The 141,731-nt window shown below is 51.6% G+C and overlaps 1 protein-coding gene across 1 annotated transcript; it reads left to right on the top strand.

Annotated features, from left to right (window-relative positions):
* The first annotated feature begins 37,646 nt into the window (after positions 1 to 37,646).
* On the top strand, positions 37,647 to 111,589 carry GFRA2 (GDNF family receptor alpha 2). Its single transcript, XM_016210882.2, has 9 exons — positions 37,647 to 38,095; positions 43,009 to 43,323; positions 47,384 to 47,467; positions 61,799 to 62,153; positions 96,694 to 96,803; positions 97,533 to 97,673; positions 99,603 to 99,775; positions 109,387 to 109,440; positions 110,270 to 111,589. The coding sequence occupies exons 1-9, from the start codon at positions 38,056 to 38,058 to the stop codon at positions 110,390 to 110,392; spliced, it is 1,395 nt and encodes a 464-aa protein (XP_016066368.2). The 5' UTR covers positions 37,647 to 38,055; the 3' UTR covers positions 110,393 to 111,589.
* The last annotated feature ends 30,142 nt before the right edge of the window (positions 111,590 to 141,731 follow it).

Below are 141,731 nucleotides of genomic sequence, written 5' to 3'. Positions count from 1 at the left end.
GCAGAGCATAACTACAACTCAAAAGGGGGGATATCCCAACCCCTGGAGGAATTGTGCAGAGACTGGACCAAGGGTGGCCTGGAGAAGCTGACTCAGCCTGGGGTTGCAGTAGCCTCAGAAAACAGAGGCAGGTAAAGCAGATCAAAAGCCCTTCCCAAGCAGACCAAGACAGGGGACACATGTATAGCTTAAGCAGGCAATAGTCAAGGCCCCCTCAGCAAAGAGAGGGTGCAGCCCCTTTCGGTGCCCTGGGGCTTGGTGGTGAGTGTCCTTGCAGTCCAGTGACTTTCTTGCAGTAACCTTTCCATGGCCCCTCACAGAGTGTCTCCAAGCAGAGGCTCCTGTGCAGCAAGACACAACATTAAATAGCATCTAATGCTTTTAACTGACTACACCCCTATATAAAGTCATTTTGTTTCTATAGAAACTGAGTGTCTGGAATCACCTAGCTGTGTGATATTGCCTGTCATTTTCTCTCCCTGAACCTCAGTTTATTCATCTGCGAAATGAGGGAGTAGGAATGATGAGAGGTGAGACCTCATTATCTCTAAGGATATCCAAGTTCAATGCTAATGTTTCAAGTCTAAGAATCCCTTCTGCTTGCTGAAGTGCCCCTTCCTGCTCTGGTGATGTAGCAACTCTCTACACTTTAGCTTCCAAGGCAGTCCCACCATAACCTTTTCCCTAAGACTCTGCTGAGATGTTGCTGGTGACTGATCATGATCCTTAAAGTGGTGCCCAAACCCCACTCTACAGTTCTGCATGGCCTCTCCAAGTCACTTCCATCCTCTCAGGTAGAGATGTCACATTCTCCCATCATCTGTCCATCCATCCATCCATCCATCCATCCATCCATCCATCCATCCATCCATCCATCCATTCTCCCATCCATTCACCCATCCATTCACCAATCCACTTACCCATTCATCCACACATTCATCTACCCACTCATCTGTTCATTTGTCCATCCATCCATCCATCCATCCATCCATCCATCCATCCATCCATCCATCCATCCATCCATCCACCCACCCACCCATCCTAAAAATGATTATTTGGAGTGCCCATCATGAACCAAATGCTCTTCTAAGCACTAGGCATACAGAAATAAAGATGCATAGCCCCTACATCCAGGAACTTACTGCACAACAAGTTGTGAATGGGTAATATATAGAAATTACAATACAAAACAAAGCAGGGTTTTGGAGTTAACCTTAGATTTGATTCTACCTCAACCACTCACTTAACTTTTCTGAATCTATTTCTTCATTTATAAAGTGAAGATAATAATATCAGGAGTATTAAAGGTAGGGACCGATCTCAATAAATAATATTTTTCTCTCTCCATAAAAGAAGTACAAAAAAATGTTGCACAGCAATACAAGACAGGGAGAGCTTCCTGAAGCCTGGCAGCCTCAAGGAAAGCCTCTCAGAACAACTGACACCTAAAAGAAGCGCCAAAGAGAAGGGGATTCTTGTGTGACCCAAAATGGGAGAGTGCAAGGTGTTGCCACAGAGCAAGGAGTAGCCCGATTAGGGATACTTGGGGAGCACTAGTGGGAGGAAAAGAGAGAGTATGCTGGAGCGAGGCGGGGAAGGCACTGGCTGTAGGCCCAGGAGGGAACCTTGGTTCTGGAGGCCATGGAGGATTTTTAAGCAGAGGCAGAGACATGGATCCTTGGTTCCCAGGACAGAGTTAGGTTCTGGTCCCTTGGTGACTAAGCCATGAGCTTCCTCTTGGATCCACAAATCAGGATCTGATGATGAGGTTGCCACGGGAGGACCCCATCAGTGTTAGGACTAGCTGAGTGACCTTGGGTGAATCCCTTCACCAATCTGAGTCCTTACGGGTAAAAGCAGGGGCTTGGATGAAGTCGTTCCTCCAGCTTTGAGTTCCTTCATTAGCATCTTTTCTCCAGTCTCTTTCCTGCCAATGTCTTCGAACTTTCGTTCCTTCCCTCTGCCTCCCTCCCTGCCTTCTCTGCTAGCTGATTTGCTGTCTGCCCTGCTGCACCAGAGCGGAGGGGACAGAGGTCACACCTCCTTCCTGGTGCTGTTCATCCCAGCTTTGCTGTTAGGAAACTACTGACCGTGAAGGTGACCCAGCTTTTGCTGCTGTCTATGAGCTGAAATGGGCACTGCCTCTCTCTTCTCTCAGGGTCTGCGGAGGTGCTGGGTGGGGCAGGGGGCCCTCACCAGATCCCCATAGCCATCTGGTTGGGTCAGAGAGTGCCCAGCAACTAGGCACCTGGGGGGCTGTACCGGCCTGAAGACCCTCTGGATCCTGACAGGACAGCCAGGGAGGACAGGAGCTCCTTGCACGAGTGGGAGCCGTTGGTCCGTTGGTCCGTGGTTCCCATCAGAAGCAAAGCTCTGCTCCTGCGGGAGGGTGGGTTGGTTTGGCAGGCAGAGCTTTCCCAGCTGGAGCCTGTGACTGGAAATCTTCCATGGCTGCAGGGGGTGGGGTGGTGGGAGATAAAGACAAGTGATGTGTGTTCAGATGTCTTTTCTCCCTACCTGGACACAGCAGGCCATATAGCCAGAACTAGCTTGATAGGCAAGTAGGGGAGGTTACAGGGAACACTTCCTGCCCCCCAATGTCTCTCCTGTCGCACCCTGAGCCCCCTATTAACATGAACTACTCCTGGCAGAGGCCATACCTTAAAATGCCATCAGTCCATACTTTGGTGGAGATTTACTGATGGCCAGCTGAGAGTTGGAGAGGTCTCAGGAGAAGAGAACCGGGATCGGGAAGGGTGAAAAGACAGTCTCCTGACCACACTCTGTGCCCACAGCTACCAGGGAGTCCTCTGGATCTGGCCAGCCTGGGGAGGCAACTAACTTGGAATGGATTCACCTGGGGCTGAACCCAGGCGAGGCCCCACTAGTGTGGGAGTGAGGGGGCCATGAAGCCAGGCTAGATCCTGACTGGCTCCCTTGCTTTCCAGCTGGGTTGCTTTAAGCAGGTAACCTACCCTCTCCAATCCCAGTTTCTTTATCTGTAAGGAGCGTTGTGAGAAATACATGAGAAAACCTGGAGCGTTTAGGATAGTGACCGCCACACTGTGAATACACAAGGGAACAAGGAGTCTTGTAACAAGCACAGGGGACGCCCCAGCCCCATGTTGCAGGAAGCTCCTATCTTCCTGTCTGCTTGTTCCTTCTGACTGCCCATCAGTTTATCTTTTTTACTGAGCTTCTTTTTATCGGTCCCTTTTCTTCTCCTCCGTCGCTCAGCTCGTGCCTCTATCTCTGGCTGCTGTCTTGTTGGCCCATCTCGCTCTAATCTCCCGATCTCTGCCTGTCTCCAGCCCTTTCCAGCCCCCACCCCCACCAGCCCCAGCCTCCCTCCTTGGTCTGGCTATCTCCTTGCCATCTGTTTGGTAGTCTGGCAAACACTCAGTGTCTCCCGCCCCTGCCCATCACTGTCCCCCCTTCTCCATAGCCCTCCCCTGGGACCGCCCTGGCTGAGCATCCCTGACCCCATCTCCCTCTCTCCCTCCTGAAGTCCTTTCAGAGTCTCTTCCCAGCACTCGGCACCCCCCGCCCCCCAACCCGGGTAGGGCAGGGGGACGGAGTGGAGCAATGCAGGCAGATGAGGGCAGAACGCAGTCTCCCAGGCGAGGGCCAGCCTGCTAATTCCTCTGCTCGGGGTGGAGGGTGCGGAGGCTTCATTCAATTATGTCACATCCACTCAGCCGCTCCACCCAGATGATGCAGAGCAGGCCACTGGCCCTTCCCTGCCAGGGCCCAATGGAGAGAGATCTCCTTGGGTCCTCCTGAAACAGGGCTGGGCTGGCCTGTCTGGCCTGGGGGTTCTCAGCCTGCCGTGATTAGCTGTTCTCCCTAATTACACCCAACAGTTGGCCTCTGGAGTTTGTTTCTCTCACCTTAATGGTTGTGGAATTGGATCTCAGTGCCTCTCATTCCATTACTGTCCCTCGCAACCCCCCTTCCCCTCCACTTGGCTGCTGCTTGCTGCCTGCAGGAGCTAGGCCAGCCCTGCCTCTCCTCTGAGGTGTGAGGCCCTGGGGGGAGTAGACTAGGAAGGTGACAGTGTCACAGGGTCTGGGATCCAGGCCAGGCTGCTTCTCTAGGCTGAAGTAGGACATCGCTGTGGCGTTTATTCCAGGCATTGGGCCTTTACTGATGAAGGCCACACCAGGTGCCGTGAGAGATCCCACAGAAGCCCCAAATCCTGTCCCTTTCCTCACAAAGCTTAACCTGAGGACATGGGGGCAACGGAATGAAATAATTAAGGGCAGTGCCCATCATAAATAGAACTGGATTCAGAGGAGGGAGATCAAATAACTGGAGAACAAACATTTACTGGGAATTTATTGGGTGGCAGACTCTTTCATGTGCACTGTGTCATTTACTTCTCACCAGTCTATATGGAAGTTTTTTCCCCCCTTAATTTTATTTTTGTTTAAAATATTACAGATGCCCCTTTTTCTCCCCAGTGACCCATTCCACCCCGTCCCCTCCCCCTCCCCAGTCCCTCTCCCCATCATTGCCCGTGTCCTTGGGTTGTGCATATACGCATATAAATTCTTTGGTTACTCTCTCCCCCTCCACCCACCTGCCCTCCTCCATCCTTCTGACATTCGTCAGTCTGATCTATGCTTCCATGTCATTGAATCTACTCTGTTCATCAATTTATTAACTTCTTTAGGTTCTACATATAAGCGAAATCATGTGATGTTTGTCTTTCTCTGCCTGGCTTATTTCACTTAGCATAATATTCTCCAGGTTCCATCCATACTGTCCCAAAGGGTACGAGATCCTTCTTCTTTACAGCTGCGCAGTATTCCTATATGGAAGTATTTGTCTCCATTTTCAGGTGGGGAAACAGTGGCCCAGAGACATGGTGAGGATTGTCTGACCTTCAGCAGCTGGTAAGTGACAGAGCCAGGGCTCAGGACCTTGGAGTCAAATCCTTCTTTTCCCACTGGCTCTGAGGGGCTGGGGTGGTTGGGGATGACTCTGAGGCAGGATCCAGTGGGCAGAGAGAAGGGGGGAAGTCACTTCAGTGGGGAACAGCTAGAGCAGAGTTTAGTAACATGATTGGGGACACTGAGGAGGGGAAAGTGAGAGGACTGCTATGGAAGCATGCTGTGAGAAACATGGGAAATGGGGCCAGGTAAGTAAGATGGGAGACCTTGAATAACTCACAGGAGAGTCTGGACCTCAGTGTTTAGAAGAGGGTGTCACCTTCAAGAAAATGACCAGCCCTGGCTGGTATGGCTCAGTTGATTGGGCGTTTTCCTATGCACCAGAAGGTTGCTGTTTCTATTCCCGGTCAGGGCACATCCACGGGTTTCGGGCTCGATCCCCAGTATGGGGTGTGCAGGAGGCAGCTAATTGATGTTTAAGTCTCTCACATTGATGTCTAAGTCTTACACCCCCCCCCCCCCCGCCCCCCTGTACCTGGGAATGTGACCTTATTTGGAAATAGGATCTTTGAAGATGCAATTAAGGATCTAGAAATAAGATCATCCTGGATATAGGATGGGCCCTAAATCCAATGCCTGGTGTCCTTATAAGAGAAAGACACAAGGGAAGGCCATGTGAAGATAAAGGTAGAGATTGGAGTGATGCTGCCACAAGCTAAGGAATGCCCGGAGGGAACCCTCAGAAGCCAGGGGAGGCAAGGAAGGATTCTCCCCTAGAGCCTTTGGAGGGAACATGGCCTTGCTGATACCTTGATTTTGTACTTCAGGCCTCCAGAACTGTGAGAGAATAAATATCTTTTGTTTTCTTCTACCCAGTTTGATGTAATTTGTTACAGCAGCCACAGGAAACTAATGCAGCCAGGAAGTCACCTGTCCAGCACAGGAGAGTGACAAGCAATGAAGGCTGCTGGGGAGCTGCTTCCCCAAGGGCAGTTCGGGCCCCGCCACTCCCTAGTAGAGACCCCTGAATCCTGCGGGGTCCCCCACATGTGCCTCAGGGCAGCAGGACTGACCAGAGATTTCAGCCTCTCGCCCCTCACCTTTGTCTGGGAGGATGTGCTGAGTCGCAGAACCAGGGGCCCCAGGGAGCCTTCAAGGGGCCCCAGGGAGCCTTCCAGAGGCAATTTTAGACCAAACAGGAAGCCCGAGCCCCTTGAGAAGAGCCCCTGCTAGAAATGTAAACAGGTCCCTGGGAGTTCACTTGGTGGGTGATGGCTCCATGAGGTGATATTAGAGGAAATAAAGGATGTTCAGGATGAGAGTCAGGGAAGCGACCACCCCCGATATACTCCCCCCACCAGAAGTCACCCCTCAGGGCACCTGCTGAACCACTTCCGCCTGGGCTGAATCATCAGGGTTTCACCTCAGATGGCAAATTCTCAGACTCGCTACAGTAGTAAGCCCAATATAGTTGTTCTGTGAGAACTGTGTTTTGTTTTGTTTTGTTTTAATTTTCCACCCTCATTCCCTCCCCACGGGCCCTGACTGATGCATGAAACTCATGTCTACAAAGCTGGACTCCTCTGTGGCTACTGGACTTCATTCCGCAGAGCTGAAATTCAACAAGACAGGCTTGAGTTTAGCTTCCAGAAGTTTGTGATGAACTGAGACATCTCCATGGGGATCAATGCAGAGAGTGAGGCCTGGACTATGTCTGAGAGTTAAGGGAATGTATCTTAAAATGCTATTTTTTAATATAGGAATTATATTAGATAAGAATACAGAGATCTAGGGCTTCCACTACCCTTGAAGGTGCCCCCTTTTGGAGGCTGGCAAATAGAAACATACACCGAGGAGGGCGAGGAGATGAGGCTGCTGGGGCACTTATTTGACCACAGGCCTCAGCGCCCAGAATGTTCCTCTCTTTGCTCCCTGCTGATGGCAGCTCTGTTTGGTTGTGGCTTTTTCCTCTGTAAAGGGTGAGATGTTTTCCAGCCTGCCCTCCACCTGAGTCATCCTCCTGTCCCTCTCTCCCTTCCTGCCATCAATTAAAGTGAGACCCAGACCACGGTCAGCATCCGAGGCCTCTGACCTGCTTCTAGTTCATCTTTAAAAATATATATATATCTTTATTGATTTCAGAGAGAGGAAAGGAGAGGGAGAGAGAAATAGAAACATCAATGATGAGAGAGTCATTGATCGGCTGCAGTCTGCAACCCGGGCATGTGCCCTGACAGGGAATCAAACCCTGATCGTCTGGATCCTAGGTCGACGCTCAACTGCTGAGCCACACCCGGCTGGGCTAGTTCATCTTTTAAGAGGATGCTCTTACTGAGGGCTGCCTCAGTTTCTCTGTCTATAAAATGGGGAAAGTGATATAGCTTTGTGTAGGACTGAAGCAGAATGAGTCTCCCTATGTCCCCCTGTCCTTTCCCTCTCTGGAGCTCCATCTTCTTGAGGAGTCCCTTCCTTCCTCCTCAGCTGGGAAGGCACATTTAAGGCCATGCACAGCAGCCCCACATGTGTGTATGTGTGTGCATTATGCTAAACACACCCTCTGCCTGCCAGTGGGCCCCATTTGCAAGGCCACTGTCCTTTCCCTTGCAGCACACCCTTATCAAGCTTTCAGAGCAAATAAGCCACAGGGAGGGTTTTTGGGCTGCATCCAGCTGGCATTCTCCCTTGCTTGCCCAGCCCTCCCCACATCTGTCAGTCCCCCATAAGGCCCACATTATGCCCAATGTCTTACAGCTGCCCTCCCAGAACATTACTGCTGGCAGAGCCTGGCCCTGCCCTGCTATTTCAGATGAGGCTGCTGGGGCTGAAAGGGACACAGACGTCCGAGGTCACACAGCTAATGCTGGGGAGTTGGAACCAGGGCCTGGACCTGTACGTATGGGTGCCAGTCCTTTTTTGGTGTCCTTCAAACAGGCTTTCTGAAATGTGCCCTACATTTTTTAAGGGGGCTGGAATTGGTGCCCAAGTGGAACATTGTGGGGTCCTGCCCTGGCCCTGTCCATTTTAGTGGAAGTGAGGATCGAGTTACTGAAGAAGCCGTGTGTAGAGACCCAACTTATTGGGCACCACTTTAATTCTTTATCCCACAGGTGGTTTTGTGTCCTTTACAGATTCCTGCCCAGTTGACCTGCCCTTTCATGCAGCCTGGTAACATGGGAGCCCCAGCCCCCTGACCCCCCTCTCTGGTGCTCCTTCCCTTAGCCCCAGCATCTCACTTAGGGCACCAGGACACTGTGTGCCCCCAGGGACTCCTGTCTCCAGATGTCAAATGACCCTGTGCTCTCTCCAAGCCCCCTTCTTAGTCCCTGTCACCTGTCTTTCCTCCTCTTCTGGGTGCTCCACTCCGACCCCTCCTCTCTCCTCTGACACCTACCTCTTACAGCTCTCTGGCCTAGAATCTTCTACCACATTTTTTTTTTTCCTACTTGTAATCTCTAAGGCTCATTCCTCAGACCTACCCATTCCCTGAGTAAGGACAACCACATCCACATCGAGGTCCCAGCAGCATTTCCTGTTCTTCTGGCAGATTCCTTGGTGCCATCACTTCCAGTCCCCCACACCTGCCCTAGGGTGGGATGTATGGAATGTGAGAGGGGCCGCTGTACTTCTGATCAGCGTGAATGATGACCTGAAGTTTCTCATGAGGGACACGTTTCTTTGGCTTAAATGAAAATGCCCCTGGGAGTGGCCACACATGAAGCCGTTGCCAGTGTTGGTGTCTTGAAGGATGGGAAGGGCTTTCCCAGTGAAAGGAGGGGGTGTCTAAGTTTCACTATGAACTCAGGCCCAGTAACAAGGGAGTGAGCATGGTGTTTGGGGAACCTGTAGGAAGTTCTGATCATCCAGCACAGGGGTTGGCAAGCATTTTCTGTAAAGGGCCAGATAGTAATAATCTACAGATAGTAAAAGTCTGTCTTTGATAGTCTTTGTGGACCATATGATCTCTGTTGCAGCTGCAGCATAGGTAATTTTATGGGCTGAATTGTGTCCCCAAATCCATATGTTGAAGTCCTAACCCTCAGGAATGGGACTAGATTTGGAGATAGGGTCTTTAAAGAGGTGATTAAGATAAAATGAGGTCACTATGTCGGGAACTAATTCAATATGACTGGTGTCCTTATAAGAAGAGGGGATTAGGACACAGACACACATGTGAGGACACAGGGAGAAGACCACCTTTCATGAACTAAGGAAAGAGGCCTCAGGAGAAACCAAACCTGCTGGCATCTTAATCTTGGACTTCCAGCCTCCAAACTGTGGGACAATAAATGACTTATTTAAGAAGCCACCCAGTCTGTGATGCTTTGCTATGGCAGTCCCAGGAAACCAATACAGGTGGCATATAAACAAAGAAATGTGTCTGTGTGCCAATTAAATTTTATTTATGAATGTTAAAGTTTGAATTTTGTATGAGTTTTCATGTCACAAAATATTATTCGTTTGATTTCCCCCCCTCATCATTTAAAAATGTGAAAACCATTCTTAAGTCATGGGTTGTACAAAATCAGGTGGTGAGCTGCGTTGGCCTGTGGACTATAGCTGGCTGACCCCTGGCTCAGCACTGGATGTGGCAGGGGTGGAATGGAGTGGAGCTGAGGGTTGCAGGCTGGCAGGCTGGGCACAGTGAAAGAGGGAGCCATGGCACATTTTAAAGCTGGCTAGTGATGTGACTCAAACTGGATTTTCAGAATGAAGATAGTCCTCAATGCAGAAGAAAGTAGCAGCTTACTAAATTCTGCTTTCCTGCTGAAACCAGAGCTGCTGGTGCAGCCAGAATTGCTATAGTGTTCTTTCGATTTCTCTCTCCTCTCTCCCCCTGGAATATTGAGCCATCACTCAGTGAGAATCTTGTTTCCAGGAATTTCTACCCATCTCTTGCAAAGCTGTCTTCCCCTTAGTCTCTGGTCACAGGATAGTGGCCACCTTTCTTCTGACTCTCTGGAAATTGGGCTTCCCAGAGTTTTCACACCCTCCCCCCCGGACCGCTGTTCTCCTTTGGGCTGCTCTGAACCCTACGAAGACATGTTCACATTCTTCTAAGCTCCTGTCCTTTCTGTGCATGGTTTCTGTCATTCCCAGTGCTCAGTAATTTGTTCCTGGTGGATCAGAATTAAGCTGCTGCCTTTGTCACCTTCTACCTTCTAAACCTTCTGGGATGAACTTATGAACAAGGTGATTCAGGGGCTGTGAAATGCTCTGTTTTGAGCAGGGTGAGATTATGTGTGTCTGAGTCACTGCTAATGTATCTTGATCCTGCGCCGGGTCTGTGATCTGTGTTTGGGAAGCATCGTTTGTTCCAATATCTCAAAGCTATAGAACAAGAGAGCAGGACCCAGGGAACAGGGACGCTCCCTGTACCCCAAAGCTGGCCTGCGGTACCATTTAGTACTGATCTGGTCCTGAAACGTAGATTGGGGGGAGCAGGTATGTGGTGGCCCTCCCCACATCACAGAGGGAAGGAACTCTCGCTTGGAGAGGAGGCAGCCTGCCCAAGGCTATGCAGCCAGCCCTGGCAAAGTCAGAAAGCAACACAATCTGAGTCTGCTGTGAGTTCCACATTCGCCAACGCGTCCAGAACCCCTGCAGGGCCCACAGGATTCCAGGTTGCAGAGGAAGTCCAGGCTCTACCTCTTATTAACAGACATCTCCCACCCATCTTTCCTACCCCAATGCACTGACCCTCCTCCCCAGGCAGAAAGGCTTTCTCACTATTTCCTGTTCACATTCTGTTTCTAGACCTTTGCATATGTATGAAATGCTTTCTTTTGCCTCCTGTCTTTCTAGATCATATCAGCATGTGAGGCCCAGCACAGCCCTGGCTCTTCCTGCCCACCTGTCTCCCCTTCCTCCGACTCCAAAACCGCCGCCACCTGGAGCCCTCGCTGGCACTGACTACACGTCATCTGGTCACGTCTAGTGTAGCTACTCAGCATTTCCTAGTTCCCTTGTTCCCACAAAGACCAAGGGCAGCAGTTGGTTCTTTTAGGTCTTGTATCTCCATCACATTTAGAGCAGCCTAGATGTGGAGGCTGCTCAGTGAGTTCTGGGGGCAGCCAGGAAAGAAGGAAGGGGGGAGGGAGGCAGGGAGGGAGGGAGGGAGAGAAGGAGGAATGGGGGGGAGGAGGGAGGAAGATAAGGAGAGAGGGGGAGAAGAAGGGAGAAAGAAGAATACTCAGTGCTAAAAGCCTTCATGTCTTTGGACAGGCAAAAGCTCTGCCCCTAGGAAAGGAAATGAGTGGGGAATTGGGGGTGGGTGGAAGGCCAGGAGGGACGTTGGTTCTCGATGGCATGGAACCAGGGAAGACCAGCTTCATTCTGGCAGTGGTAGCATCTGAGGGAGGGTGTGGGGTGAAGGGAGGGCAGTAGAGGGAGGTTCCCTTCCTCCAATCGCTGCCTCTATTGTATTTCTCTGGGTGGTGAGTGGAGCTGGGCTGGGTGCAGGGAGTGGTGGAGGGGATGGGTGTTGATGCCTTTGGTGACAGGAGATAAATGAATCCATCCTAAAGAGTGTCTCCTTTTCTAGAAATGTAGCTGTTCAGCTCTTGACTTCACTGCCTTGTGGTTTTAATTAAATGTCAAATATAATTTAGGACTGGAGTGCTGATGGGTGTATGAACATGAGGTCCAAAGCCTCATCTTTATGGGTCTCCTTGGTACGTACCTAATTTGGGGGGTTAATTGATCACTCTTTATTTGATTGCCACAGGGGAGAACATCTGATTTCATTTCTCCCCTCATTCTTGGTTTTGAAAGAGTAGTTGGAAGAGTAAAACAAAACAGAACAAAACAAAAAACTGTTGCATATATGCTGTATATAGAGAAAGAACCAGATTGGAACCTGAGTAATTTGAGACCTACAGAAATGTGTATATTTGATCAGCAATCTTTCTTTAGGCTTGGGGACATAGCTATTGACCTATCTTCTCTGCTCAGAGCTTGGTGCCCCAGGGCCTTGATAAAGCCATTCCACCAACTTCCCTGCCCATGTCATGTGAAGAAAGAGGAAGCCCCAACACCTCTCCTGGTTGTCCCCAGGGTTACTGTAGAAAGTGGCACTAAGTTATAAACTGTCCTTGTGCATTTGAGGATGCTGAGGCACAGAGAGGGAAGAGACATGGCCACAAACCTTGGTGGAAGAGCCAGGAACACACCCAAGACCGTTCTTAATTGCTTTAGCCTTTGATCAAAGCTGTGTGTGTGTGTCACATGAAAATACTTGGGGTAACTCCATTTTAATTCAATTCAATGAGTGTTAAATGGTGACTGTGCTAGAGGCTGCAGATGATATGAAATCGTACTGGACACAACTTATAGGTCATCTCTGTCTGTCAGGCAGTGACAGGCCCTCCTTCATAGGGTCAGGCAGTTATTTCCTAAAACACAAATACGATCATCTTCCTCCCTCCTTTGAAGTTGTGTAAAGCTCTCTTTTGACCTCCTCTCTATGGCAAAGAGAGCCCTTTATGTTCTGTTCCTAACCTTCCCTGGCAGCCTCTTTCCCCCCAGGCTCTAATGCCCACTCCATCCTGCAGACAGCCTCTCACAGCCCCAGGCAGGACTCACTGCACAAAGGCCCTTCTGCCTGAAATTGCCCACTTGGGCTAGTTGGGATGGTGTTGGGCTGCAAGTAGAGGATATTGGAATACGTGGGGCTAAAGTCTATGGACCTAATATTTCTCACATGATAAGAAGACCAACAGCTGCCAGATACTGTTCAGTGATGCTGTGAGAATTCCAAGTTCCTTCTCCATTTCCACTTTACCATCTTTAGCTCTTTGGCGTTTTGTCCTGCTCAATACTGATGGTCGCAGGATGGCTGTCATGGCTTCAGGCATCACCTTTGCAAGAGGAAAGGAAGGGACAGCAACAAACCCATCTGTTCTCTTGCTCAGGAAAGTAAATGCTGCTCCAGAACCCTCCCCAGCAGAACTCCTTTCCCTTCTTACTGGCCAGAGCCAGGCTACGTGACCACTGCTCCATACAAGAGAGGCTGGAAGACCAAGAATCTGATGAGGGGGATGAGGGCTTTGTGACTGGCTTATGGAGTGTGTTGATAGCTCCTTCAGTTCCTTGGCTCAGGGTCTGCTTCCAGGATGGTCCAAATTAGGACACTGTCTTAGTCATCTCTGTATTTCCAGAGATCAGCACAGGGCTTACTTTATAATAGTTTTTAAAAATATGTTTTTATTAATTTCAGAGAGAGGAAGGGAGAGGGAGAAAGAGTTAGAAACACCAATGATGAGAGAGAATCATCGATTGTCTGCCTCCTGCACACCCCCTACTGGGGATCGAGCCTGCAACCCTGGCATGCACCCTGACCGGGAATCAAACCACGACCTCCTGGGTCGACACTCAACCACTGAACAACACTGGCCAGGCTAGGGCTTACTTTAGAGCAGACCTCAGAAGTTGTGTGGAATGAATGACTGGGTAGCTGGGGAGGAAAGGTAAACACATAGTCAAGCACAGTTAAGGAAAGAGGCAAAATAGCTCATGCCATGTGGTGGTAGAGACATTCACTGCCCCCCAAATTTTTATGTGCTTCTCTGTATTTCCCATACTCCTGGCAGCTAGGTGGGGGCCACGTGATAAGGCTTGGACAACAGCTGGGAGGGGAAGTAACATATGTCACCATGTGCAGGCCTCTAACTCTCTGTCCTGCCACAATGACCTGGAATCCATGTGTTGCTACAGTAGGCAGAGTGATATGAGGAAAGCAGCCTGGAGTGGACCTCACGTGAGTGGGAAATAAACCGTGTTAAGCCATGTTCTCTTTTGTTATCACAGAGTAATCTAACCTAACCTGTGCCATCCATTCACTAGCACTTTTGAACTCCTGCTATTGGGCTCTAGGTGCTGGGGAGAGAGGTGAGTGAAGAGGCAGAGATCCTGCCCTTGAGAGCTTCTCATCTCCTCACTCATGTCATGTGCTGGGCAGGCCTGACAGTGTTTGGCCAATTTATGCTTTCTCTCCCAGGCAGGAGTGGACCATCTTGGCCCCACGCCTCTTCTCCACAACCTCACTCCTGGTAGATTCTCTGTTGGAAAAACTGGGTAGATTATACATTCATGGTATTATTGAGAATGGAAAGCACTAATATCCCATATTTAAAAATAAGTTTTTCCCGGCCAGGCGTGGTTCAGCAGTTGAACGTTGGCCTAGGATCCAGGCGATCGGGGTTCGATTCCTGGTCAGGGCACATGCCCGGGTTGCGGGCTAGGCAGTCGATCAATGACTCTCTCATCATTGATGTTTCTATCTCTCTCTCTCCCTCAACTTTACTCTCTCTGAAATCAATAAAGATATATTTAAAAAAAGTAAAAATAAAAATAAATATAAGTTTTGACTGAAACTCACAGTGAGAAATATATTTTACATGCATCAGTATGCAACACATATATATGTGTATGTACATGTGTGTGCTGGGATCCATACTGACCACTGGCAATATGTTGGGATACTTCGTAGTCTATTTAGTTTTGTTAAAGAATACTCACTGTGACCCACTAAATTAGTTTCCATGACCCTCTAATGATACACAACATGCAGTTTGAAAAAAAAATTAGTTTACACAATAGAGACTTTGGGGAGCTAGTAAATGGTGATAAACACTGTGGACTATGGATGGCCTAGGAGGGCCACAAGGCCACCCCACAGCACCCAAACTCCATGTGCACATGGGCAATGTGGAGAAAAGGGAAACTCCCCACCCACCTGCCCCTATCTCCCCAGTGGAGCAGAAGCACCAGCTATACTGGGTATCAGACTAACAGTTGTCAAAAGGGAGCAGAAGGTGGGTTGATCAGCTTTGTTCAAAGTGAACTCATGCTGGCTCCAAGCAATCACCTTTTTTTTCTAAGAACTCACAAATCATCAGTTTCAGTCATCTGTTTTGGAATTTTGCAAAGAGGCAACGTTGAAATCACTGAATAATCATTTCCAGAATCGGGAAAGGTTCTGGGCTATCTGGGCCCAATAAATGCATAAGATCCTTAAGTGGAAGCCAGACTTCTTCAGGCTCTGCCAGCTGTTCCTTCCCCTCTGGCTCACCATCATGATCACATGCATGAACACACACGCACACATGTACACACACATGTACACACACATGTATATATGCACACACACACAGAGGGCACCCCCAGACTACACTCAGAGGACCCTGCAGCCCCTCTAACATGGACATTGCCATCCGGCATAAAGACACCCAAAGTCAGCATCTCTGATCTTCCCCTTTTTTTCTTCTTTTCGCCTCATTCAGAATTGCTCTGTCCTTTCTCTCCACCACCCCGCCCCTCCACCCGAGGGAACAGCCTCTTCCTATCTCTGTAACTGTGACTGTGGCCCAGTCGCCATGTGATCCCAGGGGAAAGGGAGACAGGCCCGCTGGAAGGTGCTCGCAGGCCGTGCCCCGTGCTGCAGACACGCCTCCGTGTGCCAGCGTGGCCCTCTGTGTGTCAGCATGGCCCTCCGTGTGCCAGCGTGGCCCTCCGTGTGCCAGCGTGGCCCTCCGTGTGCCAGCGTGGCCCTCTGTGTGTCAGCATGGCCCTCCGTGTGCCAGCGTGGCCCTCTGTGTGTCAGCATGGCCCTCCGTGTGCCAGCGTGGCCCTCTGTGTGTCAGCGTGGCCCTCCGTGTGCCAGCGTGGCCCCCCGCCTGGGAGCTGATGGAGCGCTGGCTGCCGGTTCGCTAAAGTCCTTGTCTGCGGACACTGCAGAGACAGTTTCCCGCAGAGGAATTCTAAGGCTCAGGCTTGAGTCTTCTCGGAATTATAGTAATTAAAGTTGAGAAGAGCAGCATGCCAGAACCCCCCCAACCTGTCACTTCTGGGCTGGCAACAGGGCTCTGACTCGAAGTTCACTCTGGCCCCCTCCCAGGCGCCTTCCCTTTCCTTCCACCCCTTCTGTCCCCTCCAAGCCAGGCCCCAGACAGCCAAGGGCCCCACTTTCCTCAATTTCAAACGAGAGGCCAACCAGGTTCCCTGGAAATGCAGCTCTTGAGGGCCAGCTCTTGAGTCCTGCTGGGCTGCTTGGTCCAGGCCTTGCAAGGGTGGTTCTGGGGACTGGGTCAGAGACACTATCAGAACTGGGAGAGACCACAAACACCACCCAGACCCTGCAAATGACGAAACTGAGGCTCTGAAGAGAGAAGAAACTTGCTCAACTTCAGCCAAGCAGCCACAGAGCCAGGATAAGGGCTCTGTTCTCCTGACTCCTGGTTTAGTCCAGGACCCCAGGGCCATAATGTGAAGCCAGGCACTGGGCAAGTGCTGTGCCTAAGTTGCATCTAATTTGAGATATCATTAGCCCCCACCCTGTTTGGGGGTTGAGAGAATGGAGTGATTTGCCCAGGAGAAGACAGAGAGAAAGTGGTAGGCGAGGGATTCAAGCTCATTACACCATTTTTTCTCATAAATGTCCATCAAGGGCAGAAAGAATCAAGCCTAAGTGGGTTGGTGGACACGTGAGTGTGTGCCAGTGGGAGAAGTCCTGGAAGCTACCTACTGGAATGTCCCAGCTATGGGTCCTCGCTGCTAACATCAACTCAACATGTCCTTCACAGTAAGGACCACATGTGGCCAAAGGTCACCGAACACGGGGCCAAGAAGGATAGATGCACCCGAGTGGAAGAGATGCAGACAGGGTTCCTGGAGAAGGTGTGCCTGGGGGTTGACCTTCAAGGGGGAGGATCTGGGAAGGCAGATGAAAGCAGGGAGGACCCTGGTATTGATGGAATTTCAAGGAGGGTCTAGTAAGACCCATAAGCTTTCTTGGGCATTGGCAGCTGTTGATACGGGAGAGAGAAGTGATGCAGATTCTCAATTTAGCTCCCCCTCCCTGCTCCCCACCCAGTCCCCACAGGAGGACCGACCAGACCTCAGAGAAAGCGACAGAATTACTTCGTTCCTGGAGCCCAGCTCCGTATGCCACACTCCTCCCAAGCTCTTGGGAAGTTAAGAGGCTTTGCAGAGAGAAATTAGGAGAGAGAGAATGCAGTAGGAGCAGAAAGTGGCTGTTTGTCAGGAAGACACAGACCTACACAACTTGGAAATGGGGCAGAGGGCTGACTCGTCCCCCAGTGCCTGGCCTTTGTGGACTTGGGCACTGCATGGCTGAAATGTTAGCGGGTGTAGGACACTGCTTTCTTAGCTGTCTCCGTGAGGTAGAACAATTGCCACATGATCGTCAATTGAGTTATATCAACTTTCTTATCGTTTTTCTTTACAAAATGCGGATTATAATAGTATGAGCCGCACAGGTTGGTTGTGAGAATGAAATGAGATGCAAAGTACCTGCTGGCACACAATCAGCACACAATAAATGTTAGATTTTTATTATTGTTTTTATTTCTATCTTGATGAAAAGTGTATTATTTTTACAGCGTTATAAACCTAAGAGAACCGCGAGTTGGATCTCAAAAATTTCATTGCCAAAATCATGTACTTCGGACAGTTCTATTACATTTGTGTTATTTAAACAAAAAATTTTCCTTCTTGGACAAGTTGGGAGGAAAGTGCTTTCTCCACCAGCCCAAAGTGGTGCTTATGCCCATAAAACACTTTTTCATTTCAAGGTGATTTCTAACTGCTCCTCATCATATGCTCACAGAATAATTCTGAGGTCAGCGGGGCACACGTTGCTACACTTTTTATTAGGTCCTGAAACTCATGGAAAAGGCAGTTTGTTGGCTGGATCTACAGCCAGGTTCCCAACGCCTCTCTTAGCCCTCAGTCCAGCAGCACTGAGCCCAGACAGCTCTGCAGGCCGCCTGCCTGTCTGCCCAGCACACACAGGGGTCCCTACTTGTGACCTCCCCTGACCTTCATTGAGTCCTTCATCTCTCCCAGGCTTCAGCCAACAGGCTCATCACCTGGGAATGAGACATTCAGAATCTCGGGGAGTTTGGAACCGTATGCAAAGGTGATAAGACTGCTCTTCTAAAAAGAGCATGATACAGAGATGTTTGCCCATCCCTCTGGGGCTTCTGGGATCCAACCCTACCAGTCCCAGCTCCACCCGCACTGCAAGCCCCTTTCCTTGCCTATCCTGCTTCCAGAAAGACACTCAAGCTTATGCTGGTACTAGTGCTCTGGGGGGTGGGGGGATCACAGCTCATGCCTGTTTTAATTGGTTATACCCAAGTTTTTCCAGATGTCAGAGCTGTTCCACGTATTAGCTATTTTGAATATCATTCCTACCTGTTTCCACAATCCCCATCACCTACGCCTACTCTCCCACAGGTAGGTGCCACCATTCCCCAAACATTTAGGCTTTTCCTTCTCTCCCTTGTGCCCTTCTCTTATTTCTGTATTTTTATCCTGGATGTACACAGGAACAGAAGGGGCCCCACAGAGACTCTGAATGGACCCCATGCCCACACTGATGTACCGACTCCAGGAGAGCAGGAGAGGAAGCATGGCTCCACCGGTGGAAACTCGCCAGGGGAGGAGTGTCAGGTCTCCGGGACGCTCAGTGCAAGGTGGGGCTGGGGGACAGCTCTCAAGTGGCCCAGGGCTAAATTAGAACCCTGGTAGGCCTGAGGAAAAGCTGTATACTTCCAGTTACAGGTGCACAACATGGGTCCTGGGCAGGTGTTGTGTGCTCCCTCCCGCCTTGGAGAGCCATGATGGCCCAGCAAATCAGGTCTCGGGTTGGGCCAAGCCAGTGAGAAGAGCTGGCTTCTGAGTTCCACTTTCTTTGTAGGTCACTGCCAGCTAACCTTGAGGATGGCTGACTTTTAGACAGGTGTATACAACCTGGGAATATGCATTTGGGAATCTGATCCTTGGTTAAGTGGCTAGGGATGCAAAACCATTTTACCTTGGGTATGAAAGAAAATGAGACCACCTTTTACCTGTAGAGGTTGGCGAGGTCTAGCTACTTGGGTTGGTCAGTTCTTGAGCTGGCAGTGCACTCACTCATGGTAGCCTTTGAATAAAGTAAAAAAAGCCAAAGAGGCCCAGTGGAGAGTGCACTTGGATGGACTTCCAGTTGCCGAACAATTGTCCCAAAGGGGATTGCTTAAATCTCAACTCTCAATCTAAAAGGGGGGGAGGTATCCTTGTATTATGCCATAGAATTCGGTACTAAATCATATTCAACGATTTCATCTATGACGTGAGTGAAGACACAGAGAGCAAGATTATTAAATTTTTAGATGACAGTTAGAAGGGATAATTGAGGTCCAGAGAGATAGCTGAGGGTTTGAAAACATCCTGATAAGCTGAAATGATGCCTGAAACAAACAAAATGAAATTTAACAGGGACAAATATTGAGCCCTATATTTAGGTAATAAAAATGAATTATGTAGGTACAGTACAGGAAGCATGACTTGGGAGAATTTCAAATTAAAATTCTGTGGCCCGGGGAACTTTGAGCAGCGGACTGCCTGATGGGGGCAGCAGAGAGCAGCTACTTTGGGGAGCTCACCAGGGGGGTGAACCACCCAGGTGAGGGGCCTGTCCAAGGCAGCAAGAGGAATGGAGGCCGCATGGGACAGGAGTGATCAGGCAGGCCCAACCAGGGCAGGTGAAGACTGGTTTGTGGCACACAGGCTCCAGGTATGTGGGTTGTCTGAATCTAAGTGAAGCTGGGTTCCTTATGCCTTGGGCCACTTTTGTCCCAAGCCTGCTTGCTTTGGCAGTCCTTTTATCAGTTGGGGTCCACCTAGTCTCTGAGGTGCTCTTTAATGACCACCAGCTCATTGCCGGGAAGGACTGGAAATGATACATTTATAGAGAAGGAAAACAGATTAATGATCCTCTGGGGTTGGGGAGGAGAGAGGGAGGGGAGATGTGTTTGAGGTGGAGGAGTAGGATGAGGGGACATTTGTGGCAAAGGAGCAGTTCTATATCTTGATTGCAGTGGCAGTTATACCTGTGAGAAAATGGCACAGAACTATATATGCACATTGTACCTTGTCAGTTTCCCGGTTTTGATAATTGTAGTATAGTTATGTACATTGCAACTGTGAGAAAATGGCACAGAACTATATACATGCATTTGTACCTTGTCAATTTCCTGGTTTTGATTGTGTAGCATAGTTATGCAAATTGTAACCATTGGGGAAACTGCATGAAGGGTCTATGAGACCAATCCAGGTTATTTTTTTACAACGTCCTGTGAATCTGTAATTATTTTTTTTTTAAGTTTAAGAAAACAAAACAAAGCTAAGCCAGAGATTGCTATGAGTGCCCTAGGAGTGGGGGTGGAGGGGCAGTCCATTCATTTCTGGAGAAAACTAGCTGTTAGGACAACCTGTTTGACCGGCCATGCTCCTGCCCCCTGGAGCCCATTCCTTTTGTATCCTCAGCGTGCCAAGGAGCTGGCACCACATGGCCGTAGATTTTGATCTGTGCTGTTAGCAAACACCCAGGAAGGACTCTATCTGGGGAGCAGAAGGAATTGAAAAGATTGGAAACATCAGTATGGGGCAAAAAAGCAACTATAAGGCTCCAGACCAATTAGGGGAGGGGGAGAGAGAAGGGGGCTGACCACGCCCCAGCTAGAGACAGAACATACCTGGGAAGGAGGGTGCAGAAAGGCTGTATGTTTCGGGTTGTTTCCACTCCCAGAGTTTAGGGTTATGGACCACAGCAGGGGCCCTGTTCGGATACCTGTGCTCGTCAGAGAAGAAAGCGGGCAGGGAGGAGGCAGTGGTGCTGGTTGGAGGGGTCGTGTCATTCACTATGTGCCTTCTGTATTTGGCTTTTGTGGAACCTGTGCGGCTCACAAGTTCACTTGCTGAGCTGAGCTGGGGAGAGACTGTGACTTTCAATTCTGCGCCTTTTTCACACCATGTGTTGGAGGATCAGGAAAGATAAAAATGTGGCCCACCTCTGCCCAGGACTAGCAGAGAAGCCCCGGGCCCCATCATCCACTGCAGGGTCTGCTGATTGGCAGAATCACATTGCTTGGTGAGGGGGTGTGCAGTTTGCATTTGGTGTCCTTCCTGAGCCCCGTCTCCTACCTAAAGATCTCTCCTGTCCCTGACATCTCGTTAGGCTGCTGGTCAAAGACCAAACGGCTTTGCAAGTTCCAAAGTTTTTAGCATCCGGATGGCAACATAAACGGACAGATGATGGATAGATAGACTGATGCAAGAGGGTGTGGGAGACTCTGCACCTCAACTGAAATCATTTAGATACAAGTTGTTCAAAAAGTCTGTGTTTGCGGGGGGAAGATACATCTGCAGAGAGAACCTGGCAGCTGCTGGCTCAGACCTGTCCTTTTTCATCCTGCCCTCAGCAGGGACCTTTCCTGGTGCAGTTCCTTGGGTTTCCTCCCACACCAATCCAGTGCCTCCAGGAAAGGGCATGGGTGTGAGGCAAGGCCAGGTCATTAACCTGATCTTTCTATGACTTTGGGCAAATACTTGACTTCTCTCTGCCTTGCTTTACTCATCTGCCAAATGGGTGTAATAACCTTATCCACTTTATCCAATGAGGCATAGTTCTGAAGGTGAAATTTAAAAAATTCATACCCTGCTCCAATCCACAGTGGATTTAAGGCAGCTTCTAAAAATACCTGCGATATAAAGGGGTAAAAATAAATAGTATGTGAAACCATTTTGCAATTGTGCTGCAAACACATTTTCCTTTTCGTCACTGGGAGTAGTGAGAAAGTGATAATAGATATATTATTTCCCAGACTCATTTTCCATTTAACCTTGGGCTTCAGGGCTTTAGCTGAAAAGCAGGCCAGCATGAAAACCTCAGACACTGAAGCTGACCATCTACTTGGCTCTTGGCTGGTTTTGCCTCAGGGTACTTGGGGTTGGGGGCTGGTAGTGGTCAGTTCTGACTCTTCAGCCCCTTGCTGCTCTGGGTCAAGGCTCTATTGCCAGCTCCATAATCATTAATGCCAAACCTACCCGAGCATCCCTTCCATGCCTGACCCTGGGCTCGGTGCTTAGACACAGAGAAGAAAATGACTGAGTCCTGTCCTATATGGGTGCACAAGGAGGGGACCTGGGTGTGAAAGCCACACACTAGGCTCAGCTTGATGTGGGGAAGTTGATGCATTCCTTATTTCAATTCTTTGTCCATAAGATGGACATCGTAACCCTCCTCTTCCTCCCTCATAGCAATGCTGGAAGTCTAAGCTGAGAGAATGTGCTCTGATAAGAAAAATTGCTATGCAAATGCAAAAAGTCATCATCTCTATTCAGTGCTGCTCTAAAGTGATTTCAGAAATAACAGAACTATTAGGATTTGGGAGCCGACATGACCAAGAAGGTTTGCCTTAAACACTCTACCCTGAAAGTTTCCAGGGATCTGTGCAGGACTTGGAGCCCATGCCACCCAGATGAACCCTTCCCCCAGAGTAAATGGAATGTATATCAACTCTGGAGCATGCACTGAATATTTAACACATGCCCAGCACTGAGGTAGGCATTGTGAGGTGAGAAGTTTTCACAGGCTAAATTGCATGTGTGTCCCCTCCCCCAACCCCCGGTTCTTTTTTTTTTTTTAATATATCTTTATTGATTTCAGAGAGGGGAAAGGAAAGAGAGAGAGAGAGATAGAAACATCAATGATGAGAGAGTCATTGATCAAGGCCGCAACCCAGGCATGTGCCCTGACTGGGAATCGAACCCCGATCGCCTGTATCCCAGGTCGATGCTCAACTGCTGAGCCATGCCCAGCCGGGCAGCCCCCGATTCTTAAGTTGAAGTCCTAACCCCCAGTGCCTCAGAATGTGACCATACTGGGGTAAGGTCTTTAAAGAGGTAATTAAGTTAACATGAGGATATCAGGGTGGGTCCTGATCCAGTCTTGTAAGGGTGTCTTTATAAGAAGAGGACATTTGGACACACAGAGAGACACGAGACATGCACACACAGAGGGAAGCCTATATGAGGACACAGAGAGAAGGCTGTCATCTGCAAGCCAAGCAGAGAGGCCTCAGGAGAAACCAATCTTGCTGCACCTTGACCTTGAACTTTCAACCTCTAGAACTGTGAGAAAATAAGTTTCTGTTTTGAAGTCACCCTATCTGTGGTATTTTGTTCTGGAAGCCCAGACAGACTAATATAGATTTATACAGAAAGTATGGATTGATCACTCCTTTAATACATACTTAGAGTTGGGCACAATGTGGTATAGGAGATACAGTTTCTGCTCTCAGGAAGCTTACAGCCCGACAGGGATACTGAAGTTGCCTTTAAGATGGGGAGACAAGACCAGCACTCAGGGAAACTATGGCAGCATATATTTATCTGTGTATATGTAAACTTTAAATTGAGTTGTGTTGACCGAGTGGTGGAGGCTCAGGGAAAATAAAAATAAAAGAAAGTCTATAGGGGAGGTTTTGTGGACAGGGGGCTTGAACGATTGGGGGGTGATGATCTGGCTGCTGTGGGCATTTGTGAAGAACTTATAGGTCCAACGAAAGGTGGCCATCAGTGCTGACTTACCTGGAAGGTGTCACTCCCTGGGGCCTTCTCAGTGACTGGCCAAGACAGGCTTCTCCCCTGGGAGCCACAGCCACCACTCTCTCAGGCAGAAAGCGCTTGCTCTCCAGCAGCTGGGGCTTAGCTGGCCCTTCTGTGGTTATTTGCTGCCATTTCTCCAGGCAGATGGGGACTGCTGGCTGTTCATCAAGTGAGCAATTAACAAGTAATTCATTAGGTGCCTAATGAACAAATTATTAACCTGGCAAGCTACGTCCAGCCTCTGACTGGGGGGAGAAATGGCTATTAATAAGGTCTTCTAGTGCAGCTGTGGGTTAGTGGTTATGGCATGGGCTGGGCGACAAAAGACATGGGTTCTAGACTCTTGCGCCAAATCACTTCACCTCTCTAGGCCACAGTTTGGCTGCTCATGAGGTGGGAGTGATAGAACCTTATTATTGGGCAAATTAAATGTCAGAGACAGTATGTCTAAATGCAGGGCATTGGGTTATATAAACTCTAAGGCCCCTTCATTCCAACTTCCTATGATTCCACCTCCCCAGGCTCATGTAAGGTATACCAGGGCCATCCCCGAAACTCTGTAATTGCTGAGCTCACTGAGAACTTAGTATGTGCCTGGAGCCCTAATATCACAAAGGGCAAGGCATGGAAGGGAGATGGGTGTAATGGGTGCCTGCTCTCATGGTGCTTACAGCTTGGTTGTGGATATCAGATGTTCACAGACAGCAAACTAACTATAGAGTACAAAGCAGCCTGTGATAGGCCATGAGCTATAGCATTTCAGAGGAGAAAGATAACTAAGCTGGGGTGTGGGGGGCCTTACCGGAGGGCAGGAACTTGAGGCAGAACTTCATTGTCTTTTTCTGATTATAAAAATAACATGTGCTTATCTCCCCAAATCTCTAAATAGAGGAAATTGGAAAGAAGGAGATAATCTGTAATCTCATCAGCCAGAGATAACTGCTGTTGACTTTTTTGTGTGTACCTGGGAGGGTTTTGACAGGCAGCGATGGGGGAAGGATATTCTAGGTGGAAGAAATGCTTGAGTGAAAGCTTTGGGCTGGGGCAAGGTAGGACTTGTGGTGGGTACCATGGGCGTTGGACGTGTGGACCGGGTCCTGAGGTCCTGGAGCAGAATGTAATTGGAGGCCAGAGGAGGGGAAAATGACTGGAGGGGAGTGTGTATGTGTGTGTGCGTGCGTGTGTGTGTGTGTGTGTGCGTGCATGTGTGTGTGTGTGTGTGTGTGTGTGTGTGTGTGAAATAGTGCCTTTGTGCATTGGACCAGAAGCCCCAGCCAGCAAGCCTGACACTCTGCTCTTCAATCACACTCGTGATGCAATGGAACTTATTGATATAGTTGTCCCACTTAGGAGAAATACTGCAAAAACCTCTGCAGGAAAAATAAATGAATGTAAAGTTATGGCAGAATTGCCAAAGGGAATGTGGGACCAGAGGAAGAGGCCAGGAAGGCCTGTGTGAGTGTAGTTGTAGCTGGCTGGGCTGTTTCAGGTGTGTCAGCAAGACTCCTCAGGGGATAAGGGACCTGTCCTGCTTTGCCTGACAACCAGCAGGTCCTCATTTCAGACCCATGCCTCATACCCAAGGGGATATCTAATCCATTTTTTTTGTCATGAAACAGCAGAAAAGTTTATAGTTGACAAAACTCTTTTCTATAAGATAATTACAAGATAATCATGAGATAATCTTTTGATTCTTTCAACCATCCCCTGAGGTAGGTATTTCTGTTCTAGAGTTTGAGGAAGTGGAGGTTCAGAGAGGTGAAGTGACTTAGCCAAGGCCGTATAGCTGGTGACGGAACCAGGCTGAGAATCTAGATCTTGGGATTGCAGATTGTGTGTGTGTGTGTGTGTGTGTGTGTGCGCGCAATTAGTTCTGCTGTTATGGGAGGTAGTATAGCTTGATGGTAAAGTGAATGGTTTTTGGAGACAGGATAGTTTTGCATTCAATTTTCTGCTCTGTTATTTTCCTCACAGAAGAGTATGAAGAACCTTGGACTTCTTATATTCATAGATCAACTGGGAAAACAAAACCATTTACCTCCTTGGGTCACTGCGAGGCTTAAACAGAGCAATGCAGGTGACATGGACTTAGCACATAGTAAGTGTTCAATAAATTATAATTATTATGGTTTTAACTCTGGATTCATCTGAGTCACAGAAATAAGCTGAATCTTGTGGTTGTTCCTTAGCTCTTGCCATGAGCAGTCTCTTTGGAGTTAGGGAGAATGCAGGTTCACTCATGGGCCTCACAGATTGCTTGGTCCTGAGGGGCCAGTCAGAGTTCCTTCAAGAACTCTCCGATTGGCCAAACACCATATTTTGCAGGATGCAGAGAGTTTTTGTTTTGCTCCTGTGATAAAGACATCGATACCCAACAGACATCCCATCTCTTTCCCCACATCTACCAGCCCCAGTGCCCTTAGAAGACCATGTAATTGGTTCAGGCCAATGGATGTGGGTGAAAGTGACACGTCACCTGCTGGCCGGCTCCCTCTTCTTCCTCAGGGACTGAAGACGCCTAGTGTTCTGGGAGCTGGAAGGTGATAGTGCATCAGTCAGCTTGGATCCTGAGTGGCTGCATGGAGCAGAGCCCCCTGCAAACCTACATGGAGCTTATTGCATGAAGAAGGAATAAACCTCTGTGGTGTAACCCTAGGAGGCTCCAGATATTTTTCACTGTAGCATAGCCTAGCTAACTAATACTAGCTAACTAATATAGCACATTTTGGTTGACTGAGAGCTGACATGTTACATTAATAGTAAAACTCATACCTTGCACTGTATAGCTTTCCACAGTTTATTATAGAGCAGGTTCACACCTATCATCTTTTTTGATCCTCAGAACAATTACCTTTATGTGAATTCCTGCTGCTAAGAGCTCACTGTTATTTCTTTACGTAATGACATCTCTAAGATCCACATTTCTACACATACCTGTTTTTCAATCAATCACTCTCCCCACCCACAATACCCTAATTCTTCCAAACTTCGTTGTACTCATTTGTTCATGCATCTGTTTCCCCCACCAGGCTGGAGCTCCTCAATACTGTTTTATTCAAGATAAAGGCAGTATTTGTTGATTTTGTGTGTTTATATCTATTGCAGCAGGTCCTTTAATGATGGCTGAACAAAACGCCAATCATGTGAGGTGGGCAGGGCAGGCCTACTGTCCCCATTTTGAGGTACATCAAGAGGTTGAAGGACCAGCCCAAGGTGGCACAGCTAGTAAGCGGCAGGGCCAGGGGTGAGCCCCATCTTCATAACCAACAACCCCAGCCTGTTGCTGCACAGGCAGTTTTGAGGATCAAATGAGGTCGTATTGCCAGGGCACTGTGTAGGGCCTTCCTGCTATGTTTGTATCTCCTACTTCCAAAGGCCAGTAAGGGAGCTCCATGTGGTAGTGCCATAGTGGGGAAGGGCCTGGTTGGACTGAGGCAGTATGTTGAGGGGAGGACTGGGAGGGACACTCCCTTAGGGGAGGGCCTTACCTGTCCTATGCTCAGTAGCAGGATAGGGTCTGGAGCATAGTAGGTCTCAATATAGTGTCCCTTGAACAAATGGGAAGGAGGAAACAGGTGAAAGAGGCAGGAAAGAAAGCTCCAACTTGAATCCTAAAGGCATGGGTCTATGATGGGGGTGGGGGGGTGAGGACCATACTTAGGCCCCATTCCTGCTTGCCCTCTGGCTGCATCCCCTGGGGCCCACATGGTATCTGTCTCCCGCCCTATGGAAACGCAGGCACATGGTTGACTGCCATTGTGATATTGTGCGTGGCTGGCTCATTGTGGCACCTGTGTGGCCCATTTAAGCACTCTCAGATGATCATTAGCAAACACAATATCGGCCGAGCCCTTCCACACTCCTGACTCCTCATGGTGGGGGGACCTGAAGGGAGGCCCTTTCTTGTCCTCTCATGGCCTGTGTCCTATCCAGGAGCAGATGGGTGGACCATGAGTGGTTGTCCAGCAGGGGCTGTGAAGAGCACATCCGGAAAAAAAGCTCCCCCCTTAGGGCTGACAGGAGGCAGAAGCCCTTCTGTAGCAGAGGTTTGTTCTAATTGGTCATCAGATTCCAATAGGAGCTGATCCTTTTTCTTGGCATAGTAGGTCTCCTTCAATAGACCTCGTTACTGTCCTCCTTGGGGGAATGGGAAGGTCTTTTTCTTTTGAAAAACTTTTGGACACCCCCACTGGACACTGCTGGCATGGCTGGGTAGCTCGAGGTCAGCATGTAGTGTTATTTGAAGAGTGGAGGGAGCAGCCTCCCTGTCACCTCTCAGAACCCCACATCTTAGAACTGGAGGGCACTCAGAATTCATCTAACCAGCACCTGCAAATGTATTAGATGGACCTGTGTGCCCACCACAAGTGACTGGTTGTGGCTACCTGGAGTGTTGCACTGAGAAGGCTTAGCAGCCATCAATTAACAGTACCTGCCACAGTTAGGAGAGGGGAGCAGCGCATGAGTGCCTCAGATTCGTCATCTGGGATCTCATCTGAATCCCTCTTTCCTAGTGCCTGATTTCCACGATTAGAGAGCCATTACCTCACATTAAGACCTTGTCTCACTGTTCATATTTCTTTAAAATGCATGTGTGTCAGAGAGGAGTAGCAAGAAGATATGGAAGAATTCAATAATTTATTGATTGGGATTGACTGCAAACAAAAAGACCATTATCAGTTTTGCTAGTTCTGGAAAATGCAACACATTGCCGACTCTTAAAATCCTTAGATTATCACTTGGCTTAGGATCGGTTTACCAGACTGCCTTCCAAAGTGGCAGATGACTGAGAGGAAATGGGGGAGCAGGTCACTTTAGTGGAAGGCAGGTTTGGAAACTAGAAGTACTCCCTCAGGGTGCACCCTGCAGTGGGGACATGGGGGGCCAGAGGTAGGAGGTGCTGAGCACCCGTGGGAATCATGAGACCAACTCTGCTCCTTCTTCTGTTCAGAGACTCTTTCTTGGGGAGCCCGTGTTCCTGGCATTGACACCCATGCTCTGAGGGATGTGCCTCTGTCACCCACTTCTGGGGGCGGGGGTCAGGCTGAGGGAGAACCGAGTTGCAGCTGCTTTGTTTCTTCAGACTAAAAAGTTATTGGGGTCCACTGGGCCAGAGTGCCGAGTGTAGGGGCTTAGACGCTAACAAGTAGGAGCAAAACAGTTCATTGTGTCAATCAAGGATTCTAATGAGTCCAACTCCTGTCAATGTACTGTCTTCATAGAATTAGACTTTAAAGTGCAGAGCATAAGCCAATCTAGTTTGAATTAAAATAACTTAAATGGCAAAAAAAATCCTCTGGTCAGATTTATTAATTTTTTCTAAGGAGAACAGAATGGTAGGAAAGAGAAGCATTTATATATGTGTCCGTGACACCCTCATGAGTCCAGTAACAGGTGTACATGTTTTGAATCAGGTCAGCGATCCCAGCCGGAATCCCTGGGCTAAGGTTATATTAGGTAAGAGGCATCATTTTTTCTTTCATTCATTCATTCATTCATTCATTCATTCATCCAACAAGCACTTATTGAGGACCTGCATGTGCCAGCCTCTGACAACCCAGGGATGAAGATGACATGGGTCCTGTCCCTGTCCACATAGAACTTTGAGTTGAATGGGGCACAGAGACAAGAAAACGAGAATTTTCAGCTGAGTATGATAGTGCTGAGCTCTGGAGGCCTCGAGTCTCCCACCTGTGGGAAGGGAACATCCCTCATTCCCATGGAACTCTAATCACTGCAGCTGCAAGAGCTGCCCCAAGCCGCGCGCTGGGCAGGGGCTGCCCGGCCCTGAAGCAGAATCACCGTGAGCTCGGGGGCTGCCTCCAAATGGCATGGCTGCTTCTGGCGCCTGCGGGGTGGCTTGTACATTCCAAAGCACTTTCGCCTTCGGTGTCTCATTAATCCTGCTTCTCGGGTGTGGGGTGGGCAGGGTGGGGATTACCACTCTGGAGGGGCTAAGGTGACACGCATGGCTGAGGGCGGAGCTGGGAGCTAGGGCTCAAGTATAGTTTACCCACTTATTCCGTGGGGTGAATGGAGTGGAAGATGAACTGAGGAGTTAGGATGGAGCACGGAGACTAGGAGAGGACAGATTCTAATAGTATATAAGTTCCTCCCTTCCTCCCCCCCTTCCTCCCTCCCCCCTCCCTCCCTCCCTCCCTCCCTCCCTCCCTCCCTCCCTCCCTCCCTCCCTCCCTCCCTTCCTTCCTTCCTTCCTTCCTTCCTTCCTTCCTTCCTTCCTTCCTTCCTTCCTTCCCCCTTCCTTTCAAGGAGGAAATGCTTACTGAAGAGCGACTATGTGCACTGTGCTACCCCGAGCAGTACTGACCTCTTCTCTGACCTGCCAGCAAGCCCAGGCCAAAGCTGGAACTTGAGCCCTATTGGGGCCTCTTCCCACAATGCCACACTTGCAATTGGGGTGTTGCCTGGGAGCCAGGTGGCAAGAATATGGAGAGATAAGACCACCCCAGGGCTGGGAAGATTGCAGAATCCTGAAGCTCCCATTGCTCTCAGCAGTGTAGACCCCCTAGTGCAGCCAACCCCTCCCTTCCAGGGAGCAGGAACTTACTCGTTTTGGAGCAGGGAGGTAACAGGTGCCTGGACCCCTGACAATGGCCCCTCCTGGAGTCTGCTTTGCAGATATGGAGATGTCTCCCTTGTGGTGACTTGGGCTGGAGAGTAGGAGGTGGGCAGTGCATCCGATGGCTTTGATGGGAGCAGCTTCTGTCTGCTCTGCTATAAGCAAACAGCATCCAGAACAGGCCTTTGGCAGGGAGGATGATGGCAGCTGGCTGTCCATGGGTGCGTGTAGTCTGAGGGACTCCTGCAAGACTCCCCACCCTCCGCATCCTGTGGACAGGGAAGTTACGGGGAGACAGATTCCCTCTTGGTATAAGGAAGAACTCAGTGATCCCACCTGTCTGGACCATGGAATGGGGACCCTGGAGAGAAACAAGCACCCCGTCATAGGTAGTGTTTCTGTGAAGTTGTCTTTGTTTTTACTTTTTGCAACTAAAAAGTATTTTATTTTAATTTTTCTGAAGTGTTTAAGCAAAGGCCACCTCACAATTAGGGATTTGAATCAGGACACTTGGGTTCAAGTCCCAAGTCAGCAACTCACTGACTCTGAGATCATGGACAAATCACTCCATGCCTTGACTTTAAGTTTTCTCATCTAAAATACGCCCACCACAAAGGCTGTGTGGAAAGCCTAGGGAGACAGATTTATAGAAAAAAGCTTTGTAAGCTGTTGAGTGCTTTGCCCTTGTTGGCTGTTTATTATCTTTGGCCTGGAAGTTTTCTTCTAACCCCAAGAGCCTGAGGGCCCGTGATGATTGAAATTCTACCATTAACAATTCATTCCTTTGGGTTAAACATTGCCCCTCCCCCTGGGAGCAGCTTTGTTTCCTACTGGAGTAAAGAAAGCACTAGAGCATGGGCACAGTGGGGGTAAGGAGAGAACATTGTGGGTGATGGGAAAAGAAGTTCTCAGGACTTGAGGTCAGGGTGAGGGAGGTGGGCATGCATGTAAATGTGCTCATTCGGCCAAACTATAGCTTGGGCTCAGAGAAAGCAGGTCCGCTTAGAGAGGGATACTCTGGTCCCGATTTTCTGTCCAGAGCTCCTTGTGAGCTGCCTTCTAGCCTCCTGAGACGAGATGGAGGAGACCGAGCTGGGCCCTTCGAGTGACAGTCCATCTCAGACCTAGCTCTGGTGCTCTACCCACCTTGTCAGGCTTGGCTAAATAAAGACATGGTCCCTGTGGAGAGCTGCTGGGGCTGAGAGCTCTGCTGGGCACTCTAGGCAGCAGGAGCCAGCTCCCGACAGTTTGTCAGAAGCAATCACTGCCCCTCTCTCTGGATCCTGCCTCTGACCTTAGGTAACCCGGCAGATGGCCAGTGCCTGAGAACTGGGGTGGGTGTGGGTGCTCAGGAGAGAGGCTGTGGGTTGTTCCAGGCAGCTGGGGTCTGCCAAACGCAGTGCTGGCACCAGGACAACGCTGGGGCGTGGCCGGGATGGTGCCAACACAGGCAGAGCACAGTGTAGTCAGGGCCTGTAGGGAGGAGGCTTGACAGTGAGCTGGGATTTTAAGCTGATACTAACTCACCTAAAGGACGCTTACCAGCCCAGCTCCTGCTGCCACTGGGGAGGTGGGAAGGGGCCAGGGGAGGAGTGGGGTGTCACAGTTTTCTTAGGACGTCTGTGACTTTTGGGACAAGAGGAGTTTAGAGAAATAGCCCCTCTCAGACCCGTACTGGATGAATCAAAGACAGTGCCCTTAACAGTTGGGTGCTGTCTCCCTCTCCTTCCTGATCTCCTAGGAGGGAGAAAGCAGTGGTGACAGATGGGTGCTGGTTTTCTGCGGTCTAGAGAAGAGTTCACTAGACCAAGGTGTGGGAGGACCTGCTTTGCCACTTGCTGGCTGCATTGTGACCTTGATGGTCTTCAAGCCTGAGTTTGTTCACTTGGAAAGGAAGGTAATTGTGCCCCACTGTCCTCCCAGGATATTGTGAGGACTCCAGACCTTGAGGAGGAGGTTGTGACACTGAGGTGCTCATAGCAGCTTCCATTTGCATTCCTGCCTCCTTCTCTAATGGGCTACCCTGGGGCTGGGGGCTCCCTGGCATGAGTGGGGCTGCAGAAAGGTCTCTGAGGTCCTGAGGAGAGGCTAAGTAAAGCCAGTTCCCACCTCCTGTGGTGCCCACATCTAAAGAAAATGGTGAAGTAGGAGAACACGGACTGAAATCAATTAGAGGAATCGATGCCCCTGAGTGCAGGGCTGTGCATTTCTTCCCTCCTTGCCCAGTCCTGCTCACCTTGCCTGGCAGCCCTGCTCACTCTTTGGCAATCAGATGGTTTAGTTAAATCCCTGCTGGTCTCCACTGCAGTCAGGCTGGGCCTCAGGGATCTGGAGTGGCCATGGGGAGAGGGAACATTGGTGAGGGGGTCAACCTGCCATTGGGAGGGAGACAGGGGCTGGCTCAGGGCTGGGAAAGACCACGATGAGCTGGGCACTGTGGAGCTGCGCCATGCTAGACAGGATCCTTTCTAGGCTCTAGACTTGAACTCCAAGGGTTAGGCCAAACAAGGCCCACAGGACAAATAAAAAGAAATTTCAATTCTCTTGATTTCTTTACATTGCTGCTTTACAGGGGAGGGAGAAAGAGTATTTAAGGTATTCTGAATTGGCACATGAAAATTTATAGACCAGAGAGCCTTCACTTTGCTTATTTATTCAGCTCAGGTGGGACCCTGGATCCCAACTGCCAGAGTTCGAATTCTGATTCAGCCACTTAAAATATGACCTCAGGCAACTTATATCACTCGTCTTACTTCAGTTTTCTCATTTGTAAGTAGGGCTATTAATAGTGCCTACCCCGTGGAGTTATTGCGAGAATTAAAGAAACATCAACATGTATCTTGCTATAAAGTTGGCTACTTGATTTTTCCCAATGACAAAGCCTGAGAGGTCTGGGCTGGTCACTTTATCCTTGCAATTTCCCTCCTCCCTGTCCCCTGTGTGGCATCTGTCACCAACATCTTGCTGATCTATCTTTACAGTGCCTCTGACAGCCACCTCTTTCTTCCATGCCCACCATCTCCTGTTTTGGGCCCTTATTGCCCCCAGCCAAGACTGTTACAATCACCTCCTAACTGGTCCCTTGTCTCCATCCTTCACAGAATTGTCAGATCAATCTTCCTGGAACACCATTCTGGTTAAGTCCCTCGCCTGCTCAAGAACCTTCAGTGGCTCCCAGGGGAGCAAGCCCGAAGCCTTCGATGTTTGTCCTTCACTGTACATCCCAGTTGGACCTTCCAGACCCTGTCACTCCAAGCCCCTTCCCCACCTGTGTGCTTAGTTCCTCCCAACTCTTTTTAAAAAATTTTTCTATCCTTACCCAAGGATATTTTTTCCATTGCTTTTCAGAGAGAGTGGAAGGGAGAGAGGGAAAGAGAGAGAAACATCGATTGGTTGCCTCCTGCACGCAACCAAGGTACGTGCCCGTGACCAGAATCCAACCCGGGACCCTTCCGTCTGCGAGCCAGCTCTCTAACGACTGAGCTAAACTGGCTGGGGCTCTGCCCAACTCTTGGCTGTTCCTCAAACCTCTCTTAGCTCTGTGCATTTGCCTGTGCTGCCTCCTTCCCAGACTGCCCTCCTCTGCGTTCAGCCACATTCTACCATCCTTCCCGGCCCAGCTTGGATCCTGCCTCCCCTGCAAGTCCTCCTGAAACCAGTGGTGCTAACTCTTCCTCTCACTCACCCAGTGTGCCCAGCTGTTGCTTCCTCTCTTCACGGGGACCTGGCCTAACTCTATCTGTACATGCTTCCGGGGCAGGGGCAGGCCTGCCGAGGGCATATTCCCCACAGCCCTGGTACTGTGCTGGGGACAGAGAAGGGATCAATGAATTTGTGTTGGTTGGTTGATTGTGGGAAGGCCTGGGCCAGCTGCTGTCTCATGGCACCTCTGCTTGCCAGGTCCATGGATCCTGACACGTCTTGGTTGGCACCTTGTTCTTTCTATTCCTGATTTATTTTTATTATTTAATCTCTGGGACAACAGAACCCTCAGCCTTCCTCCCTCCACCAAAGGAAGGGAAGGGATGAGATTTTGCTGGGAGCAGCACAAGTCTGGTTGGTGAGCTGTGCGCTAATGCGTGCATGCGTGTGAGTGTGTACACTGGGGTAAGGCTGCAACCCTCTCCCCTTCGACGAGTCCATCTTTCCTCTCTCTGCTTCTCTACCGCTCTTGCCCTCCAGAGAATCCACCCCACAAGATGGGTAGGCAGGCCTAGAGAGATAAGGGGAAGGAAAGAAGCTGAAGGCCTGCATGTCCTCTTTTGCTCCTGCACATGACCACTCCTGGGCCTGTGATGGGGAAGGGCTGTCTCGGGTGGACAGGAGGCTCGCCTGCTGGTGAGCTCAGGAACAGCTGGGATGGGCCCTTGAAGGTGGTCTGAAGGAAGCAGTACCTGAGGGCCTGTGAAAGTGTATCAGGGAACCTAGCGCTTTTGTTCACACCTGCTGACCCTCCTTCCTCCCGTGACTCGCTCTTGCAAGATCTCTTAGGCTTGATTTTCTACCAAGTAGTCTCTATTTCCCTTGAACCCCCATAGCTTTTTCTCTCTGCTTCTCCGTTGTCACTTAGGTTTTATGCCTTGTCATGGGTTCCCAGTTCTTCTGAATTCAGGAGAAAGAGTTGACATTTTATGAGCAGCTATCTGTGAACCAGGTGTTTGACTAGCTGTTGTGTATAGTATCACACCTAACCTCTGCAAGGATGGGCTTTTCTAAAATCCCCATTTTATAGACAAATGAGGTTCAGTGAGATTAAGTTGCCTATAACTCGTAGGTGTTCATCTGAGTTTGCAGATCCTGGCATGGGTGGGGGGTGGGGGGCTTACACATAGCAAATGATCAGAAAATATCGATGTGACACTTGGACTCTGCCATATCTAAGGGCAGCTCAGGTTCAGGGATGGGGTTGGTAGAGGAGAGTACAGAGGGAGAGGCTTGTGTAGACAGGAGGAGAGGGCCCAAGGTCAGAGTGTCCCAGAGCCACAACAAGATGAATGTTGGTCTGGTTGGTGTTATCCACTGTTATTGTGAAGGCTGGGTGACCTGGAACCCCTGAAAGGCCTCAGCTAGTCACTTCCCTCTTTGAGATTCTCCCCACCAGCCCACCAGGAGAAATTAGTGGGAGCCACCCCTCTGAGTCCCCTGCTGCTTTCTCAGCTCCTTCACTGGAAAGGGGTGGGAACAGGGCAAAGCTCCCATATGTTACAGAGGGTTTTCCTCCTTATGCCCAGAGGGTTAAAAGACATCTAAAAACATTTTTGGAGGTGGGAGAGGGATGTGCTGAGCAGTAATTTTGGACTTTGGAGAGTAGGGCACTTAGAAGAGAGAAGAGCTGCCCGGGATACAAAATGTGGGGGACATCTGGGCCACCGGAAGGTCTCAGAAGTAGGGGAGGGGAGGGAGAAAGTGTGTATATAGGACAGGCTCCCAGCCTCTGGTCAAAGACTATTCAGCAGACTATCCTGTCGGGTTCCAATCCTTTAACCAACACTTTCCTTTATTTTCTGAAGCCGGTTCCGGTTCCTTAAGTCGCCTAATGTTTGGGAAGAAGCCAGGAGACCTTGTCAGAAGTAAACTCATTTCCTAGCACAGGAGAGGAATGACAGGAGGGCAGCCCGGAGGGGGCTCTCCCCAGCTCCACTCCCCAAGCCCTCTTGGCCCAGGTCCAACACTAACAGGCTGGGGCCGCGCCTTCAGCGGACACCATTCAGTGGCCAGGGACAGAGTACGGCGAGGGCCAACGCCCCAGTATGCGCCAAATGAAAAGAGGCGTTGGGAGGAGACCGGCTCTCGCCTCTTCCAAGGCTGGAGAAGCCGCGTTCCCGCCGAAATCCGCAAGATGGAAGTTGCTCCCTCTAGCTTGCCCGCTAGCGAAGGCTGCTGGTGCTGTGAGTGACCCCTCCCTTCACGCCCCGGTCGATTTCTAGCACTTACTCTTTGCTAGAGTCTTGTTCTTTTAAAAAATGCATCTTAAAAGGCACCCCCAACTACACCTTGGATGGAGCTCAGATCCGATTTTGGGTAGGGCGGAAAGTTTACGAGGCACTGCGCGCGCCCCAGCACAGCACGCCGGGCGCGCGCGGCGCTGCACGAAGGAATGCGGGCGCCGGGGCCGCGGGATGCGGGCAGCGCTAACGTGGCTAAGGATGTACCCGGGGGCAGCGTGCAATTGGGGTGCCCGGCATGCGTGGGTGTGTGCCCCGCCGCCTCGCCCTTCTTGCCGGAACGTGTCTGCAACATCACATCTCCTTCAGCCCTTTCCCAGCCAGACGCTTCCTTTTCGGTGTTTCTGCATGTTTGTTGTAAATTCCGTGACTAAAACAAGCCGGTAAACCCGGCCCATCGACAGATGGGTCAATCGTCCCCTTCCCGGCTGGGGGAAGGGGACCCCACCCGGAGCCTCGGGAGCGGGGACTGCCGGCTGCTTCGGGAGAGCTACCTACAACCCAGCCGGCTGCCAGGCTGGGGCCGCGAGCCTGGCGCTGAGCCCTGGTCCGGGCGGTCTCGGGGCGCTCCGGCCAGGGTAGGGTGCCAGTCCTCGCCTGACCTGTTCCGCGCGGTTCCGGCAGGCGTGCCGGCCGGGCTCGGCAGCCTTCTGCCCGCGCCGGGGACGGGAGACACTGGGGAAGGGGTCTCAAAGGGATGCGACGACGGGTGTGCGAGGGGCGAGCGCCCCGCGGGCGTGCGGGGAAAGTTCTCGAGCTCCTCGTGGAGATCACACGTGTATGCGTGCGAGGGGCTAGACCCAGGCGTCTGGCTGCGCGGGGACGCTGGCGGCTGGCGCCCTGGGGGTTCTTCTCCTCCCTGGCGCTTTCGGGGAGACGCTTGGCTTCGGTTCCTGGTCAAGGACGCATCTGCCAGCGGACGGTGCAGCCTTTTCCCCAGACCCAGGCCACCAAGATGGACTTTTCCTGGCGCCCCTCCCCCAGTCCCTAGGAGACTGGGGCGCCCAGGACTCCAAGCCCTCGGGCCTCTGCTCAGCCTCCCGAGGCTACCGAGACCCAGTGGCCGAGGGGGCGGGGCAGGGGCCTTAGGGGTTGGAGAGCGAATCCTGCCCTGGGAGGGTGGGGTGGGTGGGGCGCGGCGGAGGGAGGAGGCCGGCGCGGAGGCTTTGGGGGGTTTGCACCGCAGCCGGGGGAGTCGGTCAGTTTCCGGCCCAGGCAGCAGGTCAGTCCGAGGAAGGGCGGGCGGCCGAGCTCTCCTCTCCGCCAGCGTTCCCCGGCGCAACCGCCGCGCCGCCGCCACCGCTGCAGAGTGTCGTTGCTCCGCCGCGCGCCCGCGCCCCGCGCCGCCAGCCGCCTGGGAGCCCGAGCGCCGAGCCCCGGGCGGAGGAGAGGGGCGCGGGAGCGAGAGCCGCGGCGAGGGAGCGGCGACGGGGGAAGGGGGCGGGTGGAGGGAGGAGCGGGAGAGAGGGAGAGGGGAGGGAGAGGCGAGCGAGGGAGAGCTGGGGAGAGCGAGCAAAGAGCGAGAGCCCGGAGAGGAGCGGGAGGGAGAGGGAGGAAGACGCACGCCGAGACTCGGGCACCGGAATTCCATTAGAAAAAAGTGAGCCGGCCAAGGGGTAGCGGGAGCAGGTTTTTTGAATTTTCCCTTCGTCTTGGAGCGAAAGAAGCGACTCCGGTCTCTCGTCCTCCAGGCTCCCGCTGGATTGTTCTCTGGCTCTGCCCCCGTCGGTGGATTGCTTTCCTATTTGCGTTTTATTCTGACCCCCACCCTCGTGGTCGCTTCCTTCCAACCCTCCACTCTCCCGTCGCCTCTCCCCCACCTCCCCAGACCCCTCCAGAGGAGCGCGGGGGATCGGACCCGCGGGGACCTGCGCCTCCCGGACCAGCGGAGGGACGGCAGAGCTCAGGACCGCTGTCGGCTGGGAAGCAGACATCCACAGATATACCTGTGTGTTTAATTTTAGTGGGCAAGGGGGCGTCGAGAGGCGCCCACCGCCCTTCTCCCCCCCCCCCCCTCCGGCCAGAGGCGAGAATCGCAGGACTCAGGATCTTCATCGGGTGGACTAGCTGGGATCTCCGCATTGGATTTGGGACTGATTATCACTGCTTGGCTATTATTATTATTATTATTTTTTTACCCAAGGGAGAAGGACAAAAAACAAAACTGTGGGATTTATTTAACATGATCTTGGCAAACGCCTTCTGCCTCTTCTTCTTTCTAGGTGAGTACCTGCGGGCAGCGAGGGCAGCGGGTCCGCCGGAAACCCGGGGGCTTCGCAGGCGGCGCGTTCGGGCGCCAGCGAGCAGCCGGGGACGCGGGGGACAATCGGGGCGCGGGGGAGACCGGCGGGGCGACGGGCGGGAGAGCGCGCGGCGGAGTGAGCCAGCCCGGGCGCTGCCAGCCCAGCCGGGCCGGGCGCGAGCCGCGGCTGTCTGGTTACGAGGGGGGATTGGGAAGGAGACTTAGAACGCCCAAGCCATTCCCGAACACAGGCACGAGCACACACACACCCATACACTCATCACACACACAATGATGTACTCATTTCGCTCAAAATAATGGGTTCAAATTGCGGCAACTTAAAAAAACACAAAAGCCCCAACTCTTGATCTGGAAGAGAGGAGGGAAGAGAAAGGCTCAGAATCAGGAGAGAAAAACCCAGCCGTCCCACCTTTCCAGGCTCCCAGAGTCGATTGTGGTGGAGGGCATGGGTTTCTCCAGGAGCTCCTTGTTGGACTTTTTTGGAGGGGCGGGGTGCTGGCAGCCATTCCCCCACCTGCCAATCAACCTCTGGAAAATGCACCCCGTTTCTAACTCCCTGAATCCCTTCCCCCAGCTCCACTCCCTGGAATACTTTTCAAGTTTCTCCCCACCCTTTGCCCTCCCTCCTGCCCAGGCCCAGCCAGATGGGTGGACAGGAGTGGAGGGTTGTGAGCAGTGTTCCCTGCTTTTCCTTCCTCACCTCTGGGGGCCGGTGACCAGGTAGCTGGCTGGTGGGAAGAAAGGAAAGGAGGCCAAAGTTTGCTTCCTTGGGTGCTGGAGGACAGAGGGGTGATGAAAAAACCAGATCTGAACAAAGACCAGTGCTCATTCTATAAGCCCCCTCCCCTAAGGGCAGGGAGGAGGGGCTCTGGACCCTAGGCAGGCTCTTTCCCACCCAGAATTCCCAACCTTTGCCCACTTTTATGCTATGTGACATCTCAGATGCTTGGGAAGTGGGTATAGAGAGAGCATTTGGGGAGTGGAGGTGAGGAAAAGAGGGTGTTTTCAAGTGCCGACTGGGAGTCCCAGGCAAGGCTGCTGTCCAGGAGAAAGTGCTCCAGAGAGGGAGCTAGTGACGTGTGTGTGTGTGTGTGTGTGTGTGTGTGTGTGAGACATCTGCTTCAGTGTGGGTGCTATTCCTGCCACCTGGCCTGCTGTGTAGCTGGTGGTGAGCCAGGCTGCCCTGGGTCACTAGTATACCCTGTTCCTCCTGAAGGAGATGAGAGGGAAGGCCTGAGGAGGTAGGTGCTGGTTTCAGAAAGATGTGGGGGGTGTAATAAGTGCCTTCAGAGCAGGACGGGATTTCAGTCAATTTTGGCCCAGGGCCCTTTGTTCACCCCCTCTTCTTCCCCCTCCCCCAGGCATGAGTTTCCCAGGGGGCTTGGCCCTGCTCTAGGGTGTGGCCTTCACCTTCCTGCCGCCCAAAGCCAGAGACAGATTCTCTCCAGGCTAGGAGGGGCTGAGGTAGGAAGCTGCATAAGTGCTCTGGACCCACTGAGGTCCCTGCAACCCTCTGCAAGTGGACTCTCATTCTGAAGGGGCTGTTATAAAACCTGACCTTTCCTCCCACTGGTTTGAAAAGCCAGCTTTCTGGGGCCAAGAAAAAAAGAAAACTGCATTTTGTGGGAGAGCTGTCAGATTGCACACTGCTGAGCCGCACACACCCTCTGAGGTTCCGGAGTGGAGGAGAGCAATACAGGACCCTCAGTCAGTCATCTCCAGGCCCAGGCCCCGTGCTGCAGGCAGGCCTTTCCCAGCTGAGAGGACTGAGGAGTTGACTGTGCTCTCATGGTGCATGTGTGGGTGTGTAGGTAGGAGAGTGTGCTGGTCAGAGGTGCCTGTCCTGGTGCCTGGGACCCTGGGGGCTGAATGGTGAGAGGAGGGGGTGAGAGCAGTTGGAGAGCAGCTTTGGCAGCCCCTTTGGTCTTCAGCCCCTTCAGTTCTCTTCCCTTGAGAAGCCCCTTTCCAAAGCTGGGCGAGGGGTTAAGTGAGTGACCACAGAACATTGAAAAGGTCTGGGTTAGGCCAGTCAAGAAGGAAGGGATAGGTTGATGTTAAGGAAACATCAGCCCCAGGGCCCCTTTCCTGGCAAGGAGCCATGGTTGGGAGTTCATTGGAATTTCACTTAGGGGAGAGGTTTCTCTGGAGCTTTGGTTAGGGGCACGGTGAAGCATTTCCCCAGGAGCAGGGCCTTCATTGTGCACCCCTCTCAAGATTCTCAATGAGGTCTGGCTGTGGGGAGGCCTTACCCAGAGGCCCAGCCATCCTGCCCTCCAGTGTTGATATACGTGGGAGGCAATGCGATGGGGAAAGCTACTTGGGGGCGGGGCCTGGTCAGAGGGTCAACTTCACATTGACAGCTCAGGTCTGGTGGGGACACTCATGTGGGAGAGTGCTATAGCTCTGTATAGTCGCTTATCTCCCATGTCTCTAGAAGCTCTTCCACACCTCTTTTCTTGATGGATCTGAGTTTTCTTCTGATCTAGAACTTGGAAACACCACGAGGATACCTTCTGACTTTTATTTTCCTAGAATTCTTGGCCCTGAGTTGCCATGATTTTCTTCTCTGGCTGAGCTTGATTGCTTCCTGGGGTCATGAAGTCAATTAGAAGACTCAGGGATAGGTGGCAGTTGGGCATTTTGGTGAAAGGACGCACCTGGCCTCTGCTGAACATCTCCCGCCTGGTCTCATGTGCTAGTTGGCAGGATGGGGGAAGCCCTTGCTTTTGGCACAGGAGTCAGGATTCTGTAAGGATCATCCCTGGGACTCTAGACTGCACCTGTAGGGCAGGCAGGGTAAGTGTCCTTATTGCCCCAATCCTCTGGGCCAGTGTCCTGGTCAGCAAGCCTGCTGAGGGTGCCCCTTCCTCAGTCCACTTCAGATACAGTCAAGGCGGGAGGGGAGAAACCTGCTGGGACACTCGATTGATGATCAAAGTCAGTGGAAGGCCAAGGGCTGGGTTGGTCTTAAGGCTCCAGCTGGCTGGCTGGCTGGCTAGGTGAGGGTAGCAGGTGCAAGTGAGGCTAGGTCAGCTCAGCTGCTCCTGGGTGGCCCAGATGCACAGAATCCTGCTCAGGGACCTAGGAATTTGCTGAATCCGGGAAATAAAGCAGATGCCCCACTGTCCATACTGACACTCCATGCTGGTTTCTTCTCTGGTCTGTCTCAGCCTTCAGCTCTTCCTGTCCTGAGGCAGAAGTATGGTTAGTGGGCAAAGGAAATGTCCATGGCTCTTGCCCCAGAGGCCTTGTCCACTTCAGGCCCACCCTCTGCTCCTCTTTGTAGGCCTGGTCCCTCTAGGAGAGGGTTCCTTTCCCTTCTGCTGCTTTTAGGAGGAACCGGCTGTCCGTGCAGTGCTCTGCCTCTAGGTGTCGCTGTCTCCCTGTGGTAGCTGCCCCCTGAGCAGGGCCTCCTGGGGGGAAGGAGGGAGACCTGGCAGTTCTGGGTAGACATGGGGGGATTCTTCTGGATATTGAGGAGGAGACTTCTGGCCTAAGATCATATTATGTTTTGTGGCCAGATTGAGTAGAGGAAGACTCCCAGATCACTCCTTGGGCCTTGGAAAAGGCAGTCTTGGCTGTGGGCCATGTTATGGGCTTTTTCTGGGGCAGGATCTGGAGTGAGGGGCTTGGAGAGGACAGGGAGACCAGCAGGATGTCTATGATAGATGAAACCATTCTGGGAACTTGATTTTGAAAGGACCAGGTGGGCTCTCCCTGCCCTTCACCTCTGAATCTTCTTCCCTGACACCCTCTCTTCCGAGGACTGTGGGCTTGGACCCTCTGGGGCTGTGGATAGAAGGGGGACATTAGCTTCCTGCATGTTTACTTTTGGAGAAGTTGGGCTCCATGTGTGAGATGGGGGTCTAGGAGGGACATGCCTCCCCTTTTGCAATTGACTTATTACTTGGCTTTTGGAAGGAAGAAAAGAAAGGAGAGAGACAGGGGGAGAGAGTGTTAGAGGAGGTTGGGAAGAGAGTAAAGAGAAAAAGAGCTAGAAGAGAGAAAAAGAGAGAGGAAGTGTTTTGCTTAGAGCATTTCTTTGGAGGGGTGGGGTGTAGATTGTCCTGGGAAGGCACCATTTCAGCTTTTGGCTGCTATGAAGTTGGACTGGGCGTGTGGAAGGGCTGGGCCAGAAGGGTGTAGCTCCTTCCTCTGGGCACACCTCAGACCACACTGTCAGGCTTGTCTTTCGGTCTCCCCCCCCATCTTTTAAAAAATGTTTTTTATTTTTCAATTACAGAACTCATAATGAATAGGCTATGGGTCTGAGAAGCCTTTTCAGCCTGTGTGTGACCTTCAGTTGTCATCTCCCTTCTTTGGGCCTCAGTTTCCTCAGGGTAAAATCTAGGGGCTGGACTCTGTGGTATCTAAGGTCTTAACAGGCTATGAAAGTTAAATTACTTTCTTCTGCTTACTCAGTGTAACTTGTGCTTTGGTGGACCTTTGGCTGGAACTGAAACTGATAGGAGGCCTGGGGGGTATGAATGTGACCCCCCCTGCAGCCTCCAGCTATCTGCCGAGGCTGTCGCATTCTTCTTTGGCCTCCTGGCATCTTCAACAGTCTGTGGTCTTGCTCTCAAGGGCCTTCTGGCTGGGTCCAGTGCTGAGGGGTGACAGGGTGGAACCAGAAGAGAATCTGATAAAGCCAGGGCAGAATGGCAGCTTGAGTTCTTGGGGTTTGAAGAGGAATGTTGGTGTTTTGGGACAAGTAGCCCTTCCTCTGACCTGCTCTGTTGGGGAGGTGGCATTGAGTGGCCTTTGGAGTAAATGGGTGTGAATTTCCAGAGGGGCCGGACCCTCAGCCCTGCATCTTGTGTGGGAGACTCTGGTGGCCCTCACTCATGCTTGTCTTCCCTCCCCACCACCCAGACGAGACCCTCCGCTCTTTGGCCAGCCCTTCCTCCCTGCAGGGCCCCGAGCTGCACGGCTGGCGCCCCCCAGTGGACTGTGTCCGGGCCAATGAGCTGTGTGCCGCCGAATCCAACTGCAGCTCCCGCTACCGCACGCTTCGGCAGTGCCTGGCTGGCCGGGACCGCAACACCATGCTGGCCAACAAGGAGTGCCAGGCAGCCCTGGAGGTCCTGCAGGAGAGCCCGCTGTATGACTGTCGCTGCAAGCGGGGCATGAAGAAGGAGCTGCAGTGCCTGCAGATCTACTGGAGCATCCACCTGGGGCTGACCGAAGGTAAGCCTGGCAGGGATGGTGGTGGTGGTGAGGGGTGTGTGGGGGCCACAGATTCAGGGGCAGGACTTGGTAATGGAGTGAACTGGCCAGCTCTCTATCCCTCCCGGCTGGGGGAAACAAGAGCCCAGAAGATGTAGCCTCCTGATCTAGGAGGGTAGCTGAAGAGGGGAGAAGGCACGGTGGTGGGAGGGGGAAAAAGCTGGAGCAGGGGTGAAGGGACACGAAGTAAACCAGGGACAGAAGGACCCATGACTGTGTGAAGCGGTCACAGGAGAAGGCGAGGCAGGAGTCCCAGGCAAATGGAGAAGTAAGAACATTTATTTTTAAGTTGAGAGAAGGTTGGGCAGTTTAAATTCTAAGGCAGGACAGTAGTGATGGAGAGGCTGAGGTGAAGGAGAGAGGGGTGCTCTGTGAACAGTGCCTGGGAGAGGGGAGGGTGGTTCAGGGCCCTGGGTGGGGGGGGGGTTAGCCTTAGTTCAGAGGAGCAACCCCTCCTCCAGGTGCTGGAAGGAGGGAGGAAACAGATTAGGTGTGGAGGCTGGATAGCGAGGGCTTCCTGACCAGTGGCCAAGATAGTTCAGCTCTGCCCCAAATATAGGAATAAGCTGTGCATACAATTATTAATAGCACTACCACCACTAATAATGGAGTGATTCCTCATGAATGTGGTCACTCCTCCCATTTCTGGCAACCTCGAGTTCTAGAAGTGAGCAAAGACAGGGGCCCACGCAGCGTGTTCTCTGTGAGACAGGAGCTGTCTGTGCCCCAGGCTGACTAGTGCACAGAAGGCTAAGGTCCCCGATTCAGTGAGCTGGGTCCTTCAGTTTCTTGTTTTTTCTCCAGCAGCCTTCCATTTCAACCCAAGGGAGACCGGGCAGCAGGTCGGGGTGGGCGTGCTGCAGAGTGCATGGGGGAGGGGACAGAGAACTGCCAGCCAGAAGAGCCAGGTGGGCTACCTGAGAACCTTTCCACATGAGGGGCCCTCTGGAGGACCTTCTGATTGGAGCTGGGGAATGAGGTATTTGAAGGATGACAGTAAACATACTGTGTGTTCATGTTGCGGAACGCCCTGTGTGGTCTTTCAGGTCCTGAGACTGCTCGGTTCCAAATCTTGAGCTGTTGTTGGTTTATTTATTCAACAAGCATCTGTTAAGCACATACTGTGTGCTTCAGAGAGTGACAGTGTAAAAAAGCCGGTTGGTCCTTATGCTGGCCAGCCAGTGTATAGGCTGAGAGAGCCTTCCCCTGGGCCCACTCTAGAAAAGAAGACCCCGCACTTTCCTCATTCCTCAGAACCCTGACCCCCTCCAGCCCACCCCCAGGGTTCCACAATCCCCTCCTCCTGGCTCTTGGGGGCCAGAGGTAGTTTCTGCTGAGAGCTAACCAGTGGAAGTCTCGAGGCCTTTTAATAGCAGGTAATGTTTCTGTGAGTAAGAGGATCTACCTGACAGTTAATTATTCACGGCGTGGGGGAAGTGGTCCCCTGAGCATTTCCTCCCTCCTCCTAATAACATCCAATAACCTGGCTTGGTCCCTGGGGTGGGTGGGAGGATTGGGAGAGGAGAGACCTGTGTAGGTCTGGACTTCGGTTCTTGTCTTCTCTTTGGCCCCTGCTGGTGGGTGTGAGTCCCCTGGAGACTTGGTCCCATCTCTCCTTCTGCCTGAGGCTGAGACCCTCAGCTAGTGGAAAGAACTGTGGTGGCAGGAATGTCACCTCTACTGATCTAGAGTTCCAACTGCAGGGACCTAGGGATATTCAGCCCTATGCCCATTTTGGTGGGGAAGCTGATGTGCAGGGAGGAAGGGTGGTATCCCAGGGCACACAGCAAGCTAGAGGAGGCCCAGGCCCCTGATGCCTTATCTAACCCCTTTACACTGCCCTGGGGGAGGTCTTGTGACCTTGGGCCCGTCTTTGCCTTCCTTCATTACCACCACCATCATTGCTGGTATTTACAGGGTGGAACTGTTGCTGTTGGACTTGAGATCAGGCTTCTTGCCCTTTTCAAAGGTGACAGTGAAGTTCAGGGTCACCCTGGTCCTTCAGATGTGAAAAGCAGAGGCCTCTCCCGCGAGTTCTCCCAGATCATGGCCCAGCAACCTGATGTCCGGATTTAGCTTCATTCAGTCTCGCTGCTGAGGATGCCCGAGTAGCCAGGCCTCGGGTTTCCACAGGTGAATTCTGTGGACGTAAGTAGGATGGACTCCTCCCAGCCAGTCCTGGGAGAGGCTGTTTTCCCCCAGAGACCCTCAGCCAATTGTACTGGCTGACCTGTACCCAGGTGCAGAGCATCTGATGCAGTAGTGAAGGGCAGGCCCTGCTCTGGGCAAGTAGTCCAGCTGGCGGGAGCCTGATCCTGTTTAGATTTACACCACAGCAGTACTTGTTTAAGAACAGTTTGGTTTCAATAACACTTTATTTTTGGAGATAGCATTCATAACGATTAAGTACTCAGACCCTGTCACCGGCTGCCTGGGTTTGAAGCCTGGCTTTGCCACTTACCAGCTGTGTGGCCTTGGGCAAGTTACTTAGCATCTCTGTGTCATGGTTCCTTATCAGTAAAATAGGGAGATTGATGATGCCTACCTCATAGATAAATCTAAGAGGATTAAATGAGTTAGTACATCTAAAGCACTTTTAGTAGGGCTGGCACGGAAAGCACAGTATAAGACCATTCTTATTACAAAAATACTTCCTAAGCTCTTACGTTATTTGGCCTCAACAACTAGCACCAGCTGACAACCCTCCCACTGGGAGTTTCTCTAGGGCTGGTGGGTAGAGTGGAGGACACAGATCACACAGGCCCCAGAGAGGGGTGGGGATGGAGACGGGCCTGAAGGGACGAGTAACATTATGCTCAGGTCAAAAGGCAGATATCAGTTGACCACCCACTGTGCATAGGGCTGTGTGCTGGGTGTTACAGGGCATGAGGGGCTCTCCTATAAGGTGGAGTGAAGGGTGGGGCCATTTCTCTAGGGGGATGCACTTCCCGTGTTGTCTGGGGTCTGTACCCTTTTCTGGCGGCTGCCAGTATAGCATATCCGTGACCTTGCTCTGTGCACCAGCAGGGGCTGGTTACACCTCTAGTCCTAGCCTCTGGGTGACCTCATAGGCTGGCTGACCGAGCCCCTCACAGGGGATTCCCAGGTCTGGGTTGCTGGCACCTTCCTAGAGGTGGTCCCCATGGGTGCTGCCCACACAGGGTCCCCTTAGGCAGGAAGTGCCCGTTCATAGCCCTGGGCCCTGGGTAGGTGGGAGATCTCTGTGTGAGGCTGTACGAACAGCCTGACTGATTATTCATTGATTTCTTCTCATGGTAACATCTCAAGAGGATATTTTCTTTCCTGCAAGGTGTTGGCAGAGGCTAATGAGATGGTAGGGGGTGCCTGGGGCAGCCCTGTGCCATTTACCTCCTGTCACTCCTTTGCTTTTCCTTTTGCTGAGCCTCTGATACATCCAAAGGTCTGAGAAGCCAGCAGGTGGTGGGGCAGATAGGTAGGGAGTATAGGAGGGGGTCAGGTGGACAGGAGCTGGGAGTCAGGCCTCCGTTCAGCAGACCTTTGACCCTCCAGCCAGATTCTTCCCGTGTCACGATGGGAAGCAAAGAGGACTTTCTATCCCCTCGTGTGGTCTGGGTAGAGTCAGCTTGGTGTGATGGTAGAGGGCTGGTGTGAGGGCTGGGATACCAGAGTCCAGCTGTAGTGCTGCCATGAGGCGCTGTGTGATCTCAGGCAGGTTGCTTCGCCTCTCTGGTCCAGCTCCAGGCCCTGTCTTTGAAATGAGGACACTGTACTGAATGATGGGACCTGGCCTTCCACAGGCTATCGTGGTTCCACCTTCCCTGTGCCTTCTTTCCAGAAGCATTTGGAAGTCCTTAGAAGAGGGCAGGCAGGTCATGCCAGGTCACGAGGGAGAGTTATTAGGCAGCCCGACCTGCTCTGGGAGACCGTCTCCTCTAGCTGGAGGAAATAACTCGTCCATGGGGCACATCCAACATTTCACTGGTAACCTGCCCCTGCACTTTCAGAGGGCGCCTGTGCCTGATGACGTTCTCTTTTCCAGGTGAGGAGTTTTACGAGGCCTCCCCTTACGAGCCAGTGACCTCCCGCCTCTCCGACATCTTCAGGCTTGCTTCAATCTTCTCAGGTAAGTGGCCTTGTGCTGGGGCCTCGCCAGTTTTCCTCTGGTCCCAGTGTGGCGGATGGAGCCCTGGGCCTGGCTCAGGAATCCTGGCCTTTAGCACCAGCAAACCCCTTAACATCTCTGAGCGTCATATCCTCATATATAAATGAGACATCTGAAACCTGATGTCACTTTTATCTCCTGTCACCTGTCTTGCCCCGATAGGTCCGTCTTTCTAGTTCCCCAGCTCTTCTGTTCCAGTTGTTCAAGCTCTTTGTGTCTCAGTTTCCTCAGCTGTGCAATGGGGAGCATGCCTACCTGGAGCATTGTTGTGAGGCCTAAATGAGCCAGTGGTTGATAAGGCTCAGCGTGCTGCTGGGTGTGGTGGCTGGCATTCGTGTCACTGCTACCCATTCTGCTGTGGGTTTCCCTCTTCCCTGAGCACCCCACTGAAGGGGGGCCCCGAGCCTCAGCCACTCCCGCCCTGCCTGCCCCAGGGAGGGAGAAGGCCCAGGTTGAACTCCAGCTTTGCTTGCCGTGGTCCACGTGTAGAAGACAGATGAGTTTTTGGGTTCTTTCTTCTTGGCCTTGTTTCTTCTGCCACTTGGGGGCTCAGCGGGTCCAGGGCTGGCTGCCCCGCTTGGGCACTGGAAGGTGGCTCACGGTCTTGGACTTGCTCTATGGGAGCTGGAGGTGAGCGCTTCCTCCAGTCACCACTGGTGCTTAAAGGTGGCAGGGTGGGCTTGTTCCCTGGGATTCCTGTGTGCAGCGCCCCAGGCTTACAGATAGTTTCTTGGCAGTATTTGGAACCTTCCAGAGTTTCTTTTGCTCTAAGACAGGGTTTCTCAACAGCACCATGACTGATATTTTGGCCTGGGTAAGTCTTGTGGGAGGAACCATCCACCCTGTGCATTTAGGATGCTTAGCAGTGTCCCTGGCCTCTGCCCACTAGATGCCAGTAGCATCCCCTCCACAAGGTGTGACAACCCCAAATGTCTCCAGATGTTGCCTGGGGGCACGGTGGCTGCCAGTTGAGACAGGAATGACACGAGTGAGCCCCCACGCCCTTTCAGATGAAGAATTCTCTAGGACACTGTTGCTCAAACTTTTTCCCCCATTATTATTCCCTACAGAGAAAATGTAATTTTCTGTAACTAGGGAAATACTATCTTAGTCTGCTTGGGCTGCCGTAACAAAAATAGCATAGACCAAGAGGCTTAAACAATATAAATGTAGTATCTTACGGTTCTGGAGGCTGGAAGTTCAAGATCAAGGTTCGGCAGGTTTGGTTTCTGGTGAGAGCTCTGTCTCTGACTTGCAGATGGCCACCTTCTCACGGTGCCCTCACAGGGTGGGGTGGGACAGGAGAGTTGGTGGGGGCCGAGGGGGAGAAAGAGAGAGATCCATCTCTTCTTATAAGGTCACAGTCCTATCAGATTAGAACCCCACCCTTATAACCTCATTTAACCTTAATTACCTCCTAAAATCCCTCTCTCCAAATATAGTCACATTGGGGCTTACAGCAATTTGAGGGGCACACAACTTAGCAAATGCCAAGAAATAAAATTTTGTGAGATAGAGTTGAGTTTTGGAGGGCCACAAACCATTGTAATACCTATTTTTTTTGCCAAACCAAGAACCAATTTTTATTCCCTTGAGGGTGACACCATCCTCTCTTGTTGAGAATGCATGTTTCAGGGATTGAGATGGGACAATACCCATGTGCCTGGTGAGAGAAACCCTGGACACTAGTGAGAAGGGAGGCATTGACCAAAGGGTGACCATGTGGACATGCCCTTGGGCTCTGGTGGTGGTGGTGAATGGAATGGATGCTTCAAAGATGGTCTGTGTTGAGCTCTCTGCCCTGGGCTCTCACCATTAAAGCCCACCCCACCCTCCCCCGGGGTAATAGCAGAGATGTCAGGTGGCTCTGCATGTAGGCACTGTGATAACTCCTTGCCCATCCGACAGCACTGCACTGGGTGAGGGGCTGGCTGAGGTCCCTCCTAGCATACACATTCTGATTCTCACATTTCCTGATTCATTTTGGGCAGAAATCCACCTTGGACCACTCCTCTGAGACTGCTTGGAGGCACAGATGCAGGTGGAGCATATCATTGGCATGTGGATGCTATGGGGGGGATGCCCCCTGGCTCTGATGTATCCATTTCCCACCCTGCTAGTAGCTCAGGTACCAGCTGAGTACTGCTGCATGGGTGGGAGCCACTGGGTTTAAGTCCAGTAAAAAAGTCGCTTTGGATTACTCCCTGAAGGTTGAAGGTCAGAAGTCCTCATTTTAGTCAGGCCCCTGCTGCTTCCTGGGCTCACATTAAGTATCTTCTTAGCAGAAAATCTTTACATAATGGACTTGACACTGTGGAACAAGGATGTTGACAAGACAAATGAGGAAATTACTGGGTCTGCGACTCACTAAATCAGCATCCTTCACCTGCTGCCCTGGATGCTGGGCTCTGGGGACCGCGGCCCACAGTGAAGGCAAGGCTTCGGGATCTGGGACAGTTCCCTTCTTATCACCCCTGTTGACTCTGCTCCACCCACAGCAGCCCTCAAGTTGGTTCATGGGAGACTCTGTGTGGGGAGACAGAGGTGGTCTGTCTTGGGTGCATAGATGGGTGAGGAGGCCCTGGGCTGGCCACCAAGAAACCAAGTGGGCCATGGCAGGCTCAGCAGAGACAAGGCTGGTTGGGGAGCTGGGAGGCCCAGGTTCCAGGGCATTCTCTGCCACAAATCAGCTGAAGGAATTGGGCAGGTCACTCCCTGCTCCAGACCTTGCATTTTTTTTCTGAAGAAAGGAGATGTGAATGTAGAGCAGTGCTCCCCAACCTTTCCCTGTCACTGTGCCAGATAATGGCAGTATTGTTGGCATATTTGGATGAGCAGAGCAGCTTGGGGCTCAGCGATTACAAGCCCCTGCCAGCTGAGGGGTCAGTATCTGGCCACACGAGTTACCCGCCCGTAGCTCGCTAGTGGGAAGGCCTGGCCTGGGTGACCCAAGATCTTGCACGATGCCTATAGGGCTGGGTGGAGCTCCTCCCACTTCCACACACCTATATTTGGCTGTGTGCTACCCCCAGTGTTGGTGGCCCTCCTCTCGGCCCCACTGCCCCCAGCTGGGGCCTCAGGGACTCAGAGAAGGGTGCTGCTGTATCTGTGGGGCTCAGTTGCTGTTTTCTCTTTACTGTCTGAGAATTCAGGGCCCTGGTGCAGGGTGTCCTGGAATGTGTGTGCTCTTTATCTCTCCCCTTCTCTTTCTGGTGGGGTTCTTGGAAAGTCCCACGGGGCTTCTGTTGGCAAAGAAAGCTGTTAGGACTCCCCAACACTCCCTGACACCAGAGGCCCTGGGGGAAGGATGAGCCCTCCCCTCCTCTCTGCCCAGTTCAGACACGTGCTCCGGGGTCAGTGACTGGCTCTGGGATTCTTGGTGTCCAGTTAGTCCTAAGTTCAAGGCCAGGAGGAGAGCAGTCTGGCTCCACCCTGAACCAGGATGAGTAATGTTGGAGGCATCCAGTGTCCTGCCCTAGCCTTGTAGGTGGGAAAGGAGATTTCATGGAGAAGAAACAAGGTTCTATTTCTAACAATTCAAACTGCCCTTGAAACCATGAAGTGGAGTATGTAGTGCTCCAGTTGTACCTGGCGCGTGGGAAGAGTGTGTGGGCCTTGAGCCACAGAGAGTTGGGTTTGAATCCTGACTCGTCCACTTAAGGCTGTGTGATCTTGGCCTCACTGTGGCCTTTTGGAGCTCTAGTGCATATGTTTGTCAAATGGGAGTGTGACACCTGCTAATAGGGTTGATAAGGAGGATTCACGAGAATGGACACAGGGAGAAGGAGAGTCACCCTCTCTTTGCCGAGGACATTCAGTTGAGTCAGGTGCCTTCTAGAGCGGATGCAGGGGCGGAGGAGCTAAAGTTGGGAGTCTCTCTCTCTGTCCCCCAGCATCTGTGACCTTGTGAATACTGGATCCCAGCTGGGCTTATCTAGTTTGGTCTGGGGAGGCTGGAGAGGCTGTAATAAGAGAGGACAGAAGGGCTTCTTAGGGAAAGAAGAGACTGTCCAGGCAGAGAGAGGTCACTGAGGGGCAATGTGGAAAGTGAGGGGAGCAGAGATGCCCTGTCCACCTGGGGGGAGGCCTTCCAGGTGAGGACTAATGGGGCGGGCAGGCCAGGCAGTGGCTTTCGTCCCAGTGACAGGCAGATGGCTGCGGCCGGGCTGCCTGGGCATCCTTGGTGAGGGGCGGGGCCTCCAGGGCCTGCAGCGTTCCAGGAGAGCATCGCCAGATGCTTGGGCATGGAGCATGTTTATGCAAACTTGTCTTTTCTGTAGCTGAAAGGGAACTTAGAGATCATCTAGACCCGCCCTCCCTCTGACAGAAAAGGAAACTGAGGCCCAGAGAGAAGGTACAGACGTAGACTGAGGTCAAATCCTGGTTCTGCCCCTGCCAGTGTCTATCTCCGCAGGTGTCTCACGTCTAAGCCCCAGTTTCCCCTTGCACAACATGGACCGATAGAAAAACCCTACCTGCCAGGGTTTGTGAGGACCAAATGAGATACTGCAGGGAGGTGCTTGGCGAGTGCCTGGCACATTGCATCGAAATGCGTAGCTGTTAAAACTGCCTGCAGAGTGATTTCTTCCAGGGAGAATGGCAGGCTGTGGCAGGGCCAGCCTTGAACTTAGTATGTGGGAAACACATGTCTTTGGTGATGTGAGGCTGCCTCCCGCCTGCAAGAGTGCTGGGCGGGGGCTGGAGTGGGAGGCGATTGGGAGATTTTCAGGAGGCGGTAGGACCCCAGGGCTCCTGCTGAGCTGCTATGGCCTTTGTTGCTCTACTGTGACTGGGTGGGGACACATGGAAGTTGGCGAGAGGCTGGGCTCAGGCGCTTTTCTGGGTTGGAGGAAGAAGAGATGGGCGGTAGCTGCTTCAGTTGGACAGCAGGCCTCTGGAGTGGGCCATCTTGCTTGGATGGGGCCAGGAGAGGCCCAGAGATGTTCTTGATGGAGGCTCTGGTGGTCCCCTTTTTGGGGGCTCAGGACATGAGGGAGTCCTACCCTGTCAAGAAGCCCTGCAGATGGCCCCTGAGGGGTGAACACCACCCTGCCCTTGGTGCCATAGCACTTTGTCCTTCATCACGGTGCTCGCTCTTGCCTGTTGGCGACGTGTGGGATTGTGGGTGTCGGTCTCTGTCAGTGCTGTGCCCTAATATAACTCCCTGGAGGATCCTGGAAAGTGGGTAGGTGTGGACTCTGAGGCCCGCTGGTCCTAGTTTTGGATCCTGGCCTCGCCCTACCAGATGGGTGATAACATGGTGGGTCACAACCCCCCTGCATTTCATTTTCTCATCTGTAAAATGGAGCAGTTTGGCCTGCCCTGCAAGGATCGGCAATGACACGTGCCCAGCTCCTCACACGGCGCTGGAGCGCAGGACCACTGGCCGTGGTGATGTTGTCGGGGGCTGGTGGGGGAGCATGGTTTAGTGTGAGGCGTTAGGCTGCACAGGAAAGGTGGTAAGGGGGCCCAAGCAAGTCTGAGGCATCCTGTGTGCTGCATCACAGGAGTAGAGCGGGGATCCTGGCCAGGTGCTTGTAGTGCCGATGGCAGAGGTGGGGTTGAGCTGAGTCTGGAGGTCCACATCTTGTTCAGTAAATGTTGAGTTCTCAGGGTGTCCGCATACGACAGAGCTTTAAAATGAAATCAGACCCTTGTCCTGACCCCCACTGATACACTCACTAGGTGCTTTATTATTGGTGGTGGTGTAGACAAGATGGTGCCCCAGGAGTCCAGGGGAGGCTGCGATTGGCGGGGAAATCGGGAAAGTCTTGGAAGAGGAAGGAGTGGGATCTGGGAATGATGCCCCTGGCAGCACCATGACTTGGAGGCCTGGCCAAGCTTAGGGTGTGGAAGGAACCACACATCTCTGAACCTTGTGGGCTCATAGGACACTTGTGGCAGATGGGATATTGGCCTCAGGGATCTCCTCCCTGGGGGCTCCTGCCCAGGACTTACCCAGAGGACAGAGCTCAGTGTGACTGCTTCCCTAGAGCACTAAGGGTCACTGGGGAGAAGCTGAGCTGCCCTTGGGTGGGGGAGGGCTTCAATCTCTCATTAAGGTCCGCTTAGTGGCCCTAGCAGGGGGTGGGTGAGGAAGGCCGGTCTGGCTCAGCTCTGCTGTATGCCTAGGGGGCCCCTCCCTTCCCTGGCTCTACTGAGGAGGTATCTGAGTCTTTGAGCCCGAGCCCCTCCTGCCCTTGGGTTGCTGAGCAGACCTGTGAGAGCGTTCCAGGTTCTGTAGGCTGGCTGGTGCCCCTGGGGGATCCCTTTCTGAGGCAGTCCTGTGGGGAGGGGTGGGGGTTAGGGATGGAGGGCAGGAGAGGAAGTGAGGGAACAGGCAGCCTCTCTCCCTGCCCCCCTGCATGGTGGCTCCGGCGATAAACTGCTTATCCTCAGGTTGTCTCCCTGAGCTGAATGCACAAGCGTGTTATTTAAATTTCAAAATCACATTCTTCTTCTTACAGCTGTCAGAGACTCTGAGTGTCAACGAAAATTGGGCTTTAGCTGCAGCTCCGTCACCTCTTATACCTCCCCTTTTGAGAGAGGAGATGTCATCTGATGGCCAAGGAGAGGGTGTGGGTGGGAGAGAGGACTGGGGGCGGGGAGAGTGAGGTGTCTGGGTAGATAGGGCCAGGGGACCAGGACTCTTGTCCTACTGATCGGCAGTTGGGACCGAGTGGGAGGAGGCCAGCTTCCCCATCATGGGGCTCCAAGGGGCCTGGGGGAACCGGAGAAGTCTGCATTCCCCCTTAATGTCATGTTCCCGTCTCCCATCAATGGCAGGGAGCTCAGGCTCCTGTCAGTGCCTAGAAGAATCTGCTCCCACTAAGGTGTGGGCAGGCATTGGTAAGTTCATGTCTGATTGCCTTTGTGTATAAGGAAGACATTGCTGTGAGAAAAAGAGAATAAAATTTAGCCCCAGACAAGGCCTTTTAACCGTAGAATTTCAGGTGTCTTCGTTGGTGTGAGGTTGTTTGGGTGAAGGTATTTTTCAGTACCCTTTAAATAACACCTTCTAGGGCACCTGCTTGCTTGCTTCCCTGTGGGTACATAAGACAGACAGTCCAGTGGTGGGCGTGCGGTGTTCTGAGCTGGGTCTTCCTGCTCTTAGTAGCTCCTGACATGGCTCTGCAGGGTCTGTCCCCAGAGCATGCTCCTGGCTTAGCCATGAACTATATTCACCTTATTTATCTGGATAGGAGCAGGGTTTAAATAACAGCTCTGGGAATGGCCCCTCCCACCATATCTGTCAACTTAACCCCAGGGGTGGGCATAGCAAGGAATGAATCTGAGAGAGGTCAGAGTGTGTGTATGTGTATGTAGTGTGTAGTTGGGGAGTGTAAGTGTGCTTGGTACATGCTTTGCTAGTGTGTGTGTGGGGGGAGTGATGTGTGTTGGGGTGTGGTGCGTGGTGGTGTGTGTGGTTTTGCATGTGTTATGGAATGGCGTGTGTGTGGGGGGTGTGTTGTGTCTGTATGTGGGGTGATGTGTGTATGTGTGTGATGTAGCAGATGGTGTGTGTATGGGGGTGGTGTGTTTACGTGGGTGATGTGTATTTTGGGGTAGTATGTGTGTGGAGTGGTGTGTGTGTGTGATGGTATGTGTGTGGAGTGGTGTGTGCGTGTGTGGTTGTGTGTGAGGGTAGTTAAGGGTGTTTGGTAGTGGCCCCCTCTGCATGTGGATAGGGAAGGAAGGGGGCAGGTTGGAGAGGAAGTGAGTAGGAAAGCATTGAAGGGAGATACGACCCCTCCTTCATGGGACTGGCCGCTGCCTCGGCCCCTTTCTTACCTCTAGGGCAGCTCTGGGAGTGGTGGTCGGGATGAATACGGAGGGGTGTTAGAAGATCGGAAGGCCATCTGCACCTGATCAGCAAAAAGAATGAGTGCACTGAACCTCTGTGTGTGTATTTAGGGGCTTCCTGAGTCTGAGGTTATGTAACTGGCTCTGCATCTCAGGTGCCCCTCTCTGTAGAAGCAGTGTGTGTGTGACTGTGTCCCCAGATTTTCACTGAGCGTCCCTTGCATGCCATATGCTGACCTAGGTGCTGAGGATATGTCCGTGAACAAGACAGAGGAGTCTGTTGCTCTCATGGAGCTTAGATTTGATTAGCCTGAGACAGAGAAAAGCAGAAAACAAGCCAACAAATGAACAACAACACAGATGTAACATAGTGATACATGCTAAGGAGAGAAATAACTTCATATGAGGAGACAGAGGTGACTGGTGCTCCTGTAGACTGGGAATGCCAAAGTCTTCCCGGGAAGGACCCAGCTGTGGCAAGATCGGAAGTGAGAGAACAGTTAAAGGCTGTCCCGGTGGCCACATTCCAGGACAGCAGGAGAGATGGAGCGGATGCTCAGATCTGGGGTCTGTTGTGGGGCAGAGTTGAGAGGAGGTGGGTGGGAGTTAAGGATAACTCTGATAATTTAGGCTTGAGCAGCAGTGGTCCTGCCCTGTAGCAGGGTGGAGAAGATGAGAGAAGGAACAGGTTGGGGGTGAGCAGAAATCCACAGTTCTCTTTTGGCCACGTTAGAGTTGAGATGCTAGTTGGACCTCTAGCTGGAAATGCCAAGTAGGCAGTTGGCTGTAAGCCTAGAGTTCTGAGGAGAGGTCAGGTTGATGTGTAGACTGAGAGTCATTAGCATATAGATGGTGTGTAGAACCACAGAACCATCAGGTCATCCAGAGAGTGTGACAGAGAGAGGGAGGCTGGGGCTGTCCCTCAAAGGAGGCCAAGACTAGGGCCAGTGAGGAAGGGGAAGCCAAGTCAGGGGTGCCGGGGTAGGGTGGGCCAAGAGAAGCTCAGGTCTCCAGACAGAGGAGGTGGTCAGCTGTGCCAGCGTAGCCCCAGAAGTCAAGTAGGAGAAGTTTAGAGAAGTGACCATTGGATTCGGCACCATGGAGGTCACGGATGACCGTGACTGGAGTATCCCCCCGTAGTGGGGTGGTGGATTGGAAGCTTGATCTGTGTGGGATGGAGGAGAAGAGGTGCGGTGAGAAGGTAAAAATAGCAACTATAGATGGCTCTTTGGAATTTCTCTGTGAAGGGGACAGTGAAACAGGAGGATGTGGGGTCACAGGAGGGCCTTGCTTTTTTTTGGTGTGTCCTGAGTTGGGCAATGAGGCAGCTTGTGGGACGCTATTGGGAGTGATCCATTGGAGAGGGAGAAGTTGAAGGGCCAAGAGAAAAGGGGTAATTTCAGGAGTGATGCCCTTGAGAAGGAGGAGGGATGGGACCCAAAGCACGTCACATGAGCTGTCCAGTTGTCATTGCTTTTAAACTCCGTATTTAAATGACCAGATCACCAATTTACCAAACTTATTGATTTACCAAAACTTGTTTCTTTTGTTATTTTAAAAGCTTTCAGAAATTCACATTGAATGGTTTTCATGGCTTCTGGAGACTTTTGCAAATGGTTTTCATAGCACTATTTTAAGGTATATTGAGGTTTTGAGATCTAAGGGTCATGATTGATATGTACTTCTTATGGCAAGAAAAGTATATTCATTATCAGTAAACAAAATGTAGTTTATGATTGGTGCCTCCAGTGCTACGTCCATTCACAAATAAAAAATGCAGATGAAGGAGTTAGTATTACATCAATATGAAATGCCTCAATGTTGGTTTTGAATACAAAATTAAAGCTGATATACCACTGTATGGATTGCTGTGAAAATGGTAAAAATCCTAAATATTAAAAAAATAACCCACCCAAACTATATTTAAAAGAACATCGAGCCCTCAAAAGTGGCTGAAGAAGTCCCTTCAAATGTGAAATAATGAAATTTTAACTGCTAAAAACACAAAATAAGATGAATATGCTTTTTGAAGAATTAAAGAAAGAATTCTGACAGTGGTTAAAATTTGACAAAATGTAAAATGATATTAAAAAGTAATTGATTTTTTTTTTGGAATTGATTTTCAGCGAGTTTGCCATTCATCAGATTGAGGGTGGGTCTACCTTGATGACCCTCTAGGTCGCTCCGAGGGGCATGCTCTGGTGACCACACAGGCCACAAACTGCCTTTTTCAGAGGGTGATTTGGGAAATTGTGAGCTGGGCAGGGTGTGTGCATGTTAGGGGAGCAGGCCATGGGCAGCTCAGCCTCTCCTCTAAGTCCCTGGTTCTCCAGCTTTGGAGGGCAGCCTCAGAATTGTGGGGAGCTTGGGAAATCCAGACTCAAGGGCGCCAGCCATGGAGCTCCCGATACAGTGGGGCTGGGTGGGGCCTGGACATCCGTGCGTAAGAGGCAGTTCTAGCACGTCACAGTGCACCAAAGTTTAAGAGCCTCAACCTTAAATTGGTCACTTCCCTTCTAGTGCACACGCACTGCTGCTGGAATGGGCTACAAGCATGAGAATAAATATTTGTGTTTTAATGGCAGTGCGTTGGAACACATATTAGAAAAATCCAGAACTAGCGTAGATCTTATCATTTAGGACAAATCTAGGTGGGTACTGAAAAATTTAAAAAGTGAGTTGACTGAAGAAATTTAAACATTTCATTTAATTTAAGAAGTAAGGGATTTAAAGAAGAAGATAATTATATGTTAGTATAGGTGATACTGGAAACATGGCCGAAGTGATATATGCGTTACCTGGGAGACAGAAACTCTATGTGTGTCAAACAAAAATCTTGGATATTCAGTTTGAAGTTCTAGGGACAGATGGTCATTGGCTCAGGGCAGCACCCCGGGAGGGAAGAGGGGAGGTGGGCGAGGCTTGCTGGGGTGAGGTAGCCCCTCTATCATGGTTGTCTGCCCCCCTGCCCCACCCTGCCCTCACCAAAGGAGGGTAAGAGAGGGGATGAAGAAGCCAGAATGTGTCCCCAGGGACATGAGCTGGTAGGTTTTGGAAAGTGCCAGGCTTGGTTAAATCCCGCCTCACTCTCCTGGGGCAGCTGTTACCATTTACTCCTTGGCTGAGTCTGTCCATCTGGCTCCTGTCAGCAGGCCTGGGAAACCCACGTGGGTAGGAGTGGGAAGGAGTCTGAGGGTGGGTCTGCCCAGGCCTGGGATGAATTTGTAGCTGCTGAGTCCCTGGCAGTTTCCTGTGTGGTCTCATCTCTCTGTTCAGGCACAGGGTGTGGGGTGTGGGAGTGTGTGTGTGTGTGTGTGTGTGTGTGTGTGTGTGTGTGTGTGTTGGGGGTGGTGGTGCTAGCAGGCGCCTCCATCCTGCTTTTTGGACATTTTTGTTTAGGGGGCTGGGGCCCACACTGGGCAAGGCTGGTGTTTGGAATCCAGTCCCTCCCCCTTGCTCCCCAGTGGGGCCTCTTGAAGAGGAAAATAAAGCCTTCTGGGCCTGAGGGAGGGCACCTTAGTGTGGATGGAGAGGCAGTGATGGGCTGGGAAGGGGCTGTCGGGTCGACCTGCCCGCCCCTGGCACATGCCTCCCAGAGCCAAGGCTAGCCAGAGCCAAGGCCAGCTCCCGGGGCCTTTCCCCACGTGGAGTGCGGGTCCTGTTAATGGGCCCACTCACCCCCTGCACCCACTCTGGGAGGATCAGAAGGGACATCTTCCTGGTAACTAGGCAATTACTGTTACTATTGCCACAGTTTTTTGTTTCTTTTGTTTTTTTTCTAGGAAATTTACCAAGTTTTGGCCCAGGGGTTTACATCTGCCAGCCCGTAGCAAAAGCTTTCACTATTCAAGCTCCAAATGGAAGGCACTGAGGCTATAATTACACCGGCATTAGCTCAGAAACATGCTGAGAGGAGCGGGAACGAAGCACCTGGGGAACCTAAAAGTAGCCGTGGGCCTAAATTAGCTGCTGTTCCGTTTGTGGTTGTCGCCCTGCCCGTCTGGGGTCTCTTTCTGTCCTTCACCTCGGCCCAGGCTGCTTCCCTCTTCCCTCCTGCCAGCATCCCGACAGGTGCACTGAACGGGAAAGAGCCACCTGGCGGGTCGGGGAGAACCCTCCCTAGGGGCCATCCCTCCAGAATGGCCTCGTGTAGACAGGCGTCCTCGGGTTCCTGACGGGCGGGGGGCAGAGTGGTTTGGCAGCAGCTCAGGGAGCTGCCAGGGGGGCCACGCGCCCCACTGTGACCAGAAAGCCACTGCTCAGCCTCCAGAGTCATCTCTGCCGCTTCCTTCCTTTGGTCTCCACCTCCAGGCGCCCTGAGTGCTGTCACCTCCTCTGCTGCTGTTAGTGCCCTCCATCTGGGACCCCTTTCCACTCTCTTTTCTTCCTCTGACTCGTCCTGTAGGTGTCAACAAGGATGTCACTGCTTCTCTGACCCTGGTCTGGGCAGGATGCTCCCTGCTCTGCTCCCACAGCACCCTGACTTCTCTGCATGGCCTGTTCCTTTGTCCCTAGCTGCGTCTCTGGGGAAGTGCCGGTATATAGTAGGCCCTCAATAAAGATTTATTAATTGAAGGAGCAGGAAAACAAAGCTTGATTCCCTGCCTGCCTTATTTCTCTTTTTGTTTTTACAAGGAGAGAGGGAGTTTGCTCTTTCTGCCTTTGTAGGGCTGTTGCTGGTGAGGTACGCTATTGGGGTGATGGCTTGGTCTTCGTTGATTGACCCCGACTTTAACTTCTGAGCACTTCTGGGCTGGGCTCCACATTGATACTTGATCAGACGTGATCTTGCTTTCTGTCAGCTTGTCTTCCTTAATAATATTCACCAACACTCTTTGAGCACTTATTATGAAGTAGATACTGTTCTAAGTACATTTATTTTTTCACTCATCAAATGCTTACTCAGCACCCACCATGCATCAGGAGCTGGGACATATTGATACAGCACAGTGAGCACAACTGACAAAGCCCCTGCCTTCATGGAGCTTATATTTGATACAAACAAATAAGTCAGTAAGGGGAAACAGATCGGAGTAGGGGTAAAGGGAATGACTTGTTATGTATAGGGCGGTCAGGAAGGACATACAGATAAAGTAGCATTTGAGCACAGACCTTAAAGAAGTGAGGAATGGAGCTGTGTGGTCATGGGGATAGGGGAGAGCTTTCCAGGAAGAGAAAGCAGCAAGTGCAAAGGCCCTGAGGTCAGGGCATGTTCCAAGAAAACCAAGGAGACCAGTGTGGCTGGAATGGATGGAGTGAGCAGGGGAAGGAGTAGGAGATAAGATCGTATAGAGCACTGCTGGCTAATAGGAATACAGGGTGGGGCAAAAGTAGGTTTATAGTTGTGAGTACGCAAAACACAGTGCTTATTCATATAGTCTTATTTATTTATTATTGTATTATTTTTTATATGAACAACTGTAAGCCTACTTTTGCCTCACCCTGTATAATGTCACATATGTATTCTAAAATTTCAAGTAGTCACATTAAAAAAGTAAAAAGAAACAAGTGAAATGAATTATAATACATTTGTTTAACACAATATCTCCAGAATATCATCACTTCAACATGTGATCAAAGTAAAACGTTGTTAGTGAAATGCTTTACACTTTTTTCTTATGAAGTACTCGAAATCTGGTGTGGACATCTCATTGTAGGCCAGCCACACTTCAAGCTCAATGGCCACGCGTGGCGAGTATTGGACAGCACAGGTGTAGAGGCCCATAGGCCATGCTAAGGTCTCTGAATGAGATGGGAAGTCACTGGAAGCTTTGGGGCCTGGGATCCTTATCTCTCTGCCTCAGGTTCTAGAAGGTTTGCTTTACCTGTGATGAGAAAATTGTTTTGAGGTGAGAGGCAATTTCAAGGACAGAGCAGGGAGCCTGGGCAGGAGGCCCTTACCAGCACACAGCCATGGTGACTTGGAGCAAGGTGGTAGCAGTGGTGATATGTGGTTGGATTCTGGATGTATTTTGAAGGTGGAACTGCCAGATTTTTCTGACATGGTATGTGATGAGAGAGGAGTCAAGGAAACACCAAGATTTTCGGCCTGAGCTCTAGAAGGGTGGGGCTGTTTTCAGAGGGATGGAGAAGACCGGGAGTGGACACGGCCTTGGGGGAACATAGGAGGTTTGGTTTGGGGCATGTTAAGTTTGGGATGTGGGTGTCAATCTTCCAGGTGGAACTAGCAAGCAGGCAGGTAGACATATGAATCTGGGGTTCAGTGGGGAAGTCTGATTGGGAATGTAAATTTGGGAGTTATTGATGACAGTTAAGGCCATGAGGTGGTCTGAGGGCCCTGAGGAGCAGGTGCAGGTAGAGAAGGGGGGGCTGAGCCTGATGGAGGAAGCCTGGTTAGGTGATCCCATTTCACAGATGAGGAAGCTGAGGCAGAGCATAGAGAATGCTGGGAGGTGTCCCCAGAGAGCAGGTGAGGTTTTGTCCCCATGCCTGTGCAGGCCTCTGACCTCTCTCGCCCTCCCTGTCCAGGGACTGGGGCAGACCCGGCGGTCAGTGCCAAGAGCAACCACTGCCTGGATGCTGCCAAGGCCTGCAACCTGAATGAGAACTGCAAGAAGCTGCGCTCCTCCTACATCTCCATCTGCAACCGGGAGATCTCGCCCACCGAGCGCTGCAACCGCCGCAAGTGCCACAAGGCCCTGCGCCAGTTCTTCGACCGGGTGCCCAGCGAGTACACCTACCGCATGCTCTTCTGCTCCTGCCAGGACCAGGCGTGTGCCGAGCGCCGGCGGCAGACCATCCTGCCCAGCTGCTCCTACGAGGACAGGGAGAAGCCCAACTGCCTGGACCTGCGCAGCGTGTGCCGAGCCGACCACCTGTGCCGGTAAGAATGTTGGCCGCCGTCCTGCAGGGTGTCAGAGGTGGGAGCCCTCCCTTCCTGGCATCCCCTGGCTGCTGGATTATGATCCTGGGCTCAGCAAAGACTTGGACGTGTGCAGAATAAACTGTCCTCCCTCCCTCCCTCCCTCCCCACTCCCCCCCTTCATCCCTCCCTCCCTCCGCATAGGTCTTGTTTGCCTTCCCTGTGCCCAGCCTCATGCTAAGCACCATGGGGAAAACAAGATGAAAACTCAAGGAGCTTATAATTTAAATTATAGACCCCTAGAGCCAGGAACAGGTCTTCATTAATTCAGCCCTACCTCTAATAGAAGCCCTCAATCTCCCCATGAGGTAATGTGGCCATCAGGAAAGGGCTCTCAGGAGGCAGAGGCAGGTCTTCCCACATCAAGAGCTGAGCCCATCAAGTGCTGGGGTAGAACATGGGTCTGGAGTCTGAGAGTTCTGGGTATGAATCTAGACTTTTCTACTTACTATCTGTCACTGGAGCAAGTTTTTTAAATATCCCGAGTCTCCATTCCTTTATCTGTAAAACCAGAATAAAAATACCCATATCCCAGGGTTACTGTGATTACATAGTGTGTGTCCAGAGCTTAGCACAGAGCCTGGCCAATAGTATATGTTTAAGTGTAGCCTAATTATTAGGTTTTTTTGTTGTTACAGTGAGTTGAAATTTGCCTCTTTATGATTCTCTTGCTTTTCCTGTTTGTTGCTAAGCATTTATTGGGGCCCCTCTCACACCCAGTGCTAGGTTCTAAGGCCTGGGCATGCAGAGGTGAACACGATCCTCTCTAAGGAGCATCCAGCCCAGAAAGGAGGACAGGAGAGCAGTGGTCCCAGTGCAGTGGGACAAAGGCTGAGGGCACCCTGAGGAGGGAGCACAGGGGAGGGGCATCTTCCTCAGCCTGGGGGTCCAGAGGAGGGGTCTTGAGCTGAACCTTGGGAAATGAGAGGGGGAAAGTCAGGGACTAAGTCAGCTGGAAAAACATATGCAAAGGCTGGAGGGTAGGAGAGAACCTGGACAGGTGGTAGGCACATATAGAGTATGGGCTATGAGGTGAGGAGGCCAGAGGTGAAGCTGCGGGAGAAACAGGGCTTACTACAGTGCAGAAAGAGGGTGCCTACTATATACCAGGCATCTGTCTATTTTATGGCTTATCTCATTTAATCCTTGCAATGAGACTACATGTGAGGTAGGCACTGTTACCATCTTTATATGCCAAATGAGGAACCGGAGATAGAAAGTGACCTGCCTAAGGTCACACAGCCCATGCATTTCAGAGCTGGGGTCTGGTCTATACTGCTTTTGTCCCAGGATAGCGTACTGGTCTGGACTAAGGTAGTGACCGTGGTGATGGAGGGAAATGTGTCTTTAAGTAGACTTTACAGGACTGATCTTGAAGGCGCAGCCAGGGAGCCTGTGCCCTGCCTTTCACCCATGTTTGGTTCCCAGCCCATGAGCCTTCAGGACTGTGGACTTAAGACCAGAAGAGGCTTTTCCTTTAAAAAGTTCTGATATGGAGTCTGGAAAGCCCGGAGGATCTCTTGGAATGAATCCATGGGATTTGGCTAAATTCTCTCGCCTCAGCTCCCCAATGGGCTATGACCTACTTTTTTTGTTTTGTTTTATTTCTACTCTCTCAGTTGACACTCATTGCAAGGATGGGTGTGGAAGTCCAGATCGTGTGTGTGTGTGTGTGTGTGTGTGTTGTGGTTGGGGGGCTGTGGGAAAGAGGGTTCTGTTGTCCTGTAAACTGTTCCCTCCTCGGCCTTGTGTGGAAGAGGCCCTCAGAAATGCCCTGCTCCTCTTGGTCTGCCAAGAGGATATAAATAACTCGGCTCTGGCCCTGTGCCATATCCTGGGCTGCAGCTAACCTCTGGGTGCTGAGGATGTGTATAAATAGATTCCAGCCTGGGGCTACCCTGGCTGCCTGGACCCCTTCGTGTGGTGGACACTGTCCTTGTCCCAGAGGACTGCTGAGAAGGCAGAGGGCTTGGGGTCCCTTCCCTCAAAGCTATCTGCAGGCAGTAGGGGAGAATCCTTTCAGCAAGCCCCCTCTTGCCTAGCTTGGGGCGTGTCTGGTGTCTGTAGGCAGTGTGGATGACAGGTCTGGGTTTAATTCCTGGCTCCTTGGGTGGGGCTGTTCCTCAGCTTCTTTTGGACTCTCTATGGAACCTGTTGGCTGCTGTTTTTAGCAGGTTATCTCTAAATAGCAGCAAATGATTATTTGCATAGTGGTAGGTGGGCTGTGGGGCTTCCACGCCTTCACTTCTTAGGAAGGAGAGGGTCCTTGCCAGCCAATTGTTCCTGGGGCCAGTGGGTTAGCTGTTGCAAGAGGAATGAGGGTCTTGGGGGCATTACTTTATTCTTTTATCAACTGTTATTGGTTATCCACTCTGTGCCATGCCTTCTGTTTGGGATGGGAGAGTGAATGAAGTAGGTAGAGGTCCTGGCCGACAGGACACAGTGTTTATTGCCCCTGCAATGGGAAGAGCCACATAACAGACTAGATGATAGTATTTCTACTCAGGTTCTCTTGAAATTCCACTTCCACTTTGCTACCTAGCAGGCCTTCCCTGGGTCACTCTGGTGGCATAGGAGAGCAGCCCCTTCTTGGGGGAGATGAGCCATGGACAGGTGAACCTTGCCCAACATCCCCATGCACCCTCAGGCCAGAGCTGTGTCCCGGAGTGCCACAGGTGAGGAAGCCACCGCTTCCTGAGAACATCCCAACCAGCGTGGTTGCCGGTGGAGGGATGCTCTGCATGCGGGGAGGGACCGTGGGATCCTCAGCCCTGCCGGAGACCCCAAGACCCATCTTTCCCTTGGGGATCCCATGCTGCCTCCTGCTGCTGGCCTCCCTCAGTAGGGGCCCTGCTCACCCTTGAACTCTGGGCCAAGGGTACTCAAAGGACTTCTCTTAGAATTTCCTGTGGCAAGTTGAGATAAGGCTGGAATGTTGACTATTTCTTCACTAAAGCCCGTGGGAAAATAAACAGAGAAGCTGCAACCTAGATATCTAGTTTACAAGATCTGGCTCCTGCATCTTCCTGCTCTGGCCACCATAGGGATATCAGCATGGCTGGGCAGAAAGTGCCTTTAACCTCGACCATCTAGGCTGCTCTCTGGACATCTGGGCTCTACAAAGCTCATGCCCCATAGAGACGAGGTGCACCCCCTGTGGAGTTCTGCATGGGAACCCACTCCATTGGGTTAGTGGCAGGAGGACTGACCTATTTGGAGAGGTGCCACTTACACAGAAATAATCAGAACAGAAGCCAGTGAGGTTTGCTCAGATCTGAGGCAGGTTGTGCCTCACCTGTAGTTGTCCTGTGTGGTGTTTGCTTGCACAGGGGCGGGGCACACTGATGGCTCCCCTGATCTTGCTCTGCTCACTGGCTCCTCGGTCATCTCTGCTTCAGTCATTGCCATGGGCTCTCGGCTGGCTAGTGTCTTAATCTGCTTGGCTGCTGTAATAAAATACCAGAGACTCAGGGTCTTAAACAACACATATTTCTTTCTTACAGTCCTGGAGGCTGGAAGCCTAAGATCTGAGTGCCTTGGTGAGGGCCCTCTTCACATGGCCTTTCTTGGTGGGTGCATGCAGGGAGAGAGATCCGGTGTTTCTTCCTCTTTATTATAAGGGTACTGGTTCCATCATGGGGGCTCCACTGTGACCTGTCAAAAGGCTCCACCTCCAGATACCACATTGGGGACTGGGGTTTCAACATGTCAGAATGGGGACACAACCATTTCATCTATAGAACCTAGACTTATACTTCATTCAAAGCCTGTTTTGCCCTGAGCTCTTTCTTAGCCACACCTCCCACTAATGCTTTCTCGAACTTGTCTGTGTCCTTCACGTGACACTGATCATGTATGTGGCTTTCCTTTAATACTTTATCTTCCCAATTAGATCTCTGATTTTTAATATTCTCATATTACTACCATGTCAATTTATTTAACAAATACTTATTGTGTCAGGCACTGTGCTTGACACTAGCTATTTACTGGAGGACACAGTAGCGATGGTCCTGCCCCCTTGGAGCTTCTAGTCTTATGGAGGAGATAGACAATAGTCAAGTGAAGAGACAAATATATAATTAACATTTCCATCAGGATATAGAGATAGACAGTAATGGGGGAAAGAGGGGAGACCTACCTAGAAAAGGGGGGGTCAAGAAAATTTTATCTGAGGAGATGACACTTAAACTGAAACCTGAAGAATGAAGAGCCAGAAATAAGATAGATGGGAGGAAGAGCATTTCATGCGGACAAAAGGGAACGTGCAGAAGTTTGGAGGAGGGAAGGAACTCGGCATGGCTGGGAAGTGACGAGGCCATCGTGGCTAGAGCGGAGGGGACTTGGGAGACAGGTGCAGAAGGAGGCTGGGCGGCAGGCAGGGCCAGATCACACACAGGGCCTTGCAGGCCACAGCAAGCAGTTCGGATTTATTCTAAGTACAGTCGGAAAGAAGCTTCTGAGGCCAACTAGTGACATTATTAAAATTGTTATAGAGAAAGATTACTCTGGCTACTACTGTGTGAAGAGTTAAGGGAGGAGGCAGGATTGGCCTCTGAGATGGGGAGGAGGTTATTTTTGTGTCACTAGATCAGAGATAATGGCAGCTCAGGCCGGGGGGTAGCCATGTGCAGAGAGATAAGTGGGTAAATTGGAGATATTTTGGTGATGGAGATGATATAGCTTGATTTGGGAGCGAGGGAGATGGAGGATCTCAAGGATAACTCACAGGCTTCTGGCTTGAGCAGCCTGTTGGTGATGCTGCCATCTTCTGAGATGGTGAAGGCTTGGTGGGGGGAAGATACATTAGAGATTCCACTCCAGGCGTGTTAATTTTGAGGTGCTCTTGAGACATTCCTATCTGGAGCTTGACTGGAGTTATACATTCTGGGGGTCATTGGCATGCTCATGGTGTTTAAGGCTCAGGGAATGGTAGGATCTCCTAGGGAGAGGCTGGCATGAGAGGACACTCTGAGAATGTGCCTGGCCCCCGGAGGTGCCCATAAGTGTTATTATGGCACCTGGGGAGTCAAATGGAGATACCTGAAAAAGGGAACGGACAGCTCTGCTGGATGCTGCAGAGAGAGCCAGAAAGATGAGGGTAACCACTGGATTTGGAAAGAGGTAAGCATTGGTGACTCTTCCACAGCAGTTTTGAAGTAGTGATTACAGAAACCTGATCAGAGCTAAAGGAATGTTTGTTAATTGGCCAGAGCTTCCCGGGAAAGGGGCTCTTGGAAAGGGTTATGCAGTGTGGAGAAGTTGCTCACCTGTCCTTTCAGTAGAAAAAGGCTGAGGAGGACCCTATCCTGGCTTGGTTCTGGGAAGTGTGGGGCGGGGGGCCACTGCCACTGTGGCCAGCCCCAGGTGCTCCACTATGGCACTCTGCAGGTCCTCAGGCCACAGCCTTGGCCAGGGTCAGTCTGTGATCCCGAGACCCCAGTCTTGGGGACAGTCTGTGGCGTGGGCCACTTGTGCTAATGGTCTTCAATGCTGACCCATACACTGCAATGTGCTTAGGACCCCAAACATCCCACCTTCCATGTCCCTGGGCTCTTGGGAGCCGTCATATAGTTGCCACTGACTCAGCTTCTCCAGCTACAGCCAGAAGAGTCCTTGAGCTGTGGGAAGAGACCTTTCTCTGATCCCCCTGCTTTTCTGAGCAACCTAGATGGCCTGCGCCATCAGGGAAGATAGCCTGGGCTGCCCAGAGAGGCCTGGCTGGTTCTGCCTTCTCCATGGAGGAGGCACTTAGGATAGTGCTGAGGAGTGCTGGAGAGGTGCCCCCGGGCGACCTGCACTGAGCTCCTCTCCTGGTGTTTCAGGGGTGGGATGTGGCTTTTCTGTGTTCTTTGTCTTCCTGGGGCCATGTTCACAGAGGTGAGGCAGCCCTGCTCCCTTCCCTCTTCTTACGTAGCATTAGCCTGGTGTCCTAGAGCCAGCCGCTCTCCTCAGGGCCCTTTTGGGGGCTGTCGTGGAAGACTAAGACCTACAGGTAGCTCTGTCATCCCAGGTCTCTGAGGAAGGCAAGCATATCAGACCACCCCTGGTGCCCTCCCACCTAGAGTAGACCAGGGCGCTGAGTGACACGCAAAGGAACAGTGAGATGTTTGCTCCTCCTGCACAGTGGGAGGGAAATTGTGGAAGAGCTGCTCACATCCTGCCTGGCCCCACATCGTTGCTTTAGTCTGGCAGGCATCCTCCTGAAGTGTGGTTCTCCCTCCCTGGGCCCACTGGGGGTGCTCTCTGAGCAATGTGATGTACCCGAGGAAAGACCCCCACACCCTGATGTGTTCTTCAGAGGGTAGTGAAGACGCTGGAGTCACAATTCTGGCTTCAGATCCTCGCCTCCACAGTTACGTGAGCTTGGGCAGATTCTTACATGGCGAAGCCTCTATGTACCTTGTCAAATAAGGCCAGGATTCTGGCACCCATTCTACAGGATTGCCCTGGAGCTCCATGTCCAGGTGCTCAGCACCCAGGATGCCCAGGTGAACCACAGGCCTGCCCTGGGCAGCCCACAGGCTAGGATTGGCCAGGAGGTGGAGGCCAGCCCCAAGAGGCTGGCGGGGCCAGGGTCAGACGGCTTGGAGGGGATGTCTGGGCTCAGTTTGGGGAGGAACTAAGACACGGGTCCTTCTGGTCCTTGCAGAGGGAATGTGTGTGTGAGAAGAGGGGGCCTGTAAGTGTACAGTTTGCCCAGGGGTTTGATTTTTCTCAGGAAGACCATGGGGAGCCATGAAGTATTTTAAGCAAGAGAATGACTCGATCCAGTTGATGTTTTAGAAAGACCCCTTTGGCTGCTATGTGCACAGTGGTCAGAGGAGAGCAAGGCTCGAGTTGGGGAGTCCTGCTGGGGACCCACTGTGATTGGGCCAAGGCAGGAGTGAGTGGGGAGGGCCCTGATCTGAGACACTGCAGAGACCTGCAGAGGTTTGTTCCTGGGGACTTACTGAGTGTGTTTATGAGGGAGGGGGGAGTCCAGGGTGATGCCAAGATCTCTGGCCTGGTGGCCATGGGGCTGGTGAGGTCATTACATGAGAGAAGGGAGGAAGAGGAGGAGGTCTGAGCATAGAGGGAAGAAGTTTGGGTTTCAAACCTGTTGTTTGAAAGGCTTTGGAACGTGTAAGTGGAAATGTCAGCGAAGTATTTGTGTACGTGGGAGCTCAGGAGAGAGGCCGGGGCTTGAGATAGAGATTATAGGATTAGGTGAAATAATGCAGGAGAAGCAGTGAGCATTGGGCCTGGCACATAGCACACGGTAAACATTACTTCCTTCAAAGCGCTTATAAGCTCATTTGGGGAGACAAGGCTCACCCGTGTGGAAACATTAAATACGAAGAGGAGGCCCTCTTTAATTAAGTGTTGTAAGGATTAAACTGCTTGCTGTGGGCATTCAGGGAAGGGGAGCGGTGGCTGGAAGAGCCATGGAAGGTGCTGGGGAGACAGGGTCAGTCCTGCCGCAGGAGGGAGGGAGGGTAGGGCATCCTAGGGGCAGAGCCTTCAGGAGAGGGGACAGGAGGGGGAAAGAGGATTGGACATGGCTTGTCCCAGACAGGAAGGGATGTTCTGCTTGGAGCAGAAGGGACTAGAGGGAGGGAGAGATTGGAGTTTTGAGATGCCCTGGGGAGACACTGAGCAGATAGGGTCTCCCTTGCCCTCCTGGCCTCCCATCTGTCAGTCCCCAACCCCAGCAGGCCCAGGGCTCTCTGCTCTTGCTGCTTAATAAGAGGGGGAAATAGACTCAGCTGGAAAACCCTGGGTTAGGAGTCATAGTAAACCCTAACACTCCTGTAGCCCCAGTACTGCCTCTGCCTGTAACTGACTCTCTGATCTTGCTGGAAGCTGGAATGAGTTGCCTTGTTAGGTAGTGAGTCCCCCATCCTCAGAGGTTCTGAGTATAGGCTAGAGTCCCCTTGACAGACCTCACATGAGTGCCAGGTTAGTGACCTTTATAAGTCCCCTTTGAGCAGGTGCAATGTGGGTCTCCTGTCTCAGGGGTCAAGTGAATGGAATGGATTAGTGATCTAGGAGGCGTCACCCCCTCCCCTCCCCTCCCCTCCCCTCCCCTCCCCTCCCCTCCCCTCCCCTCCCCTCCCCTCCCCTCCCCTCCCCTCCCCTCCCCTCCCCTCCCCTCCCCTCCCCTCCCCTCCCCTCCCCTCCCCTCCCCTCCCCTCCCCTCCCCTCCCCTCCTTATACTCCTCCCCCCCCCCACCCCAAATCCCCTTTTTTCTCTTTCTCTTTCCTGTTTTACTAATTGTCAAAATGAAATTTGCTTTGCTGGTTATGAAAACTATATGTGCTCACTGTAAAACAACTCAGGCAAGGCCAGATGGTATACTAGAGAAAATAGAAAACACCTGCAATCCTAACACCCTGAAATAAGCCAGGGTTCACATTTTGGAGAATGTATGTGTACGTCCAGACTTTTAAAATATGTATGCACAGATTTTAACAAAAATGGTGTCATGCAGTACATGCTGTTTTGTAAACTATTTTTTTTTCCTAAATATATTAACATTCTAGTCTTTGTTAACATTATACATACAGGTTTACTGTTGTCTTTTTTTATCCTCACTGAGGATATGTTTTGTAAAAAAATGGTTTTTTAGAGAGAGAGAGAGAGAGAAACATTGATGTGAGAGAGATACATTGATCGGTTGCCTCTAGTATGTGCCCCGACCGGGGATTGAATCCGCCACCTAGGTATGTGCCTGACCAGGAATCGAACCTGCAGCCTCTCTGTGACGCTCAGCCATGCTGGCCAGGGCAGGTTAACTGGTCTTTAATGGTGGTCTAGTTTTCCCTGTGGCTTTGTGTCCCTGTAGGTAACGTGCACAGCGTGTCTTCATACATGCTCCTTCATTCTTCTCAGTGTGAGAAACCCGTGTCTGGATTGAGCCTGACCAGTGGTGGGGACAGCACATTCTAGGCCCTCGAGGGAAGGGGACACTCAGGCAAGAAGACCGCAGAGAGCTTTTGGCTCCTGCCCCTGGACTGGGGGAGGTGAAGAGGGGCCTGGGCTGGGCTGGAGCGGAGCAGCCTGTTCGCAGGGGCAGGGGTGCTCCTGGCAGCCTCCTCTGTGGGTGCGGGCTGTTCGCTGGGCTGGGCCATTAGAGAGCGTGGGCTGCTTGCTCTGTCTCAGCGCACCAGGCGAGGGCTGCGATGGGGCCGGTGGATTTTAGAATGGATACGGGACGTCTCCTCAGCAGCCAGCCAAAGACAATGAAGATGGTGCCCAACGTGGAAAATGTGCGGAATCAGTGTGTGTGTGTTGGTGTCATTAAAATATAAGCTGGCTGGTAACGCTGAGAGCGGGGCCCATGGGCGCAGCGAAGAGTGTTGGGGGCCTGAGCCTGGAAGGTCTGAGGGAGTGGCGCATTCCCTCTATGTGGTTTCCTTCCTTAGTATTTGGTTCCTCTGGGGGAGTTTTAAGGCAGTCAAGCAAGGATCATTGCCTGCTGCTTGCTGATCCTAGCAGGGACGGGTGGGAATCCCTACAGAGTCAACTAGTAGCTACCAAGTGGTAACCAGTGAGCTCAGAAAACTTGGGGGCTGTGGCCCAGAGTTAAATAGCTGCTCATAGGTGGGTGTAGAGCTGTGCTTGGAGGACAGGTGGGCTCTTACCTCTGAAGGTTGGTTGGACAAAAAGAAAGCTGGACAGGTGAACAGGTGTGGGGATCTCAGAGAGAGAACCAACTAGAGCACCTCCAGGAGGCCTGAAGGTGGGGAAGGGACAGCCTTTGCCTGAATGTCCCACTTTCCCTGCACTGCCTGAAGGAGAGTTCCTGGTGTGACGGGGCCTCGGATTCTGCATCTCTAGTGCCAGCCTTAGGATGGGAGAGAAAGATGCTGTCTGGAAAGGTGATGGGCAGAGCAAGACATCCTTGTGCCTGAGAATGTGTCTGGTTGGAGTCCCAAGGATCTACAATTTCACTTTGAAACAGAGCTGGAGGAGATCTCAAAGCTCATCCCAACAGTATTTCATTTTATAGATGGAAGAAGCTGAGGCCCAGAGAGCTGAAGTTATTTGTCCAAAGTCACACAGCTAGGGAGTGGCAGGACCCGAGCAAAAGGCCAGGCCTTGACACCCTGGGTTGTGTCCTGTTCCGAGAGGCAGCTTGGCATGGTGGAGGGTGAACTGGACAGGGAGTCGAAACGGGTCCCAGCCCTGGCCAGTGTGGCTCAGCTGGTTGGGTGTCATCCCATGCACCAGGTGGTTGCCAGTTTGATTCCCTGTCAAGGGAACTTGCCCAGGTTGCAGGCTCAATCCCTAGTAGGGGCCATGCAGGAGGCAGCGATCAATATTGTACTCTCACATTGATGTTCCTCTTTCTTTCTCTCTCCCCTTTCCTCTCTCTCAAAAAATCAATAAACTATTAAAAAAAAAACCCTGGAGCCCCAGACTTGGGACATGGAACATCTCTGAGCCTCAGTTTTTTTTAATTAAAAAAAATGGCAGAATCAAATCTGCCCTGTCTGCCTCATGGGGCTGTTGTAGAAAATGAGAGAAGATTCATGAGTGCTGCCAAGACTTTGTTCCGTGCACCCCTCCTTCCTGTGTTTAAAAGCGTGATGTCCCCAGCAGAGTGCTGGCCTGTGGACCTGGGGAGAAAGGTGGGGCAGTTGTGGGTAGAGCGCCCGAAGGGGGATGGGCAGAAGGTCAGGAAGAGCTTGGTACTTGAGTACATGCAGAGACATGGAGATGGCTTTTGGCTTCTGGCTTAGGACAGAAGGTCTAAGCCCAGTTGGATCACAGGCTAGACCAGACCTCTGCTTCCTTCTCTTTCCTTCCAGCTCTTTCCCTGGAGCTTGTCAGACAGTCCCAAGTCCCTATAGTCCTGCCAGGAGCCAGCCAGTCCATGGGCGGGAAGGGGTGGGGGGGCAGGGGGTGTTCATCACGGGGTCCCCAGTCCAGAGCCCCCTCTCTCGCCATCTTTCTCCATAAGGGCTCATGCCTGCATTGCCGTGGTCCCCTCTCCTGACCCCCTCTCCCCTTTGGATCAACCTCCCGAAGGTCAATGGCAGAAAGGAGGGGGAGAGACAGAAATGATGATGACTTTGATATTTTCTTTTGCCGGAGCCTGGGGAGGGTGGTTGTTTTGCTTCCTGGACCTCAGCAGAGAATTCTCTGCCAGACAATCATCTCGGCGCTTTCACTGCTTTCTGATGCTCCGCTAACTGCACAGGGTCGGCTATTAAATGGTCATCAAACCTCAGCCTCTATCCCATCAATAGTCATAAAGTTGGGGAGATAAAAGCCATCAGTTTTCCATTATAGCTGAAAGCAATACTGTAGATAGCTATTTTCTGAATGCTGCAGATAGATGTATTTTAACTAGATCAGGGTTTCCAGTGGCCCCAGCTCAGCCATGGGCCCTGCTGGGCCTGGGATCACCTGCCAGGTGGTTAAAATGGAGGAGGGCCAGGCTTTCTCTCCCTTTGCCTCCATTCGCCACTGAGCATTGAAGGGGCACATCCTTGGGATGGGGGTGCTTGGTGGAGGCTGCTAGTGGGACTGTGGACTTTGACCCTTCACTCTAACCAGATACTGTGGATGAATGCCAGGGCTATAATCTGCTCATTCTAATAAGAAATGGTTCTCCTCCCTGATCTTGGCTGCAGGTAGGCCAGGTGGCCCGGAGTAGGCACCTGGTGATTGGAGGGGCATCAGGGCCTGCTGGCTGCATCCTGAGAAACCTTGGGATGGATGTGGAATGTCAGGGGGTGGCGGCTCCCAATATATAGTCCTTCTAGTTTCTCCCGGATGAGCAGGCCATTTGGAAATGGGTTTTGCAATCAAACTGCTCGCAGCAAGCAGCCATCAGATAGGACCTCAGAATGAACTTTTCAAAGCGCTCAGCCCCAGGACTCTCCTGCCTCTGGTTCCAGAAGAATCTGGGTCTTAGCCCCCTGTCCTGGCACTTATTACAGGCACCTGAGCTCAAGCCTTCCTGGATGTGCCACTTGCCTCTGCTTTTCCTGCCCCTGGGATCTTCAGGGACAGGTCCCGTCATATGAGAGGACCCTTGGAGGTCAGCACCTCTCCGAAGCCTCTCTCTTCCAGGACGGTGTGCTCTGTGCCCTGCTGCCCAGCACCACTTTGTCCCGGCCCCCCGTCCGAGCTATTCTTAGGATGACTGCACTTGTGAAATGTATGGACTTCACAGCACTCTGGGGTCAGATCACATTTCCTGATTTTTCTAAACCAGTTCCAGGATTGCTCTTCCTCCCTGGCCAGCATGAAATGCTACCCCAGTGGATTGGGCTTCCCCAGCATATGGCCTACAGGGCCCAGGCTGTCAGCAGGGGAAACCTGCTGGGGTGGGCAGGGCAGCTGACCCACCGGCAGCCTGCTCTTCTGACAGCCTCACACTGGGGCCTGTCCTTCAGCATCTGGGTGCTCCCGTGCCCCCACAGTTGTAAACTCCACTGACTTCAGACTTGCACAGAGAGAACCCTCAGGCCACGGGGCTCCCTGTTCAGCAGCTCCTGGGGCCCAGGTTTCCTCTGGCCTAGGGAAGTGGCCTTTTCTCCGCTTAGTGGCCTTCTCTGGCCCCTCCTTCTCCAGGCCCTGGGCATCCGCAGCTCTTGACTGGCTTTCGCCAGGCTTCTGAAAATACGGCCTCTTCTTAGCTGCAGGGACACCCAAGCATCCTGGCCTCAAAATCCTGCTAGCCTTCTAGAAAGGCCACATGGCCAGAAGGGGAGAGGAAGGAAAAAGACCTCTCACCGTTTTAGTTCTTTCTCGTTCACGCCTCGAGGAGGGTGAGACACAGCTGCCCTCTCTGCCAGGCTTTTATCCTGCACGCAGCGCCCCATGCATTCTCTCCGGTCACACTGCGCTGTTCAGTCACCCCTGCCTCGAGCCCAGCCCTGGCACACTGCAGGGTGTGATAACTACTTGTGCAGTTCTTGAATGCTCTTTGCTTCCTTGAATGGAGATTATAGAAGGTAACTTAACCTTTCCCTGATGACACAGGGCCATCCTTGACTACCAGCGAAGTCACACAGGTGGTGTTGGCGATGCCCTCCAGTGTTACCGACTTGGGGAGCTGTCTGCCCCACACAAATTAGCCCCAGAGTCTGTGGGTTTGCAGTCAGTGTGTTTTGCTCTTTTAGTATTTTTGACTCCTTCGCTGTGTTTACTGTCACTTTTTTTTTAATGTTTTCATTGAATTTTTTTTTTTTTTTTTTTTTAGAGAAAGAGGAAGGGAGAGGGAGAGAGAGAGAGAGAAACGTCGATGTGAGGGAAAAACATTGACCGGTTGCCTCCTGCACATGCCCTGACCTGGGATCAAACCCGCAACCTGGGTATGTGCCCCGACCAGGAATCGAGCCAGAGACTTTCTGGTGCACAGGATGATCAACTGAGCCACACCAGCCAGGGCTGCTGTCACTTCTTGCTGAAGGTTCTGTCCGCCTCGGGAGTTTCCTTCTGTCTCTCTTTCTCTTTTGCTGGTTTTCCATGGAAGGGAAACAGCCCCTGTGTTAGAACTAGTCATGCTCTCAGAGCCACCAGACTTTAAGTGGGAGATAAAGGATTTTCTTCGGAGTAAAATAGCTGTTTTAGTGTATGGGCTTTATACTCTGTGCAGGCACTTCCTCACTCTTGGCAGTGCTATTCTGCTGGAGCCCTTTAGATTAAAGATATATACTCTAAAATGACTTTGGAAAAGGGACAGAGAGCACATTAAGGCCTTCTAGAGTTAGCGCTGGCTGTTGAGATGGGTAAGAATAGGTGAACTTCGTTTTCTCTGTGGAAAATATGACCAAATCCTCTCAGTTCTGTTTCCCTGATGACTTTGGGTCACAGCACAATTTTACCTTGTGTTTTTTTTGTTTTGTTACTTACTGCAGGCCCAGGGATTCAGATGAGGGTGGCTGGGGTCTCAGGTTGTCTCATCCTGGAACTGTCACTTCATCACCATGTGGGCACTGGGTGTGACACTGAGCGCTGGGTGGGTGATGGGGACAGTAATGCCAGTCCTCAGCAGGGGTGCTGTGAGGACCAGGTAGAAATAGTGCATAGCAAGGGCTTCTCTTCAAATGCAGGAAGTGCGAGCTGGGCTGGCGTCAGCAGCTTGAAGGGAGGGATGAGCCCTGGGCCAGAATTCCTGGGTCCTACTCCCAAATCCATCCGCATCTCCCTGGAAACCTCAGGAGCACTCTTGGGGTTTGCCCTCTTTCTGAAAACAAAGGGGCTGAATGAAGTGATACTTATCCCAACTTCTGTGTTTCATGAGCTGTGACTTGCCTTATTTCTGGAACTTGGGGCAGGGGAGGCGGGAGGGTATGGTCCGAGGAGAACCGAGGGCTCAGGGTATTAGTGAAGTTCCTGCCATCTAGCCAGGTGGGAGAGCAGAGCTTTGTCTTATGACTCAGTAAATTTGTGTGAGAAGATGCGGGTGTGTATGTTGGCGGGTGCTGCACACATGGGTGCGGCTGAGCGAGGTGTGGGGACAGAGAGGGACTGAGGAGCCAGGGCATTTGGACAGTGCTGAGTGGCTGAGCGGTTAGGAGGGGCTTGCATACGGCGTGGGTGTGCTGGTCTCCCCCCACCCTCGCTCCACTCTGGCAGGCACACAGGAGCTGGGCAGGTTGTGGGTGACCCACTCCTCTCTGAGCAGCGGCTGGGCCACGACACTAACTGTTTTTGTTGTTGTTGTTAATACTCACCCAAGGATATACTTTTTCCATTGATTTTTAGAGAGTTTTAGAGAGAGTGGAAGGAAAGCGGGGAAGAAAGAAAGAGCGAGAAACATCGATGTTAGAGAGACACAGCGACTGGTTGCCTCCCGCAGGCAGTCCGAGTGGGGCCTGGGATGGAACCTGCGACCCAGGCACATGCCCTTGACTGGGAATCGAACCCCCAAGCCTTCGGTGTGCAGGTCGGTGCTCTATGCACTGAGCCACGCTGGCCAGGGCAACATAGGACTCTTGAGATACCTTTACAGTTCCTGCCCCCCAGAGAGGATGCAGGGATGTGCCTGGCTCCTGCCCCCCTGGATTCTCTGGGGGTCGGGGGGGGGTTGGTGTATGCCAGCTCTTCTCCTCAGCACATCCTAGACACTGCAGCTCTATCTCTAGGTTTCTGAGGTCCGAAAGCAGGTCCGTGGGCCCCTGGACTCTTCTGTGTGGTATTTGGGCTTCCCAGGCCCAGGAACACAGGGGCCACGCAGGTCAGGGTGCGATGTGGCCTCCTAATTTCTGTGGCTGGAAGAACAGAAATGAGAGTCATTCCTTAGTGACTGCTCCCAGGTCACCGAGCCCTTTGGGGAGTGGGGTGGGGGGAGGGGAGACTCAGCGTGTGTTCTTTGGGGGATGAGTACACTCACACAGGGCTGCAGGGGTGAGTGCATGTGTGTGTAGCTGTGCAAGAGGGATTCTCTATGTGAGCGGGTCTACGTGTTGTTGTGGATTTTGTCAGCATGCCCTACCCTGGTTTCTGAACTGTAGGTGCTACTTCTATAAAGAAATTGCCTTCTTTATTAATACTGAACCCAGGTTTTGCGAAATTGTGAAAGGGGAAACATATATGTGGAAGGAAGGGCGAGTGGGCTTCCTGGGCCCCAGCCCCGTCTCTTGGGACCCTCTCTCTTAGGGATCTGACCACCACCACTCCCTGTGGGCCTGAAGGGGTGGCACAGCCCTGCTCCCTCTAAGACTCAGGCTCCAGTGGGAATGCCTGTCCCCTGCAGCACAGCCAGCCTCAGGCCAAGGTCTTAATTATTGACACTCAATAAAGGCTCAGGGGAGACTAAGGGAGATAAACACAGGGAATAAACTGCTCTCATGACCATCCCCAGCCTGGTGTCCTCTCTGGGGCTAGTGGCCTCGTCCTGCTCTGGTCTTGGCCTGCCCCACGTGGTGGATGCCACTGGGATCTACTGGGTACAGGCTTGAGTACCTGACTCTTTGTTGCCCAGACCCCAGAGAGCAAGGCTGCCAGGGGGTACCTGCCCCTGCCCCTGTAGTTGACACTGGGAATGCTACCCCCTCAGGAGGCAGGCTTGCCCCAAAGGATGTGGTCTTCCAAGGCAGGTGACATTGATGGAACTCTCCTGAGTTAGGCACTGTGTCACTGGTAGGAATTTTCCCACCTGATGTCACATGCTCTTTACAGCCTTTAAGGCAGGCACTGTTATTATTTCTCTATGTTCAGATCAGGACACTGAGGACCAGATACGTTAAGTGACTTGCCCAAGACCACACAGCTTCTAAGGTGGAGCAGAAGCCTGAAGCAGGTCTGGCTCTACAGGCTGCGTTTTCACTGTTACTCTGCATTCTCTTTCCTGATGTGCCTCCATCAGCTGTGGGGCTTATTAAACTCTGACCCTGGTCTCTCCTAAAACCGATTGAAACAGTCCCTGGGTTTGGGGCCCAGGAATCCAATTTTCCCCAGCTCCCTGGGTGATCACAGTGAGGGTTGAAAACCAAGGCATGCAGTACACGCGGCCTGGCACTGGGGCCTGTGCCTAGAGTCAATGTGGAACAGAGACCTGTGGAGAAGGCCCTGGAATGTGCAGCCTCAGCCTGACAAACTAGACCCACCTGTGAGGGGGACTGTTTGCTGGTGTTGTCACCTTCTCTGTGTTCTCTCGTATCTTGCCAATGGAGACGGAGTGTACTCGAGCTGGAGAGTGGCCCAGATTTCTCTGCCGTTTACTTGTGTGGAACATCCAGACACTTCTGTTTTAATATCCAGCTGGCATCTGTACTATTAAAATGACCCCTGCTTGTTTATCCTCTGGAAACAATCAGAGTATTTGCTGTGAATCCAGACATTGGTTGGAAATCGGACATTAGCGTGGGGAGCCCACTGTGGCGTGTATGGAGCAGATGGATGGGCCTGGTCCTCAAAGACTCAGTTAAAACCAGCTGTGGTTAGGCAGGGGGTGGCCGTGCTCCTGTGCAGGTTTGGCTGGCCCCATTATAGCAACCTGCCAAATACAGCATCCTGCATGGCCTCTCTTACCCCCTGCTGGGGCACACCTGGCCCTGGGGAGTGGCCTGGGAGTGGCCTGGGACCCTGAGGAAGTGAAGCAAAGGCCCCACAGCTGTTCTGGCCTGACTGGTCACAGGGAGGGGAGAGCACAGTAGGAATTGTTCCCCTAGGGCTGTCACTGTGGTGTGTAGGTCCCAGGGACCTGATGCTGGAGGGATCCTAATCCTCTCCCCCAGGGCAGCCCAGAGGACCTACCCAGAGAAGGCTCCAGTAGGGGCAGAGGAGGCCCTGCTTGTCTCCTGTGGGGAGCTAGGCCCAGCACTGGGTGGGCAGCAGAGACGGAGACCCTGGAGAGTGAAAGCAAGTCTTTAGCAGAGTGGCCACCCCCGCTGGACACACAGAGGGTCTCAGCCTGCATCTGAACCCAGCTGGGGTGGGGGTGGGGTGAGGTTAAGTGCCTGCTGCAAGGGGAAGGCTATGGATGAATGTAAATGGGCTTGAACAGTATTCCTCCAAAAATTCATATCCACCCGGAACCTCAGAATGTGGCCTTATTTGAATAGGGTCTTTGCAGATATACTTAGTTGAGACAAGGTCATACTGCAGGAGGGTGAGTCCTGAATCCAGTGACCAGTGTGTTTAGAACAAGGGAGAGCAAACACAGACACGGAGGAGGCTATGTGAAGACTGAGGCAGAGACTGGAGTGATGCAGCTACAAGCCCAGGAACGGCAAGGACTGCTGGGAACAAGCGGCTGGGGAGAGGCAAGGAAGGGTCCTCTCCTGGCACCTTCAGAGGGAGCATGGCCCAGCTGACACCTTGATCTCAGACTTCTAGTCTTCAGGATGTGAGAGAATTAATTTCTGTTTTTTGTTGTTGTGTCAGCCCAGGACACTAATACACTAAGGAGGGTCCCAGGGGGCTCACCAGGCAGAGAAGGGTGGCTTGCCACTGTCACTGTTGCTCCAAGGCTGGTGGGCTCTCCAAAGTTTATGACGGGTAATATCCCATGAGAGGCGGGGGGGGGGGGGCTCAAATGAGCAGGTACTGCCCAAGAAAGGCTGGGAGATGCTAGGGGGCTTTCTGAGAAACAGGAGAGAGAGATGGTGGGTGCCAGGCCCTTGGTTGGGAAAGGACGGGCTGGGGTCTACTCTGGGGTGAGGGAATGCTGTGGTTTCCTAGGCAGAGAGGAGAGCTGGAGAAAGATCATGATTTTGAGGGCAGAGACCAAGCTGGACAGCAGGCTTGCGAGGGACCAGCCTTCCTCATGGCAGCAAAATCCCGTGTCCTCTGGGCAGAGCCTGGATGTCGCTCTCAAGGCGAAAGGGGGCAGAGTCTGTTTAAGGTCAGGCATCACTGGCTCTGCCCTCGTGACCATCACCCCACCTTGAGGCCTTTCTTGGATTCTGCTGCCACCATCAAATCCCAGAGGGCCCATCTCACATGGGAACAATGGCCCAAACCCGTCCACACTTCTGAGAGGACTGGTAGCCTTGAACCTGTACCACAGACAGGCCTGGCTGAAGTCCCAGCCCCAGCACGTCCCAGTCAGGCCACAAGCATCGCTTCTCTCCAAGCCTCGGTTTCTTCCTCTACAAAGTGAGGGACTTTGTGGTCCCCATCTCGGGGCGTTTGTGAGGATTAAATGTGTTAATGCTTTTAGAGATGCTTGGCAAACACGCAGTAAACACTCCACATTGTTAGGTCTTATTATTTAGTATTGGTTTGGTAGTTCTCAGGAAATGCAAAGGCAGGACTAAAAGGAAATAATTATAGAAACACAAACAGCGTACAATACACGTTTCCATGGTACAGGTTTCAGATCCCGAGTGTCTGGGCTGACTCAGCACCCATGCGGCTCTCCCTGCCCTGGGCTGGGCCATGGGTTTCTGTGAAGGCCTTCCTCCCTGGTCTTGCCCTGGGAGTCTCAGCCTTTCCAGCCTCCCATTGCTGGCAGCAGCGGCTCATTTCCTTGTAGTGGGAGCACCACTGTGGAGCTGGATTGGAATGGCCCAGCTCTGAGGTCTCAGTTTTGGGAGAAACTCAGAAATCTCTTTTGGGATGATCAGTCCTTGACCTCTGAACCTCTCCAAGCTGGCTGGCTGGCTCTGCTCTGAAAGTGGAAGCTTGGATGGCATTCTGTTGACTCTTGTGCCTGTTGCTATCCCCACTGCTCCCTTTCAGAGTAGGAGGGATGAAAAGGGATCGGTTTAGAGAAGGTCTGCTGTGTGAGGGTGAGGGGGAGGAAGTCCTAGCCTGGAAGGCAGGTGCTCAGAGAGTGTGCGTGAGCATGAGCCATGACTTTGGCCATTGCAGCCTAGTACAGACATTGACTGTGTCTCACTCCATGTGGTGCCATTATATGTGCTGCCTGTATTTGAGCCCAGGGTGGGTCAGGGGGCCAAGGAGACTATTGCATCTTATGCCAACTCCTGAACGCCTCCTGGGATAGAATTATTTTTTATTTCATTTATATTCAGTTCTATGTACACAGACTTCCATTGTCTTGGGGTCCTGGACTCCTTCATTAAAATATCAGCTTTTGTCCCTTGCAGACCCTTTGCCCACAGATCACCAGCCACCAGCTCTCAACTTGCCATTCCCAGCTTGCCTTCCTGGTGTGGGAGTGCTCTGCTTTAAGGCCTTCCAACAGCACGTTTACCTCCCCAGGATTTGCAGACCTACTGCAGCACAGGAGTCATCAGCTGGGTATTTAAGGGATAGTCCTCCCATCAGCTATACAACTGGTCTACCTCCCTCCTCGCCACAGATCCACATATATCCAGACTCACTCATGTTCCCCATTCCAGTGCAACAGTAGATTCTACTTTCTCTTTCCTTTGAACACCAACATCACCACCACCAGCAAAATCCAGATGAAATTCAGGTTACCAATAAGGACATCCAATGCACATCCAGTAGGCCAAGGGGCAGCAAGGAGGAACACCATGAAACACCAGGCCTCTGTGAGAGACCATCCACTGGGTTACCTTCCTATGTAGGTAGGACTGCTCCTTGGGCCCTGGGGTCAGCTGTCATCAGCCTTATTGGCTTTTCTCCCTTCAAGCTCTGTGCCTCATGGGGTGTAATCCTCTGGTGGCTCTCTTCAAGTGGACCCTGGCTGCCCATGGCCCGTCTTGTTTCCTGGTGGGTCTGGGCCATAGTTGGTGGCTTTCCACGCACTGTGCCCCACCAGCCTTCATTTATTTTGCCCTGTGTGACTCCCCGCACCGGGGCCTTGTGTGTTGAGTCAGCTCTGCCCTCTCCCAGCTGCTGTGTGGTCCACCTTGGCTGACACACTGAAATGCTGCCTCCTACCTTGTACCCCAGAGGTACTACAGGAGCAGCATCAGGGAGCTAGAGTTTTTTACAGGACGTGTTGGACTTCCAGTGGCGCTCTGGCTGACTCACTTTCTAGCTTACTGGGAAGAGGACTGATGCGAGAGTAGTCTTGGGGACCTACCTTCCACTTCAGATTCCCTCGGGGAACTTGAAGCTTTCCCAGTGGACCCGGGGAGTCCTTGTACCTGGTGGAGAGAATGGAGGTTGGTAGTGGACTGTGTCTTAGTCTATTTGAGCTACCAGAGCAGAAATACCATACTGGGAGAATTATAAATAACAGGAATTTATTCCTCACAGTGTGGAGGCTAGAAGTCTAAGATTAAGGCTCTGGCACATTCAGTGTCTGGTGGGAGCCTGCTTCCTGGTTCATAGATGCCATCTTTCCGCTGTGTCCTCACATGGTGGTAAGGGGAAGGGAGCTCTGTGAGGTCTCTTTTATAAGGGCCCTGATCCCATCATGAGAACTCTACCCTCATGACCTAATCACCTCCCGAAGGCCCTACTTCCTAATACCTACACATTGGGGATCAAGTTTGGACATATGAAAACTGGGGGGACACAAACATTCAGTTTACAGCAGCCCCTCAGGGGCTTTCTTCTGCTCCAGCTGGAGCACAGATGCCTTGGAAAGGCTTCTGTTGTTTGCATTCAGACTTTGGGCATTGCTCTAGATTCTGCCTCAAGAACCCACTCATTTATACTTTCCCATGGCTGGATCCCCTTCCTGCTCTCTGTCACACCATTGGCCATTATGGCCTTCCCTCCCTCCCTGGGTCTGCCCCTACTTGTGTCTCAATTTCCACCCAGGCTCTTCTCTCTGTACCTTGTACTCCTTGACAGAGCCCTGCAGGAAATGTGTGAGAGACTCAGTGGAAACAGTGAGGAACTTTACCAGGCCTAAGATAAAGGCATTTAAATGCTTGATGAGCTGAGAGTCTTCTCACTCCTTGCCTAGTCATATGTCAGATGGGAGTCACCAGCTTTTTCCTGCCCCATGGGAATGGTCTACATGCATATTTTATCTTCTCTTCAGTTGAAGCCAGAGGCTCCAGCTCAAATTCTCAGAAGCTCCAGGTCCTGATGTCTCATTGATTTAGAGTAGAGGTTTTTAGAGGGCTGTTGACTGTTCTCCCTCAGTGGTTTGCCATGTCCCCTCTGATTTCCAACTAGCCCAGGCCATGTGGAAGGCACTGGTAGAAGCTGACCCTTTGCAGAATTGTAGCTTAGGGTACTCATTGTTGGCGCAGCACCAGGCATGGCTTCCAACCCTTTGATTTCAAAGGGATACTTGAAGTTGTTGCTTGCTTTGGAGTTGGAGAGTAGAAACAGGGAGAACCAACGAAAGATTTTGGATTAGGGGAAGGAACTGTGATTGGGGGGAATGAGGCCTCTTTACCTGAGGGGCTGTGTGGCCTTGTGTTAGTCGGGTACAGGGCTGTCACATAGGCATGTGTGTGGGAATGCACCTGAGTGAGCACCCTGCTTGCAGGTGAGACAAAGAGCCCTCGTTCTCTCCTCCCTGGATGCTGCTCTGTGTGCTTGGCCTTAGCTGACAGGTTGGAACCCCCCAGTTTATAGATTTTGCTTTTTTAAAGCCCTTTTTGTGAAACACCTCAACGAAGGAGAAAGAAGGGAGAAAAAGAGAAAGAGCTGAGTTCAGCAGCTGCAGCTTGCTGTTTTTCATCTTGCCTCAGCAAATCGGGGCCACAAATAATCTGGTCTTACATGCTTCAGTGATGCTGCTGCGTACGACTTCGCTTGCCTCCTAGGGCAGCATATCCCCGAGAGCCAGCTCTGCTCCCCTTCCCCAACCTGCCACTCGGGTGGCCCTGTCACCAGGGCAGGGGGTCCAAGAGGGAGGAGGCAGAAGCACAGAGCGAGCCCTGGCCAGCAAGGGGGTAGGTCATTAATTTTGGATTGGTTTCTGGAAAAAGCTAAATATTTCCTTTTAACCAGTTTCTCCAGCCTCACATCCTTTGTTAGTTCAGGAAAAATGTCATTTATAATGGATGTTGCCTTGATGAATTGCTCCAGAGAAGCTCAGTGTTCTCATTAGTCTATATAATGAGAAAGACTCCTAGTGGTGGCCTAGCTGCTCAGCTCTTTGATAGGAGGAATATTTGTCTCTATGGTCTGTCCATTCTAGGAGGCCTGGGATAGAGGCTGAGGGGCCTGAGGGTGTGTTTGCCCAGTGCTTTCTGAGAGCAGACCCCAACCTCACCTGGTCTTTCCTGCCTCCCAGTAGGTCCAGGCTGTGGTGTGTGGGCTCCTCACCTGCTCTGCCACACCAGCCTCCTGTCCCTGCTCTGGCTCTGTCCAGTCCACTGAAGAGGAGAATTTGGGTGTAATAGTCCTGCCTCATTCTCTCTCTCTTTTTAGTCCTAAGGAGAAAAAGAATAAATAGGTAGATAGTGCATTCTATTTTCCAAAAGTTCTTTTGCATATGTGGCTTCATTCCAAGCACTCTTCTGTATGGTGTCAGAGTCAGGCACTGAGAGGTGCAGTGACGTTTCCAGGGTTCCCGGCTTGTGGGCAGTGGATGTTTGACCCAGATACCTGGGCCTGTCACTGATTCTCTCTGCTCTCTGCCTGTCAGAGAATGGACAATTCACCCAGCCTTTCTCCAGAGGGGCCCATTGGATTTCCTTTGTAGGTCCTCGAGACACTTCTTCATCTTGAGTCGTGCTTAAGGATGTGTGTTAATTCTTGCAGGCCCCTGGGGCCTCTTTTAGCGAATGGCTGTTACCAGACAAAGATACTTTTCCAAGTTCCCAACAACCACCAGGCAGGATGTGAGGAGGGGAGGAAGATAGACCCACAGGGTGCATTGCGGGAGCTGAGTTATCTTGGTGCCCAGGTTAATGCAACTTCAATGCATTTGGCTGTGCTGCCAGCTGGAAATCTGCTTGTAATTTTATTTTTCAAGGGGAGATGTTAGGATAGCTCTTGACTCTCCTCCTGCTTAGAGGAAAGTCTTCTGTGCCTTCAGATATAGTCCCCATCCATCCATCCATCCATCCATCCATCCATCCATCCATCCATCCATCCACTTACCCATCCATCCACTCATCTAGCCACCCACCCATTCATCTACCCATCTACTCCCCATCTATCCATTCTTTTTTTAAAAAATATCTTTATTGATTTCAGAGAGAGGAAGGGAAAGGGAGAGAGAGAGAGAAACATCAATGATGACAGAGTCATTGATCAGCTGCCTCCTGCACGCCCCCCACTGGGGACCGAACCCACACCCTGGGCATGTGCCCTGACCTGGATTCTAACCAAGATTGCCTGGATCCTAGGCTGATGCTCAGCCGCTGAGCCACGACGGCCAGGCCCACCCATCCATTCCTTCTTCCATCTCTCCCTTTCTCCTTCCGTCCAACGGCTACTGAATTCCCGTTTGGTGTCAAGCACTACTCTGGGCACTGAAGACTCAAACATGAATTAAGTGGCTTCTGTTCTGAACAATGGTTTTTCCAAGTTGGGAGAATCAGATGTGAAAAATATAACTTATGATATGGTTGGTGGTGCTAGGGCAGTAACTGGAGTTTGTGAAACCTGTTCAGAGTTGGGGCAAGAGGCATTCAGAGAAGGTTTTCTGGGAGGGCCGGCCCCAGAAGGGGGTTTGGAAGGTGAACTGGAAGAGGTCTTAAACAGGACATGGTTGGGCAGGCATTCTTGGCGGCAGTGGCACCGAGGGATAGGGACCTGTGAAGCATTATGGTTGGGAGCATGTGGGTTTGATATTGCCACCCAGAGGTGGGGAGGGAGCTGGGGTTTAGGGTGCGAGAGAGGAAGAGGAGTGTGAGGATGAGGCGATAGGGGTCAGCAGGGAGCAAATGATAGGTAAAGGGTGGGCTGTCTTAGCCCAGGAAGGCCTCCTTTGGGGGATGTTAGTGGGGCTGTCGTCGCCAGAGTAGCACGGGGCATGGTCCTAGGTGCTGTCCAGGAATCTCCGTTACTCTCGCCAGAGCTGACTAGGCCATTGTTATGGATGCAGACGTTCCCAGAGGGTAGATAACTTGCCCAGGGTTGCAGCCCCATAATTGCAGAGCTGGGGTTTGAATGAGGCGGCTTGGCAGCTAGGATTTTGTCCATAATTGCTGTTCCTGTCTTGTTGGTCTGCAGTTTAGGCTAAGCATCTACCTCTGGGGTTCTTTTCCCCGCATGTTATGTTTCAGGAAATGTGATTTGATGTAAGAACCTACCTGAGTCTCTGTAAGAATATGCCATAGAGTAATAGGGTTTGGATGGGCTGTGAAGGCTGAGAAACGTGCCCTGGAGGTTGAAGGGAGGGGAAGTGCTGGGAGTAACAAAGGTGGGGAGGGAGCTGGGTCTTTGAGTAGGAGGTCCTCGGTTTGTAGAACTGGAGCAAGAAGGTCAGAACAGCTAGACCTAAGAAGAGAAAAACTAAGCTAATGAGAGCCCGGGTGTCAGAGTGTCAGGACTAATTACCAGGGTTAGGAAGATCATGTGAGAGGCCGACGACTGGCAACTGGGACCTTGCCCGCTCCTTGGTCACCACAGGATCACCTGCTACCCCTGACTCGAGGGTGGTGGACCTGGAGCTTGTTGCTCTGCAGCAGGAGGGGAGGGTGGTGGTGGGGAGGGAGAGAGGGAAGAAACCTAACCTCATACCTCGAGCAAGAGCCATATCAGCATTCAGAGAAAGTTGAAAGAAATCTTTCAGCTGGCTGGCTACCTAGCTCAAGGCTAACCACACTCTTAACACAATAATAAGTCAATCCTTACTGAATAATTAAATAGAGAGCCTTCATAAGTATTGACTTAATGTGACAGCAAGTCTATAGTGACTTGGGGTTTGCTTATGTAAACACAATCTCTTGTTCAGCTTACTTAGCAGTTCAATGAAATAGAACAGTCCTTCAATTAAAATCAAATGATGCATACATTTAATTCTTTTCTCCTTTTACGTGGTAATAATCGGTTTGGAACACAGGTGAAGGGATGGGGGGGAGAAATGGAAAAAAAGGGTACCTGCCTACATGATTGTATTTGCAGAGGACACAGGAGTGTGTCCAGTGGTGGTCTCCAGGAGAAGGAAGTGGTCTTGGCTCCTATCTCTGGGCCCCAGGTGGGAGATCCATGTGGGCTTGGGCTGAGTTCTGCCCCATCGGACTCCCCTGATCCTCTCCCAGAGCAGGCTTTGGTTGGCCACTGTGGTTGGTGTGTCGCACTCTTGATGGTGGCCTCGGTCTAATTGATTGCTTCTGGTCAGCTGGGGTCCAGTGGCTCAAACCACAGCCCTCTTCAGGTCATTTTGTATGGATGTCCTCATGGCTCATCTGGAGGAGAGAGAGGATGCTGGGTGAGCTCCAGACTGCATGGAAAAGAGGGGCATAGTAGGAAGGTGGCACCCTACTGACTCCCTTGGATGATGCCAGAGGAGAAATAAACCTCCCTGGTTCTGTGGCCACAGTGCTGGGATTAGGGGAGAGTAGCGGGCTGGGAACAAGATGGCTGGGTAAGGAGAGGGGCAGCGTGGTGGCAGGGAGAACCCACTGGCTCTGGAGCTGACGTGGAGCAAGTCTTCTGGCCTTGCTGCTGTGATGTTAGGTGAGTTAATTAACCGCTCCAAGCTTCTGCTTCCTCATCTGTAAAACGGCTGTCATGCCGACTTCAGAGGCTCGTTGTCAGAGTAAAAGGTGGTGATGTCAGTGGAAACACTTTGCGTGACGTTGCATGGATGCAGGCGGTGCTTGTCCATAAAGGAGAGATGTAATGTCCCTTTGTCCTGAAGAGAAAGGACTTCTGCCTCCTCCACAGTGTTCCATGCTCAGAAGGGGTCAGTGGTGCCCTCCAGTCTCAGTAGCAGAGGCTGCAAGCATTGACGGGCACCGGCTGCACACCAGGCACTGTCCAGGCACATTGGGCATCTCATTCAGTCCTCGCCGCGATTTTATGAGGTATGTACTGTTATTACCTCCATTTTGCAGATGAGGCAACAGAGGCCTGGAGAGGTTCAATGACCCACTCAAGGTCACACAGCTAGTGAGTAGCTGAGCCAACGTTCAGACTCAGTCAGCATGACATGATGTCAGAAACTGGACCTCACGACTGGGTGTGCTTCTGCAGGGGGTTGGGGTGGGGCAGGGGGAAGGGTTCTTGAAGAATTCAGGGTCCCCTATGAGTGGAGACCAAACATTTCTCTGCGCAGCAGCCTTCCCCAAGGTCATGGTCATGTTCAGATGGGTTCAATGTGCATTTCCCAGCATGGCATCAGGCTCTGCCTCCAACCTGCCAGCTCCTAGGGATTGGAGCTGCCCCGGAATGAGGAGCCCATTCTCTGAGCTGGTAGCGTTTCTCTCTCAGCCTCTTTGCCTTGGACAGAGGGTCCATTGAATTTGTTGATGCTTCTGGAACCAATAACATTTTCTCTAACTAAAGGCTTAGAAACATCATTGTTTATAATAGACCCTGTACAATTAAACTTAAAGAAATAATTACAGTCTTAAAGCAACTTCATTAAATGAGAACATAATGAACAGTGTATTGCATTAACATCTGAAATTTACTTCTGGATCTTGTCAGTTCATACCCTCACCATTTTCCCCTGATTGTGACCAGGGTGCATAAACTGTATTGTCTCCTGCTTTTTACCCCTTAACGTGATTTCATGTTTGAATTTTCATATATTGGCACAATCTACATCCTTGTCATTTTTAATAGCGATGTAGCTTTCTGTGGCTTATCTGTCTGAGCCATTCCTCTCTCCTTGGCTGGGGAAAGGACCCAAGGCCACGCGTGTCTTCGTTCCTGAATTTTACTGTCACTCATTTTCCAAGTTGCTCTCACTGAAGTGCTCCCGCACTTTGGCTCTTTTGCCTGAGTGAGCCAGACCCTCTGTGGGTTTGGGTTTTGGTCTGTGTCCTTTCCAGTGTGTGCCTTTTCTGGATAGAGAGCATCATATCAGATCAGAGAGCGAAGCTAAATAGTAGCTATTTTTTCTGTTATAAGTGACAGAGACCAATTAGCTTAAGAAAAATTAAAAAGGAGTTTATTGATTCCCAATAAAATATAGAAAGGGGCAGGAGAGTGTTCCAGGACTCAAATACAAATAGGTCTCTCTCTGTGTCTCTTGTTTCTGCTTCTCTCTTCAGTTTAGCTACTTATCATATCGCACCATGAGCCTAGAACTGTGGTCCCCATTCCTCTGGGCTCACATCTGTGCTCTCTCACAACCAGAAAGAATGTTCTCCCATGCTCGCTCCGTTATCAGGACCTCAGGGAAGGGCCCTGTTTAGCCTAGCTTGTATTCCTTCTCCCTGGACCAGTCAGTGTGGCCAGGAAAATAATTGTGTGGTTGGTCCTCCTGGGTCATGTGTTCACCTGCAGCACAGAAGGGTGTGGTGCCATGGCTGACACCCTGGCTGGAGGGGAAGTCCCCAGCCCACCCCTAGGGGAGCAGTTCTTCTGGGCAGAAAGAATAAGTACCCAGTGTGCACTTTCAGAATGCACAGGAGGGAAGGAAGCCCAGCTGGTACCTAATGTTATGAAGCGAGTGGTGGCAGTGTCCTAGAGGAGGCGAGAGAGGATGGAGGCCCAGGCTGTCCACAGTGAGCCCCGGAGGTGTCAGAAAGCAGCCATGTGGGTGAAATCCCCTTTCCCCTTTCTCAGTGTCATGTAACATTGAACCCACTTAACTAGGCCCTGCACTACTGGAGGGGACCCCAGAAAGCCATTCCAGAGGCACATGGGCCTATTAAAGCCATTTGCGCTGCATTCCCATAAATTGAGAAGCCCATTATGAATGATTTGCTCTTCTTGGGAGCCCTTCTGTGCCTCCATGAAATATTCAAGTGCCGTGTTGGTTTGTGCGAGGCAGTGCTGCTGGCTACCCTGGAAGCACTGTTAGTGGTGGCTTGTGGCAGCAGAGCCAGAAAAAGGACCCTGTCCTCGTTGGCAGGTGCCTGGCCCGGGTGTGCTGGCTGCTGGTGTATCTGTGTGTCCTGCCTGTTGGAGCTACCCTTCTTCACTGTGAAATCAAGAAATCTGTCTACGGGGTTGTTCAGAAAATTAAACGAGAGAGTGTCCGGCACATAGTGGCCTCTCAGTAAACATTAGCCCCCTTTCTTCTTTATCCACTTCAACCAGGAGAACATTGGTTTCCTAAAAAATTGGAGCTTTGGGAAGTTGACAACAACTCCAGACCATGTATTGGCCAGCGTTGGGATGTTTAGGGGTTCTGTGGGAGCAATTCACCCCAATTTTATAAGAGGCCAGACAGATTTGAGAAAGTGTATGTGTTTGGTAAGGTGCTTACAATCTGGACCAAGGGAGTGTCCCATTGATAACTGGCACCTGTGCCTTCTCTTGACTAAGACCAAGCATGGCACGGAGAGGTGTGTCCAGGTGTAACTGCGTGTGTGTGTGTGTGTGTGTGTGTGTGTGTGTAAGCATGTGTCCTTTTAACCTTTAAAAGACGGCATTTAAATTCCCGTAGTGAATTTAAGGGAACTAAAGTTCCCTTTCGTCCATGTAGCCATGAGCTATGGCCTGAAGCATGACCTTCTTCCTTGGCTGGGCCATGAGGCGGGGATGGTGAAAGCTGAGACCAGCTCTGAAGCCTGCGCAGATGGCCATCCCCCCAGCTGCAGCCTGGCTCCAGATCACCCGGGGGGCTCGGTAAAGCACAGATTGCTGGGCCCTGCTCTGGAACGTCAGATCTGCTAGGTCCAGGGTGGGGCCCAAAAATTTGCGCTTCTACCAAATTCCCAGTTGATGCTGATGCTTTGGTCTTCGGGCCACACTTTGAGAACCACTGATCTATAGGAAGTTCACCCACCCCTCCACCCAATCTGGATGGTTTCTGCTTGTGAGGGTCAGTCTCCACACATCTCCTTGACTTTGTAGGAGCACATCTGCCTATCAAATAGGATTACTGGGTCTAACAAATAAGATATAGGACACTCAGTTAAATTTGAATTCCAGACAAAGAATGGAAAACTGGTTAATATAAGTATATCCCAAATACGGCATGGGATATACTTACACTAATAAAAAGGTGTGTTATTGCTTATCTGAAATTCAAATTAAGTATATTTAATCTGGCAACTGTTTAATCAAATTGGGGGTCGAGTGTCTCTCTCTGTCCCTCCCGCTGCTTTCCTGTGATTGAATAGGCGACAGCTGCTGATGAAACAAGCCCAAAGAGGGCTTGTGTTTTTGGACAGACCCACCTGCTGCCCTGAGCCCATTTGGCAGTCTTCGCTTGATCTCCGCGAGATGGACTTGGCTTGTGTTCGCATTGGTTCTCTTGCTGGCTCTCTGTTTTTCTCTTTTTTGGTCTGTCTCTGTTGGTCTCGTGCTTTCTTTTATGCCTTCTCTCTTATGGGGGCTCTTAAAGGAAGAAATCTGCGGAGTGATGGGGCTGATCCCGGAAAGTCTATCCTGGCAGTGAGAGCAGAGTCCAGGAGACAGGTGACCTTAGGGCACCTGCAGGGAAGAGTGGCATCTGGCTCAGAGATGGCGCAGAGATCCCCAGGGGGCTCGCCATGCGCTATGGAAAGGAGAACACTGGCCTTGGAGACCGCACCTGCCAGGGCTCGGTTGGGAGCAGGCACACGGCTGGTGTGTGTCGTGGTTGGAGTCGAGTGTGTCACGGGCTTGAAGGAAATGGACGCTATGTGGTCTCTGATGCTGACAGAGGGCTCCGCTGCTGTGGACTTCAGTGTGTCTTAAGGGGTGGAGGGGACCTGAGCAATCAAAGGCCTCCTGGAGACTTGGACGGGACATTCTCCTAAATGGCCCCATTTGCCACTCTCGCCTGCCAAGGCTGCTTTGACACAGAATGGAGGAGTGGAGGGACAGAAGGCTCAGTTGCTTCCCCACTCCCCCTTCCCCTAGGCCTTCTGCTGGTCTTGGGCCTGCTTCCTCCCCTCCCTGTGTGCTGATAGAGCTGCGGGTCTGCTTTAAAGGAAGTAGGCCATGGCCTCAGAGGAGCAAGATGGCCCTTCCCTGTGGTCACCTCGGGGTCTAGCACTGGTGCCTTGTGTATGGTGCCCGGCTCTTCCTCCTATGTCCTCAGCCCGGCATGGAAAGTGATTTTGGGGTAGGAAGTACATCTTCACTTGGGCTCCAGCAGGGTGACTCAGGAGCCTGGTGGCGAGAGAGGGGTGAGGGAGCTATCTCTCCCTAATATGTTCACACTGCCTTGTGTGGGACACACATCCACCTTGGCAGGGTGAGCAGGTATTTTTTTCTTCTGTCAGACACAGGGAAAGCTGTTCCCTGTTTGTACTTGCTGGTGGCAGGCACAGTGCTGGTGGCGAGACGCCAGGTAGAGGGAAGATAAGGGTGATGGATGCCTCTTCTCTGTGCCCTACCTCTCTTATGTCTCCATGAGGGAGGTAGGCAGACATGGGTCACCCCATTTGATAATGAGACACTGAGCACAGGTCACATCATGGGCAAGGGATGGGCAGAGCATGGCCTTGCGGCAGACCCTCTCCTCTCCACTGGCTGGATTGCTCTGCCCCTCCTCACTGAGGGGTCCCACCTTGTGTGGAGCTCTTTCACCTCTGTTCCCTGGCCTTCCTTTACACCCCTCTCCTCTGATCAGGGTGTTGCTTCTCTTTGTGGGTTCTCATATTCTCCCTATTCATGCTTTCACTCCTCCAGCCTGTGGGGTCCAATGACACTTTGAGAGGCCTCATGGATGGTGAGGCCCAGCAGGATCCTCACAGTTCCCAGTGTCAGTGCCTGGAGCACTAGCTTTGCAAAAGGGACGTGAGGCCTGTGTGCTTGGTGGGAGCAGAGCTGTCTGCAAGGCTCCCACTCCTGCAGAGGGGCCCTCTGGTCTGCTTAGTGGACAGTGAGCTCCCACAGGACCCTGGCCTGGTGGGTGCTCTGCCCTGTCCCCATTCCCTGGGAATTCCTTTCTGACACTGCAGGGACATGCTTGTTGTTCCCATACTCAGCCTCTCAGCCATGTGGCAGGGGCTCAGTACATGTTTGGAGAAAGGATAAGTGGGTATCTACCACCCTGTCCAGACCCAAGGGGTTTGGATGAAGAAATCAATAGAGTCTGCCCCCCTGGGAACGTGGGTTCCAGTTGGAGAGACCAAACAGGGCCACAGCAGTAAGTGTCTATGCAATTAAGTATGGAATTGCCTGGTTCAGATGTTGTCTGCAGCTGGAATACTGAGGTGGGAGAAATCCACACAGGCGGCGGTCAGAAAAGGTTTCACAGGTCAGGACAGTAGGTGGGCATTGGGAGGCAGCAGGAGGGAGCCAGGCCCTATATGCGATCAAATGGCATTGGACAGACTCCTGTATTATGGCTAAGAGATGGTATTAGGGTACCTTCTTGGTGGGGAGGAGATGGGAACTTTTGGCTCTGCTTGTGATCTAGCATCCCATGTCCTGCAGGAGCTCAGTCCTGGCTAGACCCTGCCCACCTGGGGTCCTCCTCAGTGCTGGGGCCTGAATGACCGTATCCCTCCTTGGGAGGGAGACATTTGGCCAGAGCTAACAATGTGGTCTTTGAAGGTATTGTATGAGCTTCCTGTGGCTGCTGTAACAAAGTGCCACAACCTGCATGGCTTCAAACAAATTTATTCTATCATGGTTCTGGAGGCCAGGAGTCTGAAATCAAGGTGTCCTCAGGGCCAGGCCTCCTCTGAAGGCTTGGTGGGAGAATCCGTTCTGTGCCTTTCTCTCAGCGTTTGGTGCTGCCTGCATCCTTGGTGCTCCTGAGCTTGTAGGCCCATCACTGCAACCTCTGCCTCCATCTGCACATGCTGTGCGTCTGTGTCTCTTCTCTTCTTATGGGGACACCAGCCATTGGATTGAGGGTCCACCTATTCCATTATTGCCTCACCTTGGCTACATCCGCAAAGAACTTATTTCCAAATAGCGTCACATTCACAGGTACCAGGGATTAGGACAGTTTATCTTTTTTGAGTGACACAATTCAACTCATAACAGGTGCTTAGAGATTGTGTTTGTCTCCAGATCCCCTGAACCTATTAAAGTCTCTGTCCCCTCTCAGGCCTCTGAAGATCTGGGGTGTGGGCAGAGACCACCCCCTCTCACTCTCTCATAGCTCCTTGCCTCATTTGCTGGGCTGCAGGGTGGGGGGTGGACAGACGCTGGTCTTCCCATTCAAGATGCAGTCTTACTCTGTGGGGGCTGGAGCCTTGGTTGGAAAAGCTGTTCTTCCCTATTTGGGGGCTGGGTGGTGAGCTAGGGGGTGTATGTATGGGCAGGAGGCAGGGCGGAGATAACCGCCGGTCCCTGTTTTTTCCTGTGAAAGACAAAATACGTTTACAGTGCCGCAGAACACTGGCTCTGGAAGGACCTTAAGGGCTTTTGCACAGGAGCAGGGGCCTGCCAGCCGGACATCGCCTGGTGGTGGAGGTCTGGGTGCAGGCCCGGCTCCGCTGCTCAGCAGCTGGGCACCTTGGGCATGTCAGTTAGCTCCTCTGAGGCCGGCTTCCTCCTCTGTGAAGTCGGATGATCATAACTGCTTGCCGGACCTCACAGAGCTTCTGTGAGGGTTCAGTGATAAAGGGTGGCTGTGAAAGCACCTTTTCTGAAATCATTTTTTATTGTGGTAAATTATACATAACATAAAAGTTACCATTTTACCCATTTCTCAGTGTCCAGTTCTGTGGCAGTAAGCACATTCACGTTGTACAACCATCACCACCAGTCATTTCCAGAACTTTTTCATCTTCTCAAACTCTGAAAATACCTTTTAAACTATAAACTAAGAGCACGTTTTATTAATTTGATAAATAAGGAAACCAAGTCCCTGAGGAGCAAGGACTCACCTAAGGTCCCTGTGATTTAGGGGCACAGCTGACGTGAGAACCCTGGGCCCCTGACTGAGTCTGGTGCCTGTCATCTGCCACCTCCCACACCTCGCTGCCTCTGCAGGCTGCAGGGGTCAGGGGCATGCAAAGCCTCCTTGGGATCACATCCCTCCAGAGAGCATCTTCCCTCTCCCAACCTCCAGCCCACAGGACCCGGGGGCCCCTAGGCAAACCAGAATTTGCCCTGTGTTGGGACCCACACAGCTACCTGCTGTGAGGGCGGTGCTCTCAGGCTGTCCCCGTGTCTGTCTTTCTCTCTCCTCCTTCCTCAAATGGGACAGAGTCCAGTGGAGAACCCAGGAAGCTGAATTCAAGGTGACCTTTGAGATGATTTTGTGAGGTACCTCACAGTGTGGAAAGAACTGGGATAGGGAGTCAAAGGCTGGGTTCTGGTCTTTCTGTGGTGTTCCCACTAAGCACGTATCTGTTGAGGTCCTATTGTGTGCCATCATTGGGAACATAGCAGTGAACAAAATCTATTACTTGCTGCTGTGAGACAAATGATGTGACACACAAGGACCATGTTGCAAAGGGCACTGGCCTATAATAGGCAGTGACAGGGAAGGGGACCCCATCCAAGCCAATGTGACGACCTGTGTCCAGGACGCTAGGGTAGAAGGAAGAAGGAGTGGGAATTGCTGTAGTGCCCTGGGTTCCATGTGACCCCCCCTTGGGGGCAGGCCAGGTCAGATAGCGCTTGCCTCCAGGTGGCTGATGGCTGAGGGGGGACACAGAGCTGTGTGCACGTAGTGGTGTCACCGGTGCCCACAGAGAGGAATGGATGATGTCATCAGGTTATGTCATCAGGGGAAGAAGAGGCTGGTGGGAACCGGAAGCTGGTGGTTTGGGGTGGGGTAGGCTTTTCCCTGGTTTGATATAGAAGAGATGGGTGAGCAACGCCCTCAGGGCATTGCCCCCCAGGGGGACTCTTGTACCTCCCTGGGGTGGGCTCCTGGGACCTCGGATGCATCCTTCGAGGTAGCTAGGGCAGGGTTCTCACCCCATTCTGCAGGTGGGAAGAATGCTGTGTGGAAGGACTTCGGCAGATCACTGGGAGTGCAGTCAAGCAGAAGGCAGCGCCCAGCTTTCTTGCTTGGTCCCGGGCATTTTTGGCAAACCCGTTGCGGATTCTCTATCTCTCTGACTGAACGATCTATCTAGAGGAGATGCCCCTAAACTGTGTGTCTGGCTGTCCCAGAGCCCTGTCCCCTAGGAGCTCCCAGCCTCGAGCCCCAGGGCTTGGTGTCCCCATGCTCCCCCTCTCCCTGGCTTCCCGCAGCCAGGGAAGCTGTGGGAGGGGCCCCTCTGCATGGAGGAGGCGGGAAAGGCAGCCACGCTAATCTGTCCTCACCATGTCTTCTCTCAACACCAGGTCCCGGCTGGCAGACTTCCATGCCAATTGTCACGCCTCCTACCAGACGCTCACCAGCTGCCCAGCCGACAATTACCAGGCGTGTCTGGGCTCCTATGCTGGCATGATTGGTAAGCCACCCCCCGCATGCCCCAGCTCACAGTGCCTCTGTGCGGCCCCAGTCTCAGCAGGCGGGGGCCGAGGCCCAGCTCCAGGCCAGTGGGTGGACAGCCTGAGCTCGCCTTTTCAGGTGGCAGTTTTAGACAGAGCTGCCGTGAGAAACCAGAGGTGAGATTGGCTCTTTTTCATGGGGGAGGAGGCCCCAGGGAACTTATATGGCTTTCGAAATGAGAAGAAAAAGGAACACTGATTGCACAGTTTGATATTCCAGATGCTGTGCTAAGCAGTTTACATGACTAATTCCCATAACAGCACTTTCTGGGGAGGTGTTGGGATCTCCATGTTGCAGATGGGGAAACTGAGGCTTAGAAAAGTGGAGTAACTTGCACAGGCTCAGCTGGCTAGTAAATGTTGGCACTGGGATCCAAGTCCAGGATATGAGCTTAGTTGCATTAACTCCAGAACACACTCTGGTGGCCAAGGAGAAGGCAAGGGCCGTGCTCTGGGAGGACAGCTGGGTGTCTCTTCAGCCATCCCCATGCCCTCTGCCCCTGCTGACCCCCATGGTTGCCTGGAATAGTAACACTCAGAGTTTGGATTGTGAGTTGGGATGTATGTGTGTTTGGGGGTAGGTGGGAGGGAGCGCCCCAAGCCTCTTGTCTGTGGGGCCTGGGATCTGGAAGCCCAAAGAAGAGGTGTTACCGCTCCCCTCTTCTCTGCCTCCCTTTCTTCCTGCCCAGGGTTTGACATGACTCCCAACTACGTGGACTCCAGCCCCACTGGCATCGTGGTGTCCCCCTGGTGCAGCTGTCGTGGGAGTGGGAACATGGAAGAGGAATGTGAGAAGTTCCTCAGGGACTTCACCGAGAATCCCTGCCTTCGTAAGTCCTGCAGCATCCCCCCTCCCCAGAAGCCCTTCATAGACCTCATGTCCCAAGGGGCCCTGGAGGGCTGCCTGAGGTGTTCCCTTCTTCCTCCCTTGGGACAGCCCGTGATCTGTGTGTCACTTCTCCAGCATGGTGTTGCCCGTGGAAACTGTGGTTTGGGCTCTTGGAGAGTCACACCAGAGCTGTCAATGGGCCAGCCTCAGTTTGCCCCTGGAGGTCTTGAGCCTGTGTCAAGTCAAGGTTGAAAGTTTCTGGTCTGTTATGCTGACTTCAGACAGGTTCCTTTGGGGACAGTCCTGTGGTGAGGATCCTGGCTGTCACTTCTCCCTTTAAGGATCTATTTTTAAGGACCTATTGGAATCAGTGATCCCCCCCACCCCAAGTCATCAAACTTCTAATCCAAAGGCCAGAGAGCAAGGGGAGCCAAAAGCTCTGTCTACCTCCATCTCTTCAGACTGACACCTTTGCTACCCACGCCCACCTGAAGGTCTCCTCTCCCTTCTCTTCCCTCTGTTCTTCCTTCTGTCCATCTGTCCATCTTCCCTTTCTGCACAGCACTGGGAACTCAGAGATACAAGTCATAGTGCCTGTCATGGACAGCTCGCAGCCTGACCGAGGTCCATGCTGCCAGAGTCCAGGGTGTACATGTTGGGTAAGGGTCTGCACAGGGCTTTTCAGGAGCCCAGGGTGGAATGCCCAACTCAGCCTGCAGTAGGGAGCCCCTGGAGGCTTCTCAGAGCCTGACTCACTGAGGTATAGGGACATCGGCTAGCTGAAGGGGCAGGGAAAGTTGCGAGAACCGCAGACCACTGAGCCTTGCTACAGAGCATGAGGATGGCTGAGGTTTTCTGGACAGGAGAGTCTTCCTCCCCAAGGGGATCCTGTGGTCCCCAGCAGGTGTTGGGGTGATGGTGTGGGCCACTGTAGGGGGCAGGACCTGCTGCTGGGGTCAGATCTGCCTTTCAGATGGCTCACTCTCTGGTCTGGTGTGGAGGGGTCAGGGTAGGGATGTGGCTCTTAACTGGTGACCCACATGGGATCCGCTCAGAGGGAGTTGTGGCTGTCATGGGAGATGACAATGACAGCTGTGAACCAGAGCAGTGTCAGGGAGGGTGGAGGGGAGTGATGGAGTGCAGAGGTCTTTAGGAGGTGGGCCCAAGTGACGGCAAGTAGGCAGTTAGGGAGGCAGACTGGGGCACTTGGATGGGGAGAGATGAAACCTCAGGACTGGAAACCTGGGAAAACTATTGAAACGCAAGGGAGCGATGCCTAGTTCAGGTGCAGACACGAGGTGGAGGACATGGAGTAGGAATTTCTTTAAGCATTGGATTATAGCGTCAAGTCTTGGGGACAGAGTTCTGTCCAAGAGGTTGCATTAAATTCAGTCCTCGGTGAATTAGTGTGAACTAATGGTGTGGGAGTCGGCGAGGCCACCCAGGGATGAGGGCAGGTCTGGGGCCCTTGGAACACCAGCGGTGGGGACCTAGAAGCACCTGAGGTGGCCAAGGAGCCAGGAGAACTTGTGCCTGGGGGCTTGGGCTGGGGAAGCTCCTGAAGGGGGTGTGGTCTGCAGCACTGAATGCCACTTGGAAGAGGGTGCTTGCCGCCCTGGGCATGGCCATTCCTCCCCGCAGGCTTCCCACACTCCCAGCACCCTCCTCTCTTCCTCTACATTCCTTGTCACCATCACCTATGTTTCTTTCTCTTCTGATCTCTTGTCTTTTTCAACTGCCCTCTTGCTATTTTCTTCTCCATGTGACACCTTTTATCCAAAGGAGAGCTTCAGCACAGTTGAGTCTGGCCAAGCTGCACTCTGTCCCAGCTCAGGGCTGTTACAGGGAAATAGTGGCTGAGATGACGAGGGGCAGAAGTGACGGAGGTGGCCCCTGACTTCTCTGCATCGCCTGCTCTCTCCCTCCACAGGGAATGCCATCCAGGCCTTTGGCAACGGCACAGATGTGAACCTGTCCCCTAAAAATCCCTCATTCCAGGCCACGCAGGCCCCTAGGGTGGAGAAAACGCCTTCTTTGCCAGATGATCTCAGTGATAGCACCAACCTGGGGACCAGCGTCATCACCACCTGCACATCTGTCGAGGTGAGGGGACGTGGCTTTACAGCTGGGGAGTGGAGTCAGGGCAGGCTGAGGGCCTGGAGAAACATCATGATGTCAGAGGCGGGTGTGGGAAAGTAGCAAACTGGGGTGCGCCAGCTCCTCCCTTTGGATCGGGGCCCAGAGGCAGGGAGGAGCTGGTGGGGGCCAGTTGCCCATGTGTTCATTCATGAGGCATTTACCTTGCAAGTATCCAACTTCTGTTCTATCACAGGATTGTACTAGGTAGCATGGGGTGCTGGAGAAATGGAATGGTTACTGTGTGTCAGCCATCTGTTACTTCCCAAGTATGTGCTAGCGGACTTTACCTACTTCATTGAATTCTCGCACAGGGAGGTGTTGGCGTTCTAATTTTACACATAGGAGCTGACCCAGAATGTTTAGGCAGCGTGCTCCAGGTGTCACAGCTAGTTAGAGGTGGCATAAGATTTCACCTACATCTGACTCCAAGACCCATGATGATCATTTCTTTTGTCTGTCCATCGTCCGCTCATCCATCCAACACGTGTTACGTACTCAGTGTGTGCCAGGTCTTACGTGAGACGCTAGGGAGGTGTTGGTGAATGAGTTCGACAGAGGCCTGGGTTTTGTGGTCCTTATGGTGTTGTCCAAGGCCAAACAATCTAACAACCATTAGACATGGACTGCAGTCAGTGCCCACACCGGGGACACAGGTGGCACTGTGGGGGTCTATCATAGGGCTCCCCACTCAGCTTCCCTCTCTGCTGACCTGCCCTCATGCTGTCCCACCAGGTGCTGCAGTAGATTCTTTGCTTAGGAGGTTGGTTCTGGTCATAACACACACACACACACACACACATACACACACTCAATGACACACTCACATACACTCGTGCCTACTCACACACACACTCTTATCTCTCTCTCTCTCACGCACACCTGGAACAAAGAGTCTAAAATAGGACAGAATGCAGAATTTGAGAGAGAGCAGAGGAGGAAGGGGACAGCGAGGTGGTGGGTGGTGTGGCATAGAGGGATGTTTCAGGCAGGAGTTGGGACTGGAATGTCCGAGAAGGTGGGTGCAGTGTGAAGGATAGCCATTGGGGGTGGCGTTGGGGGCACAGCCTGAGCGTAGGTGTGGGAGGCAAGGGGAGTAAGGCCTGGCTGTGTGTCAGGCAGTGGAGACACCAGTCTGAATGGGATCAGCAGCGGGTGGGCATTCACTGCAAAATTTCATTCACGAAGATGAGTGAGTTCTGGAGAGCTGGTGACTATAGCTGACAGTATTATATTGTGTGCTTGAAATTTGCTGAGAGTAGACCTTAGACTTAGTTGTTCTTGCCACACAGGCACCAGAAAACTCAGGAAAATGGTAAAGGCGTGAACTGATGGATAGGTTGATCGGCTTGGGGTGAAAGTTTCACAGCCTACACGTATATTGGCTCATCAGGTTGTACAACTTAAATATGTAGGGTGGGGCAAAGGTAGGTTTACAGTTGTTCATATGGAAAATAATACAATAATTAATAAACAATACAAGAATAAACCCTGTGTTTCATGTACTCACAACTATAAACCTACTTTTGCCCCACCCTGTATGCAATTTTTGATGGTCACTTATAACCTAAATCAAGCTGGAAAAGACCCCAGTGCCAGGACAAGGACATGAGCAGGGATGGGCCTGGTGGAGGCATTAAGTTCCCTGGGCGCCCACTGCACCACAGGGCCAGTGCTGGTGTCATCCTGGGTGGGAAGCCCACATCCTTCCCTGTCCAGTGGGCTCCCCTACGAGGTAATAGCTGACCTCCACGTGCCCTCATGTCAGGCTCAGCGTGGGCCTTCCATGTCCCGCTCCCCTCCATTAGGTCCCCCCCGCAGATTTGGGCTGAGGTGCCATGTCACCCTTGAACTGTTCCTAATTACTCTGAGCATACTTGAGCAGTGGCTGTTGGGGGCTCAGAGGCCTGCTGCACAGATAGTCACCAGCTCAATTTCATGCTAGAGCAGCGGGCAGCTCGGCCAGTCTGGGCTGTGCCACCTGTCGGGTAACCGTGCTCTGATGAGGCCCACATGTCCCTCCGAGAACCATCAGCGTCCATGTGTCACGCTTCCACCCCTAGCCCATTGGGGCGGCTCACCCATGGAGATCATGACTCATCAAGCGGTGCTCACTGTGATTGACTATGGGTGTAGAAAGTTTAAAGCTGTGACCTCCTGCCCCACCACAGCCCCCTCTGTGCCTGAGGACTCCGACTCCCTTTCGCCCCATTTCACCTTAGAGGTTTGCTAAATCATTGCCTGGTTTCTTTTCACCCCAGCCTGATTTTCTGCAGCATCCCCATGTGGGGGCTTGTCTTACCCTTGGTTTGATCCATGTGAGAGGTGGTGAACGTGACAGGGCCTGGGAAACTGAGGAACACTATGGTTGGTGTTATGAGTCCCGGGGGCTGGGCTCAGGAGGCTGCCTGGCCGGGGCTCCCCAAGGCCTGGCTGCTGTGACCCTCCACTCGGGGTCTGTTGATTCTGTCTCTCTGAGTAGGACAGCTGGGGACAGCCCTCCCAGGAGGAAAGAGAATGAAGCAGATCCTCAGAGGCTGCCCACCTCTTCCCATAGAAGCTGAAGGGGAGGGGCCCCTGATTCTGTTTCAGTGACAGTCTTTTTAATGAGCACCTGCTGCTCCATGCCAGGTGTGGGAGTGAGGGTGAGTAAGGACCCTCACCTTGGCGGGAGGCTGTGTGGGTGGTTTGTCCCTTCCCCAGCCCATACCCCCTCCCTCAGCTCTCCTGGCTTGGAAGGGCTCCATGGGTGGCGGTTGTGGGATCCTTGGGAAAGACAGCAACCCATGGCTACAGAAGGTAGTCCCTGGGTGAGGGCAGAGACAGGAAGCTGAGATTAGGGTGGGAGGGGATGGGGGAGGTCGTGCACCCCAGACACCCCCGTCCTCCCCATCCACAGACCTGGACCCTTGGAGAAACCTTAGGGACCCTTCACTGACTCAGAGACAGCAGCCAGTTGGGGACGCACGTGAATGGGTGGATGTTAGGAAGAGATGGCACTGAGATCTCCTTAAACCCCAAAGGACTGAAGCCCAGTGAGGACAGTAACTTGTTTCCAGTCCCCAGGGCCCAGCTCTGGGGTAGTTTCCTCCTGGCTGCGCTGTGCTGCCTGCTCCCCCACACCTGCTCCTCTGGGGCTCTCCCACGGTGGGAGAAGAAATCAGGGTCTGCTGAGCAGACATGTGGGGTCCTTAGCAGAGCCCGGAACCCGGAGGCCCTGAGTTAGCCCTGTGTCTGGGCATCCTGGTCCTGTCTTCAGGCCTGCGGTCCTACACTTCCACTCCCAGCTGTGTCCTGATCGGTGGCCCTGCCCAAACGGGAGGGGCTCTCTGGAATTGGGGAACGCATGGCGGAATCGAACCTGCAGAATGGCCTCTCCCCTCTCCCTTCTGGCAGACATACACACACACATACACCCCCCATGTGAATTTCCCCTGGAGCAGGGAACCTGTAGGAGACAGGCCCGTATTGTACTCTCATCCAAGGCCCTCGGTTCTGAAGCCCAGTGAGGCTGTCCCATGCTGTAGGCTTGAAGGCTGGGCAAGCAAGGTGCTGGCTGTGCACTGGTCAGTCCCTGCTGCCTTCCACTTACTCGGGGCTCCTGCTTTGCCTCATATTGGCCCCATCACCATGCATTATACTTGCTGCTTCCAGGCGAGCATCCCTGGAAGACTGGCCGCATCTCACCCTCTGTATAGCCCTGGATAACTTGAGTGCACGGTGCTTGGCACTGAGTAGCGCTTGTGCAGGGAGGGAAATAACCCCAGTCCATTTGCTCTGCTGGAACGTCCTGCTCGCCAGTTTAGAAAACAGTTTGTTTTATTGCTCGCGGGCAGGTCTTTATTCCGCTTTCCTCCCTCTCACTGATGCCCTCTGTGTGTCCCGAATGTGCGGAGGTGAAGTCTTTCTATTGAGAATGCAGGAAGATTGGTTGGAAGGCCCCTTTGTCATACACTGGGCCTGGACCAGGACGGTGCAGTGTGACTGGCAGTGGGTTAGCACCTTCCCCTGCCCTTGTTTGTTTCTAGGGTCCTTGGCACTCCCCATGGGTTGCTCTGGGCCAGTTCGCAGGACTCATCAGATCAACTGGATGGAGTCTCATCCTCCCCTGTGCTAAGGGCCCCAGCAACACAATCTCCTTTGCTTTCCGTGTCTCCACCTGCCAGTTTCTGCCCATCACATCTGGGGGAATTAAAAATGAGTTTGGAGGGGTTGCCACAGCCCCTTCACCACATACCTGCATGGGCTCTGCAGCCAGCAGCCACCTCCCTCCTTTCCCTCCTTCCGCCTGTTCCCTGATGGGTCTCTTAGTTCCTGCATAGGCCCTGGACATCAGAGTGGGGCTGAGAGGCCTGTCCTGTGTCTGTATGTCCAGTAGGCACAATTTCTGATTTAGAAATCTGGCTTGTTTTGAAGCTTTGAGCGGCCTTTGTGCATTGCTTCTTTTCTTCCCTCTCTCCAGCTCTCCCTTATAGTCATTCATGTATTCATCCATCTGTGCATTCATGCATTTATTCAACTTAAATTCTTTCTGCCTGTCACTGTATTTCAGGCACTGAGGCCAGCAGGCTCACTAGGCCAGTACCTGGTCCCCATACCGGTGGGATGGACATGCTCAGATAATCATGGGGGAGGCAGTGATTGGTACACCAAGAGGACTAGTCTCTTGCTGTGGGATCCAGCTTAGGGCTGGGAGTGGAAGCAGAGGACTCATGGACAAGGTACTGCTAGGCAGGCCTGGAAGGAAGGGAGAATTGACCACCCGGAGATGTGGGGGTGGGCTGGAGTAACTGAGGGCGCCCCAGGCAGAGTGGCAAGCAGAGCAGAGTCAGGGAGTCACGACAGCACAGAGCAGGTTGAGAAGGGGATGTGCTGCCTTTTTGGATAAATTAATTTCCATTGGATCAACACCACACCCTTGTGTGTACACGGAGCAGGTTGAGAAGGGGATGTGCTGCCTTTTAGGATAAATTAAGTTCCATTGGATCAACACCACACCCTTGTGTACACATTGCCCATGTGTGCAGGCAGAGTGGGGTAGACCGCTTGGCTGACAGAGCCTAAAATCGCTACTATCTGTCCCTCTGCAGAGAAACCTTTGCCTGCTCGAGATCTGGAGGCCCAGCAGGTGGTAGGTTTGGGTGAGAGCACAGAGAGGGGGTGGGTGGGAATAAAGCCTGAAGAGCAGGTTGAAGTGGTGAGTGTTGAGACGCCACTGAAGGCTTTTGAACAGGGAGTATCGTGATAAGATGAGAACTGTGATTTGGGAAGATATCTGACAGCTGGGGAGATTGGTTGGTAAGGGAGAGACTGAGGGACCTGTTGGAGATCTTGGCGGTAGTCAGGCAAGAAAGGAGGGGTTGAACTGTGGGGAGGAGTTGTGAGTTATTGGGGTGGGGGTGTGTGGCAGGGAAGTGACCAAGGGCACTGAGTTTTGGGCATGGTGCCAGAAATAGAAGCAGGGATGCAGCAGAGAGCTGGCCAGCTCCTGCCAGCAGTTTTCCCATACTGCTGGCACCTGGGCGAGACCAACAAGGCTCTGGGGCTGCCAGACTTGGCTTGGGAGTGTAGACAGAGGTGGGCAAGGAAGGGGAGGAAGTTGATAATTTCCTTCCAACTTTCTCTAGGAGGAATTTCTAGAAGGGTAAATCTTGCATTTGCTGCATCCTTTCCCCAGTTCAGGTCCCCCAGTGCCACCCACATAGCTAGCTCTTTCATGCTTCTGGTGGCATCCCACAGTGTGGGAAAGCTCTTCCCAGTCCCAGAGCCCAGCCTCCCACTGTTCAGCAGCCCAGGCCTGTGCCCTTTGGGTACTGCAGAGTCATAGACCCTGAGCTTGCCTTGAGGGGATGAGAGGCTCAGAGTAAGGTTAGGGGCAGGGGCTGGGACAGCTTACCCCTGTTCCCCTAGACTAGGCGTTGGGAACGTCTGGCCCATGAAATTATTTGGTTTGGCCCTGCCAAGGCAACCGAAGTTTCAGCCATCACATTAGGTAGGGGTGAGTTCATTAAATGTTTGACCAAATATAGTAGGCTAATTTTTAAGTTGATAATTTTGTATGGCCCGAGAATGATGTTATAAATATCCAAATGGCTCTTGGCAGAAAAAAAGGTTTCCCAGCCCTCCCCTAGAGTCTCTCCACTGGAGTCCACGCAGTGAGATGGGCTTCAGGGGTAGCCTGGGTGGGGGCGAGGCAGCAGAGGACAGCCTGCCACCTGGGGGTTCAGGGGAAGGATGCAGCCTGTTTCCCCTCATTTATTCAACTGGTGTGGAGGTGACTGTGGATGTTTCTTTCTTTCACTGGGATGTGAGCATGGCTGTGACCATTCATCTTTGGAACTCCCTGTGGGAGGGAGCATTGGTCAGGAGGACGGCCAGGAATTTGAAACTCCTGTTGTTTTTGAATTAGGTAGTAGAACTTCTTTCTCTCTGCACCCATCCCACTCCCATGTGCCATTTTCAGAGAAGGTCAGCTGATGGGCAGACACCTGGCACTGTTCTGGGGTGAGGGCTCTCAGGTTCGCCTTAGAGGTTACCGCAGCCTTCACTCTCTGCTCTGAGTTTTCTGGAAGTCAGCTGGTGTTCACCTGGGGCAGACTTCTTCCCGTCTTTGCTCCCTGAGCTGCTGGGGTAGAGAAGCAGGCAGGAGGCTCTGGGTTTCCCCTTATAGCCCTCTTCCCTGGCCCTCCCTGCTCTTCTCATAATCCCTGTCTTAGGAAGCCAAACTAAGCTTGGCTCAGTGTCCTGCCTTGTGGAATTAAGGAGCCCTTATGTTTGTGCAGAGGTTTGCTGTCCCATATGCACTGTGTCATATATCATCACATGTGTCAGTGAGGTATGCTTGTCTCTCTCTATTTTATAGATGAAAACACTGGGACTCCAATAGATGAAGGGGCTTGTCTCCGGTCATTGGCTGAAACAGACTGGAGCCCAGGGCTCTGGCCTCTCAGGCCCTTCCTTAGGTGAAGGGTGATCCTGTTGGGGGGTGGGCAGTCTGAATGAACAGGTTTGAGGGTCTCAGGACGAACATCTGTGCTCTAGCTCTCATAGCACCGAGGGAAGAGCTTTGGGACAGCCAGTGGGGCCTGCATGTTACCTGCATTCAGCACAGTGTGGGGCCCTCAGCCTGGAGTCTGCAGCTCTGCCATGTGGCCGGTGCAGGAAGGCTGGTGACTGCTGGGAAAGGCGTATCCGTGATGGGGCTGTGGTAGGCATGGGGAGGGTCCTGTCCCTGATCTTCATGGAGGTCAGTCCTTTCCTCCCCAAAGTCCCTAGGGCCCTAGTCAGAGACACAGCTGCCCTGGATTCCCTTGGGGCTTTCTCACTGTATCCTGGGTCAGAGGAGAGGGTGAAGGGGTCCCCTTCTGCCCCTTCTTCTCCTGTATTCCCTCCCTGCTCCTCTGTGACCCTCCCATTCCCTTCTGCTCCCTGCCCCCTTCCCCCTTCTTCCCCCCCTACTCTCCCTGCCTCTTCCTATCACCCTTTGTTCCCCTCCCCCTTTCCTCTCCCCACCGGCTCCTTCCCTCCCCTCTCCCCAGCTGCCCCCCCTCGCTCTCTCCCTCCCCCTCTCCCCTGCGCTCCTTATCTCTGGGTGCTGCCTTTCCCCCTTTCTCTCTACTTCTCCCTCACTCGCATTTGCTCTCTTCAACCTCTTTCCTCCCCCTCCTCTCCCCTCTCTCATAGCTGACAGCACACCCTCCCCTCTCTCCTCTTAAGAGGAGCCTGTCAATCCCACTCACTCTGAACTGTGCAGTCCAGCCACAGGCCAGGCGCTCCGGAGTGCCCACGCCAGAGTGCCCACACCAGGCTTCATCTCAGCTGCTGGGTTTCCCCTGGCGCAGTCTTCCAAGGCCAGCAGTGTCCAGGACCCTGAGCTCCCTGAGAGCTGGCATCTCATCAGAGAAGGTTGTATGGCTGGGCCTAGAGGTCATCTAATTGAGTTGTTTTCTCAGACCTTATTTATTTTTAAGCATTAGACTATTTTTTAAAACCATTTTGTGCATAACTCCAATATATAAAACAAAAACAGAGCTGTGTGGGTTGAGGACCCTGATCATGGCTATTTGACTGCACGGGCTCTGTATTTAGTGAGCACTGTGGGGAGGGCCCCAGGAAGGATACAGACTGGCCACACCTGGAACAGTGAGAGCAGGAAAGGGTGCAGAGAAGAACAGTGCTGGGCTATGTGGCAGAGCCCGACAGGCCGCAGGACGTCACAGGTGGGGAGCTAGCAGGGGCTGGGAATCGCTCAGGGAAGTGACCAAGTGAAGGTGAAGGTGAAGGTGAAGGTTGGGGGCAGTCAGAAGACGGTGACAGCACAGTCTCTGAGGTGGGGCATGCGGGTCATTCTGGCAGTGGCCTCCCACAGCCCTGGCCGGAGCTGCACTTGGTCTTGGGCAGCAGAATCCAGTTCTTGGGGCCAGAAGGGCCCAAGAACATATACCCTTCTCCAGGGATGCAGGTTGGTGGCTTCACTGGGCTGGATCTTGGCCCCTGGGATCACTGGTGCTATGGTCTTGGGCAGGATCCTCCTGGGTCTGGTCCCTAGTTCCGTGCTCACGGCACTCATCATCACCGTGGTCACATCTCCACCATTGGCAGTGACTCTGCTCTTGGCCAGACCTCCGCGTGACAGCTGGGGCTTTGTTTAGCTGACCAGATGCCCTGGGTGGTAGATTGTCTGTGATGTCCAAGGGATTATGATACTTCTGGCCAAGAGCAGTGATTTAGGCATAATTTCTTGGGCTTTCCAGTTGCTTCTGGTGGCCAGAGATTCCCCACAGGTGCCTTGAGAACCAAGCCCATTTGAAGCCAGGATACAAACACCACATCCACCAGCTGGTTCCCATGGATCATTGTTATGATGATGATAGCAAAGGCCTGTTCGTCACGCACACCCTCTGGTCCTGCATCCACATGGTCATGCCAGGGGCACAGAACCCTGAATCATCACCAAGTCAGCTTTCCTTTCCCATTCCTCACCTTGACCGGAGAGCTCCCAGGCGCCACACGCCTGTTTAGGGGGAAAGGCTAACACTTGGCACTATTGCCAGATGGCCACCTAACATGCACCGGTGGCAGACATCACTAATCAATCACAGCCCTTCCCCATGAACCCAAATGAGGACCCATGGTCATCCCGGTGCTCAGAGGCCAATGCTAATCCGTGGCATGCGTGCATTCATTCACTTATTCATGCATTGAGTAAAACATTTACTGAGCTGCTGTTACGAGCCAGACACTGCTCTGTGTGAGGGGAGGAAGACATGATCCCTGCTTTGTCAAGAGTATGGTAGAGAGACCTGTGAGTGGCTTATTACTTTGTTATGCTATAAGTTGTAGAGCAGAGTTAGGACTCTCTCCTTCAGAGCCCACAGAGACAGGACCTAGTTGCTGAGGATGCCAGAAAGGGGCAGGGTCTTGTGCTGCCTGGGATGGAGCCAGTGCTCTTCACATGTGCCCTGTGCTTCATGATGCAAACAGCGGATGGCAGGGCCACGGAATCACTGGGCCTCAGCAGTCACAGGACAAAGCTCAATTGTGGGGTCCCGTCTTTACTAGTGCCTTTTCTCCCACAGGAGCAGGGGCTGAAGGCCAACAGCTCCAAAGAGCTAAGCATGTGCTTCACAGAGGTGAGTGGGGCCAGAGTGCGGTGGTGCAGGGACTGGCCACAGGAGGCTGTTTCCAGGCGAGCCTCAGACTCAGAGCCCTCAGGTCCCGTTGTGGGATGGGCCAGCCGAGCTGCTGGTTCGCCTGGACCTGGGTGGGCACGTACTCTGGGGGGGGCGGGTGCAGAGGCTGCAGCCAGGGCCCTTGGCTGTCTCTGGGAGAGGCACGAGTGGCTGCTCTGAGCGGGGGCCCTCCCAGGCCTTCCTGACCCTTTAAGACAGGTGTTCAGAGCACCTGCTCTGTGCTGGTTCCGTGATCTCAAGGAGACAGAGACGTGGAGAAAGACAGTCCCTTCCTAGCAGGGGCCCCAGTGCATGAAGGTATCTGACTACGTAATAGTCTCTCTGTAACTTAGCAGAGAAGAGGCCATGTGAGGTTCTACAGGAGGAGGAGAGCGCAGTCAGAGACATGCAGGGGATGCTTCCTGGAGGAGGAGGGAGTCAGCCACATGTAGGAATAGGTCCTTGTGGACCCTGGGAGCCTCTTCTCCTTGAGATCTTTATATCACCCCTCCTCTCTGGCCTGTGTCTGAAGACCTCCTTCCTCACTTGGCAGTGTCAGCCGGGTTGTCCTGGGGACTGGCCCTGCCTTCCCCAGCTGGGGGCTCAGCCCAGCTCCCTGGAAGCCTGGCTCTGCCTCCAAGCAGGAGGGCAAAGGCGTGTTGTCCTGGGTGGACTGGGAGGTCAGGAGCATGGGGAGTCCTTTTCTTTGCCTGCTCCCAGCCCTTCTGACTCATTTGGTTTGTCTTTTGTGTTCTCTTTGCCTCTGTCTCTCCTTCTACTGGGGCCTCAGCTCACTACCAACATCATCCCAGGGACTAACAAGGTGATCAGACCTAACTCAGGCCCCTGCAGAGCCAGACCATCGGCCGCCTTGACCGCAGTCTCCTTCCTGATGTTGAAGCTGGCCTTGTAAACTCTGGGCACCACGTCTGGAGATTTCCGAAAGCTATGTGACGAGAACACCCGCCTGATGAAATGGAAACACACACACACACACACACACACACACACACCTTGCAAAAAATTTTTTTCCCACCTTGTCTCTGAACCTGTCTGCTCCCAGGTTTCTTCTCTGGAGAAGTTTTTCTAAACCAGACAGACAGTAGGCTGGCAGCCTGAGAGCCGCCTGGAGGTCCCCTGGCAAGGGCACCCAGCACCGAGGAGGGCCCAAGGGTCTAGAACATGCCCTGCACTTTCTTCTGGTGTTTTCCTCTCTGGTCCCTGCTGCTGGAAGGAACCAAGATGAGATCCCTGTGGCCAAGGGACCTGTGGCCATGCCTCATGTGGTCTGAGGCAGGACAGTGGCCACTGCTGTTCTCAAGTTGCCCACTCTGGGGACTTACTGGGGCTGGCAGTGGGTGTCAGGTGACAGAGCAGTGAGGCTGGCCCCTGGGTCCAACTGGGCACTTGTAGCACCTCCACATGGCTTCAAGGGTGGAGTTTATTTTGCCCTTCCTCCGGGCTGGGCAAGTCTGCTTCTGACCTGTGGAGGGCTGTGACAGGGAGGTCCCCCCACCAACTGCAGCATAGGGGGCTGAGCAGCTCCAGGGGCTTGGGAGCTTGGCCCACCTGGGAGACCCCCTTGGGAGGAGGGAGCAACACTTGGGCACCAGCTCAAGGCTGCTGCTTCCTCCTTGGTTGCAGGAATTTCTAAATCAAAGAGAAATGATACTTTTGGTGGGTTTCTTTGGAGAGAGGGGCTGCTGAGGGGCAGAGAAGAACATGGTGGACATGCACTGCCCCACGCTCTGGTGTCTGCAGCTCTCTCTCTCCCCCTCCCACCTTACCTTTCTTCATTTCTGAGACGTACACCAACTGTATGTACACAACATTTTCCCCTTCTCAACATATATGTATATACACATCCATATACATATATTGTGTGGTTTCCCCTTTCTTTCCTTTTTTTAAGAAACAAAACTATCAAAATAATACCCCAACAGATGAGCGAAATGTATTATTGTAAAGTTTATTTTTTTTATAACATTGTCTATAATGGGATCAAAGGACAGTGACGCCCTGTGTCCCGGCCCGTCGGGTGCCGGGCCTTGGAAGGGGGCTCCTGATTGTCATCACGCTGGCCAGGCTCCAATAAACGTCCTAGGAAGCAGCTTGTTTTCTGCCTCACTCCGCTGTGCCTTCTCCCCCGGTTCCTGGCCCAGTGCCACACTCGGCTGCTTACCTGGGGCCCCCGGTGGACCATCCATCCTGTGTGCTTGGTGTGGGTGATGACGCTCGTTAGGAGGTGCTTATACACTCAGCGGGCCCGAGAGTCCCACCTCCCCTTCCTGATCGGTGCCAGTGCCCTTTGGTGGTTGGTCCCAACCCGGAAGGAACAAAAGTGGCCCTGAGGATGGAGGTGGGGGACAACTTGATGTCATGCTTAGGGTATGTTTTTGTTTTAAGGCTGCCTGGATGACTCTGTAGTTGCCCTGTTAGTGTCCCCACGGAGATTCCTGGTTTATTTAAGGTATGTGATTGTGAAGGCAGGGGCCTGGCTTCTTGGTCCCACCAGGGAAGGAAGATGACTGAGGTCCACCCCTTCTTGTTTTCTCCACTTACCACCCAGCCTCCCCCAGACAAGGGCCTGCCATGTTCTCCTGGAGAGAGCTTCCCCAAGAGGACCAGTGGACTGCCTGCTAGCTGAGTGTGTACACGTGTGTGTGGGCTTGCAGTGTTCTTGTGCGTGTGCCAGTGCACATGGCAGGAGAGGGGGGAGATCGCCAGGTGAGGGGATGTTCCTGCTGTCTGCATGGCCTTCAGGATGCCCATGATCCCATCCTGTCACCTTTGGGAGATGGGATGCCGTTTTCCACTCTCCCAATCCTGGGTCCCTCCAAGTGACTCTTGTTTCTGGTCACCCATGCGCCATGTCCATGGTGGTGATCACTGTGATGTATTGTGTTCCAGCCCCTGTGTGGAGGGGCGCTGAGCCAGCCCGCCCTCTTCCCCATCATCACTGGCCTGACTGTGTGGCAGTTGTGGGGGCCACTTGGGATCCATGTGTTTTGCAAACAGCAAAGTCTGGTTAACTTAAGTCTGGTTAACTTAAGGGCTTGGCGGGGAGGTGGCTCATAGCATCAGTGGGAAGTAGGAGACCAAGGACGCTAGGACAGGTGCCAAAGAGCATCTGCAGGGCTAGCTGTCAGGATCTATGGCGTCAGCACGCTGCCTCCTCCGTGATGAATGACCACCAACCATCATCCAGCTGTGTGCACTGGGACCCTGTGCCTACCTCCTGCCATTCTTGGGTGCACGGATATGTCACATCCAGCATCCCTAATGGGAAATAAGCCCTTGGATTGCATGATGGGGAAGAGGAATTTCCCAAGAAGAGATGGAGGTGCCATGATGAAGGGAGGAATGGATTCTGGGCAGCTTTACTCTGCCTTAAAACATCTCCCAAGCATCACATAGCTAAAATTTTACCATTACATATTCATTCCTTTGGTTGAGATGACTCCTGTTCTCTGTGATCCTCTCAAAATGTGTTAATAAAACTGGGAAGAATAAAACGTTACTATTTAGTGTTAATTAGCTTAATAGTCTGAATGAGTCTTGGTAACATTAGGACATTTGGGCCTAGACGTTGAGATTGGGCTTGGGGGAGATAAGGGGAAAGAAACAGGAAAGAAATCAGGAGATTGGTAGGGGCTACCAGAGATAGATCTTAAACTATTTTGGACTTCTTTTGGGAGAGTTACCACATGCAGTGTAGGCTCACTGTGCCTTTACCTCCAGAGTCAGCAAAATCTATGAAATGAACTTTCTTTGCCGCCAGCCCCCCTGGGGACTCCTGATCTGGGACACACGTTATCTGCAAGACTGTGCTACCTATCCTGCGTTTTCTAGGCTCCGGTACCTTGTCACTTCGGAACCACATAGGAATACTTCTCCCCTCGTTGGGAAAGTTTCCAGCCTGGGATGATTTTGCTCAGCCAAGAACATCAGCTTCCAACCTGGCTCTTGCCCCTGCTGCCCTCCTTTCAATGCAGGGGCCACTTGGACCTGTCTAAAGGCCCAGCTGAGCCCCCCTGCCCCATACCCGCTGGTGGTGGCCGGGGATCCAAGGAGGCAGTTTAGAAGCTCAGGGGATCTGGCACCGAGAGAGCCATGCCCTGGTCCTGTGCTGACCTGGTGGTGGGCTGCACAGCTGGCCTTGTTCCAAGACGAGACATGGGGTCATTTTCTCAGTTCCCTGTATGCCTGCCCCTGCCTTTATAACCTGCTTGGCAACAGGTTTGCCAAGACATCCCAGCCCTGCTCTTGCGAGTCCTTCCAAGACACGAGCCCTGGCTTGGCACTCAGGCCCTAGCTGGGCCCTGCTATCTCCTCCAGGCCATCTTGACACCAGGCAGTTCCAGGCCTGTCAGGGTGGCTGCCTCTTGACTGCTACCCAGTTCCTGCTCATGGCTCACCTGCTCACTGAAATGCCCACCCTGGAGCCCTGGTATAACTTATCCAGTGCTGGTTAACTGCTGGTCCCTGGGCTCCCAGGGTCTGATGGTCCACCTGCAATGGCTTAACTTCCTGCCAGTGGGCCTTGTGTGTGTGTGTGTGTGTGTGTGTGTGTGCGTGCACACCTGCCTGTCCCTGGTTCCCAGCCCTGTCCCACTGACTGCCAGGTGCCAGTATATGACAGACTTTCCTTCACTCACATATGGGCAAAGCCCCAATGTTGCCTGCTGGCTAGAGGAATTCTTTGCAGCCTTTTCTAATCTGTGATGTGAATTTAAACTGGGCCTTTCTTCCTCCAAGCGGGCTGGATGTCAAGGGGACAAACTGTCATATACTCTGATAGTACTAGTAAGTGTGTGCATAGCTGGTCGCTCATTCTTTTAAATCTCAGTGGGGGTAGATATTTGTCTTTTAAAAGTGGACTAAATTTTTTTTTTACGGTTAACCAGTCATTTGGAGCCAAAAGTGGTAAATAGGTTTGGTAACATTCTTAGTGGCTGGTTTAAGTGGTGGAGAGGCTGGTTTCTAGTCACCTGTTCAACCTTGGTTAGCTCACCCACGAAGTCATATTCGATGATAATTAAGGTCCTTCTAAACTCTAAACAAGCTCCAGAGGGGAGGGAGGGGAAGGAAGAGAAGAGAGAGGCAGGTGGACAGAGGCCACGCTGAGGTGGTTTCCTGCCCAGTGCCTCCTGTCTGAATAAAGGGACCCTAGCCTGCCCAGGTGACCACTTGGGATTTCTAAGTTGTGATGTGTCTCCTAAAATCCCAGCCACCCCACTTCATTGTACACCTCCTACATTAAAGCAAGTGAGAAAACAAAGAGGGCACTGAAATCACAAAGATGCTATTTACAAAACCAGGGCTATGTAGACTATCGATTAAACAGAACGACACTTGCCATATTCCACCTCCGGAGTGAATTACTGACTTATTATTTGTGTTGTACTTTCCAGAGCAGAAAAAGGGGAGTGAACAATTCAGAAGGGTTTTTATAGCATTACTGAAAACCAAAACTAAATGAGAGACTTTAAACTATGTGTATTTAAGGTTTAACTAATGCTCCTGTAGCCCTCACCCTGTACTGGGTGCTGTTCTGAGTTGCATAAACATTAGCTCCTTTCATCCATCCGGGTTTGGCTGGCTCTGTCTCCCCACCCTACAGAAGAGCAGACCGAAACACAGAGAAGTTACCCTCTTGCCCAAGATGGGACGGGGGGAGGGGCGGCACTCAGATGCAAACCCAGGTAGCCTGGCTTGCAGGTCTGTGCTGTAACCACCATGCCAGGCTGCCAACCCTCACTATATGCCCTGCCCCGTGCTGGCCTATGGCTGCCCCCTGGGGGGCTTCAGTACTTCACTCTCCTCTGGAGTTCTGTGAACTAGTTCATTGAGTCAAGTGTGGTGTGAACTTGAGAAGGGAGAGAAGTGCAAGGAAGATGCTGCCCCAGACAGGCTCCTGCCCCATTCCTTTCTAGTGGAGGACGGTGTGAGCATCCCACCTTGGTGTTTGCCATCCTGATTTTTCTGGGGTGGATAATGGCCGTGTCGGAAAATGGCTCTGACTGGAAGATGGCCTATTGGGAGGAAACTGGCCAGCTGGAAACCTGCTCACTGGACTCTGGATTGCTCTTGCCTTGGGGGCACTATGGTGAAGAGGAAAGCGGATGCACCTGGGGGTCAGGCAGACCTGGGTTTGAGTTCCACATCCTTTGTTGACCAACTGGGTGACCACGTCCAACCTGGGCTTTGGTTTTCTCATCCGTAAATGAGGATGGCAGTCCCTGCCTCATGGACCACTGATGAGGTTAAGTGGGACATCTTACGTGTCCAGCATGCCATGCCCTCCCCTTCACCCTTTGGGCATGCTACCCTGGGCCTCCCTGGGTTCTCAGCGCCTGCCTGGCAGGCCAGGGTTCCTACTCTCAGCAGTGGAAGGAGCTTTCCTGGGGTCCGTCCTTGGAGCTTCTCCCTTCCTCCTCCTGTGTCTTGAGAAGCTCTGATGGATTCCCTGTGGCAGACACAAGAACATGACAATCACCAGGCCCCGGACTGTGTACTTGGAAGCATCATCAGGTGGAGTTGGGAGGGCAGGAGGGGTCAGGAGGAAGAAAAAGGAGACCTCCTCATATTTGTAAATTGCAGTTGAATTGATTTGCCAGTTGCCGGGGACATTGGCTACCGAACACCCAGATGTCATGTTCTCTGGAGTCCCTTTGATTGGCCACCCTCTGTCCACTCGTGAAAACAGAGGATATGCTACTGCAGTGAGTGCACCAGCTCCAAACTCAGAATAGGAGGCATCAATTGGCCCTGGGAGCTAGGGCAACGTTGGCACCATCGGGAGGCAGGCTCGTGTGGGTACCTGTGGGGCCAAGGCAAGAGCACAGTGGCTTAGCTATCACAGGTTCTCAGGAACTTTCTCCAGGGAGGGAGCCTCAGACCCTCAAAACCAGCTTTTGGGAAGGAGTTCAGAGTGACCTCAATGCTTTCTGAGCAGAACCATCTCTCCTTTGTGATTTCCCTACAGAAAAAGGCTGGCAATAAGCTGAGCGTCTGATGATATGTCCAAGCCCATTTTCTTTCTGCAAGAAGCCTGGGATATACTGGAAAGAATATCAGGACACCTTGTTTCAAACGGTGTGCTTGGCCATCCATCAGTTAGTGAAACTAGCTAAATCACCAAACTTCTCTGAGCCTCAGACAGGTTGCTTTAGATCAGGTATTGGCAAACCTTTTCTGTAAAGGGCCAGCTGGTAAATATTATAGACTTTGTGGACCATGCCATTTTGGTTGCTGCTATCAACTTGGCCACTGTAGCTTGAAAGCAGTCATAGACAGTATGTCAGTGATGGAGACTGTGCTCTAATAATGCTCTGTTTACAAAAACAGGCCCAGGGTGGATTTGATCCCTGGGCTACAGTTTGCTCCCCCTTCTCTAGATGATTTCTGAGGTCAAGCTCTCATTCCCAGGCAGTCTGACCACAGAGCTTTGGTGGTGATGATGAATGATGGGGCTGAAGTTATCCTCAGGTTAGAGGAAGAGAGATCAGGTTGCCACTCTGATGAGCGAGCTGAACTCACAGATGAAGTGGTGGGAGAGAAAGTCTGGGAGAGAAACCAGGTGGCCTGTGGGCCACACCCACACAAGTGTGGGCTGGAGCATGGGAGCCGCATGTAGATTGTGAAATTGTGCTCTATACAGGTGCTTCAGGCTAGGTCAGCAAATGGGGCTAAATTTCACCTGCACCCACCCAGGGCCTCCTCCCTGAGGAGGGGGCATTGTTCCCTGATCTGCATGAAGGTGCCTGCATGTATTGGAGCAGGGCCAGTAGCTGAGAGCAAGGGGTGGGAAAGGAGATGGGCCACTTCACACATAGAAGGCCAAGGAGCGGCAGCAGAGCCCCCGAGAGCCCCTGTGTGGCAGTCAGCAAGTCACTTAACTTCGCCTTGTCCCTCTCCTCATCTACAAAGGGAAGGGTCAGAGGTGTTGCTCTCCGTGCCATTCCACAGTGGGATTCTGCGATGCTCTCACTGCCAGCTATTTCTGAACTCACCGGCCCAGCACAGAATGACTTGGAAGGAGATGGAATTCATTTCTCTCAATAAACACTGCTACCCTGCTTGGTTGCTCCAATTTTTCAGCAAGTGTCTTGTGTAGAGCTGCGGACTGCAGCTGTGGGCTCCTGTGTATGGCTGAGGTGGTGCCCCTCACTCTGCCACGCCTGCTCCTGGCAAGACAGTGTTTCCTGGGAAGCAGCACCTGCTGGGCTACATGGAATGATGACTGACCCAGTGCTGGCCTCTCTCCCTGGCCGGGCTAGGAGAGAACTGGGGAGGGAACCCTTCAGTTACACCCTTGACCTCCTACACTTGGACCACCCAGACTAGAAGTAACTAACTCTTAACTTCTCTGCAGGAGTTTGTACACCAGCCATGACCATTATGATCCAGGTTTCCAGGAAAACCTTCCTCTTGACTTTTCCTGGGCCTGCACAGTGGACTGCTCCTCCCATCCTCCACCTACCCACAGGCAGGAGGTTGACAATTTTAAATAAAGGCCACAGCTCTCACCTTACTCCATTTAAAAAGCAGAGTCCAGCCTAGCTGGCTAAACAGATCCCTGTGGGATGACACTTCTGGTCCAGGCCATCCTTCACCTTTATCCTCGGTGGAAGATGAAAGGCCTTTTTCCAGGGTCCCCAGCAACCTAAAATCACTCTCTGTGCTGTAAAACTGGGTGAGTGTGATGCTGGAGTGACCTAAAGGACTCATACTTAATTCTAGAAAGGGAGTTTATAGCATTTCTTTTCTGATTGGAGGAGACTTGACCGGATTGTCGATTGGAAGTGGTCCAGAGATGCTGTCATTCCAGGTGACAGGGATGGCCCCTTGCCAGACCCACAAACTCGCCCAAACCAGTGTGCCTCACTGTCTGGCCCAGGGCAGCTATACAAGACAGGTCCTGGGCAATCTGAGGAGTGTTTGGGTAAGCAGCCACACGGCTGGGTCCTTGTTTGGGAATGGGACTGAGCCACATTACTCTTTGGCAGGACTTCCTCACACCACCAACACCTGCCCTCAGTCTGCCCCAGGAAAGGACCCAGTCAGAGCAGCCCCAGCAGGGGGCTGCCTTTTCTGTGGATGGCAGGTATAGCTCAACCTGGGCATCTCCATGTAGCCTGGCAAGTCTACAGCTTTAACGTGAAATATCTGCAGCAGTGGCATAACTGAGGAACTCCAGGTGCTGTCTCCTGAGTAATTGTGACTGGTCCCATGACTGATCTCCAGTGGAACCAGGGGGATCCCCTCAGGTCCTGTCATCTTCTGCAGGAACCTGGCTACCCTTGGGAGTTGCTTCTGTCAACGGATGACCCTTGGTGACAAATCAAATGCCAACAGAAATCCCCAATTCGGGGGTACGGTGAAGAAAGAAACTATTTAGTGCCAACAGCTCAACAGTGCTACAGCATGGCTGTCTTGCACCGCCGTGAGGCTGTAAAGCTGCTCCGGGGCCAGGCTCCTTTTCAGTTGAGTAGCCCTGCACGGTCCCCCCAGCTCTGCTCTAACCTGCTTTGTGCCCTTCTCCCCTGTTGTCTGCAGGTCAGCTCCACTGAAACAATTTCCATGTTCTCCCAGCTTCAGTATCTGGTAGAAAAGTGTGCTGTTGGAGTCAGAGGGGATCTGGCTTATACAGACAGAAGCCCCTGCCCCTGGTTCTTGATTGGCCCCTCCTCATGCAAATAAGGATGCTGAATCCTCACAGTTTGATTGGTCCAAAGGCACTGTTCTGATTGGTTAGAATAGAGCCACTCTGATTGGTTAGAGCTATGCAGCTCTGATTGGATGGGGGAAAGCCTCAGTCCTATTGGCTGAAATAGGACTCCAGGAACTCCTTTGGCAGAAGCACAGTGAATGCAGGGAGTTTAGCAGTGCAGAGGCAGGGGGTTAGCACAGAGGCTTTTCATGGAAGTGCAGTTTGCATGAGAGGCCCCTGTGTAGAAATGGCTGCTAGGTTCTGTTTTTTGTTTTAATTTATCTTTATTGTTGAAAGTATTACAGGTGTCCCATTTTTTCCCCCCCAATTGACCCCCTCCACCTTGCTCCCACCCCCTCCCCAGGCCTTCACCCAGTTACTGACTGTGTCCATGGGTTATGCATATATGCATATAACTTCTTCGGTTAATCTCTTCCCACCCTCCACCCTCCTTCCCTCTTTCTTCTGAAATATGATGGTCTATTCATGCATCAATGTCTCTGGATCTATTTAGTTCATCAGATTCTTTGGTTCATTAGTTTCTTCTTAAAGAAGACCCTTCAACATTTCATGCAGTGCTGGTCTGGTGGTGATGAACTCCTTTAGTTTTTTCTTAACTGTGAAGCTCTTTATCTGACCTTTAGTTTTAAATAATAGCTTTGCTGGGCAGATCAATCTTGGTTGTAGTTTCATGTTTTTCTTCATTTTGAATATTTCTTACCACTCCCTTCTGGTCTGCAAGGTTTCTGTTGAGAAATCAGCTGACAGTCGTATGGGTGCTTCTTTGTAGGTAACTAATTGTTTTTCTCTTGCTGCTTTTAAGATTCTCTCTGTCTTTAATCTTTGGTTTAATTATGATGTGTCTTGCTGTGGGCCTCTTTGGGTTCCTCTTGTTTGGGACCCTCTGTGCTTCCTGTACTTATAAGTCTATTTCTTTCCCCAGGTAGGGGAAGTTTTCTGTAATTATTTTTCAAACAGGTTTTAAATTCCTTGGTCTCTTTCTTCTCCTTCTGGCACCCCAATAATACAAATGTTGGGCCTCTTAAAGTTGTCCCAGAGGCTCCTAATACTATCTTCATATTTCTGGATTCTTTTTTCTTTTTGCTCTTCTGGTTGGGTGTGTTTTGTTTCTTTGTGTTCCAAATTGCTGATTTGATTCTCAGCGTCCTCTACTGTACTGTTGATTCCATGTAAATTATTCTTCACTTCAGTTCCTTTAGCCTTCATTTCAAATTGGTACTTTATTATGTTATCGATTTTCTCAGTTATTTCCCTAATAATCTGCTTAAACATCCTTATAAACAAAATCCTGAATTCTGTATCTGTTAGCTTGCTTGGATTGATTTCATTTAGTTCCTTTTCTAGGGATTTCTTCTGTTATTTCCTTTGTGACATGTTTCTTTGCCTCCACATTTTGGCTGCTTCCAGGTGTTTGTTTCTATGTATTAGGTAGAGCTTCTGTGTCTCCTGGAAATTGTAGAGTGGCTTTGTGTAGTTGGTGTCCTGTAGGGTCCAGTGGCCCAGCCTCCCCAGTCACCTGAGCTGGCCTTCTAGGTGCTGCCCTGTGTGGGCTGTGTGCACTGTTCTGTTGTAGTTGAGCCTTGGTTGCTGTTGGAGTCACTGGGAGGAATTGACCCCCAGGCCAATTAGCTGTGAGGACCAGCTGCATTTACAGCCAAAGTGGGGCTGTGCTGGAGACACCCCTATGGAGCAGGATTTACTTCAGTGGAGCTTTGGTGTTCACCAAGTGCGTCCCTTGAGTGTCACTCGTGGATGTGGTAGGGTTGTAATCCAGTGTGGTCGAGTCTGACCACCAGGTGCACTGTCTCTGGGGCCTCCCGGGAGGTGCAAAGTCAGCCTGTGCCAGTGCCTTGCTCAGGGCCACCCAGCATGAGCTACACAGCAAACCGTAGTTGGCTGTTACTTGTGCTGGGCTTGGAGGTGTCCAGGAGAGGCCAAGCTATGAGCTAATGCAGGCTGCCACTAGTGCAGGCCTGGGGCCGCTTATCAAGCTGTATGGGGCGTGTTGCTGCTTGTTTGAGAGATTTTAGGAAAGTCCTAAGCATGAGGCTCGAGAGGCCAGTTGCATAGAAAAGCCCCTGGAAATGGCCTGGATGAGCTGCAGGTGGGGAGGGGCGGGGCCTCCGGGAATCACGGGGCGGGGCCAAAGTTGTGAGGTGCTGGCGATTCAAATATGGCGCCTTCCTGCCGGCTGTGTGCGGGGAGGACTCGCCACAGGAGCAATGGCCTCCGCCAGCCCTTCTGCCTGGGAGGAAGCCGCCCCTCCACCTCTTGCCCCAATTTCAGGCAGGTTAGTTCCTCCCCGAGTGTCCCAGGTCCTTTTAGGCTGCTGCCCGGCGCTGGGGCTCAGAGGGAGCTCGTCTGAGTGAGTCCGTGCCGGGCCCTTTGAGAGGAAAGCCTGGGGCTCCCGCAGCCTCTGCGACCCTGAGCGACAGGCCCGCTGGTTTCACAGCCCGAAGTTGTGGGGGCTTCTCTTCCCAGCCCTGGAGCCCTGGGCTGGGGGTCTGCTGTGGGGCTGGGACCCCTCGCTTCTCCAGGAAACCCCCACCGCCGAGATTCCCTCCCGGGTGTGGGCCTGCGCCACCGGGTGTGGGCCCGAGGCTAGTCTCTGATTCAGCCCCAATCCGCCAGCGTCTCCGCCCCTCCTACTGGTCTCGGTGCTTCTTCAGCTCCCTGGTTGTGGGGCTTCTGTTCAGCCAGATTTCAGGAGGTTCTGAGTGATGGTTGTTCTGTATTTTAGTTGTAATTTTGATGTGGTTGCGGGAGGCAACGGGTGCAGTGGTTACCAACGCCGCCAGCTTGTTTGCTCTCCTAAAGTTTATGCTGTTTTTGTTTCTTAAATTTGAGCCCAGTTAGTTGCCAGGAGCTCTTCTCAGCAGGTGTCTCCCCCCCCCCCGCCCCCTTCAGTGTTCACAGTATGAAGTATAGAGCCAAATTTATCTCTTTCCAAAAATGACTGTTCTCCTGTTCCCAAATCCTTTCTTTAAAAGTCCTCCTTACCATATTGATTTGAAATGCTGCCGTCTCATTTACTAATTTCTTACTTATGTTCTGGGCCTATCTTGGGACTGCCCTATTCCATTGGTTCACTAATGTGTTCCAATGACAAACCGTTTTAATTATGAGGCTGTTTACTCTTTTCAAATAGTCGGGTAGGGCTAGTCTCCCCTCATTGCTCTTCTTTTTAAAAATTGTTTCTCAGGATTTATTTGCTTGTTTATTTTTCCATATAAACTTCAAAATACCGGGTCTAGTTCTAGGGTGAAAACAAAACCCATTGGCATATGATTGGGATTGTATTCAATGTGAGGATTAACCTAAGGAGTGTTGACCTTTTCATGGTATTGAATCTTCCCATTCCAGGACACACATGGGGTTGGGGTTGGGGAGAGAGAAGGAGCTCCAGCTGCAGGGTCTTCAGTGGATCCTCAGTGGGGTGATAGCACAGTGAGCCTCAGTATTGAGTCTAAAGTCACCATTTTCCCCTGCTACTCCCCAACTGTTCCTAGTTTACTCCTATTATTTAAGATTTTATGAAAGGACATAAGGAGCACTGAGGAGGTTTATTTAGCAAGATGCACCAAACATGTGACCTCATTTCATAATCTCCTGAGCATCCATTTAGGATTAAGATTGTTCAATGACACTGGGGGTGGGATGGGGGGAACAAAGGAAGATAAATTATACATTGAGTGGGTGGTTCCTATGTGCTAAGACTGGGGAGGGGTTTTACAAGGAGGTAAAGATTCCCAGATGCCCCAGGGAAAGTAGCTGAGATCAGCAGCTTGCAACTACCTAACGCAGGGAATGGAATCCTATGACACTGACCCAAAGAGCACGTGTAAAACAGGCTTTAAGTGTTTAAGGTTAGAGAGAAAGCCATTTGTGGATAGCAAAGATGGGCCTCAGCAAGATGTTGAGATCCATGAAATTGCCCCTTGTCTTTCCATGTAGGCCCTTCCCTCCATCCAGATCAGTCTCCTATTGGTGTTGGACCATCCACACCAAACAACTCACAATGAACAGAAGTGGCAGTAACTCTCCTCTCTCTGTGCTTTGGCACATGTTGTTCCTTCTGCTGGGTTGGCCACCTGGCATCTCCTGCCCATTCCTTCCAGACTCAGCTGCCATGAAGCACCCTGACCTTTACTGGTAGGATAGCCAACAGTCAGTCACTGACACTGAGCCACCTTCCTGGGGGTGCTCCAGGGCTGCAAGCTTTGTGTTCTCTACCTGAGCACTTCCCTAGGCTATGCCCACAGGGCAAACTTCAAAGAAGGCCTCCCCTGTAGACTGAGCTTCTCTAGCGTAAGGACTTCATTTGAATTTCAGTGGTTAGATGCACAGAAAACATCCAATATGTGTGTACAAATGGACAGGCTAACACAGCAGTAAGCAGGAGGCTCAGGTTCAAATCCCAGTCCTCCATCATCACCACTTACCACAAATAAGTGACCTTGAACAAGGTATTAAACCTCTGTTAGCCTCAGTGTCCATCCTTATAAAGTGGAGAACCTAAGAACACCTCCTCACAGGATTATTAATAGGATTAAATAAGATACCACAGGTAACATGCCTACAAGGCACTCAATTAATGTTAGTTACTCTCATGGCCACTAATGAGATTTAGTTAATGAGGTTTGAAGCTTGAGTGGTACATTTAACAAGAGGATTGAGGGTTGGGCTGGGGCTCACATTTTTTATAGAGTGATTTCTACTACACTCTGCCCCTTCCAATAGATGGTCCTGCTCTGGCTGAGGCCAGAGCTTGGTGTGCTGGGCCTGCCCATGGACTCAGAGAGTGTCCCACCCTAGCTGGTTTGGCTCAGTAGTTAGAGTGTCCACCTGTGGACTGAAGGGTCCCGGGTTCCATTCTGGCCAAGGGCACATACCTTGGTTGCAGGCTTAATCCCCAGTTCTAGTCGGGATGTGTTTGGGAGGCAACCAATTGATGTGTCTCTCTCACATTGATGTTTCTCTCTCTCTTTCTGTCTCTCTCTCCCACTCTCTCTGAAAAGCAATAGAAAAAATATCCTCAAGTGAGGATTAAAAAAAAAGAGTGTCCCAACTGAGTGTCCTTTGGAGGCTCTGCAGTCAGGGTTAGCTCCTCGGTGGCACTTGGAGCTCAGCAGGGCAGGAGCTCAATTACAGTTCCATGGGCTTTTGAGAGAATTCCTCAGAAATGCTTACTGAACCTCAAACCCCAACTTTACATAAAGTCCCAGCAGAAAAGTTCTGACAAAGGCCTGGCTATGTAATGAGACAGCTAATAATTTGCGCAAATGTTCCCCAACAGCAGTGGAGGAGGTGGAGGAGATATCCCGTGAGGCCCAAGTCATTCTCCAGAAGGAGACCCCAGAGAGAGCTGCTTGCGTTATTAGTCCAGTATAGGGAAAGGGCTTTCCTCTCTAGAACAGACTTCATTGAAACCTTCAAACCAGCCTGCTGACCCGAAGGATCAAGGACAAGGCGTGAGGATCTTCCCGGGGGGAGGGGTGGGGTGGGGTGCAAGTCTTTCTTCACTCCCTAGGAAAGTGTGGGGACTAGGCTGGGGGAATAAGACTTTATGAGCACCAGTCACCCACACATGGTATGGGGGGAAGCCCATGCTGCTTGCTGGCCTGTCAGACTTTTTAAGGCAGCTCCCCCTTGGGCTCCCCTGTGGCCAACACAGCAGGCTTTGGTATTGAATGAACACATTTGTCCTGCATCTTAGGCTCTGAGCCCACAGGGATTTCCAGAGGACCAGGAGAAGTAGGTCATCAGAATAGAGGGAGGGTGGCAGGCAGATCACCCCCCCTTCCAGTTGCCTACCTGCCTCCTTGAGTCAGCAGCACCCCTGGGCCTCCTTTGTCCTACATGCCCAGGGAGCTGAGCCTGGCTCAGCCCAGGAAAGATATGTTTCTTTTAGCTAAGGGTTAACACCAGCTCTCTTCCATGTGGAGCAAGTTACCGCATAGATGATAAACCATAAAGGGCTGCTGAATAAATAGGCTATGCATTAAAAGCCCTTAAATGTGAAATTAAATTTATATTGCAATTTGCATTTGCAAAGTTGCTGAATGCCAATCATGTGTGTGTCCGGCAGCTGCTCCGAATGGAGGTGTGTGCATGTACATGATACAGGTTGCGAGGCACACGTCACAGCCTTGACTCTCCACACATGGCCCTTCCCATACCTACCACATTAGTAATACTGTCTTTGGCAACTCAGCCTTTTAACTTTGAGTCCAGCCCAGGATACAAGTCAGGGCCTTCAAAGTTGGCCCAAGGCTCCCCCTGATTCCATCAGCTCGCGGAAGCCACAGGCGAAGGTGGCCTCACCAAAAGGCCAGGCCCTCTCAGCTCCCACAGACTGACTCAGAGGGATTCAGCCTCTGATCTTCTCCAGAGCAAACTTGAAAGATGGTGCTAACTGCTGGACATAGCCCCTGGCGGCATTCCCACCAGGCCCAGGGAAAAGAACACTGTTCCTATCCCAGCTGGGCCATCAGTGATGGAGAGTGAGGGGCATTGGTCTGGCCAAGGCCAGGGGCAAAGGCAAAAGTTCCTCCACTTTCAGTCAGGTGTCCCAAAGCTGCTAACTTTAAAAGACAAGGAAGAAGGGAGGGACCTGGGAGCTCCACCCATGCCTTAATGTCACTGGCCCTCAAGCTTCTCATAGAGTGTCCAGATGAAAACACCTGCCGCCTGCTTCATTCACATAGTCCCTGCGAGGATGCAATAAGATCATGGCCGTGAATGGCACTTTGGAACATAACGCTCCACGCCTGCACCATGGCTAATGACTGCAGCTTCAAGACCGCCTGAAGCTACATGCTCAGAGGGCTGATATCCAGGGCCAGGCTGGTGTCCCTGTGAGCAACTCCATCATCAGTCAGGGAGAGCAATGTGACGGGGGTGGGGTGGGGAAGGTGTGCTTGCCTGATGTCAGAATCTCAGGGTCCCAGCTTCTTGGCCACCCAGCACCTCCTTAGACCTCCATTTCTCCCACCGTAAAATAGGGGTCAGACCACCTGACCTCAAAGGCCCCTCCCATATCTATGTGCTGTGAGTTCAAAAACCAGACTGATATTAGCTTGGATACTACCTCCAGTGATGTTCAGAAGTTTATTCAGAGATTTGCAGAGCCAAGGTGCCCAGTATTGGGCCAGGTGGTCAAGTTTACACAAGACAGAGGAGCATTAGGCAAGGAGCTTAGAGCCAAGTTAGAACAGCAGGACATGTCAGGCACGTCACTCTGCCGAGCACTTTCTCGCTTCATAAGCATTTGCCGCACACTTACTATGGGCCACATGCTCTGTTACTCACTTTACTTACCAGGTCTTGTTTAATCTTCCACTATCCTGTGAGGGAAATTTCATTACCTCCATTTTTATAAGTAAAGCAGCAGCAGGTCAGAGAGGCAAAGCAATTTGCCCAAGGTCACACAGCTGTTAAGTGACAGAGCCAGGAAAACACGTGTGTTGCTTTGTTCCCAAGTTTGTGTTCCTGAGCACAAGGTGCTTACTGGCTGGAGCTGGCACAGGAGGCTTTGGGGAAGAGGTGCTTTTTATGTGTGCATTTATGCCCTGCCCACATAATTTCAAAAAGCATTAAGGTTGTATTTATAATAAAAGGTATGCAGTAATTCTAAAAGATCAAAATGTAAAAGATAAAACCTATAGAGTAGAAGGGGAAGATGGTTATATCCGACACCTGAACTAAAATCCTTTATTTAACCATTGGTTCATTCATTCTTCTCTCCACTCAACAAGCATTTAGTATCTCATAAGTTTCAGACGCTGGGTATTCTGTGGGGTGTACTGAGCTGATCACACGCTCTGGCCTCAGAGTTCTGTGTGTGCCTGTGTGTGCATGTGCAAGTTTATGTGTGTGTGTGTATGTGTATTGAGAGAAGGGAATGAGACAGTGTTCTGTTGGAGGAAAGCATGAATGCCAGTCCCTTTCCCAGACTTGGGGAACCAGAGGTCTCCTTGAAGGATGTGTAGGAGAGGTGGGGTAATACCATATTTCAGATATTATAGCTCCTAAGCATAAAATTTAATCAAGATTTCTGGCAACAAAGGCAAACACGGAAATATCTCTTCCTTAGTGGTCTAACATCAAGAAGATTTCATTTTTCCTGTACTAAAATCTCAGATCATATATACTCGTATTTCAGGGACGTTGTCTATAAGGGGCAGTGTCTCCCAGAATGGGTGTGCAGACAGTGCAAACCTTCATCAAGTGTCTGTGGCTTCCAAATCCCTTGAGAGAGCAGAGAGAAGGTGCTAGAATATCTCCCAGCGCCCACATTTATACAGGGAATCAAAATAATGCAGCCGCCTGTGTGTCTTTCCAAACTTGTGCAGCAACTGAGCAAAAAGAATATATGTGTGGGCAATGAGGAAATAGGAAATGAGAAGGAAACCCATTTTATTAAGAGCCTACTATGTCCCATTCCTTACACTTGGCACTTCACACACATTAGCTCATTCAGTACTCCTAACTCTTCAAAGTGTCACTTAACTCCCTTTACAGGTGACAAATTGAGACTTACAGGGGTTAAGTGGCTTCCTAGGGTCACATAGCTGGCGCTTATTGTTGAAGTACCTAGAAATTGAGCTGGCCCACATGGAGGCAGTCCACCTGCTCAAGCTGACCACCCACAGCTCTCACCCATTCCACTCATTCTAGATTGCCTGATTGCCTGGTCCACTCATCTGACGAAAGAAGACACTGAGGCAGGCATGAGGCAAGGGACCACAGCCTTGCTCTTCTGACTCCCAGGCAGATAGGTACCTTCTCCCTCACACCTTTCCTTCCAGCCCCAGCAGAAGGTGGAGCAGCTGGCCGAAAGCCCCCAGACTGATCGCTTCTCAGTGGTGAGGGAGGAGCTTGTTAGGACCCCTCTGCCCTTCGCCTGCCCTACGTCTCAAGGCCATGGCCACTTCAGTGCAGCCCGGCAGACCGTGCACAGATTTCCCCAAAGGGGACCTCATCCACTAGGATGCAGTGTCCCAAATCCCATCCATCCTCTATTATAAGGCCATCTCCGCCATGCACAGAGAAGCCCAGAAAAGCAAGAGGGGAAATCGTTCCTCTAGGCTCCTCTGCGGATGCTTCTCTCTTTCCGTCCACTCTCTCTGCCTTTGATTTCTCTGAGTTCGAGTGCAAATAGTTAATGACATTTTTAAAAAGCCAAATGAGGGGCTTAGTAAAATTCTTCACTAGTTGCAAATTGTCATAGGAAGAATGCCATCATGGGGGCCATTGAGGGAAGTGGCCCTGGACCAACAGGCTCTCAGTTGGAGTCTGAGACAGGAAGGCAGGCAGACAGGCAGCAGGACCCTTCTGCATGGTGGGCTTCCCCCAGCCCACTGCCAGGCCCAGCTGTGGTCCTGTGGTCGCCTGAGACCACAAGCAGCTGGGTCGATGCAGGGCAGGGCCAAGGAGGCCATCTCTCCGGTTATTTCTCAGTCCATTTCCCTTTGATTTGTTAGCTTCCCACACAGGAACTCAATGTGTGGTTCTGTAAAAGAGTAAACAATTCCATCCCCTCCATGTTCTGTGAACCAGAAACTTCTACGTGTGTGCATATGTATGAACCAACCAGTATGCATACGCCGTGTCACTCCTCACTGCGGAGTGGGGGCACAGGGAGGAGAAACGCGTGTGGCCTCAGCCCTGACACCAGCTCAGCGGGTCAGTAGCACTCCAGCAGGCAGTGCCATGGGCAGGTCCCTTAGACCCTCCCTCCCCGGAGAGAAGAGCACATTGTCCTGCACGCACTAGCACTTTTTAAAGCAGGAGACTGTCAGTAAACTTAGGACACTTAAGACCCAGGGCTTGCTGTTCTTGGTCTCACCTTCTGCCTTGTCTTTAACAGTCAGCAGCTTTGGGACCCTTGACTAGAGTGGGAGGAGCTTTTGCCTCTGCCCCCCTGCCCTGGCCTCACCAGTGCCCTTCAGTGTCCATCACTGATGGTAGGGGATAATTACCGTAAGGAGATTGCTCACCCACACAGGTTTCCATGAAGCCGTGTCTGTGCACTGGGGTACATTGGAATCTTTCCATTTTATCTTTCTCCTGAGATTGTATCTATTTCCTCTCCATTTTGAGAGGCAGCTGTTGATCTTGGTTATAATGGCCTGGTGATTTTTAACAAGCTCCTGGTCCCTCTGCTGATGGCCTTTCTCAATCACAAAACTGAACAAGCAAGACTCAGTGTTCCCCTTTTATTATCAGCTGCCCCACTTAGTAAATAAGGCTCCTTCCTCTTCTCCCTCCCTGTCTGAGCCCCTCTGTAAACCCTTCCCAGCTCAGCTTATGCAATGGGTAGATTTTTTCTTACGAACTTCTCAGTTTATTTACCAGACATCTGGCCACAGTGCAAAGCAAGCACACGCTCTTGGTGCAAATTCAGAAAGGGACTTGTGGACGCCTGGCTGGAACGTCACTTTTCTTAAGTGGGTAAACCAGGACATGCAGTTATTTAGAGGGACAGGATGGAGAAATCCAGACGACTGTCAGCTTGATTATAAGATAAGCTTCCCGTGGAGGAACTCAGCTGAACTTACATGAATAAATGCCAGAGTCTCCCTCCGTTCACAACCCAGATACTCTCCCCAAGGGGTTCTCTTCAAACATCCCCATTAAATACAACCAGGTCTAAATCCACCCAAAGTTCCCTTTGTTCTGTCCACCAGAAGAGAGTTGGCTAAGCAAGTTAGTTCCTTTAAATGTGATTGCAGGGTACAAATGTAACCACCTAAGAGAGGAAGCCATCTTCCAGGGTGGAAGGCAGGATGACTGGATTAGGGTACTAGTGTCAGCCCTGATGTTGAGGATGGGCTGTGTGGCTTGGATGAGGGGTGGGCTCTGGACTTCCTCAGTGACAAGAAAAAAGTGTCCCAGGCCAGATTCTCAGGGCTTCTACTTTGACATGCTAATTCAAAATTCTCTCTCTTCCTCCCCCTCCTGGGTTCTCCCTCAGTGTGCCACCTGTGTCCTCTCCTGAGGCCCACTGGAACTCCTTACCTACTTTCTTTCAGTCAATCAACAAACACTTGCTGAAGTCCCTCTCTCTGCCAGGCACTATTCTAGGTGCTAAGGATATAGCAGTGAAAGCAGCAACAGATGAAGATCTTATCCTCTTGGAGCTCACATTCTGATGAAAGGAGGTAGGTCATAACAAATACCCAACACATGTCCCTCCTTCCCTCAGGAACATATATGTGTGTGTGCGTGTGTGTGTGTGTGTGTATATACATATACATATACATATACATATACATATACATATACATATACATATACATATACATATACATATACATATACACACACACATATATATGTATATTCTGTCTAAATGTGAAAAATGCTTTGGAAAAGTGTTAGAGAATGGGAGTCCTGAAGTAGGGTTGGGGTTCCTTGGACAGAAGTCTCTTTGATTAGCTGACATTGAGCCGGGACTTGAAGGAAGGGAAGGACATAGCTGTAATAACCAGAAGAGTGTCCTAGACAGATGGAGCAGCTGCTGCAAAGACCCAGAGGTGCGAGCCAGGTGAGGGTGTTTAGAAAAGGCCCCTCTTAAGGAGACCACTGTGGCTAGAGCACAGCATGCAGGTGGAGAGCAAGTGGAGTGGGGTGGGAAAGGCAGTCGGGCCGCATCCAGTAGGCCTTACTGGGTGTTCGCCTACCTTAAAGAGATTACACTACATTTGTTAAGCAAGATTCTATAGCTCAGATTTTTTATTCATTTAGATGAGTATCCCTTCATTTCCCAGCTAATTTAAATGAGAGTTTTGCCCCAGATTGATGGAGGGATGCAAGAAAATGCACAATGAAGTCTGAAGAGGCTAATACTGTGGGGAAGTCTCAATACTTGGGCAACCACTTGAGTGCGGCGAGGCTAGCACACTGATATGTACCTCCTAGGCTTCTACTCTCAACCCTTCTCCCCATGGAGGGGGCAGGACCTCGTAAAGGGTTGGACCAGATGGGGGGAGAGTGCAGATGGGATGATGACAGTGGAACCAGAGGGCAGCTGGTTTAGGGATTTGGGGTGGACAGGTCCCCAGGATGCTGCTCAGTTAGGTCCAGCCACTGAAAGCACAGCCCGACCTGAAGCAGGGGACCTGGAGGAAGACAGGTCTTAGTTCTCCAGGGCCCACAGAAGATGAACAAAATGCCTACGCCTGGAGGTGACACTGGAGAAAACCAGCCAGGGAGAGAAGGTTCAAAAGGAGGAGGAAAGATGGTGTTCCTGGAAGAGAATGACTGTGATCCCAAGTCTGTGCTAAGCTGAATTCCTAACAGAACATGACCACTGGGCCACAGTTTACCTGTAGGTGCACCCAGAGCCCCACCCAGAGCCCATCCCTATTGCTAAAATCCCACAGTAGCCTGCCTGAGACGTAGGCTCTGGACTGGTTCAGCAATGAGCCGCAAACCTGGCCGGACAACAGAGGGTGGAGGAAGAGAGGAAAAGAGGAGGGTCTCTGGGAAGTGTGAACCCTGAGAAAAAAAAGACACCTACTGAGAAGGGCTCCTGATGGCTCTCTGGGCTCAAATTAAACAAACAAACAAACAAACAGAACCTAGCAGCCATTTCTGTACAGGGGCCTCTCACACAAACTGTACTTCCATGGAAGCCTCTGCTGCAGAAGCCTCAGAGCCAAACTGTCCACCTGCTTGTGTGTCTGCCACCTGAGCTAGCCCTTAGGAAGGAGCTTCTGGAGTCCTATTCCAAACAATAGGACTGAGGCTTTCTCCAGCCAATCAGCTCTAACCAATCAGAGCCGCTTTATTCTGACCAGTCAGGGTCCAGGGGCGGGGACTTCTGTGTATAAGCCAGCTCTGGAGGCGAGACACCCAGGACTTATCACTGGAGCGGAGCAGACCAGTGTGGAGTAGGGCAGAGCAGAGCTGCCCAGTTGAAGAGGGGCCTGGCCCCAGGGCCAACTGGCCCAGGAACAGCCTCACGCCCATGCTATTTTCAGCCATGCTGTATTACCATGGAGTCCTTTGCACGAAATAGCTTCCTTCTTCACTGCATCCCAAATTGGGGTTTCCTGTGGGCGTCTGAACTGGTGCCAACAGACATTGGTTGACAATATCAGTATTGTGACAATCTCCAAATGGAGCAAAGACTTAAATGTTAAACACAAACATAAAAGTGCTGTAAGGAAACATGGGGTGTCTCTTGGGTGGGGACAGCCTTTCTAACTATAATTCAATATCTAGAAGCCAAAGAAAAGTTGGAAAAACTTGACTATGTGAAATAAAAAAGTTCATGCATGCCCAAAACACCATAAGCAGAACCAAAAGGCGAATGACAAACTGGGGAAAAGAGTACGTACGATGCATAGCACAAAGAGCTAATTCCTCTAATGTAAAAAGAATTTGAAATCAAGAAGCTCTGTAATCCAGTAGAAAAGTGGGCAAGGGACATGAACACTGAGTTCACAAAAAAGAAATGCAAATGGTCCTTTACCCTTTGAACAGATGCACAAACCATTTGTAGTGAGAGATACAAACTACAACAGCACTGAGAGACATCAGTTCTCGCTGCTCAGACTTGGCAGAAACCCAAAATCTTGACAACACAGTGTTGGCAAAGTTGTGGGGAAGCACACCGTCTTGTTCTCTGCTGACGCTGGCAGAGAGTGAGGTGGCATAATTCCGTGGAAGTACACTGGTGATGTTTGCCAGCAAAAAAGGGCGTTTGCCTTCCAGCAGTGAGCCCACCTCTGGAGATCTGTCCCACAGGTACCCCTGCACAAGTGTGACTGACACACCCACAGTCAGTCATTATGGCATTGTTCATGGTAGCGAAAGATGGGACACAACCGGGTGTCTGGAACAGGGGCTGGATGAATAAATCAGGCACATGGACCTAGTGGAAATTGCAGTGGTGAGACAGGAAGGGGAAACTCTCCACATACGAGTATGTTGAGATCTCCAGGATATTTCTGTTAAGTGAAGAAAGCTAGGCACAGACATGTAAATATTATCACATCTTTTGTGAAAGGGTGAGAAGAAATGAGATATATATTCACCAGTGGTTGTATTTCCATAAAGAAACACTGGAGAGACAGACCAGAAGTGGATCAAAAAGGGTTATGTGTGGTCGGGAGTAGGGGAGGTTCTTAACAAGGCTTCTCTGTGTATATCTTTTTATTTAGCTTGGGATTTTGATGAATACAGATGTGTTTACTGACTTGGAAAGATCCAAATGTCCTAATCCAGCCTGATCATAAGAATCACTTGGGCTACTTGTTAAAATTAATCCAGATCCCAGGCCTCTGTATGTGCTGGGCCCCGGGAGTGTATGTCTTCAGGCTGTCCCTTGAGGGGAAAGTTTGGGAAAGTGCTGAAGCCCATTCTTCGCCACAAGGAGCCAATCAGACAAAACTGCCCCCATGAAGGTCCTGGGGGTTTCTTGGTCCCAGGTCATCTCCCCTTTCTCTCCTCTGGAGCTCTCCTCTCTGACCTATGGGCCATGTGTCCCATAGGCAGATCATCTCTGTTGCTCCCTTCCTCCCTGACCCTGGAGCTGGGCACATACACCTTTTTCTTTCCAAGGGTTTTACGGCTAATCTTCATGAGGGAGCAGCAGGAAGTAACCCAAATAATGACCATGCAGGAGGTACAAAGGCTTGGGAAATGGGGCCATGGTCTTGGTCCTCAGAAGACAGTTTGGAGGCTCTCTTTGAGATGCTATTTGGGGGACCTGGCTGAGAGGCTCTCCAGCTAGGGCTCTCTGTGGGCCCAGAGCCAAAGCGACAAGACACTGAGAGCTGAGATTTGAGGGTGAGGCCAGCTGTCCACAAGGACAACAGCAGCCCTCTGCAGGCTGGCCTCTTGCCCTGCCCTTTTCCTGGCCCCTCTTTTCCAGCATTTTTTGGTCTTTTTTCTGGAATCGGGAGGAAAAAGTCCATTTCCTTCCTGTTTCTCACTGACGTCCCCAAGGACTGATGTCTTGGAAAGGCTTGGGATTTTTGATTTGCTGCTGACAGCGAGGAATTTGTGAGCCAGAGATGAGACCTGCCAAGCCCAACTGTGGTAGGTATTGATCGGGTAGGAGGTGTTAGCAAGAGCAGGGCTGGAGTCCTCACAGCAGCCTGCCTTGCCTGCATTCCCAGGTCACCCCGCACACTGCTGGGCCTCCTGTGGGAGGGAGAAGGAGCTGTGAATGGGGGGCTGCCTCTTTTCTCTGCAGCCTCAGTTTCCTCCCCAGTGAAATGGGGGGCTGCTTCAGGCCATTCCCAGAGCCCTTCCCAGCTGGAACTCACTTTCCTGCCTGGCACCTACCCCACACTTGGACCTCTCTGCAGTGAACATTTGGGGTGAAGGGAAGCCCCTCCAAGGCAGCATCTCTAGGCCCCTTAGCCCTAGAGGACAGAGCTGCTTTTGTTGGACTTCCCACCATGGCAGGCCAGACAGTTTAGTTTGCATTGTCAGAGCAAAGAATGGATGACAGGAGGTTAAAAGAGGAGGCTCTTGGAGCAGGATGGGCCAGCTGTCCCCAAGCTGACAGTGGAATGCATGTGGGGAGGCCAGGCCACACCCCCACACCCCTCATGGGTCTGTTCTCAATGAGGCTTTGCTTCCTTAGCAGGAGGGAGAAGAAACAATGTGTCAAACCTTCAGCCCCATCTGGCAACAGATGTTTGCCTTCTCTCACTACTTTCTTTAAATTTTACAGGAGTTCAGGTTGAATTTCCTGCCACCCACTCACTCTCTCTTGGCTGGATAAGGTGCAGCCTGTTCTCCAAGGTCCTGGAGCCAAAGCGTTGGGGGAGGGGGCGGGAATCCAGGCTGATGAGCCTGGGCGCTTGGTTCCCCAGGGGCCCCGCAGTGCAGAGGGGTCTGCCATGTCCACCCTTTCAGCACCGAGAGTGGGGGGAGGGCGGCCAGGGAGGAGAGTCTGGAGAACCTCCATGAAGACCAGAGCTATTAGGAAAGTCCTCACACTTACCCAGCCCAGAGGGCTCTGGAATAAACAAATAGACCAGCGGGTGAGAAAGGTATTTGGAGAACTGCTGTCCACAGGGACGATTTTGGGACAGCCAAGGATGTCTTTCTTTTGTGACCTTGTCCCAACCTCTTAGGGCCTCCTCTCTCTTTGACCCCCACCTTTACCTCTCACACTTGCTGACACAAGCCCGTTTCCTGAGGTCCCCACCACAGAGCCCTACCCCCTAGCATCGTGTGCTTATTTAATCTTTCGTTGGTTGTTGGTGGAGTGCCCAGGGCACACCGGGAACATAGCAGCGCACGAGCAGCCAGCCTGCCTTTGAGGAGCTGATGGTGAAGTGGAGGAAAAGATGATTGACAAGGTGGCCACGACCGAGTGATGAGCACCGTCCTCAGTGTCCAGCAAAGGCTACCCACCTTCCCTTTCCACCACGCTCACCTTCTCACAGTACCATCCTGTTTGCAGGCGAGCAAACGAATGGAAGCATTTACACTGACACGTGAAGTCACCATTAATTCTCTCCAGGGTGACTTCCACCTCACAGAGAGCTTGTTGCCCCAACCCGGGGATTGCATGTCTGTGGGGGGAAGGACCTTGACTGCCGTGGTTCCTACGGTCTGCCTTTCCATAGTGTTACCTGCACCTCACTTCTGAAAAGTGGCCAAATTCTCATCAACATATGGTGTGTGCATCTGAACACTATTTTTGGAAGGAGGCTGACACTGGGAGTCCAGAAATGTGGATTTAGATGGCTGTTAATTAGCTTTGTGACCTGCGGAGATTCATCCCAACTCTCCACACCTCACTTTCTTCAGAAAGGAAGGTAATGCTCTCTGGCCCGTCTGCTTCGTGCAAAGCCACTGGGAGAGGATTAGACAGTGTCTGTGTCAGACTTTTACCAGCGTTTGACACGCTCCCCTCTGAATACGAGGGGTCACTCTGGCCTTTCCTCCATGCTCAATAACACAGGCCTCCGGCCGCCTCAGCAAGTTGGAACCAAGGAGGAGTTGCGGTTCCCTCAGATCCCCCTTCTGTGACTGCCTCCATGTGCCTCTTCCTGGCTCAGGTAAGCTTTTCTCCCAACACCTGTCCCTGAGGAGGATAGCCCTGGGGGTCTGGGAACTGCTTCTCAAAGTGCCAGGGTGCCAGGAAACCCCTCACCTCCAGTTCTTTGTCCATGACTGGAGTGTAAGGCCCAGCTCCTGGGTCTCACTGTCAGGACATCTCAGATGTGGAACTATCCCTGAGGTATCTGCTGAGGTCACCTTCCTGGGTCTTGGCCTGAAGCTCTGCTTCTGACGTTGGCTCCCTCTTCCTTACAAGCTCCTCCTGGGAGCATTTCCTGAGTAAGTCACTCCCACATCTACCCTGGATCAGGATCTCGGGTCTTTGTCCAGGGAGCTGGGCCTTGGGGGAAAGCTTTCTGGAGGTAACGAGCTACATTTTAGCAAGGAAGAAAGAGTAAAGAGGAAGGAGAAACTGTTGAGTAAATTATTAAGCACCTAGAGTATGCTGGGCACGATGCTAAATGTCTAATATTTCACCTGACCCCCCAAAATGATCTGTATGATTCCATTTTATAGTTGAGGAACCTGAAGCTCAGAGAGTCTAAATAACTCGCCCAGGTAATGAAGTTAGCAAGTGACATTTGAACTCAAGTCCCCGACTCTTTCTGTTTCATTCTGCTACCTCCTTGGTGTGCTGTGGTTTTGGGGTGCCTGGGGCTGGCTTTGAGGGACACCTGTAAGCAACACACCTCCTTGGGCCTGAGTGCAGCACTCTATAGTCATATCCCTGAACTTGGGACAACCTTGGGAGCCTTTTGATTCTCCTCTGGAGAGCATTGCATGTGCATATGTGTGTGTATATATGTGAGTACGTGTGTGGGCACATGCGTGTGTGTATATGTGTGTACATGTGTGTGCACATGTGTGTGATGTGTACGTGTGTGCATGTGTTTATGTGTAGAGGTAGGGGCAGGGAGGAGGGTGTCCTACTCTAGTAATGAGGTTTAATTACCAGCTGCCTTTCAAGGGCTTTGAAGGTGATAATCTGGGGAGAGCAACTGGTTTATAAGCAGATCTGTCATAACCCCCTCTAACTCCAGCCAGATACTTTTTGTCTCCCCCTCTTCACTGTTAATGGCCAGCTCTCCCTCTCAGCCAGCCACCTCACGCTGCTACATTTCCCGCCAGCTGCGGGGAGTGAGGGAGAGACAGCTGCTACCTTCTTTTTTTCCTACCTTATCAAAATTAAGGAGATGCAATATCCTTCTGGGGCCCAGAACAAATGATGAACGAAATGCTATGTGACCTTGAGTCACTCTCTCTCTCTGCTTCCTGGGCCTGTTTCCCCATCTGTAAAATGGACATGATCACGCCTGCCTGGTTTTTCGTGGAGCTGGCTGAGGAAAGAAGAAGAGAGCAGGCACGGAGGCATCAGCAGGGAGATGGCCCCCTAGGACGGTGAGGCGCTCCCTCTGCACCTGCACCTGTCTTCCTGCACAAGGTGGGGACAAGGGCCTACCCATGGAGCGGGGCCTGGAGTCGTGCTGCAGGGGTGGGCCCTCCACAGGATAGCCCTCCCTTCTTCTTACTGCTGTGAGTCCCCTCCCCGCACAGCCCTGTAAATTGCCTGGGCTGAATTCCGCACACACCTCAGTGGAAGGGGAGTTATTTGCCAGATATACGGTGTCTGTGAGAAGGGTCTCTTATGAGTCAGTGTTCAAATATGTTACTGGCTCAATAAATAGAGATTTGTTGTAAATTAAGGGAAGGAAGTGAGGTGCCTGCAACAGCCCTTGTTCATCTATGTTTTCTATTAGCAACACTTTCCCCTAAGTGGTGCATAATTCCTTGGGAGCTGCTGGGTGGGCGCTCAGGGGGGATGTAATTACATGGCAATTGTGGGGTAGTTAGAGCTATACCGTAAGGTTAAGAGAGGGATGGGGCAGCCCTGGGCGGCTTGGTTGGGCTCCCTGGCCAGGACATGGGTTTCCCAACACCCTTGAGCAAAATTGGGGCTGGGGTGGTGAGGGCCACTTGGGGTTGGTGACGGGAGGAGCAGCCAGGCAGGGCAGGGCAGGGGCAGGGGCATCTGGAAAACAAGGCTGATCGCTGGGATGAAGTAGAGTTACTGGGTTATGGCACTGGTGGGAACCCTGGGCCTGAGGGCTGGCATGCTGTTGGCAAGTGTGGCTGTTGCTGACAGAGATAGAAGATTGTCACTGGGGCTGCCAAGACACAGGGTTGAGCCTGGATGAGTGAGGCCTGGTGGAAGTGGGGGAGGGGCTTAAGGTGAGGCCTGCTGGGGATTGAGAGGAGCCTGTTCATAGAACCCAGGCCACAGTCTTGCTAGGCCTCAAAAGCATCTTTTCAGGGGCTGGCTAGCTGGTGAATCTTACCCTGGGATGTACTTTCTGGCATGTCCCGCTTCCTAGCTTTTGGCAGGCTGGTCTTATGGGGCCCTATCCCACCCACAGCCCAGTCTGGCTCTGTGTTGAGAATAAATTCCAGGCAGCTAAAACGGAAGACTGGGGATGAGTTGGGAAGCGACAACATTAATTCAGATGAGAGCTGGTGGTGCCTTGGAGCTGGGTGGTGTCAGTGGAGGTGGTAGGAGTAAGGGGTCATGTTCCGGATATCGTTTGAAAGTAGAATGAGCAGGACATCCTGATGGACTGGTGACAGAAAGAGAAGACTCAAGGATGGTGTCAACATTTACGGCCTGAATAACTAGAGGATGTTAGTGCCAGAACCGTAAAGACAATGCAGAGTTTTCAAGTGAGCAGAGGAAAATTTTATCCAGTGGGAAGGAGGAAAGAAGGAAGACAGAGTATGGAAAATGAAAAATAAAATGGCAAACATAATTCTTAATGTAACATCAATTTGCAATGATGTAAGTGGATCAAACTCATAATTCAAAATAAAGAGAATTTTAAATTGAATTAAAAGCACAAGATTTAGGAATATACTTTTTATGAGACACAACAAGAGAATGAAAACAGGGAGGCAGAGGAAGATATAGCAAGGAGATATGATGGAAGAGAATTGATGAGAAGAAAAGAAACTCCAGTAAGGAATGAGTTCACAAGACTATAACAGTCATGAAAAGTAGATGCACACCTAACGATATACCATCAAATATATGTGCGTACTTATGCACAAGCACACATATAAATATAGCTGTAGCTCCATAGGGAGAAATAGATGAATCAGCCATTTTTGTTGAATACTTTAACATATTTCTCTTACAAGTTGATAGAGCAAGCTGACAACATTTACTAAGCATATATATTCGAAAAACTTGTTTAATAAGCTTCAATGTGTGTATATAGTTACACACGAATGCATGACTTTATACCTAACAAACAGAAAACACACATTCTTTTGATAATATGTAGAACATTCACAAAAATGACTGCAAATCAAGGCATAAAGGCAACCTCATTAAACTCCAAAGGACTGACATTCTGCAGATGACGTTCTCTGACCATAATACGGTGAAACTTGAGATCAGTCAAAAACCCAAAACACACCAAGAACATGTATGCCTGGAAATTAAAAAATGACACTGTTAAAAAGTCTTTGGATTAAAGAAGTAATAAAAATGGCAGCTCCAAAACAGGTAGAACTAAATGAGTGAATAAGCCACCTGCAAGCTTTTTGGGACACGGATAAAGCAGCACTTCGAAGGAAAGTGTAGCCTTAAGTCCATTTGTTAGAAATCAGAAAAAAAATGAGCTAAGCACTTATCTCAAGAGGCTGAAAAAGCAGTGACAGCGTAAGCCTAAAGGAAAGAAGGAAATAATAGCTATAAAGGCAGAAATAAATGAACAGCAAATTACAATTAAAAATCACAGAAGCTTAGCCAAGCTGAGTGTAGGTCTTTGGAAAGATTAATAAAATAGAAAAACCTCCGGCAAGACCACTTGGAAAAAAGAAGAGATATAATAAAATAAAATTGAATAAAAAAAGAAAAACACAGGCACAACAGATTTTTCAAAAAAAAAAAAAAAAGTATTGTGAACAAATTTTATGAAACACCAATAAATTTGAAAAATTAGATGAGTTGGATAGCTTTCTGGGAAAGTGAGAAATGCCAAAATTGGCAAAGGATAGAAAGCAAACTCAGACCAGTAATGAGTCAAGAAGTGAAAATCATAGCCAACACCTCCCTTTAAAGCCCCAGGCCCACACTGCCTCACTGCTCAGTTCTACAAAGCACATATGGAGAAACAACCCCTGTCTTGTAGAAGCTATTCCAGAAAATAGAAGACAGAAAAAACACAAACTGTCTCATTTAATGGAGGTAGTTTAATTGTTACTCTTAAACTAGACAAGGACAGGAGAAAAAAATTATAGGCATGTTTTTCACTTGCAAAAATAGATGAAAACAGTACTAAACAAAACATTAGATGAGTGAGTTTACAAAGTCACCAAAATCATATTGGGTTTGTGTGAAAAACGCAGGGATGTTTTAACAGCAGAAAGTGTAGCCATTTACCACATTAATGGACCAAAGGAGAAAAAAAATCATACAATTTGCCCAAGAGTTGCCAAAAAGCATTTGATGACATTCAATATGTATTTGTTATTTTTATCCATATAATAATAACAAAAAGATGAAGTTTGATATCGTTCTGTAACAATAATAATCAATTTGGCAAATTTATCAGGAAACTAGGACCGGAGGGAACTTCCCTGGCTCTGGAAAGGCTGCCTACCCCAAACTTACGGCAGCATCCCACTGAATGCAGAAGCTGCCCTGGCCCCACATCCCATGCTGTTTCTGGTGTGTGGGGCTAAGCCTGAGGCATGGACAGGCTCTAAGAGCAAGGCCCTTCTGGATGATTACAACAGAAACTCAGTTCTTTGGAAGGTGGGAGCTTGATCATAGATATGACAGGGACAGAAGTGTTAATTTGTAAGTCTTAGACCTTGTAATGTGCCTTGCCCGTGAGGAGACACCCCTCTTGTCCTGTTGGCTCCAAGTGGCACTCACTCAGTGTCTGTGAGATGAATGAATGAGCCACTTTGTTTTGCACGTGGTGAGGGAGAGATAGTGGTGATTCTACAAGAGAAAGGGTGTGGTCCTCCAAAGATGCCACCTGAGTGGAGGGCAGAAGAGGAGGGGGCGTAGAGACCTGAGCAGCAGCCTGATGTGTGGCACTCTGAGGAGAGAAATCCTTGAGTATTTTTAGGAATTTTTGCTCATACGGTTAGGTACAGCCCCTGTTTCCCTTAAGTCCTCAAAAAGACCTTTAGTTACATGATGTTGTTTATCTCTGGGTCTTCTGGTGTTAAACGTGTGACTTTTTTTCCCAACGTGTACAGGCGTCAAAAAGGCAAATTGTATTCAGCCACATAAGGATACAGGTTCTCATGGAGCCCAGGGGCAGAAGGTTCCGGAGCGGGGTTGTGCTCCACTTCCTGTCTCTGCCCCCTGGGACCTCAGGTCCTCTGTCCGTGTGCTCCCCCGACACCGTGCACACTCTTCACTCTCCTCCCTCTTGCTCCTGCGCTTCTCTCCCTCCATCCCTTCAGA

Source organism: Miniopterus natalensis, chromosome 4, assembly GCF_054644295.1.
Source record: "Miniopterus natalensis isolate mMinNat1 chromosome 4, mMinNat1.hap1, whole genome shotgun sequence".
Lineage (NCBI taxonomy): Eukaryota > Metazoa > Chordata > Mammalia > Chiroptera > Miniopteridae > Miniopterus > Miniopterus natalensis.
This window is presented reverse-complemented; position numbering and strand designations above follow the sequence as displayed.

Coding starts and splice junctions, on each gene's coding strand:
- GFRA2 (XM_016210882.2), top strand. CDS start 38,056: ATGATCTTGGCAAACGCCTTCTGCCTCTTCTTCTTTCTAG. Junction 62,154..96,693: donor CGAGCCGACCACCTGTGCCG/GTAAGAATGTTG, acceptor TCTCAACACCAG/GTCCCGGCTGGCAGACTTCC. Junction 97,674..99,602: donor CACCGAGAATCCCTGCCTTC/GTAAGTCCTGCA, acceptor CTCCCTCCACAG/GGAATGCCATCCAGGCCTTT.